The following is a 144,179-nucleotide window of genomic DNA, read 5'->3' as shown; positions in this document are numbered from 1 at the left end:
TCACAGTCCACTCTATCACCTCCAGTGCTAATGTTAGGTACCAGAATGATGCCAAAAAGAATGAATCTCAACTTCTAATTTCTACTCCTGATGCTTTTCAACTACATTTTATCACCAAAAAAAAAAAAAAAAAAGAGAGTGAGAGAGAGCAAGTTTTGATACCTTGGTTTTAATGTTATCTATTTCTTCAAGAATTCTCTTCATTTCTGGTTTGGGAGTTTTTCCAACCTGTAATGCAAAGCACAAGTATTGTATATTTTTATCATGCTCCACAGTATGTAGATGTATATCACATCCATCAAGTTAGGCAGCAGTACCTTTGCAGTCCCAAGTTTAATTATTTAATTAAAAAGGCGTCCATGTGGATTCCAACTCTGTGTGCTTATTGGCAGGGCTCACCGGGCATGAACCTACGGACAACACCCTCAGAGCATCCAAATCAGACTGGCACAAAACTATGTCTGTTAAAACAATGTCCAGAATAGAAGACTCTGATGCTAACAGAAAACTGGCTTTGTAATTCAAAAGTGTGCTGTAAGACTCCACAAGACAGCTCCCACTGTCTGAGCAACAAACTGTACATGCAGTGTCATCTAGACGCTGCAGGGTCCAGCCCTTGGCTCCTGGTTTGGAAGCAACCCACAATTTCTGTGAGATGTATGGGCACTCAGGAAAGTGCTGGTAATGAAGATACAGGGCTCTCACAGACACAGAATATCCTGCAGCACATATGCAGTCAGATCAGACCTGATGTAAGACATATGATGAGAATAATGTCATGAACCCCTAAAGCTCTGGAATCACTCTATTGCTTGTGTTCATGACGTTCAGCACCACCAAAAGCTTTGACATGGCTCTGCATCTGAGAGTAAAGACAGTATGCATAAAACATGTTTTTAATGACGTTTTTTTTATCAAAAAGATTAAATTCCACTATTCAGGAGATAATTCAATCTCTGTTCTAGCAATACTCAAAATCCAGTCATGAAACAAGACAAACCCAGAGCAGAACAATGACTCATGTCAAAGAGCAAGAAAAAAATGAAAGGCCAACGAAGACAGAGTGATACTACTTTCTTTTGTAGACTTTTTAGCTGACCTTAGCATGGTCAATAGGAACATAATGTTATACTTCGTAAGTTGTGCTTTACAAGACAAAATTTTAATCCAGAATAGATGAAAAAAGATGACAAAGGAAAAATAATCAAAGGACATTGTCTAGCGGAATGTGTCCCTGCTCATGTCAGGGGGGTTGGAACTAGATGATCTTTAAGGTCCCTTCCAAACCACTGTGATTCTACATAGTCATAGGGGAGAATCTGTACAGGTGCTGAAATTCTATCACTATCAGTTTAAAATAACCACAAGAAAAAAGGCCAGGCTGGTTCACAGTACAACAGAATTAAAATGGCATTGGATTTAGTCTGTCCAAGGGCACTGTAGCAAAATTAATTATATCCACTTGCTACATTTGTATGAATGCAAATTAGCATTGATTAGGCAATAAAAGGGGACATATTCTCTGACACTGTGCTCAACCTGGAGATCACACCTGTGGGTACAATGAGAACAACATATTTGAAGTTTGCATAATTTATCCTACTTGTTTGTTTGCATGTAAGTGCACATACAGGTTTGACACGAGGATTGATTTCTGTCTATAAAAAGATCAATTGCAAAATATCAGTATTGTAATATTTTTATTAACCTGCTTTATTTCAAGGTTAAAATGTTCAGTGAGCTCCTTTTACTGTCAGTTCTTTCAAGTATTTAGTCTTTTGGAGTAGGTTCCTTGAACTCTCTTTGATTCTCAGCTCATGTAGGGATCATCAAGAGATCAAGGGAGTGAATCAGTCAACATAATCCTGCTGACAGGTAGATATAATAACACCTGTTAGCAGATAAAGGGCAGGAGGAAACACTCCTATACAGAGAGTCCTTCTCACTCAGTACACATCACAGCACAGAGCTGACATAGGGCCCAAGGACATACGTGACTTCAGTCTGTGCATCACTTTGACTGTTTTCCTGTAAAATGATATAGTATAGGGAAAAATAAAGGTAAAATATGGTAAACACAGAAAATATATGAAAACTGAATGTTTACCACTTACTTTCAGAAAAATGCCCACAACAGCCACACCATCAGGTTGTTTCAAAGCTCCAGCAAAATTGCCATGTTTTGGATTCCAGTGTACCATGTGTAACTAAAAATCAATAAAATTTCAGTTATAAATGCAAGAAATTGCCAATGCTGCAGTCTTACAATCTCTTACATTATATTAAGAAATTTCCACTAGACAGCAAGTAAAGGAATGGACATGAAAAAGGAAACTACACATAAGTATCTCCAGTTCATGTTCCCACGCTTCCACGTGCTCACACTTTCTATATACAACACTTTAGATATGATTGAAGCATAAAGGAAAGAAAATGGAGTTTACCACACGTCTTTTAAAAATTCATCAAACAATTCAGCTATACACAGTTCAACCCAAGCATGTGACATGCACACATGCAGTGCATATAGCACCTACTGACATGCACTTCACTCAAGTAGATCTTCAGGTTATGTAGATATCAGCTCTGGGATTTACACTGAGTTTTATCTAGTACATTTGTTATTGTTTTTTATCTCTTACAGTTCTCTGCACATCATACTGGAGAGGAGTAGAGATTGTAACCTGGGGGTTCCTTCGTATTTCTGTTTTCAACAATGCTTATTTTCATGATATACTTTAAGTTTTCTATCTCCTTCCAGAAAAATATCCTGTATATAGCTAGAAGTGCTGCAGTGTCTCAAAATAAGCAGTGTCTGGACCATGGTACCATACAAAACAATAGGAGTCTGGTGAATATTTTGAATGAAAATTCTTAACTTTTTTTTTTTAAACTATTTTATTTTTTAAATAACAACAAAATAACTTTTCCTGAATACAAACTTGTGTAATGCTGTTTCTTTTCCCTTATGGATAAAGATATAATTGCTAAGGATAACGGTAGAGTAGCCATGTTATCTTTGGCCACATTTTGGCAAAATATCATGCATTCCAGGCATTCTTCTCTTGTCTATAAATACCCAATTACTGAAAATAGAAAAAAAAAAAAAAAAGGCAAAGTAAGAAGTCTGTGCTTGAACTAACCAAAAATTAGCTTGAGGAAGCAGAATTTGTCTGTAGTCAGTCACAGAAAGTAGAATACTAATGCAATTTGGCTGTGCCTAAGGAATGTGAGGGAAAACAAAAACAAAAACAAAAACCATCACCCACAGTCAGTTCTGCAATGTATGTGCATCCTGACCCTGTAAAATATCTACCAGAATTTTCTCATATGATGGGTGGGCAGAGCCCCTGTAAGCTCTGCACCTCAAGGATATAGGTGATTTACAGTCGTAAAACACTTTTTTCTACTCATAATGCTTCATGAAACTAAATTAGTAATTCAAGTTATGCCACAAATTATTAACAGCCAACAAAGCATCAGCAGAAAACAGAGCTTTCTATTTGGAAATAATACATCACTTTGCCTCAAGGATTTTTAAAACATTCTACAAATACAGCAAAAACTCATTCAATGAGGCAAGTTTCATGTTAGTATTTGCAAAGATATGTTTGTTGTCAGATGCAGCATATTCCACTGCACAGTGATGAATATTCACAAGTTTCACAGACAGAGTTTAGAGAAAAAAATAAAGAGATTTCAGAGAAAAAATAAATGCTTGTAAAAGGGAGAATGGTTAATCTGTTCAGATGCACAACCAAATTCCAGTTAGTACTGAACACCACTGTTAAAACTCAGTCCTACCTCTGCTGCATATTTCACCCCATCTATAACATGCTCAGAGCCATGGTCATCAGAGGAACCCCAGTGCAAGTGCAGCTGGCGCAGCCTGTATGCTCCTGTGAGCGGCCCACCTCTCAGCACTGCAATTGATAATCTGCATCAATGCCAGCCTACAAACTAGTCTGTAAGCAAACTATGGTTACAGCATGGTTGGGTGCTTCTAAAAAGAAAAAATGTTCCTAGGCACATAATGCTTACCACACATCAGCAATTTGCATAAACCCTGACTCTCAAAACACCACTCCTGTTCTTCTTGTTAGGTTTGGGGACTTTTTTTTCAGCAGGGACAGCCTAGAGGATAAGCTCTCAAATGTATTTTTTCATTCATTACCTAAGGCAGGAATGAGACGTGTTTCCTTACACAGAAAGCTGATAATGCAGTTCACAACTGCAGTGCCAGAAGACCTTGCTTAAATAGCATTCAAGTTTGAACTTCTAACAATAGCTTTGAAGTTCAAAGTTAACATATTTAAAACCTCTTGTACCCAATGGTGTCAAATTAATTCTTGATATCATGTGTTTTGGAATACCTACAGATAAAAGACGTGCTAAACACATAACAGAAGGTTTAATTTTGCAGTTTCTCTTTTAAGTTGGTATCTGTCATAGCCATTGACAGAGGGCAGAGAGGCAGAAACAAAGCACTGCCTCAGGTTTTAGGCATGCCTTCCTCTTACTTTTTTGAGTTTAATATATAAGTAGATCATCCTAACTAAATCAATACTGTATAGAGCCCTCAGTAGAAGATATATCACTTTATTCTTGTTTTACTTTTGAATATAGGAAAAATGGCATAGACTCTGCGGCCCAAATTCTTGATAGTATTTGCTTGCCCTTTTACACGGCAGTTTGCACAAGGAACGAACTTTCCTTTAAGAGCTGAATTTGCGTTCAACCTACATTTACAAGCTAAATCAGTATCAGAGTTAGAAACTCATTTTTCAGTGGTTTCTTACTAATGGCACTTCTGAGAAATCAAATACTGTGCAGCACTTGGAAACGGCACTCCATAACGGTCCAGGTATCTCCAGCATAAACAGAAACCTTTCTAACTTAAAAGATTTTTCCATGAGATTAGACCAAAAAAAAGTGTTTCTGAAATTCTTTTTCCTGTGGTTCTTTAGAGCTGTTAAACATTGTATTTTATTCCAACAGGCAAATCTACTACGCAGCAGCCTGCAGAAAATTGGGAGCAGGGAGTTCACATTGTGTGTCCAAAGAAGCAAGAGACATACTGGGGAGGGAAAATGATTTACAGGAAGGGCTACAGCTGTCTTGACCGTATCAGGGTCTATCTCCAACACAATTCCCTGGGCAGACACCTTCTTGAGCAGCCTCTTTCTAAAGATTTCTGCCTTCAGGAATCTGCAAAGAAGACACATCAGATCCATCCAGAAAGGTTCATAATCAATTTAATTCTTTATATGCTTTTAAGTCATGGGATTGATTTTATGCAGTGCTTGTGGACAAGAATTCCATGTTAAAACAGAAGTGTAATTTATTATTTTTCTAAGGCTTCTATATAGAAGCAGCAGTAATTGGTATTAAAGCACAAAAACATAAAGAGATGGTACTTGTCCTAAATAGTTTAGATTCTATCTCTGAGATGTGAAACAGCAACACGTAGCTATAATTGTAAATGGAGGAATCGAAGGAAACAATAAGCTCATCAGAATACACAGGAGTGATTTTAACCTTTCAATATACCATTGATGTATATCATTAATTATACAGCTTCCTAAGAACAGAATCACAATAAAAATGCCATCAAAGCTGATGCAAAAAATAAAAATAAAAAAAGGAAAGTTATGGTTTTCCATTAATTAGATTGTTTTCCTTCTTGTTAGAAGGAATTCAATATCAATATTGCATACTCTTGAGATGTTTTCACATTATATGGTATGTGAATTTACTTTTAACTTTAACTGCTGATGCCTGTTTGTATTCAGAACCATAAGCTAATACACCTCTGGAATCCAGTTTTGAAAAATTTAACTTGAGATGCAAGACTTATCTCTCAATTAAATAGCAAAGCCATTTCATGGCTTTTCTGAAGTGACTTCTACAAAGCAGAGGGAAAAGAATCATTATCAGATGTCAAAGGTTGAGTCAAAAGAATCTAAACATTTCCAGAACTTGCTGAACAGTTTTGGGATTACCACTCAAAGTAGATAGTCGCAATTATTAAGCTATGTAGTCTGCATGCAGCATACTTAATGTAGGTGTAATGCTTCTGCAGCACTTTATAGGTGCTGCAGAATATGTACTGAATATTACTGCATGAATATGCAGTAATGATAACTGTCAGGATTTTCATTTAATTGTAGATTTTTTTTTCCCTTTTGAACATACAGTTGTAGTTCTGCTGTTTACACAGTTAAAAATTCCATCTTTGGCATTTTGCTTAAGCAGGCATTTCAGGCTTTGGGCTCTGTTTACCTGCTTTGTTCTATTAAAAATAACATTGCCATGCTTGTTTTCAGGTAATACTACTCTAGTTCACATAGCTTCAATGACTGTCACTGTTGAAACAAGTATGACCATGACCATCAAGAAAAGACAAAAAAAATGTCCTATGCAGCGAGAGGTGCTGTAACAAGTTGTTTTTAATTGGTTGCTTCCTTTTGCATTCAAGGAAGTAAGTCTTTACAAATTCTTATGGGAAATGGTAACAGCATTTGTGATTTGACTACATCCATTTCTCCAACCTGGAAAAGTCAGTAAAACCTCAGTTTTGGGTAGCTGCTCATACCAAAACGATGTAGGTAACTTTTGCCAAGAAAAGTTATAGATTCAAAGGCTGATTTTTGTGATGTAATGTCAATATAAGTAGAAGAGGTATCTGCAGAATTAGAAAAAATAGCCAGGACAAGCATGTAGAAGTTTCCCTGTTATACCTAAGACACAAAATGAATGTGGATTGGATACCTTCCCTGGAAAGAATAACCGTAGTGTCCAAGCGTTCAAATATATTCAAAAATATTCAAATCTGAAATAGCCACATGGCTAAACGGACTAATAGGCTAACCTGTCTGCTGAGGATGTGAAGCAAACTGACAAAATCTAGATCAATGCCTGTGACAACATGCAAGTTTTGTGCTTATGAAGTGTCTACGACAGCATATTAAACCTTCCTGGATAAAATTCACTCATTTGACACAACACCTGAGGACTTGGTGTCCATGTAGAAAGTTACTTTTGGGAAGTACTAGCCGTAATACCTGGCTGCTACTCAGTCTCCCTTCTCCACTGTGTGACAGGGGTGTCCATGCAGCTGCAGCCTCCCTGCCCAACCTTTGCTCAACCTAAAAAAGGCAGGGTGCACTGAAATAAACTCTGGACCACATCTCACCTACCCAAATAACTTCCTCCGTGTGGGCTAGCTACAGTGGGATGTGTTTTGATTTCAAGCACTATGTAAGCTTTAACTCCTGACAACCCCCAAAAGCCAAAACAAAAGCTGACCTGATCTATCAAAACTGTCATCAAAGACAACTCTGCAGGTCCGCCCGTTGTTCAGGATGGTTTTGGCTGCTCCGGGGTCGTAACTGGCATGCCAAGGCGCCAGTGAAGAGTCATGCCGCACATCTTTACTGTTGATTTCGATGGGCGACTGCTTGTCTCCTTTGGCCATCGGGTAGTTTTCATGCCAGCGCTCGGGTCCTGGGTGGAAACGCAAGGGCAGGTCACCAACACCTCCCAGCCAGACCCCGGCTCTCAGCAGAGCGATGACCCCCAGCCCCGGGGCTGCCCTCTGGGCTCACCCCGGGCATTTCAACCCGAGGGAGACCCCGCTCCCCCTCTCACCGTTGTCGCTGTCGTAACCCCACACAGACTGTGCCATGGTGTCGCTGTCTGTCCTATGCCTCGCCCCCCCCAGCGGCGCTGGCGGCACGGTGGTCCCGTCTCGCCCTCCCCGGGGTCTTTTTATAGACGGCAGCGGCTTCATGGCCCCCACGCCCCCTCCGAGACGGGCAGGACTGGGATGGGCTGGGGGCGGTGCGGGGAGAGCGGCGCTGACTCGGCGGTACCCGGGGCTGTGTCCTTCGTCCCCGAACCCATCCACAAGCAGGGCTTTAAACGCGATTTTCGTCCCCCTTCGCAAGGCAGAGGGATGGCGGCGGCGCCCAGCGAGTCCTCTGGGACTCCGGTGCACAGCGCGCACCGCTCCGCCAGACCTGAGGGGGATGCATCGCCCTGACGGGGGGAGACAGCGGCGGGCGGTGGGGCTGGGGTGGGAAGCCGCTGATGTGGGCTTGGGCGAGCTGCCGGCGTGGGCACACCTCAGGGCTTCCTCTCAAACTGGTTTCACACATGCTCCCATATTAACAACCCCAAAAGATGCAATTATATGCCTGAAGGGATGTATCATAGTCAGAGAAAAGCCGTGTCATTATGCAAAGCTAGCCTTTGTCAGCTGCAAAATAAACCTATTCCTTACAGTTTGGTCAAATTCGAGTTTGATTTTGTCCATTTGATTCTCATGTACACAGGGAGCCTTACACCAGGCAGGGTGCAAGACCATGCGTTTGCTGGCTGCTGAGCCCACGGGTGGCTCAGGCATGCAGGGCCTACTAAAAGGTAGGAAATTAGAGGCAAATTAGGTTGGAAATTAGAAGACACTTCTCAGAAAGAGTAGTCAAATATTGGAACAGGTTGCTCAGGGAGGTGGTGGAGTCTCTGTCCCTGGGGGTGTTCAAGGAAAGGTTGGACATGGTGCTTAGGGACATGATTTAGTGGGTGACATTGGTAGTAGGGGGATAGTTGGACCAAGTGATGTTGGAGGTCTTTTCCAACCTTAATGATTCTGTGATTCTATGATTCTATAGAAAGGTGCACACTCAAAGGCCAATCCTCCATTCTCCACAGCTATTACCCTCTGCTAACACTGGCAACAAGGAGCATTGGTGAGGCCTAACAGGCTGAAATTCAGCCCGAGTATCTCATAGACTATCACTAAGCATTGGGACAAATCAGAATCGAGGCTGCGTATTTCAGCCTCTAAATGAAAGCAAGCATTTGCCACATTAGGCAACTTGGCAATCTATATTTTGGTCAGGAAAACAGCTGTTTTTCAGATGATGGAGAGTTAGTGATCTTTATGGTGATAGTTGGCTTTCTCCCTACATTTTTGTTGAATGCTCAAAGGTTTTCTTTCAAATGCCACCTTGACTACAATCTCCCATGACTTTGTCACTCTGTGTTAGCAGTACCGCAACCATATCAGTCTCCTGCTAAATACTATCTCAAACTGCATACCTCAAGCTAAATAATATCTCAAGCTAAATGTTTGGGGGTCTGCCAAGAGGGGTTGCACACCACGGAGATTTCCAACATAGTTTCAGGGAGGTTGCCCAAATGCAGCATGTGCCCATCAGCACTGGAAAGTAGAATGAACATAAAAAAAATCAGCTTAGAGATGGCAAAAATTGTAAAACCCTTGTATTGGTGAGGTACAGGGAAGCACTTGAGAAGCTACATTATACAGAACATAAAGTTAATTTGGTCATATTTTACATCCCACAACCACCTAGAAGATAAGGTCTCCACATATAACTTACTTACATTGCTGGGTTACTAAATAGCTAAATTTGGACTTGTTCAGGGTAACTACAATGATTTATTTAAACTGAATTAGTAAATTCTTCTTGCTCTGAGGTTAATCATAAGTTGATATCCCCTGTTTGAGAGGAAGGTAGGACAAGATCTCTTCTCTTAGGAATCTGCTTCTGAGAAGATTCATGTAGACCTTTATCTACTCTCTATGTATCTTTAGAGAAGATTAAAAATCTTGTGAAATCTTAGAAGCTTATACAGTATTATAAGAAGTGTACCTATCAGCACCTTTAAAGATACAATGATGTGCTCATAACCAAAGTGTCCTTTAAAAAGTATAGTTTCTCTATTTTTCTTAGACAGAAATAAGAAAATACTAGGAACTGATTTAGAAACAATGGGATGAAATATTATATCTTTTCAATTTCAAAAAAAAAAAAAAAGAACTCTGAAACGAAAGAAAATATAATCTTTTACTCTGTCATCAATCAAATGGATCATGACACATTTGTTTGCAGGGACAGGCATGTAAAATTGACACCTGTTGCAATTTTAATTCAGAAAGCTTAGATATTAATCCTTTTCAAATGGTTTCTACCTTATCTTCCTAGAGAGAAACATTTGTGAGCTCATGAAATTCTAATTGGAACAGCTTATTTTCTTCCTGTATAAAGAGACAGGTTTAGTAGGCTTGTTTATTGATGGCTCAGTGAGACTTTTAATCAACTTCAGATATACAAGGAGTGCTTTTTGGAGCCATGATTTGTATTACACACTAAAAAGTACAAGTCAGTGCTTTACCTAGTGTTCCATTTCATTGTTCTTCATGACATTTTGCACAATCTTCTCTATTAAGGAGTACCATGATGACAGCAAAAGTCTTCATATTTGCATCTTCCAGTGAGCTGGACCTGTTGCACACACAGGAGTCGCTTTTTGTCACCTTCTCCACATGTAAGGCACTGACTTACACAAGTAAGTGACAAATGCTAGGATCAGCAACGTAGGTACTTGGAGTCAGCCCCAGACACTGAGTCATATCACATTGTTTCATTGACGTTGTGGTGCTATTATTCTTTTCCTTTAGGTTTCATCATCAAACGTAGAGCAAGAAGAATTTGTAGTAGCTTTATCTACATTAAAAGGTAATCACAATAAAATGCTCTTAGCATCCCTTAGGATTTACCTTCATATTCATCTTTCTTTTCTGATATTGGCTCAGAAATTCATTATCATCTAACTTGAATAACATCATTTTCTCCAGAAAGTAAATGCATCTGTCACAGAAAAGCCATTATAATCAAGAGAAGCCCACAATTTTAAACATTTAAGAACAGTGTTCCTAGTGCATTCAAAGCTGCATTGCAGTAATTTCAGTAATTTGTTTCTTTTCTTTTTTTTTCTTTTCTTTTCTTACATGTCTAGAGAGCCATCAGACATCTGAAATAGCAAAGGTGAAACTACAAAATCAACCTATATAATTAATGAAAAATATCATGATTTCTGTGAACCCAGCTGCAATATGTATACTGCACCAGCAGTACAAGAGTGTACCACTAATGAATGAATCTTCACAGTATCTTCTGAAAAGGAATTATATTATACCCATTTTTCAGGTGGAATATCGAGGTATGAAATATTTAAGGATGGCAACTGTAAAAGTAGTCCTATATCTCTTAAGCACTTTTTAAAATCTCACTGAATTTATTTACCTGTGAGTACAAAAGAGCAGGGAATCCAATAGTCTCTTACTCTATGTTTTCATCAGGTCATGCTTATTCCTGAACATATCTGCATGCATTAGTACTCAGTGGTAGCACTGTACGACATAGCAAGTTGACATCTATTTCATCAGAAAGATAAAGATTTAAGAAATCAGAGAAGAAAAAGTAAGATGAAAAGACTAGTGAATTGAATCAAACTGACTGAAGCAAATGGCGGATTTCAGCATCAGCATTAGTGGTTCAGACTAAAAAATATTAGTAAAGTCACTATCTGTGATTTTGCTTGCAGAAACAAAACTGTGTTTGTTCCAAGTATTCTGATTTTGTTCTTAAAGGTAGAAGTGATCTGAGCATTGATAGGAGACTTCAAGATGAAGTGTAAGGGAAGGCTGAATAAATACTAAATTTGGCTTCTCTTAAAGTGTCTTTATAGAATGGTGCAGGAACACAGCACATATGATGTGAGGCCTTAATCAAATAAAAAGCAAGTGACATAGCATGGAAAGTGGTTTTGTTGAAGAATGCCACTGATGTTTTAGCTTGGAAAGATAGCTGAGAGAGAGTTCCCTATCCCTGCTGTATCCGTAAATACAATATCAAAAAGTAGAATCCAATCCCAGTGCATATAAACCAGAAATCTTTGTTTTCTGTTACAGTAATAAAATCATGTATGCAAAGTAGAAAAGTATCTGCATCACACCTTCCTGTAACTGAAGAAAAATACAGTGGGATGTTGTGTGACCAGAAGTGAAAGAATTTACCCCACACAGTAGATGTAGAAACACTCGTCTGAAGCTGATACCCAACCACAGGACCACAGTTTACTTCAAAAGCTTGTCTGAATAAATGGAACATAGTAGCCCTGTTCAATACCTAGGCAAGCAGATACTGTTCATCCAAAAGATGATTTTGTCTCCTAAATGAGACTGAAACAGAAGGACCAGTACTAATTAATATGCTGTAGCAATGGAACACTTTCTGAGGGACTTGCAGTTCAGATGCATGTTTGCTTCTGCCAGACCAACCAAAGGCATAATCAAGCTCATTTCACTTATGGAGATACATCACCTGAGATCAGACACTTTATTTGGTAAGGAAAGGAGAAATAAACAGAGTTTGGAAAATGGCTCAGAGCCATGGCTTTTTCCAGGGCATAGAAAGCGTGCACAGGAGAATGATGCATGGAAAAGTGACTTACTTTGTCAAGCTTTGGACCCCACCAACAATGGCTAGCGTGTCCAATACATTGACATAACTAGAACAACCAAAGTGCTGTTCCACCTCAGTATGCCGATTTCCAGCAGTCTCCAAAGGCCAGCATGACAGCGAGGAATGGCTGACTGTAAGGGGACACACAGAAGTAAATATGCCAGCAGGATGTAATTCAAGAATTCCCCTGCTCAAAGCTAAGCTTTCCAGGTTCCACCATGCTTAGGGCTATTTCCCGTGGGTGATTTCATGCAAAGGGCTTTACCGGACAGAGCACAGAACATGCCCACAATGAGCACATGGTTAAATAAGCAAAAGCATTTACTCAGTCCCTGTGGCCAATCTAAATATAAAATACCTTCCACTATATTTAATAGCTTGTGGAAGAAAACAATACAACAGAAAGGAATCTGATAATACAAAATATGGAAGGGGCAGCAGTGTCTTTTTAACATATTGCACATTGTGTGCCAGGCAGTGCAAAAAAGGTATGTCACTCAGTGATTTTGATTGAGGGATGCCATGGTGGCATCCAGAAAGCCAAATTGTCGTATGCCTTCCACTTCACTGAGATGCCATGCTATGGAAAACATTGTAGGCATGAATGGAAACCCCCATTAACAGCCAGACCTATGTTGGAAGACTTGCCAAAGGAAAAAAGAGAGACATATTTGTTCAATTTTGTTGTTTTTATACACAACAAGTAATTTAGCTACATTAATTTACTTGTTCAAAAACAGAATCTAGCACATCTAGACAAGCATTAGGCAGATTTTTTTTATGTGTACTTCTATTTCAGAAGGCGTATAGCTCAGCAGTCTTCAGTTCAGACTCTAGGAATTTGCTTGCAAAATTACATCTTTCTCCTGCTACATTTCAGAACCTACATTATCATTTGCAGAACTTGGTATTTAATCCATGAGGGGAAGTCAACATGAAAACAGTAAACCAGACCAGATCTGGCAAAATGATCTTAAGTTTTCCTTGTGTCAGTCAATTAAAATTAATATGGACTGAATATCACTGGTAAAAATAAATAAATTAGTAAATTTACTAAATAACATGTATAGATCTGATACAACAAAGACATGCTGCCTTTTTAAGTCATCTCATCCAGATCTGAAAAACTAAACTGCATAAACTCTGCAGGGAGATGACTCTTCTGTTTTTCTCATAGGAATTTGCTTGTATGGCATTCACACTGAAATCCAAATCTGAGCTGGGCTGTCTACTTTTATACACACTGGCACAGTCTGACTTGAAATAATCCAAGTATGAGAATCTGACCTATACTGTTTGCTTTTATAAGCTGTGGACGTGTCTATTCAGAAATTCCAGCAGATTGGCAACTCTTCTATATCAAGGTAGAGTTTTATGTATGACCTTCGTCTTGTATGATACTTTGGCAGTATCATCTACCTGAGAGCAGTCTTAACCAGACCACAGAAATGCTGAAATGAGGCTGGTGGACTTCATAAGAGCTTTATAAAAGACATCTTGATGATATATGTCACATAGTTAGTGATGCAGAAAATCAGAAATACTTCAGACATATTTTCCAGTGAGACACATCTTGCTAAAAGAGAATTTTATAAGGAAATCATGGGATTTGTTTTCAGCCTTTGAAATATGCCCTCTGCAGACAGCAGAGGTTTCAGCTCTTAATCATCTTCCAAAAATCCCTGGAGAGATGCATGTCCCCCAAAGCCCTGAGAAAGTTATTCCTTTTGAATCCATACCATTTGTGCACTTCTAAAGGTCAGAGCATAGCATCCCATTTCCATCAACACCTGTGGTTGTCTTCACTTTAATGGAGTCAAGATTTCACTCTGAGACCACAAACCCGCTTTGAAGCTTTGAAAACAACATTGGTAGGTCATAAAAAGATGACTTGATGTGTGGAAGTATAAACATTTATGTGTGCATAGCAAGTGTAAGGAGTGGATAATTATAAAGGAGGCAGTATGAGGAACCCCGTGCTTGTCAAGTACACAAATTTCAGCAACACATTGAAGATCAAGTGTTAGCAGCAGAGAAGAAAAAAATACGTGTTAAAAAGCCTCCTGTAACTGACAAACACTATAACCTGGAAATGTTAGCGTTCTCAGAAGAACAGTTTAAGAAATTAGCAATATATCAAAAGGTTTTTTTGGTTTGTTTGTTTTTAAGAAACCCCACAAAAGTATTCTAAAAGAATGATATGCAGTGATCCTCCTACGCAATCTTTAAAAATCTATCTGAGGATGCAGTAAGAGAGCAGCACATCATCTTGCAGTTGGTAACCTGCTGCAGTCTTATGGAAAAAATCCTCAGATTCCATTCTCCGTGTTTTAAGTCCTGTTTCTATGAATTGAAACCAGTGTGTCTCCATGGGCTCCTCTACAACATGCAACTTTAGTATGACCACTTAAGCTCAGGCTGTGCTTTCTACATCACCTTTGCTCTTTAAAGTTGCCAATGTAAGAAACTGTGAAGTGCTGTTGATCCACCAGTTCAGCCAGTGCAGTGGACTTTCCAGCACAAAAGGTTTTCTTAGTTTCTTTCTCTCTGTTCCTACCCTTCTGTCTTTCTGTTCCTCAGACTTTCCCTTTTCTTCAACTTTCTCCATGGTGTTACTCTCTATTCTCTTCAAATGTGTTAGTTGCCCACAACATCTTCACATTATATGTTTTGAAAAAAAAAAAAAAAAGAAAGAAAAAAAAAAGAAAAAAAAAAAGAAAAAAAAAGGAAATAACAAGAAAAAAGGGAAGGGAAGGGAAGGGAAGGGAAGGGAAGGGAAGGGAAGGGAAGGGAAGGGAAGGGAAGGGAAGGGAAGGGAAGGGAAGGGAAGGGAAGGGAAGGGAAGGGAAGGGAAGGGAAGGGAAGGGAAGGGAAGGGAAGGGAAGGGAAGGGAAGGGAAGGGAAGGGAAGGGAAGGGAAGGGAAGGGAAGGGAAGGGAAGGGAAGGGAAGGGAAGGGAAGGGAAGGGAAGGGAAGGGAAGGGAAGGGAAGGGAAGGGAAGGGAAGGGAAGGGAAGGACTATTTTTCTCCTGAATCAATGCGAAGACTTCATCTCATATAGTCATTTTAATGACTCTGCTCACATACCAACAGTAGTGCTGGAGTATAAAACTATGATTGGGATATGGAGACAAAGTACTCAAACCCTTGCAGAACTAAGCTCTTAATTCTTGATCTCAACGGTGTTTCAGTGCTACGTATAAAAGCATTAAAATTATCAATATAATGCTTACCTTTTAGTGGAGGTTTCTCTATTAGGAAACTCTTTGTGTCATGGAACTGTTATTTTTAGACAAGTACACTAGTTTCTGGCAGAAACACACCATATCCTCCTAACTGACCTGCAAATTAAACTTTTAAGGGCCTTGATGTGTTAAGTTAGATACAAATAAGGAAATTATGCTTCATGTTTATGATGAAGACAGTGACTACTATTATTTTGTGCTGCACTTCGTGCTTTTTTTGAAAGCAGTAGCAACATCATACCAAAGAGTGACACTGAGACGTGCCCTCTAGCATTTGTGGCTTCTGCCACTACAATAATGGTCATGGCTTATAATGAACACATTATAAAACAGCTCAGAAGTAGTGAACACAAACTCTCGCTGATGTCCCAGCTTGCTACCTAGTACTTGGAGCATGCAAGCCCTGTTCTGCATGAGCAACCTGGAACTACAAACTTTGGCCCTTCCAACAGTAGTGTTTGTGTATCCTCCCTGAACTGTCACAGGTGCAGATCCTAATCACTGTCATCATAGGAGAGCATGATTTTGACTGTGGAAAGCAGATGAGAACACAAATAATTCTCTTTGATTCTTCACATTTGCTGGACGTGTGGCTGGTGTCTTTTCCCTAGTATTAGTGATTTCAAGAAACGCAGATTTCAAGATTTCCGCAGACTTGAACAATCATTCTAGACTTCAGGAATGCTTTTGGTTTGAAAAAAAATAAAAATAAATAAATCAATGACTCCCTTGTGTTCAGAATGCACACTGAGGTGCATTCTCAGACGATATGAACGATGAATCAGTTCACTGCTGCAAAATGGGGCAGCAAAAGGTAACATATGTAATTCTTTAGGATATCTTATTTGGCAGTCTGAAGAAATATGCTGGCCTATACAAAATAAGGATTAAATATTTGAAAATGCAGATCAGTAAATACCTACAAGAAGTCTCAAACCAGTCAGTACTAGCAGTTTACATAACCAGGCAATATATGCATATTTCTTTAACATCCCACGTAGAAATAGCAAAGATTTCCCAGTTTTTCACAAAGTAAATTCCTCCAGTATAGCACAACTGCAGTGAAAGACATATGACAAGAAATGAGAAGCAATTAAATCTAGTCCAGTCTCTGACACTAGTGTCCCCTGAGAACCTGTGGTGTCACTCCCCTCCTGGTGTTAACGTTAGTGTAGTTGTGCAGAGAATTCTGCACTCTACTTTCTGTCTCAAAAGACTGTTTTAAAAATAAACAATGAGATTTCTGCAAACTTTTTTATTCATCAAAACTGTGCCACAAAAGCTACATGCTAAATGTTAGCCACATGCTACTGATGGGGGGCAATATGATCAATACTGAGTGTCCACAACACACATCATCACCAGTCTATTTTTTTTTTTTCTGTTTTCCTGTAGAGCTGAGGTCTGCAAGTAGCATGCTGGGTGGAAAGAAGAGCAGACTGTACAGTGGCAACAACCTGAAATTTATTTAGTATGTCTCGGTTTGCTTTTGTAAACATTAGTGTTTGTACAGCTAGTTTCATTATTCATTCTTCCGTGTGCCTCTGGCTGGGCATTTTCCCAGCTCAACTACGTGCTTTTTACAAAGGTTCTCTCCAGAAATTATAGCAAAGTATTTTAAGGCCTTAGACATGGAAAATATTTTTCTAACATTGCATCACTGTATCGTTCTTGACAGAGGCAATGAACCCAGTGTTTCAATTATAGGCCTTACACACACAATTGGGCAACAAGCCAACAGTTTTCATCAGTGTATTCCAGGACCAGCAGCATTTGTTTAGCTATAAATTCAGAGATGCTGTTGGTTATGATGTTCTATTGTGACTGGGAGAATAAGTGGCATGATTAAGCTCTTTCTATTAAATTAAGCGTAATTTAATTAATCATAGAATCATAGGATCATTTGGGTTGAAAAAGACCTCTAGGATCATCTAGTCCAATCTTTAACCTAGCACTGCCAAGTCCACCATTAAACCTTATTACTAAGCTTTACATCTACACGTTTTTGAAGACTTCCAGTGATGGCAACTCAACCACTTCCCTGGGCAGTCTGTTCCAATACTTCACAACCCTTCAGTGAAGAAATCTTTCTGAATATCCAACCTAAACCTCTGCTGGCACAACTTAAGGCCATTTCCATTTGTCTTCACTTGGTATTTGGGAGAAGGAATCAATCCCCACTTCTCTACAGCCTCCTTTCAGGTAGTTGTAGAGCACAATAAGGTCTACCATGAGCCTCCTCTTCTCCAGGCTAAACAACCCCAGTTCCCTCCACCACTCCTCGTAAGACTTGTTCTCTAAACCCTTCACCACCTTCTTTGGGCACACTGCAGGGCCTTGATGTCCTTCTTGTAGTGAGGGGCCCAAAACTGAACACAGTATTCAAGGTGTGGCCTTACCAGAGAGGAGTTCAGAGGGACAATCACTTCTCTAGTCCTGCTGATCACATTATTTCTGATACAATCTGCTGTTGGCCTCCCTGGCCACCTGAGCATACTACTGGCTCATATTCAGCTGTCTATTGACTAATACACCCAGGTCCCTTTCTGATGGGAAGCTTTCCAGTCACTCTTCCCCCAGCCTGTGCTATTGAAGTCTTACAGAAGTCTAGGTAGACCACAGCCACAGCCTTTCCCTCATCCAGAGTGCATCACCTTTTTGTAGGAGATGAGTTTTTTCAAGCAGGACCTGCCTTTGATAAACCCATGCTGACTGGGCCTGATCATCTGGTTGTCCTGTAAATGCTGTGTGATGGCATTGAAGATAATATATCTTTGCATGTGGACATGTCTTCATTTTCTGGTAACAACTTTTCATACACAGAGAACAGGAATATTTGTTTAACCAAAATATGTTTGCAAATGTGTACAAAAAACTTCTTAATACTAAATCCCAAGTAATGAAAAATATAAAATCTGGAATAAATATTACTGATATCTGAAACAGTACTATTAGTCAAATTATCTGAATTAATAATGTCAGATGTCAGTCGCTAAAAAAAAAAAAAAAAAAAACAAATAAAAAAAAAAATAAAAAGTAAGAAAAAAGATATCCAGGGTTAATACATTTTTTAAATCCACTTTTATTACTGATGATTTTCATCTTTTTTTTTTTTAATTTTGAAAATAAGTTTAATTTGAAAATACAATGTTACTTGACAAAGAAAATGAATGTGCCAAACCAAAGTGATTTATTTTCTAATATTTCTCTCATTCCTATCACCAGGTTCAGATCAAACCCACAGTGAGAAACTGCATAAACTACTTGCATGAAAAAAAAATAAGTAAATGTTCAACTCTGCTCCTAATTGTATTACTGGAAAACCCAGGGATCTCCATGAGATTCCATATAGGCTTATTGTTCTAGGTACAGCAAATGAATGAAGGTCTGTAAACTCAAATACCTGCAGCTAAAGGTACAATGCCCATGCTTAGGTTCTCATTTTTTTTTACCCAAAACAACCTGTGGAGTTTCTGTAGTAGTGTCCAGTGGGTCTGTTCACATTCTGAAGATGGAATAACGTCAGATGCTGCTTTCTCTCCAGACGATCTGCCAAGTAAACATAGGTCCAGAGCTCAAATCACAAGCCTCTTCCTTTGGAAGATGACACCTATAGTTCTCCTGAGCTTTTTGCAGAGAGTATCAGTGGACCACTGCTGACTCAGAGCAAAGACATTATCATCTTTAATGAGAACAAAGCTCCTGCTAGCTCACAGAAGGAAATACTCCTCTCACAAACACCTAATATGCTGCAGCATGCAATGCAGTATTTTAGCTTAATAATTTAGTTTTACTCAGCTATTTGCTGTGGTGCTCCAGATTACCTTGTGATCAATTAAGAAAATGTTTTAAATATTGCCATCATCTGAGATTTTATTTCTGCTTCTTCTGAGTTTAATAAAGGTCTATGTTTAACTACATCCTTCAGTATAACAAATTAAGAAACTGTAACCATGTCAAAAAATTGTGTTTACTACAGTAAAATTACAGACAACCTACCCAAAGCACAAAAGAAAATATAAAGAAATCCACTTAAATAACTGGTTGCATAGTCTGTGAAGTCAAGTGGCCCTTTCCCAACATGATCTCTGTTAAAGTAATGAGGGTTTAAGACACCTCACGTGGACTATGTATATACATATATGTATATACACATATATATGTATATGTGGACTATATATATACAAGTGTATATCCCAAAACTTTTTTTTTTTTAAATAGGTATTATATAATAATGTCTTATAATAATAAATCTCTTTTTAGAATCAATATAATCTATTACCATAATATTTCCTATTTCACACATGACAACTCTTATTGAACCTGGCTGAATTTATCAACTTTGATAGTCACCCATTGCTTATATAATAATATTTGTCTTTCCTTTTCCTTTAGCCTGCTGATTAACTTCTAATAACACTGGCTGCAAAGCATCCTTAAATACCAGGAAGTGGGCATTCTGGATGTGCAGGGTGATTTGATACCCACACTGTCATTCTGCATGCATTTGATATGTCTACTGTATTTGACATACAGCAAGGTGAGACTGTGCACGTGAGTACTGCAGTGTGCACAGTAGTTTTGACCCGTTCTGCATTTACTGCTCATGCACTGCACAGAGGTAACTGGAGCACACCATGTAGCTTTATTAGACTAAAACCTGACCCATGAGAGGTGCATTTTGTCTTAGGGAGTTGGTTGGGATTTTTTTTGGATCCCTCATACATGGAATGAACACAATTGCCAATTGAAGCATTAATTGTCTTTGTCTCCTTACACTGCTTTTGGGAGGTTTTCTAATTGCACGGTCAATTTAGGAGTTTACTGGTATTCACAGTCCTCCTCCCGTGACCATACTCACCTCAGGCTGTGGTTCAGGAAGCCCAAGGTCACATACAGGAGTGTTTCACCATCAGAAGTTTACATTTTAATAGTCTCTGTTGCTTATATGCAATACTAAATAAGGAGTGCTGCTAAGCATGAATGATGTTGGTATTCCAACTGTGTTGCTGCTTCTCAGACAGAACCATTGGGCACAAACTGATGTCTCTCCTTTGGCAATGACTGCACTGGTGACTCATAGAATCATTTATCATTATTTAGTTTAGAAAAGACCTCTAAGATCATCAAGTCCAATCTTTAACCTAGCACTGCCAAGTCTACCACTAAACCCTGTCCCTGCTCCCTGCGGGCAAGTAGCACTGACATGCTGGAAAAGCCTCCCGTGGTGGGGTTGGATCACGTACTAGAATCAGGAAGCATTTTACAAAGATTTGGACACAAACACCACCAGCTATCAGCTCTGTCTCCTTGTTCTGTGCAGGTGCCCAGAAAGAAGGAAATCCGTGGCCCTGCCAGACATGTGAGGCACTGGCTCCCTGTGCTGGGGTTGTGTAACGGGGATTTGGGCACATCCCGCTACGCCATCTGCAGATCTCTTCCTATTTTGCTACTCCTATACTGAGACTAAAAGGAGTGTTAAAAGCTGTTGCAATCAGTGAGTATTTTGAGAAAATAAAGGACTGAATGAAAACCAAACAGCTTGCAATTCCTGCGTATTCTTTTTTTAGACTTGTTATAGGTGTAGGCTCAACAAGACTAAGATTTGCTGGACAGATGTTCATTGAGTCATTTATTTCTATTCTACTAAAGCTTTATTTATTAGAATGAGGAAGAAAAGAGGACTTAGATGGGCTGCTGATACGTTGTTACAGTGACAGGTTTGTGCTATGGAGGATGAGATGCTTGCAAGATATTCTCAGCCATTTTTCTGCCCTCCAAATTTGAGGCTAGGACAGTGGCTGGGCAGGTAAGCCACCTGACACTGGCTCAGCCTAGCAAAGAATTTAAGCACATGCAGTGTTTTAACTTTATAGCCAGCTCTGGTGCTTTCACTGTAAAGATGCTTATATAGAAATACACAGTTAGGTATTTTTTATTTTTATTCTTTGTCACAGGTATTGGAGTTTTATTTTAAATAAAAGCACTCTTTTAAAATCCATATATATATATATATATTTTTTTTTTTTTTTTTCAGAAATTAATATATTTTGAACTTGTTACAGACGTAGCTTACCAGATTTTTGGGGTGTGCTGGGGTGCATTTAGGGTAATCACGCCTTAGCTATATTTAGAAAATGCATCAGCACACCATTTTATTTATGTTCTCCTGTCTTTCTGATGGTACAAACTGCCTCTCCTTTGTAAGACAGCATTTACCACACTCCTTAAAATAAATAAATAAATAAATAAATAAATAAATAAATAAATAAATAAATAAATAAAGCCTTTGCACTGCTAGTAGTCCTGCTTCTTCTGTGTTGCTGGCCTCTGTTATCCACAAGTTTGCAGCAAAGGCCAAGCACCATTTCCCAGTCCTTTATGAGAGGAAAGACCTCTCATGTCCTTATTCTCTACCAGGGTTTGAAGTGTTGCATGTTTCTGTACTTTGAAAACCCCCTGGGGACCAAATGTGATCCATGCAGAGCAGGCACAGTCATCCTTCATTAGGTTATTACGTTAATACCATGGATATTAAATAAAGTGGAAATGAGACCACTTCTGAGAAGAGTAAATTTGTTTTTGTGAGATGAATTCTGTTCTCTCCAGCAATCTATCCGCTTTCTTAATTTACAGCACAGACTAGAGATTAAAGAAGTGTCATCTGTAGACAGGTAAAGAAAATTGACATAAATTGGTGACACTTAACTGTGATGTGTTTATTATATTCTCATATAGTAAATAAACAGTTCTGCAGAAAGCACATCAACATTAAAGAAAAAGTATCTGTTTCAGACAGCTTACAAGACTGTCCTGAAATAATAGCAGATGATACTATGTTTATAAGATCTACTTCTCTGTCCGCACTTACTACGTGACACTTGATCTCACTATGGTATTGCACTTTGGAATGGAAAACAAACAAACAAACAAAAACCATCAGTTTAGTTAGACTTTTAGGGAGCATTAGCTGATTATAGCTTTTATAATCTCCTTCATTTAGAATTAGTCTTCTGCTTGTGATAGCTGCGATCATCCCCCTCCTGAAGCATTGCATACTGTCACTTGCTGGATACTCTGTTTTTCCCACAAATATGAAATCCCTCTGAAATCTCAACCCGTTTAATTTATCTTAGTGAAGTAGCAGATTCTGGACTATTTGCTGTTTTACTTTATTAATATAGTAAATAATTTTTAGTAATTAATATAGTTAATATAGTAAATAAAGTATAATAAATTAGTTGATATAGTAAATAATTTTACTATATTAACTATATTAAAAAACAAACAAACAAACAAACAAAAACAACAGACAAGAATTCAGCCTTTTATCCTCATGGTTTTTCTTTGTGTGTCTTAATCCAAATATTATGAATTCTAAAAATCATTGCACAACAATATTCAAAATTCCCCAGGCTATGGCCACATCTCTGACTCATTCTTCTTATCTTTAACTCTGGATGTATTCTTTATACAACACATTTTTGAGTCCTATATCTGATCTTAGAAAACAAACAGAAAATAATCAAGTTTTGATGAAACTCAATATACTTCTTATCTAGTGTTCCAGTATTTTTCATAGCAACAAGGGAAAAAATTGTGACTTTTTTAGACAAAACTTGAATCATAGAACCATGAAAACATTCAGATTGGAAGGGATCTCAGGGAGCCATCTAGTCCAACCTTCTGCACAAAGAGCAACCCTAAAATATCTGATGTCTTAAAATTATATATATTAGTTTCACTAAGCTTATAATCTGTCTACAAAATTTATTCATAAAAAGGCTGCTAAAATCATTCTGATTTCATTGATACAAATTTTGGAAGGAAGTAAAACTAGTGGTCTCAGTAGTCTCTGGATAGAATGAACGTACTTCCAGCATGGTTGGCCATATAAAGATAAATATATAGGGTTAATGTAAAAGAAATATCCAGGTGCACCATATGCTGATGTTCAAGAAGACAACAGTGAAACAATAAGGGAGAATAATACATTTGAAGTCCAAAGTCTCACATTAGATGAGGTTAACAATTCTACAAGGACGGCTAGTTTTAGTTCAAATGCAACCAACCAGAGTATCACAGAATATCACATGGACAATTTAAGAAGCATCCAGAGAACTGCATCTGTAAGAAAAATAGTGAACAGACATTTTGTGTTTGCTGTATTTGGCCACGGGCAATACAAAGATGAGAAAAAGAGGGACCTACCTTCACATAACATGAGCATCTTCATCAAAGTACAAAATGGTTGTTATAAAGGACAGAATTATTTCATTGCTACCACTGAGCAGTACAGTACTAAGATAGCCTTGTCCTATGTATCTGAATTAGAGATAAGGAAGGCATGCAAGTGAGGGAGCCACAGGCCAGAACTGCTGCCTCACCAGGTTCTCCTACACCTGTATTTATTTTCTGTCTTCCAGCTCCATTTTGCACCTCCAAGACTTCTTTTTTGCGTCCCTTCCAGCCCAAACCATTCCACAATTCTGTGATTCCTCAGGTCCTCCATTTCCTGTTGGCATCTGATAGCCTCGCCCCCAGGCGCTTCACAGATTCTTCTTCAGCTTCTAAAATGTAGAACCCAAGGCATCTTTATTTAGAACTGTTTTCTTGTCACCTCAGAAAGCTGACAGAGAGTGTTGCTTACTGCAACCATCTAAGGGGTTTTAATCCTTTACTGAAAAAAAGAGGAGGGTGAAGTCATTTTGAATGAGAACCATCTTGTAAGATACTGATGCTGGGAACTGTGAAAGTGGGAATAAGTGCAAAGAAACACAGAGAATTTAAATTCTTCCAGAAGAAAACATTCAAATTTTCAACCAGCTATCTTTCCAGGAGCAGATGTTCAGAGCTGCAGAATCTCCTTTGTGGTCTCACAGATCCCCGCTCTGTCAGCACGCAGAGTGATGGGAAACAGCCAGGGAAGTGGTAAGGGACAGGGAGATTTTGGCAGGATTTCTTTTTAACTTTTCCAAAGAGGTAAAAGCATGAGTATGAGACTGAGCTAGCATTGACCTCTTTCCCTTCAGTAACACCCCTGCTTTCTGTCTGTTGTCAAGCTGAGATCAGTTCACTGACTCCTTTCCTCCATCTCAGTCTATTTACATCATTTCAGGTTTTCAAGGCCATCTCTGCACAGAAAAGGACTGGAAAACTTTTCTGTTTTTAAGCTGCGAGGAGACCCACAGTCTGCTCTGCTGACCTGGGACTCAGGCAGTTCTCTCTGATCCTTTGCCAGTACACTAGAGTGGTGTAGTGGTTGGGTTGTTTGTTTTTCTGCTTTTCTTCTGGGAGAGGAGTAGGATAAGTAGGTAGTAGGGGAGTGTGATTTCACGGTGGTAGGGAGCATGGAACACATGGGTAATCTCAACCACTAAGGGAAACTGGGCAAGCAGATCCTGTTTTTGATGTTCTCAAGCTTATCATTCTGTTATCAGAAATTTGAAAAAAGCTGCTGTTCATTTTAGAAAAGACATCATTATTTATCAATTAGAAAACAAAACAAAACAGCAACAAAAACCCATTTCCTCTTAACCCCATTTAGCATCATGGGGCTCAGCTCCATCCCAATGAAATGTCTGGTAGTGAATGTGGTTATGAACTAAGTGCTTTTTATTGCTCAATCTCTGTATAATTTGCATTAAATCTTGATCATTCATCACATTCCTGTACTTCTGGTTTACACACTGGGATGCCCCACTTGGGATGCTGTTTGTTTCAGTTCAGTAAGAACTCTACCCAGGGCTAAGGCAAATGCACAAATGTGCAATTTCTTTTAGTACAAAGACACAAATGGTGTGTCTGTAGGTGGCATTAATGGTTATGGTGTACTCATGAATGCTGTAGCTTTCCTGAAGCTATTTCTATTTTTTAACAAATGTGATTTTTAGATTACAGTTGTTACATTACAGTAGGTTTTGAACATGCCCTGATGAAAGAAGAAAGATACTGAAAAATCAGATTTTGTATCAGCCATGCTAACTACATGCCATCAAACAGCTGAATACATTTGGATACATGTAAAAATTGCACTTTTTTCATGAAATTTAATGTGGAGTTTAAAAAGGGAGAACACTGCTAACAACATACTTAGAATGGAAATAAGTGAAACTACATCTATTTAAATATGCTTATTTGCATAGGTACATATCTGAATCTTAAATTTGTAACAAAACGTACATGTATTTCCATGCAGGTGTTTTTTTTTCAATATTTCAGTAGCACAAAAGAGAAATACTTGCACAAAAGAGTTGACACTGGAATTATTATTTTTTCCTATCTATTTGTTATTAAAAACTCTTTATGAAAATGTGGAAAATGATGATAGAACCACTGCATACCTAGAAGGCTCACAGAGATTATTTTTCATTACTATTGTCAATGTGAACAGTAACATTAAAAGCTATACCTAACTAAAGTCAAAATAGCCAGCCAGAAAATATATCTAAATATAGCCTTGATTCAAGTTTTAAGCAGTATTTAATTAAAAGAGGTTCAACAATTATAAAAAGAAAAACCATTCAGTAAGCATATACCTTTTGTTTTTCTATCGTTGTTTTGATAGAGGAGTTAGATCTTCTTACCTCTTCAGTATGAAGAAAGCATGAATTTTATGCTTTATCACTGACAAAAGGAAAAATACAAAATTTCTGCTGCTCCATTGTTTTTCTGCATGGAGTATGGCTTGGATTCTCAAGAGAGCAGAAATAATAATAATAATAATAATAATAATAATAATAATAATAATAATAATAATAAGTATTCTAAATTTGCAAATACAGCTTACAGTAAAACATAAATTAACACTTTCTGTAGCATTTTTTTAAAATCTTTGTATCAGAAATTGTTTTCAGACAAAAACCTTACCCTATAAAAAGAGCTATTTTAAAAGATGTCGCTGAATTGCTTTATTTCACTCAAGTTTCAGGTCAAAAGCATACAAGCCAAATTTCTTACTGGTGCTTTTTCATTGTGCCCAAGCAGGCAGCAGAGGGCACAGCTCCCTGCTGAAACCCTCAGAGCACACAGCTCTGTGACCTTACTTCGTTCTGCTTCAGACTTTTGCTGTCTGTCGGGAGCAATGCTTTGATTAAACCGTGGTAGAGTCCACAGCCAGTGAGACCTCTGAAAGAAGGCATTTATATTTCATTATTTATCCAATATTAAATTATGTTCAAAAACATGAGATTTAGTTATAATTGTAATTCCCAGAATATAGGTATTATCACAAATCACTTCAGTAATTATTTATGTACCATGTTGTATACAGAACTCCAAAAAATAAATGCATTTGAAATAAAAAATTCTGGTCACTTTGGACAAACATCTGCTCCCTGCATACAGCTCAAATTTGTGCACAGCCCTAGCAGTAACACTAGGCAAAGCTGTATTAAAACTGATCAGCAACTCCAACTGAAGAGTCCAAATCCTGAAAATTTATCATACAGATAATAATTCCCAATGGTTTACTGGCACAGAAATGTGATTTTCAAATTCTGGCTCCAAACCCCAGGCTCTGTGGATTTTTTTTCAAGGTGACAGACAACAGAGAAAAGCAAGCCTGCTTTCAGTAGGCTTGAATTTTCTGTATTTTTGTTTTGCTGGTAAATGTTTAAGCATTTGAAAATCAAAGGGTTGAAAACCCCTCATGTAGAGCATGTCAGATATCATAGCAGACCATTTTTCTCTTTTATTTGTTATATCTATAAGGAAAACTAATTCTGTTGTAGCTATATACTTTTTTTGTTTGTTTGTTTGTTTGTTTTGTTTTTGTTTTTTTTCCCCGTCATTTCTAATATAGATTGTTTTACATATCAGTAGAATTGCATATACATGTATATTACATGCAAATTATCAAGTATTTGGTATATTACCATGTATACGTATATTGCCATGCTATCTCCACCATATGAGGTTGACTTTTGTTGTGTTTTTTTTTTTTTTTTTAATGCAACTTTATGTTTAAATACATTAAGTCAAATTCAATATATTTCCTGAATATGAGGTACATAATGTGACATTTATAATGCTTTGTTGGTATTCACTTGAAAATACAGACTACCTGGGTTCAGAGAACTCCAGGCAACAAGAAAAGAAAGATACTTTATTATTTGAACCCAATCTTTCTTGCCTGCTTCAGAACTTGGCTGTTCTCATAACTGGGACAGAGAGTAATAGGACAGACGGTTTTATCTTTTATAGGCCTGTCTGCAAATAAAAATAAAGAGATGTATTATCTTTCATCACTTGAAATTAAATGCTCACTACTAAAAGCCTCAAGCTGTGTCCCATACCAGACAAAACTCCCCAGTTAAGGTGACACTTTTCCCCTCACAGAGAGGGGCCAGGTTTGATCCTGCCCACCCTGGAAAACAGCTGTATCTTTCCCACCAGCAAAGCCCCACACAGAAGGTAATATGAAATGAGGTCTTTCACAACCCTTAGGGTCCTTAGGGTCCTATTAGCTCCCTCCTTCATGCTAGAGGCCAATATTTATTATATCTTATTTTATTTTTAAGGTGATCCCTATCTATTGAAGCCTGTGCCTGAAACCCTATTCTGGTACACACTCAGCAGCCAGAAACAGCATTAAATTTAAGCCTGGAGTGCCAGTGAAAGTTGAGAATATCCAATCCTTTGCACAAGGATGGCAATGCCTGATGGCTTGGAAACATCCTCCTTCTCCCAGTTAACTCCAAGACTTTCATAATGTGATAATTTTCCTGCCACAAGTACATCTACAATAGCTATAAGGGAAGATCATCCAATATGTCCTATTTAACATTGACTGCAGCATTGCAAATAACAATATCTTGATTCTCTGTATACATTAACTAAAAAGGAGCACTGTGAAAGCCAGTGAAATATTTTTGAAACCTTTATTATTTGGTAGGATGGTTTTCACAAATGAATTCATTATCAATATGTTTAGTGTTTGACACTCCACAAATGAATGTTTTCCTTTGCATGTTCTTTCAATTTAATGTTTTCCAGAAATGTTTTCTGCTATTTATGGGCAGTGACCTTAAAATAAGATTATTTTACATTAATCCCTATACTATGTTCATGTTTACTTTCATACTCATAAGTAAGGTCAATAGGCATCCTGCTTTGCATAAAGTTAAACCCATCTATAGTGGTTTGCAGATTCAGAGCTTTAGACATTAAAATTTGCCCACAATGACTTGGAAAGCCAGGGATCCACTGCTATTTATACTGTGAAGGCTTTGCCAAGGATATCACATTTCTTTAAACCCAGTTTCCTGGAAAGGTGCTAACACTTTCCCTGCGGAGTGTGGATAGCCTAAAATGTGGAGGCAATAATCAGTGCTTGATGGAATACAGGCTTGTGTTTTAAGAAGCTTGTCCATGATCCTTAGCTTTCTTACACCCTGTGCTGCTGTCACATTTTTTGTGGTTGCTGTTTCAGCATTTTATTCCCAGAGTTCTAATACATTAGTATAATGTGACACTACCTGGACCAGAAGTGCTCTTCAAAAGGGACACAAAAATAATGATAAAATGGTTTAAATCATAACATTCAACTTACATTTATAGATATCCTAATTCAATCACTATTGCAATTTATAAGAACCTTTTACAACCTTAAACATTAAAGCCTTTAGAAAAAGTTCAGTGCTCCTTGAGTTCAGAAGTCTTTCATCCTAGCATGATGGTGTTGTAAAAAGCCTGGACATGTTTTTTTTTCTCAGGTAGAATCATACAGTGATTTCTCAGGGAATCGTACAGTGCTGTGCAACATGCAATACTGAGCTATAAGCCACCCTTTCTAAGCTGCATCACTTCAGTTCCTGGGACTTTGTCTTCTAAACAAAGGCTGATTGTACAGCCTCATTGTAATTTCAGAAGTTAAAACAAGTGATGAGTCTATTCAAAGACATACTGGCTTCTTTTCCTTTGCATTCTGGTTCAAGAGCTCTTAAAATGGCTCCTTCCTTATATTATTTGCTTTATCAATATTCTCACAGCAAAAATATATGTTTTTTGACAGATTTTAATTTAAAATTGTAAGAACCAGCAGTTTAGACTTTAACTAAGGAACACTAGTAATTAAATAATTTAACAACAACGATAGGGTCACAGTTAAAAACTGAACTGCACTTAGTGGGGTATAAAAAGGTGTAAGGGCAGGAATCATAAGCCAGTTGTGTTGGGTTTCAAGAAGCAAACCAGCTGTCGTGTCAGTCACCCACAGTCTGCTGCACTGCTATCAGAGATCTAGAATTACTTCAGAGCCTGGCTGATGAGACAGTAAGAAGGTCATAACTCTGAAATCTGGCTCCTCTTCCAAGAGATCACTTTACTGAACCTGTGCCATGCTCACCTCGCACTGAAAGAATATTTTTCATAGTCAGAAAATTGACATTGATTATCTGATCAAGCAAAAGATACTATGGCAGTTTTTCCATATTATATTCCCATTGCATCCGTCTAACAAGACAAGATTTATATTTCCCTTCCCTATTATTCCTAAAACCTCATTTCTTTCTTTGTTAGAAAATTCAAAATGATCTCTCCCTAGTGTTCTATATTGCTTGTTTCTGAATTTCTTTATATTATATTGTGCCCATACTATGCTGGAATGCCCCATCTGTTTCACTCAAACCATACACAATTTCAGATTTCTATGGATGAGTCGGTCACTTGCTTTTTTCAGTGGTTCTACAGCTAGTTCTTGACCATAGACAAGAAGAGGATCTTTGCTATTGTGTGTATCTCTAACTCTCATTGATCATCACCATCTGCAGATGACTGATAGCAGACAAGGAATTGAGGGCTCTCTGGCTCTTCCAGTCACACTACTATTAGTGTGACTAACTGCAGTTGATTTGCTGCTCTGGTTCTCATAGGAGCAAAGGAGCTTATCCTGCGTTATTACAAAGGAACAGTGATAACTGATGTCAGGATTACCATTCTGCAAAATTTATAGATCTTACTAATGGCTGCTAAATCTACCCAGCCCCCTCCCCCGCTCCCTCCCGCCCTTTCCCCCCCATGCATTCAAAAAGTTCTGATTCTCAAAATGAAAAACTCTTGAGCTTTGAACACCTATGCCCCAGTTCTTCAGGCTTAGATGTCCCTCCAGGACATCAGTCCTAGGGGTCAGGCAGAAAGCTCAGACGCTTACTTGTCACTAACAACCTTTAGCTTGGGACTCAAAATCCAAGCCTTCTCCTGCACCAGCAGAGAGGCTTCCAGTACAAAGTGCCCATGATGAAAGTGGCCTTTCTGGGGCTCCTGGGCTGCCTGCTGTGCAGCTCTAGAGCAGTGGGTTGAATCTTTTTAGCATCTGGTGCCAGATTTAGTTTCCAAAGCCTCAAAACTTAGTCACTGACACCAGCTTGAGTCTGTTTCAACACTAAACAGGGCAGTAATTTATCACAGCCACTCTAGATAGCAGCAGCCAAGCCTGTGTCAGGCCTCCCCCTGGCCCCGCCAGGGTGCTGAGGACTTGTTGCAAGCCCACTTACTGAGCTTCTTCAGCCTCCCTGCTGAAGAACACCAAGTTTAAACCTGGCCAGACCCAGGATTACCTAATGTTTCCAGCTGATCTGCTGGTTTTGCTGTTTTCATTTTTCACGTAGTTTACATAGCAAGGTTGTCCAAGAACCATAAATTGTGCACCCTTTACATCAACTGAAATGTGGTGATATAGTGAAACATTGATATAATCTTAGTAATCTGGCTAGGAAATTGGATGGGGACTAAGCAGGTGAAACTGTCTCTCTTTCAGCTTAAGTTTGCAGTGGTAATTTACCTTTGATGTTTTCCATTCTGATAAGACACAATTTCTAAACAGCAACAAAAAATTAACAGAAAATTGCTGTCCATCTATGTCTGAGATACACCTAAAAGCTGTTATATAACTAGGCATCAATGCCACAAGTTCTATAGGTTACAACTTTACTTGCACAATAGTATCTGAAATTCCTTATGTCAGCTGTGGACATCTGCAAAGGCAGATATCAGTAGTTTCCTATTACTGAGTCGTCTGTAAGAAAAAACAGGAAAATATCAACAGGTTCCATTTTTGCAACTCAGGATGACAAGGCAATGCTTACATAGTCTGTGATAACCCTTATTTTATATAGAAATTATTATTATATATGCTGAGTTCAAATGGTTACAAATATAGGTAATAGCACTATTTAACTATGCTGCAGTAATTGTCAAGCACGTACTCCTAAAAATACAATCCTGCTTTTAAACACGTATGAAAGTTTAAGCCAGACAAAATCCTGTATGTATTAGTAGAATTTAGCTTTAAGACAAAGAGATTCAGGATATCATACCTTACTGCTGGTGAAAGAGGTGATTGTGTGTATTCTTGAACTATGAGACAGGACCTACTTCTGGAGAAAACTTTGCATCTGCTCTTTTATTAATGAGAGCATTATCAGTGATATAAATATAATATTTAAGGATATGCTGACCATTTTGTTTCACATTGACATTTTTCACCACTAAAAGCTACTAAGATTGCTTATTTCTTAGTAAATTACAGAATTTGTTCCAAAATCTGCACAGAAATATCTTAAATCGGTGACACATTTTCAAAAAGACTGAGCATCTGCTGCACACCACATACTGTACTTTCATACCAAAATTATCTTTTTTATTGTGAAGATTTACTGTAAAAGTCTTTAGGCAACATTTGAGAAGTAAGAATAATGTATATTTTAATTTGACATATAACTTAAATCTGTATGAATACGAGAAATGACCAAAAGGTAACCAGACTTCAAGCTGCACCATTTCCTTATTACAATCCTTTCTTTTATCACAATTTCTCATGCCATTCTGAAATCACATTAAATCAATAAAGGTTGGTTAGACAATATTGCTGTCTATACTGTTCAAGAAGACATTCAAAAACACCGATGGTTTCTTTTCAAAGAAGATAGTACCTTGCAAACAGAAAAAAATGACAAATTTGAACTGGAGTTACCAAGGTAACAATGGTAAAAGCTATCTTTAATAGCAAGACAGATTTATTCATAATATAATAATGTTTGCTTTGCTGGAATGAATATTCCAGGTACAGGAAACTTGGAGAGGGAGTCTTTATCAGCAAGTGTAGTGATAGGACAAGGAGTAATGGTTTTAAATTAAAAGAGGGTAGCTTCAGATTAGATATTTGGAAAAAATTCTTCACTCTGAGGGTGGTGAGGCACTGCCACAGGTTACCCAGAGAAGCTGTGGATGCCCCATCCCTGGGGCCAGGCTGGATGGGGCTTTGAGCAACCTGGTCTAGTGGAAGGTGGCCCTGCCCATGGCAGGGGGGGTTGGAATTAGGTGATCTTCAAGGTTCCTTCCAACCCAAACCATTCTATGATTTCTTTTCATTGTAAAAACTTCAGAATTAAATAGGATTATTAAGATATCATGTGTCTGTGTTATGTATTCAGGTGGTTTCAAGGGAAAGTGTCATGAATATTGGTACATAACCTGAAGTAGAAAACTTTATTTGTTTTGTTAGGACATGACCACTGGCAGAAGTTATACCCTATTGCCAATGGAGACTGCCAATTGATACTACAACCAAGGAGGTAAAATAATAATAATAATAATAAAAAATCTCTGGGGCTTCTCCAGGTCACCTGGAAACCTTCCACATTCAAAGCGATTGTCCATGTTAGATGTTCATTTCATTTGAATTTTGGAACTGTACCTGGGAGACATGCAAATTTACTATAACCAAAGCAGTCTTATAGACAGGACTTGAATTGAGATATTTAATAACTTTTTAATAACTTTTTAGTAACTTTTTTTTTTTCTTATCCATAGGATTAAAAATAATCTAGTATCAAAATATGTTAACTTGTAAATTGGAGAAAATGGCTTGCATGTTATAAAAACTTTGAAATCTATGACTTGAGTCACAAAGACTATTGATTCATGTTTTTACCTTACTCCACACATTTGCAATGCTGACTGGCAAACCTCTTGTTGGAATCCACAGATTGAGGCATTTTCATTTCCATTTCCAGGGACAAACTGATAAGCAAGGCTTGGAGGAGAGTGGATGGAGGCAAATATGCCTCAGAGGTAGAGTCAATGAAAAAAAAAAGTCGAAGTACTCAAAGTTACATTTTCAAAGTCCATTCACATATATCATCCTGGGGGAGAGGAGAAGAAGGGACAGAAAGTATATGCAGATTGTGTTGATAATTATTTTATTTTGCAAAAGCAATTCCATCTCTGCATGTGCAAAGCTAACTTTGTAAGGGCAAATTAGGATTTTGTGGTCTGTACATATTAAGCTATCTTTTCTCATATACATCTATATTTAAATAATGAAAGAGGGCCGGAAATTGCAGGTACAAAAGTAAGTAACACAAGTGAAATGCTAAGAAGTTCAAATGTGCAAGTACATTCAGCATAATACTAAATCAGCTTCTTTTTGGAGAGTCTGATCAGCCAATGTCCTGCTATAATTGTTGCTGGAGCTCCTCACGGGCTGATTACTGTAAGGTGGGCTTTCTGCCTTTTCAAGAATAGCTAGTAAAAAGGAAATTCAGAAGAAAGTAATGAAGAGAAAGAAGTAGTAAAAATTACCTAATAAGGGCCTCAGCACCTGTCAAGCATGTTAACTGTCTTCAGACAATGAAGCAAGGTCTGTTTTACAGAAAATAGAAAACACCTCTGAAGTAACAGATTTGTGTCTTTGTTCTAATAGTTATCAACATGCCAAAAACAATCCATGCTCAATCCTCATAATGTTATCTTTGGCAGCTTTTTAGATTTTAGGAGCATTACAACATGACAATGTAATGAGGCAGATTATTTGTTTTTAATTTAGGCATGAGGAACATGCAGACAGAAGTGTGTTCCTAATAGGAAATTTTCCACTGTTGAGAGTGCTAGAGCTATCTCGTTCGATACAGCCAAGATAAGAAAGGGGTGTCCCTTTAGAATTGCTTCCTGCCATAAAGAGATAGTGCACTTAAACTGTGTTTAAGGAGCACTATTAAGTGTTTATTAGTTTGCTTTGAATCAATGGTTTAAAGGCTTTAAGGTGAAAAGACAGCAACTCAGTTTTAAAATATACCAGATGACTTTTTCTTTAAATAAGAATTTTAAAATTATGTGCATTATACAATAATTTTCATGTTCTGTCTCTAAATTTTATAATCTCCTCCTTGTTATACAGGAAGTTTTGATACTTTTTTCTGACCACATAGCTGAAACTTTACAAATTATCTTGGACTGTACTATTGCCAGAGACTGTATAGTTGCTAAGAAATTGCTAAGCATATTAATAAGTAAGAAGGTGAATAATTAAAGAAATTATTATGATTTCCATGTTCAGTAAGTTTTGGAAATTATATTTCTCACAAAAACCAGCATCAGATATAGTAAACAACATACTAGGCTGAACAAAAGTTCCTTAAAACCTTATTAAAGAAAATACTGCCAAAACTGAAAAGTTGTTGAAAGATTTATGTTGAGTATGTTCATGGCCATACCACCAGTCTTTCACAGTAAAAGGGACTGCTGTGAATAAATACTGCACCATGTGTAATAAAGTGGTTGTACTCCTCAAAATGCTGTTTAATCAATTACATTTTTAAAGACATGGAAGTGGAAGCATGCACAAGAGACTGTTAGCAGTAGAGTTAGAAAAAATATATATCCCTGTAGGTTGTGATTTCCACATCTTTATGTACTTACCCCTAAATTGCTTTCAGGAATATGTGCAGATCTGCCTACTCGAACATAAAGCCTGGATATGGGCACTGACAATGTCGGAGCAATTCAGTAGAACCCATAAATCAACAGGTGTTTGCAAGCACATTCTCAGTTTCATGATCAGAGAGATCCCTGCGAGTGCAGAGCGGCATTTGTCAGTATTGTACACAAATTGCAGCATTTCTTTGTGACAGAACTAGTAAAAATGATCCTGTTAATTGCTTTTTAGCCTCATCTTTTTCACTCAAGTACTCAAATGTATCTAAGTCTTTTGATGAGGTGGATGGCATGGCAATTGTAACTGTTTTCCTGAAGGTCAGTTAATGACATACTGAAAACATATGGGTCTCTCTTTCCTTATCAAAACTGTACTCAGTGATGAGGACTGAAAAACAAAAAACAAAAAACAAAAAACAAAACAAAACAAAACAAAACATGCAGTGGAGGTGACTGCCTCTTATCCTAACTCAGCCCATATTGCCATCTTTGCCCATGATACTACACTTTCTGCCCCAATCCCCATTTAATTCACAGAGTCTTCGAGAAGAGCTGTGGTTTGTAGGTATGCTTGCCTGTGAGTTTGTGTTTTTTCACCTACTTTTGCAACAGGCAATGCAAACCTTTTGTGTTTGCTTTCCACTCCATTTATTATGTGAACTTTCACAGAAAGAATGTTTGAGTCATGTGTGCTGCTACAACTTGACAAGAAAATTTTAAATCATAATTCCAAGAACTCTTGGAGCCATGCACTTGACATATTTGGCAGTTCAAAACCAAATGAGGCAGTAAAAAGAATTCCTTATTATTAAAGAATTCCTGTTAAGGAAATATCATAAAACTATATTATTGCATAGCACCAAAATATAATTACTCATAGTTCTCATTATATAAAGGATACAAGCAAAATGCTCTTTCTGAATTCTTCCACAGTTAATTTCAAGGATAAACACAACTCCTGTAGAACAAAGCAATCATACACTTCCGAACTAAAGTTTAGTATTCCCACCACAGTTTGTATTACCCTGCCAAACAAAAGCAAAAATGATTTCCTCAAAGTTCTAAATTTTATCTCATTCATGGAGGGTTTGCAAAACTAAATTTATCAATATTTGTAAAGATTATTCTTGGTTCTCTTTGAATAAAACTACTGTCAGGCATTAGGATTTTTAAAGTATTTTTTTATTTACAGCTTAGTTCTTGCAATGAAAACCTGAAGGGTATCTTATGCCATCATGCCATCTTATGCCAACATTTATGCCATCTGTCTTTTTGAAGACTTTGCAATAATGCAAGGGTTCAGCTGAAGGAGGCTGTTGAGAAAAGGGGCTGAAAGCATGTTCCTGAGCATGAGTTTATGGGATATCATAAGATATTATGTATCCTTGGGGCTCCATCCTGAAGCTATGGGTTCTCTTTGTAAGAGTACAAATTCCCTGGTTCCTAACTAATCCTGTGCTTTCACCCATTCCTCTGTCTATTTAAATTTACCCATGGCATCCATCAGCAGCACAGCCTTGCAACTGTAAGTTTTGCTCAGTTGAGGGAAGGAGAAGAGGGAGAAGAAATAACTGTACTTTTCTTTAATCTTGTAAATTGAGGGCTCAAGAATTACAAAATAATAGCTGTTAAGCCTCTGACAGAGGTACAAAATAATCTGAGATAGGATCTGAATATCTGAGTTTTAGTGAGGCACATTAAAAACACAATACAGCACTTCCCATAGGATTTTAAAAATGTAGACCATGGATATGCAAACATCAACATGTGTGAATCCTCCCATTAACCTCAACAGGCAGCTGAAAATTAATTATATACTGAAGTGTTTTGCTTGCTCAGGAGCACAGAGTTCAGTATCTTGAAAACAGAAACCCTTTAGTTAATGATGACCGAACTCTTCAGTATCTGATACTATTGGGGGAAAGGGATAGATGGAAGGTTTGTTTGTTTGTTTGTTTGTTTGTTTGTTTTTTAAAGTAATGCTTCTCATTGTTGTCGTTGCCTCAATGTACCTCAGTGTTAAACTTGTCACTAGGGTAAGTGATTCACCTCTGCTGCTATGAGAAAACACTAGTGTTTTGCAATGATCTCTTGTGATGCAGGAACGTACTCCCCTGCAGCCTGAGATTTTAAGTAAATCATATCTTACTTGTGGGTCTCATTTAACCAGCATATCATCCATAGGGTAAGCAAGCTCAATTTTCTGATTTTGATTCTTCAAGCTCACTGCCTAAATCTTTGGATTACTGGACCTAAAATTGCTCCCTGACTCATCCTCCCCTCCATGAGAATGTAATCTGGATTATCCTTGAAGAGCCTATTCCTACCGGCTCAGAGCAGGTACAGCACTGCAAAGACCAAGGCCTTTTGTGTCTTTTAGCTTCTGGGACACTATCATATTAGAATGTATTGCTGCGTTTTATTAGGTCAGTTTGTCTCATTTTTATAATAAAATCAGTATAATCTTTATACAGCATTATTGTTCTTGATAACATTTATGATTCTGCCTCAGCCTGGTTAGGCTACTCATACCTTGCAAAGTCTTGTAGGGACTGAGATAGGGTGACTTCAGATTTGCGGAGTTATTTCCATCGCTCAGGTACAGGTGGTTTGCTTATTTAAACTTCTTTGTATTGCTGCATCTCCCAGAACAGTAGTTCTAACCATCTCCATTGCTACAAGACTTCCCAAAAGAAAGTCTCAAAATGCATATTTATATCAAATCTAAACCCCAAACCTGTCTGAGTAGGGGATTTTGTGGTGTGCCACAAGACCAAACAGCCAGGGTGCAGTGCTATAAGGTGGTTAGGAGCTGCACTGGCTGCTTACCATTTCCTAACGCTGTCAGACAAGCTAAAACTCCCTCACTAGCCTTACTGAATAAAGTATTCATTTTTCTCTAAACTCTTATGAAACTGTGTTAAATTACTGCCACCTATCTTTCCAAAGGTATTTGAATTATCTCTCCAGATAAGGCTAGTTAAGTACTTTGAATCTTTGAAAATAAAAAGCAAGCATGTAAAAATATATTTGGTATATTCCGATATGATCCTTATCTATGATCCTTATTACTCATAGAAGGTTTTATTAATTGGGCTACTCAATGGGTACAGGACACAAGTTGAGTACAAATAACTAGACATAAAAAGCAATGTTTAAAGAATCATAGAATCACAGAATGGTTTGGGTTGGAGGCAACCTTAAAGATCACCTATTGCCAACTCCCCTGTCACGGGCAGGGACACCTCCCACCAGATCAGGTTGCCCAAAGCCATATCTGACCTGGCTTTGAAAAAAAGAGAAGTTGAATTAGTTTGAAGGTGTTGTTTTTTACTTTCATAACCAGCAATATTTGTATCTTATCAAACCTTTTTACATAAGGGACAGCACAGTGACAGCAGTGTTTGAATGTTTCTGTGGTAACTCAGCATAGGAGTGAATAGAATATCCAAATCACTCATTCCAGTGTGTAGCAGCATAATTTTTATTCACCACTGGATTAATTCAATATAATGAAGCTTTATTTATTTTTAAAAAATAAAAAGGTCATTGGGAACTATAACAATTTCTTTCTGATGTGCAGTATAAAAGCACAAAGCTGCATACATTCTCTCATTCCTCATGGTATTTAGCTGGCCCAGTTCCCCACAATCCTGCCTTTTGCTGAAGGGGAAATACCTTTTCCCATACTGAGCAATCACTGGCAACCCCGTCACTGAAAGGCAGAGTGCTGAGAGGCTAATTCCAGTCGACCAAAGCAAACCTGGAGAACAGCCTTTCGTCAAAAGCACCACGTCTATAAAAAGGGCCATGGAAAAATCTACCAGAGAAATGAAAACATTCATGTTCTTAGCTGCAATATTGCTGTCCTGCCAGGAGCTGTTGTAATTCATTGTACCATTAGGCTACTGTTTTTACTGAAATTAATCTATACTGTTTTTGTAAGAGGAAACTAATGTGTTTTAATGCATGAAATGTACTTTAATTTTTAATGCGTGAAATGAACTTTATAGTTTTTAATTAATCTTCACATTCCTTCTGATGTGCTAAGTAAACCATGGTGATAAGAAGCAAAGTAAATGTTGAGAGTGAAATTAATTGGTACTCAGAATTGCACAAGGAGAGTGCATGCAACCGTATCAGATGTGGTTTTTTTTTGTTTGTTTGTTGCCTTTTTTTTTCAATTAAATTGCTTCTGTTAATGGCAATTACTAATGGCTATTGTTTTAGCTAATAAAACTGGTTTCTTTTTCCAGTTTACCTGATATACACTTAATTGAAATTAAATTAATAAATAAAAGGACCTTGAAATGGAACAGTATTGTACCAGTGCTGTGCTATCATTGTTTTCAAAGAAATTATGCAATAATTACTGTTTTATTCCAACTGCAGCATCTAATGAAGAATTACATATATGTACACACATATAGCCATGCAAAAATAAAGCACCATCAGGTTCACTGTTTCTCAAGGAGAGCAGCACCTAGCTTTGCAAAGGGCTCCACAGTGACAACTGAATTATTTAATGTCACAATATATTTATTGTCACATTATTATGTCACAATATTTAATAGCCAGCGGTGGCAAAGCTCTGAACAAGATAAGGTCAGACTCTGCAAGGAACAACATGAAGCACTAGAATAGAAATTAGGTTTCCAGGTAGCTCTGTTATGCAACTTGAATGTTATTTAACTGAAACAATGAAGTACCTTCATTAAGCTATGTTAATATTATCTGTGAACAGGAAGATAATAATTTTCATTGCTCTCAGTTCTCAAAAAAAAATGCTTCTGGGAAAAGCGAGGGTAGAAGCACAGCTGTTGGACTGGTTTCAGAGGAGGTGTTTTCCTCGTGATAACAAAAAATTAATAAACTTCACAAAATGATCACAATGGGCATACATTTAAGAAATTGAAACATCTATTAGGCAGAGCTAAAAGGAGATGTTTTGTTCAGATTCTCTCTAAAAGCTCTTTCACAGGTGTTCTGAAGCTATATCTTGCAATTTCTCAGGTTCAGCATGGGCATGAGACCTGTGGTTTTGATCAGCTGGAGACATTTGCACATGTGAAGAAGGGTGACAGAAGGTGGGCAGCTGGATCTACTGGTTCATCTCAAGCTCATCTCCAACATAAATGACTACACCCTATTTCTTTTTGTGCAACTCCTCTGGAAAATTACTTTAATAAAATACAAGTGAAAATATTAAGTAGGAACGACTGTGAAAATCAAATGGATCTGCTTATGACAACCAAGAAAATGAATAAGCAATTCATAGTCTATGAAACTGTAAGGCAACGGAAATGTCCTTGATTTGATCAAGGAAAGGCAAACTCATTTCATAGTATCTCTAGACTTTGACTACCAGTGAAGCAGAGCTCTCTTATCTTTAGAACAAAGAAAGAGAACAAAATTCAAACAGGATTATATTTTAAGGCATGAAACTATCACTCTGTTGACAACTACTGATACCTGCTGTCAATATAAAAGAGAGAAAGGAAAATTGCTTAGTTCAGTCATTTGAATGGATGATTTCTCAGTGTCAAAGATTTAATAAAACTATGTAGAAAAACATAAATATTTTAAATCTTCTTTTAAGAATAACATTTTCTCTCTCTCTCTCTCTCTCTTTTTTTTTTTTTTTTTTTTTTTTTTACCAGAATTAATCACTTTCTCATTTGCTGCTCAATATTTTATCCATACATAAAAATATTGGTATCTGTGCAGTGCATCATAGCCAAACCCTACAGTAAATCACTCACAGTCCCAAATACAAGTAAATGGCAAGCTACCACTTAAACAACTCTTCTGGAGAACTTCTGCTAAGCATCTCTTCATTGTGCAAAGAGTTACAAAATAGAGTAACTCTGCTAAAATAAAGTTCCCTCATAGCTCTACAGCTGTGAAACAGCAGTTCCATTTAGCATTTCACATCTGATCAGCAGAACAGGCTTCAGGTCAGGCTCCAGCAACATCTTTCATCTGGAACTCTGTCAGGCATGTTAACTAGGACTCCTTTTTTGGGTTTATAAGACAAAATTTGAATGATTACTGTTCCATATTCATTTTTTTCTTTAGAAAGGCTTTCCTAGTTCAACTTTTCCTTTATGTTGAGGGAACTGATAAAACTTTGTAGATGTGATAGTCTAAGGAGGCCTAAGTAATGGTTCATGACAGAGTCTATGGATTTTTACCACAGGGTTTATAGATCTCTTGGAAAAGGGAAGACCTTGTCTTACAGGGAATATTCCACAGCTCTAATCCACTCTGTACAAGATACAATAGTGCAGGGATTGTACTGCTAAGCAAGCCCAACAGCACAGGACATGAAACAGAGAGTGTGGAGGCAGCTAACAACAACATTGGGTAGTGGAAACATTAGCTGAAAAAATGCAACAAGGATTCATAATGCATTGCTACCTACGCTAAGTGAATTCATTATAGCTTAATTGCATCCTTTATTCTCTTTTTTTGTTTGTTTTTGTTTTGTTTTATATTGTATTGGCACAGAGCTCAAATAAAAAGCATTTATTTTGACTGCTTAATCTGTAGGCATTACGTCTTTTCCAGTTCTATGAGGTAACTGAGATATAGCACCATAAACACTTTAAAATCAGCAAACTAATTTATACCAAAAAGTTCACCATAGTATAGCAAGAGCTAAGTAATCTAAAACAGCATATCTGTAGTAAACATGCACCTACTGGGTGATGTTCATGCCCATACAATATACTGTGACTAATTTCTTTAAGAGCTATTGGATACAGTGCTAGGCCAGCCAATGGTCTGAGGTTCCTCAAGAAGGGTGCTGAAGAAGGAGCTTGGGAGACAACAAGGCACCTGCTGCCTCAAGGGACCCCTTTGTCACCAAGGTATCCCCAGAGGGCATGCAGGCAGTGGTGCTGCTGTGGGGTTCCCACATCCCAAGGGGTCTGGAGACACCCGTGCTACTGCAAAACCAGCAACAGCCGCAGTGCTTTCAGTGCATGCAACCCAAAATGGTCGCTTCCCTCACTGCAAAACTATCTCCACCTGATCCCCGCTGTATGCCCGTTACATTCACTTCCTATTTTGTCTGTGAAGCACTACCGCTGGCATTTGGATAAATCTGGGAAATCGAGGGGCTGGAATCTTTGAACAGTGTTCACCCCTCCTCGGGAGCCCCGTGAACTGAAGCCAATGCCACCCAAGCAGGAGAAACCCCAAGGAATGGCAGAGGGGAGACCAAACGGGTCACTGGCCCAGCGGCCCTCAGAGTGTGTCACCCGGGGGGGGGGGGTGACGGCTGCTGGAGTGACACGTCTGTAACTGAATACAGCAGGGGAAGCAGTGTGATTCCTCCAAAATGGGGCCACAGAGCATGGCCTGAAGGACAGGCCCATGGCTTATCTCTGCATGGCCCCGGCCAGGCCCTGGCTGCAGACATGTGGCTGAATTTAGTCACGGACAAGGCTGCTGGCCGCTGGGCTCACCCCTGTGTAGACAAGCACAATGTTGCCAGTGTTAGACAAGGCAGTTTCCTAAACAGTATTTTTCACCTTTTGGTCACAAAATCACTATCTCTGCACAGGAATACTGGCAGCATGAGGATGTGCTTTTTTTGAGACAGCGCACCTTCATTTTTGGCATCTAATGCAGGGCAGTGTTTATGGAAAGCTGGTTCCCCCTCAGCACACAGGCAGCTGCCCCAGAGGAGGTAAAGCTCTACACTTATACAGCTTTGTCTAATTAATATAATTTCTTTCAGTGTTTCCTACAGCCTTTTTCCAAATGCATGCTTTGCTCTCAAGTATCTAGATAAGATGGTTCAACAGAAGCTAATAGAGGCTGTCAAAGCTGTGACTCGGACTGCTCTTATTCTCACTGAAATCTGTAGCAAACCTCCTGTTGATTAAAGCTGTATAGGATAAAGCAGTGAATGAGGCTGAAAGACTAGAAAAAATAGTGTCTGGCAGGCCAAAATCTCATGCAATAAAACCCCATCTCTCTCTGGGACATTCGGTTACCAGACAAATGTAATAACATGGATCAATATGAAAGAGTAAATCACCCACTGCCAATGTTTTAATAAATGGAACCTCTGAATATATTCTCTCCTGCCCTGTTGTAAACTTGCTCCTTCAGCTGGAGGGTTGGGGCAATCTTGTCACCTTGACCACCCCTTACAAGCAAACTGCTTCCTCATGATAAGATGCTAACCTTGGCACACCAACAATGTGCTGTCAGGAAATATTTAGATTTACCTTTGGAAAATGTGTTAGATCAGACCTGGCAGCAGTGGCACCAAGAACCATGAGTAACTGATGCAATAGGACCACTACTGTCTTATGGAGAGGTTTCTCATGAGGAAGACCGAGAAAGAGATATTCACAGCTGCACCTGTGCAAAGAATTTGGCTTCCCTGCAGTCCTCTAGGGAACTTCCCCTCCTTCTTTCACCAAAGAAGTAGTCTTCTATGGATTTGCACTATTGTGATGTGTGGTCTAATATCCCATAACAAAAACAAACACTTGTTTTTTAATTATTTTCATGGTACCATACAGGCCATTTCTGCCATGGCAACATTTGCTTGAGGCAAGGTCCAATGTAGCCATCATGTCTTCTATCTAAAAAAAAAAAAAAAAAAAAAAAAAAAGAGAGAGAGAGAGAAATGCAAGTGAAATGCCTGAAATGGTCATTCTCCTTCTACTATTCAGAGTGCTTTCAGCCCTTAAACAAGCCCTGTAGGATTAGGCAAGACTTTACAAGGCTGCTAGCGAACAATGCATTTTGCATTTCCATTACATGTCCCACTGCGAAGTTTGTAACTTGGATTATTTCATCATTTGGTGAAGGGAAAGAAAGGCTCCAGAGAAAGCCTCCAGACAGCTTTAGATAATTATTGCAAATGAAAGCTTTGCCAAGACCTACAGAATTGTTTCCTATTTCACTCATTGTACCCTGCTTCTGGCCTCCTAGTTTTCCCTGGTATGAACATTGCTGACCTATCCTCTGATCCCTTAGCCTTCCTTCCAAGTATTTGTTGTATGTGTATTTCTTTCTTCAAGTGACATTTTAACTCATTCAAGCATATTTGATTGATGAGAGGGAGGTGGAGAACAGATGTTTGGCTCAAGCACCAGAGACTTACGTACAGGAGATCAAGCTATAGGCCAGTCTGAAGTCTAATTTCTGTAATAGTACAAGTTGTGAAAAGAACATAGACTGAATTCAAATAAATGCTTCAATATAACAACGCTGTAAGTATAAAATAGTAAATATTAAAACCTAATTGTGGTCAAGGCCGTGACATACACAGTATCTATATTCATATTCTGTAGATCTCCAAGAATAGTGGTATCCAATTACTCCAATGGCATGGTTAGACAAATGATAAGATTGAGCAACTACCAAACCATTGTTCCCAAAGGTTATGCTTTGAAATCTGTAAGCATAACAAAAAAAAATGACCGGTATTGCTACACGGCTGGAGCTACCATTAAGTAGGAGATTTCTTAGGTAGTCAGTATATCATGGAAATTAAAACCTGGTTTTTAAATGTCTAAACAAGGAGTTAAGTACCAGTTTGAAAATACTGACTTGATATGACTACTGCAAAGCTACAAAGAAAAATGGTGTGATGTTAGGAAGAGAACAGGGATTCTGCTTAGATCTCCCATGCTGGAGGTGGCTCAGCCTCCTAGATCAGACCTACCATTAAAACACAGCTTTCCAAAAACACCTTCCATTGCTCTCCATGAGACAAATATATGATCTGCCCCTGACCTGAAGTCATGTCTTACACATCCAGGTTTCCAGGCTTTCTGTGAACAGGAAGGCTCCCTCTTTCCTCATAGAAAAAGAAGAGGGTACCCAATTTGTAATTGCTCTCATCTTCCTTAATCTCACCCGCACACTTTGACTGCAGGTTTTGACTGCAGGACCATCTGGTTTTAGTCTGACTGCATACCTAATGAAGATGGTGGCTGTTCCTATAGTTAAATCAACATTCATTTATGTGCTGGCTTTTGTGACACAAAAGTCACAAAAACTTTAAATTTCTGCTGAAAGACAACAGACTTATAAGCAGAACAAGCATTAACAGAAATTTCACAAGTAAGGAGAAACACAAGACAGACTTACAACAGGATTTTGAAGATGCATTTTGGCACCTAAAATGAAACCTGGGCTGACTGCTGGTGGCTAAATCCAATAAGAATTCCAAAAAGCATATGCCCGCCTGCGTCTCTCGTTTATAAGACTGGAATGTGCTGGAATGCTGTGTGCAGTGGTGCCCATGAAGCAGCCAGCTGACAGAGAGTTAAATGTCCAGACTGAATGGGGACAAGTTGTCACACAGGTACTCCATGAGGACTCAGAAAGGAAAGAGGCCACTGGTGAAGTCCCAGGTGGCAGAGCTGTGCAGGGCACTCCTAACAAACACCAGAAATGTTAGCCATGGCCCTTCATATGAGCAACTAGAGAGGGACAGGATTTGGCCATGGTTAACTATTGCTAGGAAGCTCCTCAGCACAGTTTTGGCAAATGTCAGCTACAGCACTCTGTGAGAGAGCCCAGATGTGGTGAAGTCAAGGTTCCCAATAGACCATACAGAGGAAGATACCCAGGAAAGTTCAGCTGCACATGCCTTTTTTTCCAGGACCAGAAAATGGGCCATAGTTTTTATTTAACATGATAGGCATAGCTCTTAAGTTCTGCTGCAAAGCACAGCAGACATGCTTGATTTTTTCTCTGGAGGCTTTGAAGGAGTCCATCAGGAGGCATCTGCTACACTGCTTTCAACGTGAACACTTCACTTCTGTAACTGGATAGTATTTACATTGTGGGTGTGATATTATTCCTCTCTGTAAACCCAGAAAATAAAATAAAAGTGATGGCTACAATAATATGCAAAAAAAAAATAATAAATAAATAAAATACAAAATCTTTTTAGCTATCTAGCCATTGATTTGGTTAGTGGTTTTAAACTTTGGCTGGATAGCTTTCCCCCTGCGAAACAAGAAAGGTAACACTCACTGCCAATAAGAAGCATTCGGTAATGTTTGTACAATGCCTACCAAGGAAAGAGTGCTAAGTACTAGGAGTGAAGCACATCTCAACACTCAAAGATCTGCATGTTAAATAGTTGACCCAGTGCCCAGACTGGGATGACTACTAACTCCAAAGAGGCTGGAGATAGCCTTAAGCCCTAAGAGAAAAGAAACCTAGTACATCCATGCAAGCAACACCATGTAAAACACAAATGAGCAGCAATAAACACTTTTCAGAAAAATATGTGGATCTTTCTTTATTTTGAGGCAAAGAAGTTCAGACAGTCACATTTTCTTCTTGCATCAATTACCATATGCAAAATACAAGAGAAAATTCTTGTGTTTAATCTTTGATCTTTCTTAATTTTCAACGAGTTTTAGCAGGAGCTTAGTGCAAGCGACTCCGCAACATACAGGGAATTACTTTGTCAGAAACTACAAACAAACATTCCCAAACACACTGTCATGATGCAACACACCCTCACTAGTCACTAGGGAAAAATGAAGCACAATCTTGAGGCCTCTACATTATTTAAGCAATATCACACACAAGCAGTGGGTATTCTCGAGTGCTGTTCAGCTCCGATATCTTGGGTGTTCCCACTCTGCTATTAGGTGGCCATGTTGCAGGGCTAGATTACTTCCTGATTGCAGTAACACAGAGATGGGGCTATGTAGGTTGTATATACCCTCCACACACTGCCACCGAAACTGAAACACAGATCAGTGGTTAAAATGCCAGTTATCCAATAAATAATAATGATAATAATAATAACACCCCAGAAAGAAACAATTGTTTATTATCCTGTCCATGCTTACAGCTTCCATCTTTCTGTAACCACACAGATCTATTTCCAGCTAATCCTCATTTGAGGTTTACTTATAGGAACTAAGAAGCATGTCCAGGGCTCTAAAAGTAGTGCTTAGATGTCTCATAAATGGGAGAGACAGGTTGGCACGTGCTTTCTGGAATTTCACAGAGAATGAGGTGGGAGCTGTGCCACAGCTGAAGGCAGCACCACAGTTCACCTGAATCAGAAAACTGAACCAGAAACTTTTTTTAAATAGCTGGCCAGATTTTCTAAATGAACTGTCATTGGTACAATTGCAAACAAAATCTGTGCAGGGATAATCATCTGTGCTCATTTGTATTTCCTGCATGTGTTTGTCCTTGCACAGAGCTTGCCCCTAGAGCCGTGGCCGCAGTGTCACCTTCTGCCCACATTCTGCCTAGCTGCTTTGGTTGCCACTGCCCAACCAAGTCAAGTCATGGTGGGCCTACAGAGCTGGCTTGGTAGTGTTGACCTGACCAGACAAATTAAGTATATACACTTCTTTTGATGCCTGGGGGAATAAAATCCAGCTAGAAGGAAACACACAAAAACTTAACCATATAGTGGCTGTTTCTGGAGTACAGCGTGAGGCATATGTGGCACTATGCAGTGGTAACTGCTTACAAGGAACAAGTGAGCATTTAAGTACAGTTTCACCCCAATATGGTCCTTTAAATCCACATGGTGCTTTTGGTTTCATCTGAAAGTCATCGTTTAGTTTTTATATAATCTTTTTCCCTTTTGCGAATGGAAATAAGCCCCAAACTCCGCAAGGTACTGACACTCCCCTTCTGTCTGCAGGCCATGCCTGGAGGCCGCAGGGCGCTACTGGGGCTGCAGTGCCCACGGCCACCTGGCAGCCAGGCCAACGCTTTATTCGCAGTGACACCTATCGGCAAGAGCAATCTGCAAAGCAGATCTTTCCCTGAAGAGTATTTTTGGTGGTCATGCTCCTCCCGTCTTCAGCGTTTTTCTTCTCCTTCAGGGCTCCCCGCTCAGTTGTTCACATTCAGCTCAACATTTTACAGTATTGAATATAATTTAGTCTATAATGGTATTTTCAAACCCAATACCTCTTTCCTCAATTAGTCATTCATCTATTTCCAGAGCACATGTCAAAATGGAGGTTTGTTTGTTTGTTTGTTTTTTAACATTGGCACCGTTTGCCGGTACATGAGAGTGCTGGGCAATCCCCAGTGTTCAGGAGACACAGCTTCTGTGGAGGTAGCATAGCATCAACACTGTGCATTTTTCATTCTTACATACTTGCTTGTTGAATGTAGCTGTCCCGATACTCTCCACAAGCAACGCCAAAGCCTCTCTAGGACCTTGACTGTAGATTTCAAGAGGCTGATGTGATCCAGTTTCAGCTCAACGCCATAACACTAAACACAAGCTGCTCTGTTCTAGAGTCATAGAGTCAATCTCCAGCTCTTCCTATAGGGTTTCTGTGTCGATACACATGTAATATGTATATAGTATATAAAGCATATATAGATAAGTGTATATACAGAGAAAACATATTGTTCAGTATTCTTTCTAAACATTTTAGGAACTATATTTAGGAACAGTAATTAAATTAACACCATCAGGCAGTGCATACAGATGAGACCATTTCAAGAATTTGCTGAGGATACTTGCTGAAAATACAACACACCATGTTACAGCAACTCAAAAATTATTAACAGTTTTACTTTGATTTTGCCATATACAGCCATTACTATGTTTCAGTCAGTTCAAAACTAATTCAAATAAGTTTGCTGCAGCAGGTGTTCAGGGAAGGGTTTGTTCCGGGTTTTGCTTCTGTGGTTTGTCTGATCAAGTTTCTATGGACTAGTTTTGAAGATGAGCTAAACTATTTTGAAATGTTGAAATCTTTTTTTGGGGGCAGCAGGCTAGAAGTTCTTTGGCTAGTCTCTGCAGACATTTTTAACAGACTTCAAAATCAAACCTGTTGTTGAATAGCATGGTACTACAACTCTTGTACAGTTAGTTTGATGTCACAATACCAGTAAGAAATTGTTCTTAGTTATATTTGCAGTCAAACAGGTAACAGAAATACTATTTAAAACATCTTCAGCAATTTATTGGATTCTGCAGACCTGGGGACACAGCATTCTTTTGATTATCCATACCTGTGTCTCTGTTTTTTTGGTATTACAATGGGAATTTTAAAACAATTTTGAAATGTAAGTTTGTATGTTTGTATGTTTATACCATTAGTGATTTCCAGGTAAACGTTTTACTCATGAAATCAAAAAATATATGAGAAGCTGGAGTTTGAATAGGACAAAAGGAAAACAGAAATCAAAAACCAGACTCTCTGAAAAAAAAAAAAAAAAAAAAAAGTTTTGATCAGCAAGGATGCTGTAGTGCCTTGTTTTCCTCAAAAAGGCCAAAGTGTTTTTTGCTGTTGTTGTTTTGTTTTGTTTTTAATTTAATTGAGAACACATTTCAGTTTGTTTATGCAATTGTAAACAAGAGAAAAATAAAAAGCAAAATGTTGGCATGGTGCTTTATTCAAAATATTTTCAAATCAGAGACACAGTAAAAAATCTAAATCAGATCTTCACAAAAAGTGCATTTCGTCTTTTTGTTCCATGTGACCCGTATGATTTACATTTGAAAAACAGAAATGTCAGGATCGTTTCTGAATTATTCAAATGTATCTACACAAGCATGTGGGTGAAATTTGATAAAATAAAGTTGACACAGGAATTGTCTCTGCAGCATGTCAATTCTGTTATGTGGAATCTTCTTTTTCCTAAGAGAGTCAGGCACACTCCTTTCAGAGAAGTCTACTGTCTCCAAACTCTGCTGCACAAATGAAGTCAACAAAGATCACACATGGAAATGGTTCACCACAGTGAAACCTTTTACTCTTCATGAATGATGGTGAGGCTGATGGAAATTGGAAACACAATACTAATTTAGAAACATTTTATTTATGCACTGCAGTGTTATCACCTGTCTCACCAAAATTGCAGACATCCAGAAAAGGCCATCTTTTCATAAAGGAAGAACCTCATGAATAGAAAGTATGGACTTGACAGTATCTAAGAAATTGAGTCATAGACCAAAACTCTGCTAGGTTAGATCTGTACAAACAGTGGAAAGACTTAATATGAAAAACAAGCAGATGATCTTAATGCAGAGAGTTGTATGAAATAAAATTCTACCAGATTTTTGTGGGATGATTGCCACAATGCTTTTTTATACTATTTAATACATCATAAAAGAAACAAACTGCTCTAGAGCAGCATTCTTTTGGCACTTATACAAATGCTGCAACTTGCCATAGGTCCCTCAATTGTTTGCAACTTTTAACATCTGAAGGCAAGGTTCATCTCTAGTGGTCTGCTTCATACTTAGCTAAAAGTTTACAAGAATCTGGATCCTGGCTTTCCTTTCTATTAAGTCTATTAAAAATTTATTATATATCTATTTCTATTACATTACTTTATTCATATCCCATGTTCTACTTCAGTAAAATTATTTTAAAATCAAATACCTGGAAGACTTTTTATTACATATATTATATATATATATTTTTTTTATATTATAATATTATATATATTATATATATATATTTTTTTTTTTTCCCCACAATTGATTCTTTGAATTCTTTTAGGTCCTAGTTCATATCTGGAAGGCCAGCAAAGACCTGTTTGTTAACAAAATGGAGAGGGACAAAACAAGTAGGTGTATGGCAGCAAACTACTTTATCTTCAGGCCCCTGTTCTTCAGAAGGAAAGACAGCATACTTCCCAGGTTTTTACTTCAATATAAAGAAAAATATCAGCTGTTGTTAAACTCTGCCTGTGTAATGTGAAAGACATTATGAGCATGACTTGCAAAGACTATAAACAGCGGAGTACACCGCTTCCCTCCTGTGCCAAAAACAGCAGAGTTGACCCCAAGGATCTACTACAATTTATTTAATTCTGAGAATAAGTTTATGGGTGGCCAGTCATCCAGCTGTATACAACTCTTGACAGACACTCTTTTCAGCAAATGCCCTATATGTTTTTTTGGTCATTGAGCATTGCATTGTTCTTCATATAAAGGATCCAAGTGTGTCAGAGGGTAACTAGTTGATCAAAGAGACCTGCAGTTGGGGGAGGAAGTGGGGGGTCAGGGGTCATGACATATTTTAGCATTGTCTGCTCTAAAATCATGTTACAATAGCATAGAACCCACACTTGAGACTTGGCTCCCTGGGAGCACACAGCTAGTGGTCTGGTAGACTCAGTACTACAGGTTGACTGTTGAGTTAGTGACTGGGGATGCAACCCAGTATGCTCAGTGTGCTCAGTGCTAGGACTAGGTCTGACCTGTCAGTCACAGCAGAAGGATAATCCGGGAAGCTGTTCCCAATGGATTTCAGTCAATTGAGAATTTCTTGTCTTTTCAAATGTCACCAGCTTTCAGCCCAGACGTAAAACTGTGCTATGTCAGCCTAATGCAAAAATAGCATCCCCACATTAGAATTACCATGAATAATGTCTTCTAAAACTTATTTGCATAACTCTATATAAATAGTTAGAAGTATAATTGACTGAATGTCTTAACAATGCCGAAGATACTTTACTTGGAACATAAAAAGATACCTAACGCTAGACTGCCCAAAGATAGATTTCAAAGAAGGGATGACATTTTCTAGGTATTTTCCAAAACTAGATCTACAGTTAAAAAACTGCAGGCTGCTCAGTAAAACTTTAATGTCCTTGTTAGAAAATACAAGACACATTCATTTTTTATTTTTTTTTTAATTTTGATAAAATCCTCATAAATATCAAACCACTGGTCAACTCCACTGTTTTTTAAATACATAAAAAACATGTAAAAGTTTGGCTTCTGATATGAAGCAGTAGCCTTGTTACTTTATCTTCTCAGGCAAATAAATTTTATAATCTTCATGCAATTTATAAACATTTTATTCATTTTCTGCAGCTGCTTACATGATTGGCAAAATATATCAGATCCAACACTAAATCTAAAAAAGGGTGTGAAAACACACAGCACACTCACACTGTCTCCATTCACACCTTGCAGACATCCTTATTCAGAAAGTAGCAGCCTGGGGTCCTTTCAGCTGCATTCTTCTCCCCATGCCAGGAAACAAAAAGTGCTGGCAGGTTTTTCCCTTTTGGTTAATACTTGTATCTGTTGCTGCCAAATGCCTTTTATTTTTCCCCTAGTCAATCTGTGTTCATTCCTTCAGAAAACATTCAGAAGGCACTGAGAGACCTTGCATCAATAGTACCTGTATTCTGGGTAGGAGAGGACAAAAAAAAATAAAAAATCAACCTATCTTCAACTAAGCTAAAATATCTATGACTATCTATTTTATTCAGTTAAAAGAAGGTATATAAAGTAAATTGTCAGTAATTTCCCTCATATTTGTCCATCTAAAATAAAAAGACCTGGCAAGAGGCACAGCATATAAAACCTATGTAAAAACAAAAACAAAGCAAAACAAAACAAAAAATTAATGGAGAGCAGTCATGGAAGATGAGGTCAAAGGTACTACACAGAGTGGTGACAGTCCCTGTCCATGAAAACACCTTCCACCTCTCTCTGGTACTACTGGTTCTCATTATTTAATTCTCACAATCTTAAGGTAATCTACCTATACTAAGCTACATCCTACAGCAAGTTCATTAAAAATAATAAAAATAAGTTTGGCTTGAAACGAATAATTACATTCAAATAACAAAAGCTCCTGAGAGAAACATAGGCTCAAGTCAATCCATAATGACAGACATTTCAAGTTGCTACTACAGACTCATCTTTTACTAGATATTGTCTTGATTCTGATTTCTTTGGCTGGCTCTAGATGCTATCTTTGGTCTTGGAATAGAAATGCAACCACCCAAGTTCTGCTATGTCAGCAGAATGTCAGCAGGTACCTAGGAGATGCTATGTACCCAAGTAATGCTGTGCTCCAGGCACAACTCACGGTGTCTTGTGTGAATCAGTCTAAAGTGAGAGCTGTCCCAGACTCCTGAGTACTCGTTGAAATAGTAGGAGTTTGATGCTACGTGGATATATTGCTACAGTCCCTTATAGTTCATCATAGATGCAACAGACTGGATTTAGGCATGAACTGACAGATCCCTCTGTGACCTTCCACCTTGCATTTTTCAAGGTTAAGGACATTTTCACCACTATATGTGGCAGAATTCACTAATACCTAATCCATCTGACATGATCCCACAATACACCAAATCCTCACTTTTTTTTTTTTTAAATGTTTGATCAGTACATCATAACTGCTCTGAAGCAGTCAGAACAAAAGAATCATACAGATATGTTTTACCTAAATGCTGTTAGTCACTGCTGCTCTTTGTAGGAAGTTTGGTATGATATCACAGAAGTCAGCAATGAAATTATGTCAGCCTTGAAATGTTTTTCCTATGAGAACTACAGTACAAAGTCTTATAGAGAAGCTAAATATTATGTTAGATACCACAAGAATAATCCCAGAACATGCTTTAATACAAGGGATCCTCTTAGTGATATGCCATCCTAATTTGGTGGCAAATTCTACACAACTCCTTCACCACATCTAACCCTTATGATAACCCTCTGTGCATGTAACACCGTACCTCTATGCTCCCATATCCATGCACACAAACACATTCGGACCTGCTGACATCATTGATGAAACTACAGAAACTCAGGACATGCTTGTCTGTGAGAAATGACTGCATAGTAACCAATAATTAAACAACACCTATTTGTTATAACAACTCACAAAAAAAAAATCACAAAGTATATAACTATCAAAATTAATTCAGCCTTTGGTTTCAGAGGTGGCCCATTCTTGCTTTTCTCCTTCAATTTCTTCTGACTTCTCGTCCCTTTAGAGGCTGGGGAGGCCGATAGTTTCGCAGCAAGCAGCAAGCGACCTCATCTTCAGCAGTGCTCAGGAGGCTGCGGAATTTGGCCAGCTGCAATTAAGAGAGAAGGTTCAATAGGAAGCCCTCATGCTCACACTTATGAAAAAACATGCAGTAAAAACTAAAGATACTTCTCACATTTTTTACACTGGGAAAAATTGAACTGTATTTTTCTATGGCATGTGTGGAATGGCAATTCCACCTTTTCTGTCCTCATAAATGTACAACAATGACTCACAAGAAAATCACCTGAGATACATGTCAGAATGAAGAGTAACATGTAAGGATTATTTGTTTCCTATAGTGAAGACAGAACAGGCAGTTATTTCCATCTAGGCATAAGCTTTTCTTCTTAATCTGATCTCAGGAGAAACCCAGGTCAGAATTCCATGTCTAAACCCTGGGAAATGGGAATCTGAATTAGGATCTGAAGTTAGTATTTTGTCTAATTTCTAATATTTCCAATACTTCCTTTTTCTATACACCAGCTTACTTTATTTCTTCATTACCAAGGGCAGGATAGCACAAAAACAATTTCATTTTAATAGTGCACTGAGTTTTATGGCACATTGCATCTTAACTGCATTAAGGGCAAAAAGGGTTAATCTTATCTTCCTCCACCCCCCTCTACAGCTAATATTCATAATTCTATGTCACTTCGGCTCATTGTAAGTTCCTAAAAACTTAAAATTTATTATTCACTTCTTTCAATCTGAAAAGTGCACCAAAAAGTGACAAGTAAACTATAAAGTCCCAAAGAAATACACATTTGAGAAATAAAAATAAATGGCCAAACAGTATGAGTCATGGTATGAATCACAATGGCAAACATTAGTAAAAAAAATATTTTTAACTCTATGCAGGCTTATATTTATATGAATATAGCACATTTACACTTTAATGCATAAGATATAGCTACTATTTGTGAAATAGTAAAGAATAACTGTATTTTGCATCCTTTCCAATACTGTGTCCTCTGAAGCAGTTACACATGGGTGTATGTATATAATGCTCAATATTTTAGAGTATATTAATTTTAGATTAGCCCAAGTAAGAACCTTTTGACCTGAACAATGGATTGTATTTGGGAAATTCATATCTTGATGCAAATTTTCAAACCTACAGATGAGAAAAATGGAAGCACTGACTGAATACATAATTTAAAATCAGTTAAAAACAGAATTTGAGGTCTGATTGCATGACTAACAAGAGTCCCTTTCAGTGAACTATTTCAAGATCTTGTGCAAACATCACCAGTTTTGCTGACTATATGGCCTAACGTATTGAATTTTACTGAAGTATTTGTAATATTGACCATGAACTTGACAAATGCTGTGGTGCAAAAATCCTGAGATTTACAGTGAGACCAGCATATGGATCATATCACAGGTGATGTACTTATCAGCTTCCAATATTAAAAATTGCTGTACTCTGATACACTTCAGCATCTCTCCACTGGGAGAAACAAAGCGAAGATTATCAGTCCACTGGGTGTCACTGTTGCAACATTTATATATATAAATGTTATATATATATATATATATATATATATATATACACATATATATTGGTTCGTTTTTAAAAATGGATAATCAATAGCTGATACACAAAGAAAGGCAACAAGAAGTCACGATAAATTTGATAGACACATTTTGTCCTTTGAAAATTTGACAAGATACATGTATGCAATGTTAAGGTCTGCACAAAATATGTTCTTATAGAAAAGCAAATATCTATAGCAGTTAGAAAACAAATTGCACCTGTTCGGAACAAACACTTATGGGCTCTCTCAGAACAATCCAGATGACACTTTCAAGAAGAGGTGGAACAGTGAGAGAGCCAAAGTAAGTCCAGTAGTCCAGGGATTTGGGAAGCAGACAACTAGGATCGAAGTTTGTGAATAGTGCTCTTTTACCCTGTAAATTAAAAGAAGATCGTTGTGGTTCTAGACTAAATATATTTAGCAAATTACTTCTTTTGCAAGATCATTGGTGCCTTACAATCATTAACAATTAAAAACAAACAAACAAACAAACAAACAAAAACAAACACTAGTAATATCTAAAAGCAAGAGCCCAAGATAAATCATGCCAAAGGGGCAGAGCTTCACCATTATGGGGTGGGCTGACTGCATCCTGGATGATCACAGCATGTGAGGGAATGCCCTTTAGATGAGGTTCTACTTCTGTGACATCTTTGCTGCCTGGGTCTTTGATGCTAGCAGGACACCATCAAAGGAGTCACGTTAGCACAGAATCGCCATAGCTGCAAATGATTGCAGGATGAAGTTTTGAGGAAGAGGTGAGAAAATGTTAGACATCCAATGTGTTCTTTTTGGCACTAGCATAATAACCCCACAGGTTACTGTGTTATCCCCCACTCACTCTTCCCAGGCTTACTACTACTTCCCCCTATTTGGGCTACTAGGCCAGAGATGCCAGTATGAAATGTGATGCTGCGAGCCTGGTTGATTTCTTTATCACAAACAATAGCTTATTTCTCACCCTGTACCTCAGCAAAATACAGGAGGAAACTTTTCCTTCCTCCTTTTTCACAGCTTCCCATGACGCATATTCCTTTCCTGTTAATATTCTCACAGCAATGGGTTGGTCAAAGACTACATTCTGTGCCTTTCCTTCTGATCTCTGACTGTATAAAAATATTTTTGTTTACTGGTTTTCAATTTACTTAGCAAGAAGTTTCCTAAACTGTCCCAAGTCAGAGTTAGATATGAATAGCTATGAAAGCAAGGTGTAGGGAACTTGAAGTTGAAGGGATTAGCAGCCAGGTTACCAAAAACAAAACTAAAGCAACCATCTAAAGCAGGAGTGCTTTAGAAGCACTTGTTCACCTTGATTCTGATGGTGTCCAGGCGGTCAGTAATTTTCTTCAGCTGAGGGTTGCATTCACCAATCTATTAAACAAGGGAGATAAAAAAGGAATGCTTGAGCTATGGAGAAAAATTGCAAAAATAAATGATCAGAAAGCAAACATACTGAAACAGTTTCATATGGCTTTGTTTAAGTGACTGTGAGATCTGATGGATTTTGCAAGAATGAGGCTTTGACTAGCTGACTCTTAGAGACTGGATGCAGAGAAGATCCACACTCCCTTGCTGACAGTATTTACCTCTGGCCAATCATAGTAACTATTTAAGCTACAAAAGACCTATGAACATTACAATGCAGGGACATCAAAGATTTTTTATAATGTTCTATATGGAGAAACTTTAAGGTTTCAGGCTTTTATCAGAAGTTGGAATTACTTAAAACAGCAAGAAATTTAGAAACATTGTTATGCATGCTGAGCAGAAATTGTGTGCTAAGAAATCTAGTGAAACCTTCCAGTTTACATTATAATGATTCAAGGAAAGACAGAGTTACTACAGCAGTTCTTTGCAACTGCTGCTGCATGTAATTGATCACTGCCTTCACCACAGCACCTGCACTAGCTGCCCCACAGGACTACCTGTCCCCAGGAAACTGAAGTCACCAGGCAGAAACCATGGATTTTATGAAAACCCTATCCTTTGTTGTGGATGGTGTGCCTTTTCCATCTGTTTCTTCATACAGAGGCCAATGAAGCTGTTGGAAGGTTTGAATTTCATCTCAGAATATGTGCAGGAGGCAAAGATGTATACAACAATCAGAAGGAAATTCTCCATTTTATTTTAATTTTGTTCATTTAATTATTATTCAGAAGAAACTATCAGTGCAGAAAAAAGTGTTTAAAGAGGCATCCAAACCAAATTAGATCACCCTTTTAAAGAAACATGTTAGGCAAGCACAAGTTACTGTGATCTAGATAGAGGCAGCTAAATTATGTTCTACATCTTACATTGTACAGGAGGGAAGACGAGGCCAACTGAAGAGTCTCACTGTCCTGAAAATCTATTAATCTATTTTTAATATTAAAGGAAGTACAGCTTTCTATATTGCAAGTAAATAATACTTCATGTATTATGAAGGAAACACTACAATTAAATGCCCATACAGAACAAACATTTCTTTTGCAATAATTACACCATCACTGTTATGCCTTTGGGTTCATATTGCAGATTTATTTGGGGGCTGAAGTATATTTTTCTTACCTTCAGAAATACAGCCATGACTGCCAATCCATCTGACTGACGAGCTGCCTCAACAAAACTGGAATATTTTTCTGCGTTCCAGTGAACCACGTGAAGCTGAAAAGCAAGACGCACAGACAGCATCAACTCTAGCTGAACTGAAAGAGTCATAAATTAATACTAGAACTTTTTATGGCGTTAACACTCTACTTTTCTTATTTGTATTCAGAGCCATTCAGTTTTCTAATTGCAAGTATTTATTGAAATTGGTAATCATATAGTTCACGAAAATGGCAACAAGCATTGCCAGTGGTGGGAATTATTCAAAATTTAGCAACAATCAGCACAGCACTGTGTCTGACAAACTGCTGTTGGATCCACAGGTTGTGAATAGAGAGGCTAAGGCAAGACATCCCATGGTTATGTAACTAAAGCTAAGATTTTAAACCTATTTCTAGTACAGATGATTTTAAGAAGTGATTGAAAAACATGAACATGGCATTAGTATTTTGCTCCTTTTTTTTCTTAATTAAGTTTTCAGAAAATCAGCCACATAAATAGCTAGCAAATGGGCAACGGAAGATGCATTAAACTTGCACTGACATCTTTTCCTGTGTTAAGATGACAATCAAAATTTCATCTTTGGCAAATGTTTTTTTCTATGATTACTAGTAACTAGCAACTTAAAAGTGGCTTGATATGCTCAGGCGAGCATTTGCATTTCCAACATGTATTTTTCCAGAACTGTCCTACGGCAGTTTCTTAGGTGAAGACACCTTACTGCAAGATGGGGTGTAGATGACTTGCTACCTGTCTTCTAGCCAGGTGGAGAAAGGCAAAGATCATGAGGTCTGCCCCCATACCACTTTGGTCTCTTCTGCTAAGCCAGGTTTCCTAAATCCTGCCCATGCTCCATGCTGAGAGCTCAGGAAGCACTAGGACATCCCAGCCTTGAGCAATAGTCCAACTGCTGAACCGAAGAGAGCACAAACACTCACACAGAGTTTAAGATTAAGTACTTCACAAATGTTAATTCCTCTCACAAATCCTCAGTGGATTAGTAAATTTTAATTACCTGCAGTTTTAAAATAAGGAAATAGAGGCTCAGAAGCAGGACATTTTTTCCAAAACTGATGACCATCTTTTCAGACTTTGAACTTTACTCCTTAGGAGTGCTAAAAAGCAACTCCACTGATGACCTAAACTGGGATGAACCCCTGAAAAAAAGGCTTGCATTTGAAATACAACACTTTAAAACCCCCAAGTAAGAGCAGTTTAGGAAAGCTGGCATTTAAATAAAGTATTTGTATGGGATACAACATAACTACATGGTTGAAATACAGGCCTAGGAAAGTGAAGATTTTGACTCCACATCTCAGTCTTTGCCTAGCCTCTGTGAGTTTCAGTTTACCATATCCGTAGCACAGAGCTGTTCCTTGGTGTTACAGCATGTAACGGGGTGTTTGCTGAGCGCTTGGCTCTCAATGGCCAAGACACTACTTTCAAGTAAGGAATCCCACTGAAATCAATAATACACATATGCACACAATGAAACACATGCTGGCTCACAGCTTCAGAATCCATGAAGGAAAGTTGCTACAATTATAATTAATTAAACCAGGAGGAGAACAGAATCCATTAAATCATTCCTGGGTGCACTGCTATCCTGGAGCTCAGCGCCTGCACCACTCATCATTATAGGTTCAAAGAAACTATGTTGAACAACTTTTGAATGATAACATTTTTACATACACAGAAAGGAAACAGATACTCTCAGTCAGAATTGACTTTATTGTGTATTTTAAAAAAGCAAAAAAAAAGCAACAAAGAACAAAAAGCAAAATTCCCACAACTAAATGAGGCCCCCTCCCACTCCCTCATCACTTTGCCAAAAACCCCAAACCAACCCCCCCCAAATTCAAAAGAAACAAGAGCTGTGAAACACTTTTGGGTACAGCCCCATTCTCAATGGCTTGTGACTTCTCTTTTAAGGAATATATACCATCTTACCACCGCTCTGTCACTGCAGCTTGAGAGGAGACCTTGATCAGACCATACGTTGCCACAAAGAATGGAGTCATGGATGCCTTCTGCTTCCCGTTGGGTTCAAGGGGCTGAACCTTGAAGTCTTCTTTACCTGTATGCTACTTTCTTCAATATGGTTGATGTTTTTTCTTGAAATCTTACACTTCTTCCACATGAAGGTGAACAATGAAACCATCTTCACTTCTCTCTCTGAGGTATTTTCTTTTGTGTGAACAGTGGTCAGAAGCCTTGGTCTGAATTCTGGGTTTCTTATCCCAAAGCCAAAATAACTTCAAGAGAGCTTCTTGTGGAGGGTTACCCAACCACCAGGTAACGGAAAGCTTTTTAGACTGGCTAGAAATTCACAGATATTTTCTCCTTCCATTTGGTTTCTTAGATGGTATACATATATATATTTTCTCAGCTAGAAATTTGGTTTTGGCACTTAATGGTTTTAAAGCACCTCTATTAATTCTTTATATTCCATCTCACCTGGTTCCTGTGGAAAACATAAGCCTTTAAACACTGCAAATGTCACTTTTCCCCATTAGTGTTAGAAAAATGATTATTTTTTTTTCTGACCACTGTCTCATAGCATTTCCAGCAAAATCTGATCACACTGTGCATACATTTCAACTTTTTTTTTCTTCTTTAGTACTACAAGCCTTTTATTTTTCCATTAGCATTTATGCTTATATTCTTTTTTACTTCTTTTTAACCCCAGAAAATTCTTCACTGTCTGAACTACATGCTGTTAAAAGATCTCAGTCCCATCAAAATACTTCTTGTTACTTCTGTTTGCAAAGAGGAATCAGAAACTGCCAGACTGAATACTTGTGGACATTTGGACTACTCCAAGGCACCGAAGGAGACAGAAAGGACCAAACGCAAAACACTTCAGGAAGACTGCTTGTCTTTTGATAAAATGGGGGGAGAAGGAAAAGCGGGGAGAGGAGGGGCAAAATTATTCTCACAATGGAAAGCTAGTCACAAGCTTAGAGGAACAGATGACTCCATTGAGAGCCTTACCTCTGCTGCATACTTCATCCCGTCCACCGCGTGCTCAGAGCCAGCTTCATCGTTGGACCCCCAGTGGAAGTGAATCTGGCGCAGCCTGTAGGTCCCACTGAGCGGCCCCCCGGTCAGCACTACAAACCCAAACACAAGAAAGAGGTTTCACTGCAGGAACAGGAGCTGCTGCCCACATCCTCTAAATTCACACCAGGCTTCGGTCTTCAGATATTGCCCTGTTTCTTCTCAAAAGCTGTCTTGGATGGACCCTCCTTTCTTTGAAGTATTATACAGGAATCCTTGATTGTCTAGGATATGACTTTCAAAATTGCACTAATGTGTAGATTAGTGGGTTACTGCCCACTAAATAGTTACCACCAGGTTATCACCAGGTGTGTCTTGCTATGGACTGGATATTTCTCAGAAGATGGGAAAATATTTCAAGGAGGAATGATTTTAAACAAAAAAAAAAATAATGGTAGATTTAGATTAGATATTGGGAAGAAATTCTTTGATCTGAGGGTGGTGAGCACTGGAACAGGTTGACCGGAAAGGCTGTGGATGTCCAATCCCTGGAGGTGTTCAGGGCCAGGCTGGATAGGGCTTTGGGCAACCTGGTCTGGTGGGAGGTGTCCCTGCCCATGGCAGAGAGGTTGGAACCAGATGATCTTAATCAGTAACTGATAAATGAAGCTTAAATAGAGATTTTATGAACAAAGGGGAGGATCAGAAAAATAAAATGTGAACATAATTTTTTCTCCTCCTTGAAATTTTGAGGAAAGTAGTTGGATTATAATATTTTTCAAGGCTCTTTCCTTCTTTTGCATCCAGATCCAGTCACAGAAGACTGAAGTCTGAAAAACAGGAGTGTATACTGAACACAAATATATATCCATTGTACAAGTGCAACATTATGGACACTTTAGCCATTTATTTCAACTAAGTACCCATATGGGTGGGCTTTTGATTCTATAAGTGCTTATCTCTTTCTAATCAGTTGGACAGACTCAAACCATCCCTGTCAAGTCTGCACAGAGACTTGAACATGAATCAGATTCAGAAAGATTCCTTACTTATTGCAAAACAGATCACCCCACTTTCCCTGCTCCATTCAAACCTCCTTGGAGGGACTGGAGATTAGTATGAGATGTTTTACTGGTTCATTATAGAGATTTTAAGGAGAAAAGATGGGAGGTTCAACCAGATGGCTTTTAAATTAAGAGCTCTGGGAAGGAAAAGAGTCATTTTTAGCTCTTCTAGATTTAGTCCAAACCTTAAATTTTGATAGGAGCAAAATGCCACCAAGTAATGTTAAAAAGAATTCCTTAACTTGCCTATCTGCTGACACAAGTAGCCTGGGTAATGGAAAGGAACTGGAGGCAAAAATATTTGACCTTCTTAACTTTAGCTCAAAAACGTACTTTTAGAGAGCTTATAAACCTAGTGAATGAAGGGGATGGGGAAGTGGTACTCCTAAAATAAATTATTTATTTCAAGGACTGAGAACTTGCAGGCAAATGATCCTAAAAAATGCGTAAAGATCGGTGTTCAAACTGGCTGAGGAAAAATAATTATGCAGAAATACATCAGCAGCACACAGTGAAAATTTTCTGCTGAAAAATATGAAAATAGCCTGATGATGTTTTTGTGTCACATCATATAGTGATGGTAAAAATCTTCCATTCAAACAGAAATTTAGGAAGAAGTTAATCAGAAACCATTTGAAGCAAACATTAGTATCTCAAAGTTGAAAAGAGCTAGAAGAAGAGGTATTTGAAATGTTAATAAACCAATTTAAGGGAATGGAGCTAAAGTGGTACCAAAGAGGATAAACAAAATTACACAAACAATTACAGGCCTGACAGCCCAGCTTCAGTGCTGCTTGAAGTAAAGAAATAGTTCACACTGAATTCAGTTACTAATGTATTAAAAGATTTCAATGTATTTTGTACTTTGTACAATGTACTTTGGTTTTGGTTTTTATTTTTTTTATTCTCAAAAAACTACCATATGGCAGGAGTGCTTACTTCACAAGGGTGCCCCAGAGGCCAAATTTTGGCCCTAGAAAATTCAGGTTTTTTTGATCAATGACCTGAAAGAAAACAAAAACATTACTGATAAAGTTTGTCAGTGACAAATATTAGGGAAAATAATGAATAATTCAGTTTACAGCTACAGAAGGACTTTGTTTGTTTGATTGCTTTTGATAAGCAATGAGTGAAAATGGACAAAATGTAAAGCCATGCATGTACAGCTGAAGAATGTCCTTCATACATAGAAGACATTGAGTTTCCTGGAAATGACTGGGGATTATATTTGTTAATTATCTAATCAACAGCTGCCAGAGCTTTATTGTAACTTGGGCTTTATCCTTGGATATATGGCCTGAGGAAAGTAGTAGGAAGAGGATCACATTACTACTGCTTTGGTACCAATGTAAGCCTACAAAAACACGATCAGGACCTATCACTTCATGGATGGAGTTAGAAAGAGGAAGAGGTTCTTGCTGTACTCATGTTCCTTTTGTTTGTTTGTTTGTTTGTTTAAGAAAATGAATTTAAAGGATTTAAATTCACACTAAAAATAAAGTGTGATTTTGATTTAATTGTGAGAGTAATTAACAATTAGAAAAACTTACCAAAGGTGGTGGTAGATTCGTCATCGCTGGAAATTTTGAAATCAAGATTGTATGTTTTTGTAAGAGATGTGCTTTAGTTCACCCACACCTACTAGACTTGAAGCAGAGATTAATTCTGGGAAGTCGCTTGGCCTCTGAGACACACGAGGTCAGACTAGATCACTGACGGTCAGCTGGTGGTTTTCAGGCAACACCGTGTTGCAAATATCAACAGGAAATTTAAGAGTTAAACTAAGACTGTCCAGGAAAGCAAAGTATGATGTTGTCTCCATCTATGTCTATAGCCACTACAAACCAATAGTTCCTCAGTACTAATGGACAGGATGATCATGAATTAGTTCCCCTCTGGCTCTGCTTCTTGTGAATGCATGACATCGGCTTGGATCCTCAGCTAAGCCTCATGTAGCCACAAAAGGATTTTATTGCTTCAAGAAACTGCATTCATGCAGTTTCAGTGGATGGGTGCTAGCTCGCCTACCATCCAAGAGTCGTTTTTAAAGATGAAGGCACTGACATTACAAAGACTACACTAAACCAGAAAATTTCTAAATAAGAATTATTGTTTGCAAAAAGGGAAGATATACACTCCTATAAAAGACTGGAACAATGACACTTTTCAAAGAAGAAAAGAGATCACTTGGGATGTATTTCATTTGTTCTGTATTGGCTCTTTCCTGACATAAGAAGTCCAGGCATGGGTTATAAAGGAAAAAAAAAAATATAACCAAACCTGCAACTAAAGTCAGGTAAGAGACTTGAGCGATTCGGTTGGAATGAACCTGTAATGAGACACAAAGGATTCATCTGCAGTGAGAGAGCAGCATTTGAAAAATGGTACAAAACACTGTTCAAACAGGGGTGCTGGCGCTATCTAGCTGTTTGGGGTGGATCAAACCATCCGTGTGAAGAGGGCATCCTAGCGCTTCCTGAGAAACGCAACCTCGTACTCATCTGGAATTATGTCCCCACATTGCAACATGATGAAAGTCTGGGGAAAAGGGAATCTCGCATCCGGAAGAGTGGAGCTTACTGGTTATGAGGAGGTCACAGCCGGCAGAGAGACAGGCCCAGGCTGTACTACATTCAGGAAATGGTGGAAGGAAACATAGAGCAATAGGAAAGGAACAAACCTGATTTGTTTACGGTGTCATCAAACTCAACACTGGTGGAGTGCCCGTTGTTGAGGATTATTTTAGCAGAGGCCGGGTCGTAATTGGGATTTAGAGGACGGAGAGAGGGGTCATACTTGGTTTCCTCAGTTTTGATGTCGATGGGTGACTGACGGTCTCCATTAGCGACAGGAAAAACCTCCTTCCAGTGGGCAGGCCCTGCAAGGCATGGGAAGAGAAGCTTCATGAGAAAACAGACTGCTTGAATTTTTCTTATTTACCTTCTTGGGAATTCAAAATGTGTGCATCAGAAAACCCTAGTTCAAGATATTCAGCTACTTTTGTTGTGCTACCTTGCCACAGCAGCTTGTGGGACCCCTTCACCTACCTTGCCTAATGTATCTAAATGTATTTGGCCTTGAAACAAGGCCATGTGCAATAGGCCAGTTTTTGATTACACACAACTAAAACTCAGCTATGCACAAGACATATCCAGCAAGAGTTCTTTCAAATCAAGTATCCTGTATGCAACAGGCACTGTGCGCCACTAAATTTTCGATGTGACATTCTTGCCTGATACCACCTCTCATTACGTCTTTAGGGATTCCCTCTTACCCACCCAATGTCCACCCAACCCCAAAGGGTTTTTACATCATAGTCACTGGCAGCAAAAGATTTGAGAACATATCCTCCTGCCAACTATGCTGAATGAGATGGGGAGACGTCAAAAAAAGACAAAAAGGTGATGTGCAGGCAATCCTGGGGCCTGAAGGCAGTGCTTGTAACCAAACCATCACTGACCACTGATCACCTCCTCCCAGCACATCAGCCCTGCGAACCAGCTGTCACACCAGCAGAGAGGGGGCCATCCTCTCGCTAAAATGTCTCCATACGTACATGTGTGCATTGTCTTGTAAATCAGCAACAGGGTTGTGAGAAAAAATGGCAAATATCATTCTGAAGTAGTAAGAAAAGCTTCACAGATAAGAAGTATGAAGTGAACTTCACACAGACAACTCAAATAGAAAACGTGCCATAGCTGAAGCATACTTGAATAATAAATATGGAAAGAAAAAAAATTGGAACAATGTGTTGCTTGGGGAATATGTCCTACCAGGTAAAGGCGGCAAACAAGCTGTAGTCCAGGCAAGAGAAGGGAAGGGAACATGAAAAAGGGGGGGAAAAGATGGAAAAAGGGGAAAGGGGGGACAAAAGAGGGTTAAAGGAAGGAGAAGGGGGGTAAAAGAGGGAAAAAGTGTGGATGGAGGGGGATTGAAGAGGGAGAGGAAGGAGATGGAAGGGAGAAAAAGGGTAGGGGGAAGGGAGGAGAAAATTTGCAGAGCAAATGACCTCTCAGTATTATAAGGAGCATAGGAATTGTTTTTTTCCCTTGGGTTTATCAAAGGTAAGAAGCATAACAACTAAGAGTGACTAGATATTAGAAAAACTTAAATACGAGCTTGTAAAATCTGCGCCCCCAGAAATCTTCATTGCTCCCTATACGGAAGGTAACTGATCTCAGTTTAAAAACCAGCCTGTTGCTTTGGATCTTGCTGGATGTCTCATCACTTCAATAAACACAATGACAAAAAAAAAGGAGTAGAATGTAGTATGCTGTGATTAATAGCCTGACATCAAAAGGAGTCAGATAGCTTTCTTTCCTTGACTTCAATAGGAGTGAACATAGCTCAGAAATTTGCAGGTGCTAAAATAGCCCTGGTGCCCTGCAGTAAATCAGCGAGGGCCGAGGGGGAGCAGCCTGCAGAGCCACCTGGGCACAGCCAGGCTGGCCCTGAACAGCACCAAAAAATGCAAGAGGGAAGGAGTAGCTCACAAAGACCAGATATGTTTCCAGGTAAAACAAGGGCTTTGGGTCTTGAATTTGTTAGAGTAATTTTGCTAATGACTTCATTAACTAAACCCATTAGGCAAACCACTTCTAAGGCAGAAGATACAAATCTTCCTGGTTTGAAATATAAAGTTGCTTAAACTTAATTCACACTTCACAAATGATGGTCAAAGCCATACAATATTTTAATTAAATACAGTTTAGCGTGTGATATAATCTTAATTCTGTTCAGATCCTAGTACTTTCTAGTCAGAGATACAATGTACAATTTTATTCATTGAAGAAGCATTCGGTCTCCATCATTCATACCTAACTGCTAAGATTCAAGGTGCTTAGAAAAATCCTATTGCTACTTAACTTTAATGCTTAGGATATTCCTAACCTGAGAAAAGGCCAAATACATTTATGTGGTTGACTACTTTGTCCTATTGCTCCATCTCAGCAATAACTATACCTAGCATACAGCAAATAATATGAGTAGCGTGTGATTCTGAATCATTCCACAACAAAGTAAAAAGACTTTTTACTTGCTTTGGTGCTTGTCCTTAGCTCAGATAGCCAAAACCCTGTTTTTACTTTGGTGATTAAGAATCTCTCACTAACACAAGACTGCCAGAAAACTGTCCTTGCAAAATATACAGGAAAATAAAAGAAATTTAAGCTCATTTTGTACCACCTAATTATATCAAGTGGTATTCCTTACTAGATTACCTACCAGCAACCCTCCTGCAATTATCTCACTCTTCCTATGCTATGAAAATTGCGTCTCTGTTCATTACTACTGACCCCATCCCAAAGCAAGCACTGTGTATGTCTGTCAGAAAACAAATCACTACTGTTGGAAGACAACAGACATGATGTTCATTTTTTAATTTACTAAAGGAACTTATGAAGTTTCCTCTTGATGATAGAAAAATGCTCTTTTGCTAGAGGAGGCTAGATAGTAACTCTCAACGATCAAAGCCACTGTAGCCAAGATTTAAGACAAAAACCTGGACCATCTGCTCTGAAGATTGCATACTTTTATTGTGCACACTTTATTTTACTGACACCACTACCTAATGTGATGTACAGCTCTGTCACTTTATACGTGACTTATGGCAGTCACCAGCATTGCACACATCAATTTATGAATCAGATCTCATAATGAAGGCAGTTATGAATTTGTCAGGAAATGCAGCTTACTGTAGCACCTAACTGCAGTGCTTTTATCCAGCTGAAGTTAAAGGCGATGAGTTTCCTCAAAAGGCTGGACTAACTTGAAACAAGCCTAGCAGAGGCATTGCAGTATACGGTTTGGTTTCAGTGAGCCTCTATACTTGCATAAATAAAACTTCATACTTCCTAAGTGAATTATTATTATTATTATTATTATTATTATTATTATTATTATTATTGACAGTTTGGTATTATATGAAGAAAGTTTATTGGTTTGACATGGTCTGATCTTTTCAGGAGCACATCCTCATTTCTAAAGAGGATCCATTGTCCAGTTTGTCATATATGAAATGCTTACACTTATACAGTTAGGCTTGCAAGTAATTTGGTTACATATTAGTTTCTAAAAATATTAGCTCTAGAGAGAACAATCAAAAATTCACAGTGGGTAAAATTAAGTGGAGTTTTCCAATGCAGACATCAAAACTATGTAATTAGTCTTGGTGAGAAAAGAAAAGGAATTCATCTCTTTTTATTTACAAAATAGCTCAGTGTTAGAGTCGTAACAGACCAAGAGACATGTTTGCAGTTAAACACAACACATATACATACTTTCCATATAATTTATTAAACTTAAATTTATTAAACTCCATTTATTAAATTTATTAAGAAGTAAACATAAAGCAATTGATTCTCAATTTGTCTTCTAACTGAAGCAGTTCCTGGTTATCTAAGAGGTCTGCTTCTGCAGAGGGTTGAGAGCATTCCCTCCTGTACTGCAACCTCAAGCAGCTGTGAAAAGCACACATGATGATGCTGCACCAAAACCAGCTTTCAAGATCTCAGTATTATGTCTCTATATGCAAGCACCATCAAAAATGTGAGGTAAGAATAAAGGCAAGAAAACAAAGGCAAAGTTTTGCATAGAAATAAAATAATGCCTCTTAGCATTTCAGAGATACATGCTTCAAAGCAGTGAGGAACATTTCATTCGGTGCATACCAGTCAGCCCTTGTTCTACACAGATATACCATAAAGGCAGACTGGTATTTATAATATTTGACAACTTACTTTATGCACAAAATGATTTACGTTGCACTTATTGCTAAGGGGCAAATGAGTTTTTCCCCAGTTTAAAAAAACAGTGCTTTTATCATTGCAAGTACCAAATGCTGAAGTCGGAATGGATGCAGGTGTCTTTCCAACCCTTCAGAAAGTCAACCCGAATATATGGCTGCATGCAATTCAATTAATTTCAGTCACTGCTACTTCCTCAGTTGCAAAAACTGAACTTGGTTCCAAGGAAACTGTTTGGGGCCATGCAGAGCAACAACATTTTTCAAGATTAAGAGCAATTTCATGCATCCACTATTCAGCAAAAAAAAAAAAAAAAAAAAAAAAAAAAAAAAAAAAAGAAACAAGCAAAACCAATAAACTAAACACATAAAATGAGAAAGAGTTAAGAAATAACACAGATTCTAGGGAAGAGCAGTCAAGTGTTGGGTCAAGCCTCTCGCCATTATTCTCTTGTGAGAGGTGAAGGGAAGTGGATAGACTGATGGGAAGCTCCCCACCTGGCAGCTGCTGGGGTCTTTGAGGGAGGAGGAGAGAGAGAAAGCTAAACTCCACCCCACATAAGTTATCACAGTAAACAGAGTTTGGTACAGGAGAAAGGGGGCCTCAAGGTCCAGGGCCACACCGATAGAAACTCTGGTGCCCTCCCCTTCCTAGAAGCTGAGGATAGCAAAGGAGGAGGGCTAGGATAAGGGAAGGAAAGCAGGTTTCTTATCTGGACCCTGCAGGTGAAGTCCACAGAGCCCATGGAAAACACATGGAGAAACAAACTTGAAAAAAACAAGAACCATTTACGTCTTAAGGGGAGGGGCAGAGCACGCTGCACAACGGTAGATAAGACGCTAATCGTTGCAACATCGCTGCCATCCACCACCACCCAGTTTTTCAGGAAAAATACATCCATCCAAAAACAGATTGAACAAGAAGACCAGGAAGGAAAAGCAGCACTTGTGTGAACAGTGCTCCAGACTCCATGTGATGATACCAACGAAGTGTACTCCTATGTGCACGAGTATGTGTAAATACAGACATGCTTCTTCACCTTTTACTAGACACAGAGTTTTATTTCTCTGTGTAATAAAACAGACAACACAAGTTATTCCATGTGTGTGATCCAAACTGACTCCAGCTTGCAGAAGCACTTTTACTTATTTCTGCCTGCATGAACAGGGAGCCAGTCTGCACACAGGAGCAGCGTTTGCATGACTTACATGCAAAACAGAGGAAAAGCCTTTATGCCTGCTGATGAGCCCATTTGGGGACTTCAAAGGCCGAGAAGATGAAGGAAACCAAGAAATAACCAAGATCCAAAGGGATCTATCTCCTCCTTGCTGCGCAGTTACGCACTCAGACGACCGACCCCGATGCTTCCCACCGCGGGACGGGAGAGGGACATCACCGGTGGGGTGACCCGGACCGGTGTGTGTCCGAAAAACACCCGATAACAAAAACACGAGCCCGCGGCTGCCCCAGCGGACGAGGCACCGGCAGCCCCGGGGGGACGGGGCCAGCACCGGGCTTCAAGCCCCGCGCCGCCCTCTCGCTCGCAGGGGATGCTGGCCGCATCGCTCCCACCCCAAATCCCGCCCGCCCCGTCGGAGCGGAGCCCCGGCGGCACCTCCAGCTGCCGGCAGCTCTCGCACGGAGCTGCCCGAGACGGCTCCGGGAGCGGAGCCGACCCCCGCGACGGCCGGGGTCGCCCCGACGGGAGCCCCCCTGTCCCCGACGGGGGGCTCCGCGCAGCCGCCCCCCTACCGTTGTGCTCGTCGTAGCCCCAGTGCAGCATGGCTCTGGCCTCGGGGTGGCTCGGCACGGCTCGGCACGGCACGGCACGACACGGGTCGGGACGAGACGGGACGGGACAGGACAGCAACAGCGCCCTCGCCGGCACCGCCGCCCGCTTTGAAGGCGCCGGGCGGCGACGCCCCGATGCCCCGCCGCCGATAAGCGGCCCGCAGCGCTCCGCGCCCGCTTAGCCCGGCCCCAGCCCCTCCCGCCCCTCGCCCGGGGCCCCTAAGCCCACGTCCCTAAGCACTACGTCCAGCCTTTCCTTCAACACCCCCAGGGACGGTGACTCCACCACCTCCATGGGCAACCCGTCCCAGTGCCTGGCTGCTCTTTCTGAGAAGAAATGTCTCCTCATTTCCAACCTGAACCTCCCCTGGCACAACTTGAGGCCATTCTGTCCTGTCCTATCACTGGTTATCTGCAATCATGATGTAGATAGATCATGGTTGTAGGAAAGGTTTCTGGAGCTCTATAAACGTTTCACATGCTCAACTGACACCCTAACAGTTCAAACAAACTGAGCACCAGTCTGTCAGAACCCATCTTCCCATCCTCTCTCCAGAAGACGTGATGAGGCTCTCTCCTTTCTTACTTTATGCTTTGGGCCTAGCTGCAAACCATGAAGCCCCCTTGCATACAGAGGCAGGCAGGCACCAGGAGGAAGAACACCAGCAGGGCTCATGAAAATGCCTTGCAGCTGGGTGCCATGCAGCCTGCAGGGGTGCCATGGGAGCTCCATCTCAAGCCTCCCCAGAAAGGCCAGCCCTGCCCGGCCTGGGCACTGCCTCCTCTGCCACCTGGCTGCCCCATGGGATGGTCCCATGAGAGGTCCCTGCCGGGTCACAGAGGCTTGATTTCATATTTTTTTATTTCATTATTTTATTTTATTTCATTATTTTATTTTATTTTATTTTATTTTATTTTATTTTATTTTATTTTATTTTATTTTATTTTTATTTTTTTCCTTATTTTATTTTTTCTTATTTTATTTTATTATTTTATTTCATCTTATTTCATTTCATTTTTAATTTTTTTTTCACTCATTTTATTTCATTTTATTTTACTTCAGTTATTTTATTTTATTACTTTATTTTATTACTTTATTTAATTGTTATTGCTTTTTATCTTCTTTTTTTCCTATTTTATTATTTTATTTTATTTTATTTTATTTTATTTTATTTTATTTTATTTTATTTTATTTTATTTTTTATTTTATTTTATTTTATTTTTCCCTTTATCCCACTTCCCAGCATCCCGTCGCACCCCCGCCCCACCCCGCTGCCCAGCCTCCCTGCTTTACGGAGGGCGGGGCGGGGAGGGGAATCCCGGCGCCGTGACGTCGGGGCTTCCCCGGCGCGCTCTCTGTGACGCCATCAGCGCGCCGCTCGTCCTCTGCGCGGCGGGGGCGATGGGGAAGAGCCGGGCGCGGAAGGCGGCGAAGGCGCCGAGCGTCTTCTGCATCGCCCGCGGCGGCGCCGGCAAGGCCCGCGGGAAGGGCCGGGCGCGGCGCGTCACCTCCGGGCTCAGGAAGGTGAGCGGCGGGCGGGCTTCGTGAACCGAGCCCGGGGGGGGGTTTGGCTGAACGCGGGGGCACCTCGGTACGGAGGGGCTGGGAGCCTCCCCCTCTGGAGCTACCCGCACCCCGTCCTGCGCGCCGTGCTCTGGGCGACCCTGCTGGGCAGGGCTGGGACCCGGTGATCTCCACAGCCCCCATTTCCCCCGTTCCGGGACCGTTCCGACATTTTGGCCGCGGTGAGCTCCACACCGAGCCGGCGGCTCCTCGTTCCCGACACGTGCAGCCGCAGCCTGCTGGCAGACGGGCCTAAACAGCAGCTCTAAAAAAAAATAAAGGCCTTTGGGATTTTTCCAGGAGAAAAATCTCAGCCACCAAAGCCACCTGACGGGTTGATCGGGCAGCCGGGAACATAAAAACTAATGGAAACAGGGAGCCCCAGGAGGATTTCACGTTGTTGGCTTCCGATCTCTGCTTAGTCGGGAGGTTTCCGCATAGCGAAGGGAAGAACAGGTTTAAAAACGCCTGTATGGAAAGTCAGTAGCTTGTTGGGAGTAAAATTTTATTCTGCGTATTTGAAGTAGTCATCTTTAATTCATTAAGCCGTTGGGGATTTAGTTGCCATTAAGCTCAGAATAGGCTTATTCTGTAATAGATTAAAGCTTCTTGTAACTATACAGACAGCATTAGATACAGGCATTTGTCCTACCTACAGGGCCTCTTTCTAGAGAGGAATCCTTGCCTGGGTACCTAGGATATCAGGCATTAAAACTGACTGGAAGATGCTACTGGGCTCTTACGGGATACCTAAGCCTTATGTAAATTGGGTTGTCCACAGCCCCATCCACTAATTTGACCTAGGAGTTGTCTGCATTTCTTAAGTCACTTTATAGGTTATTATGAATTAAATTACTAATCTGAATTGACTTGTTTTCCCCGGGTCTTGCACCTGGGACGGGGAAACCCTGGCTGCACGTACAGACTGGGTGATGAGACGCTGGAGAGCAGCCTAGAAGAGAGGGATCTGGGGGTCGTGGTAGACAGCAAGTTGAATATGAGCCAGCAGTGTGCCCTGGCAGCCAGGAGGGCCAACCGTGTCCTGGGGTGCATCAAGCACAGCATCGCTAGTAGGTCAAGGGAGGTGATTGTCCCGCTCTACTCTGCGCTGGTGCGGCCTCACCTCGAGTACTGTGTGCAGTTCTGGGCACCACAGTATAAAAAGGACATGAAACTGTTGGAGAGTGTCCAGAGGAGGGCTACGAAGATGGTGAAAGGCCTGGAGGGGAAGACGTACGAAGAACGGCTGAGGTCACTGGGCCTGTTCAGCCTGGAGAAGAGGAGGCTGAGGGGAGACCTCATCACAGTCTACAACTTCCTCGTAAGGGGGTGTCGAGAGGCAGGAGACCTTTTCTCCATTAACACTAGTGACAGGACCCGCGGGAACGGGGTTAAGCTGAGGCAGGGGAAATTTAGGCTTGACGTCAGGAGGGGGTTCTTCACAGAGAGGGTGGTTGCACACTGGAACAGGCTCCCCAGGGAAGTGGTCACTGCACCAAGCCTGTCTGAATTTAAGAAGAGATTGGACCGTGCACTTAGTCACATGGTCTGAACTTTTGGGTAGACCTGTGTGGTGTCAAGAGTTGGACTTGATGATCCTTAAGGGTCCCTTCCAACTCAGGATATTCTATGATTCTATCAGCCTCATGCTTCTGCTTTCTTAATAATGATTCTCTTGGACACTCATCTAGGAATAAATGGGGTTAGTGTTAATGTGTACGTGCTCTGAAATGACGGCAGCTTCGAAAGCAAAAGGAATATGTGTTTGCTTCTGCCTGTGCATTTTGCTGAGAGGTGAATTACCGTGGTAGCTTTTGGAACAGCACTAGGCAGCCTGAAATTTGGGATTGCCTTAAGATGCGTGAGCATGCTTCTGGAACATCTGCAATGTAATATGCCATTATAAGGCAAAGATGCTGTTCAAAGTGTGGTGCTTCAGAAGTAACGCGTGCCAGGGCTGAGATCAGCTGAATCTTACTCTGCTGCAGTGGTGAAAGAGTTCATGCCTCCAGCATCTGCCCTATTCTTCCACCACAGATTATTGTCCCTGGTGCACTGCACAGTGCACCCACGTCTTAGCTCTTGGTGTTCAAAAGAAAGCGTTTTTTGCTGAAATAACTTATAAAGGAGGGCTTGTAGTAATCAATGAGGTGTCTGGGGACCAGGCAAGCGTCCTGTTCTGCTACAGCTGTGGAAATTTCTTTAAATACCATAGCAAAACTTGGTAAATGGTGTTGGCCAGAACAACAGTATGAATGAATAGGAATGCGAGGCGTGATGCTGAAAGGCAGACTAGGTAAAGAAATTCAAACTGGTAATGTCATTTACAAATGAAGTAAGGAGCCCTTCCTGGAACTCCAGCTAAGAGGAGCTGAAGTCTGTGTAGCAGGACCCAGCTGCAACCTGGCTTTTGTTGTGTGTGTATCCTAGTTCTGGGCCAGTACAGGCTCCTTTGCCAACAGAGCAAGTACAACTGCTTTAATAATTTTTGGATTTATTACTACATTAGTAGTACATGATTTGATAATTAGGTGGTGACAAATTTAAGTATAGAAATACTTATACTAAAAAGCAATTTTGGAAGATATGCTTGGAAACATAGACTTACTAAGGTTGGAAAAGACCTCCAGGATCATCTGGTCCAACCATCACCCTACCCCCAGTATCACCCACTAAACCATGTCCCTAAGCACCACGTCCAACCTTTCATTGAACAACCCCAGGGACAGTGAATCCTACACCTCCTTGGGCAACCTGTTCCAATGCCTGACTGCGCTTTCTGAGAAGAAATGTCTCCTCATTTCCAACCTAAACCTGCCCTGGTGCAACTTGAGGTCATTCCCTCTGGTCCTATCACTAGTTACCTATGAGAAGAGGCCAACCCCCAGCTCCTCACACCTTTTCAGGTAGCTGTAGATAGCAGTAAGGTCTCCCCTGTGCCTCCTCTTCTCCAGACTAAACACCCCCAGTTCCCTCAGCTGTTCCTCATAGGACTTGTGTTCCAGGCCTTTCTCCAGCTTCGTAGCTCTTCTCTGGACATGTTCCAGGGCCTTGATATCCTTCTTGTAGTGAGGGGTCCAAAACTGAGCACAGTACTTGAGGTGCGGCCTCACCAGAGCTGAGTACAGGGGCATGATCACCTCCCTGGTCTTCCTGGCCACACAATTCCTGATACAAGCTAGGGTGCTGTTTGTCTTCTTGGCCACCTGGGCATACTGCTGGCTCAGGTTCAGACGAGTGTTGAGCAACACCCCCACCCAGATCCTTTTCCTCTGCACAGCTTTCCAGCCATTCTCCCCCAAGCCTGTAGTGCTGCATGGGGCTGTTGTGGCCAAAGTGCAGGACCCAGCACTTAGCCATGTTGAACTTCTGCCCATTGACCCATCCAGTCCAGGTCCCTCTGCAGGGCCTTCCTATCCTCCAGCAGATTGATACTTTTCCCCAGACTAATACTGACTGCTTAACAATTCTTTAAAAAAAAAAAAAAAGAAGTGAAATTTCACGTCAGTGGAATTGCAGTTTAACATACCAATACATGTAAATTTTTTTCTTCCCTACAGATAAACATTGAAAATGCTGACAAAGTAAGCAAGATAAATAAAGCATTTACTGAAATTCAGAAAGAGGTACAGCAGCTATCAAAAGGCCCTGTAGTGGAACCTCAGAAGAATAACCAGGTAATTTCCGTCTGTAAAAATCTGAGGGGGGAAATGAAGGGCAGTATGTGTTCAAAGCATTATATTCTGGCACTAAAACTGCAGGCAATTCTTGCTGTTGCTTTAGCTATAAACCAAGCTTTATTAATTTCTGGTTTTTTTTTGTTTGTTTTTTTAATGCTGAAATCTGGTTAGCATATTCAAGTCCTACGTAACTACTAAAGGCAATAGAGAAGGTGGGCAACTAAGCTGCAGCGTGCTTCCACAACATAAATATTTTTTAATCTATTAAAAAACAGCTAGAACATCATTTAGAAGTTAATTCCTGCTCCAAACCCTCAAGACCTGTCTCTTTATATTTACTTATGAGAAGTAGCAATATCTGAAACACCAGTTCCTGTATTACAACTCTTGCCTGCAGCACTTGCAGATCAAAACAACATTTTACTTGCTCTCAGCCTAGTTAACAAGGCTGCATGCAGCTTTGAGCATTCACAAGAACTAACTAACCAACTAAATACTGGCAGGCTGCTCCTTATGCTGAATTTAAGCTTCTCTTTACAAAATCTTCTTATGCTGATACTTACTGATGCTGCGGGCATGGCTTGGGGGACAGAAAAGGCCATGGGCCATTATGAAGAACACAGGTGAATCTGTCCTGGCTGTTGGGGAAATAAAGAGGGAACTGGACGGGAGATGAGTAGCATTTACTCTGCCTGGGGTCATCAAGTTTCTGTCTGGAAGTGACAGAATGATTGCCAAAAACCTCAAGGAGAGGCTGAAGGGAGAAGGAAGCTCAGGTGACGGTGCTGCCAGCACAGTATGAGGTCAAGCAAGGACATTGGTGCCAGTGGTCCTAGTCCTGCTAGCTTGCTATTGCATATGGCTGCAAACCTGGACTGTGCCACTATTCCCATGCTAGCAGGGCTCTACATGACATAACATGGTATTTGATCACTTGGGCTGTAAGCAATAGCATTTTTTTCACAGTTTCAAAATTATGCTAGTGAAAGTATTCCCTGAACTAAAAGCTGTGCCTACTTCCATTTGGCCATGTACGTTACTGGCATGATGCTTTGTCTTTCTCTGGCAGCATGAACTACTGCCTGCTTATCTATCAAGTGTAGTGAAGCCTGTAGTTCCCCAAATTACTGAATTATATGACTGCAAAATTAGCCTAAGTTAAATATAATAAAGACAAGCTCATCATCTAGGTAGTATCTTTTTTCCAAACAGTAAAAGTAAATCACTTTCTACTTGACACTGAAACTTTTTTTTTTTCAGGTTTCTATACAACCAGAAGGTGAACCAGCAAACGTGGATGATGCCACAAGCCTATTATCACAGCTGTAATGAATAACAAAGGGGTTCCAAGAACTGAAGATCACACAGGCTTTGTTTGTACAATTTTATTAAAAAAAAATCTTGTTAATATACAAGTATTGGCACACTTTAATACAAACTACAAACAGACCTTTCCTATCATCTAGGAAAGCGGAATGTCAGAAGTCAGTGTGAGAAACTTAAAGTGCTAAAACAGAAGGCACTTCACAAAATTGGTTCACTGAAACAATTAAGCATAACTCAAGTTGATATCCTTCACTTTTCAGCTTGGCAGTGAAAGCTTCAAAATCGTTCGAAAGGTCAAAAAGATATAGAAAGCTTCTTGGCAGTAAAGCTTCAAAGAAAATGCTGATAACTGAGCAAAGCCTAATCATTTTTAAAAAAATGATCAAAAGGCTATAAAGCATTTTCACTTTCCTTACAAAAGAAAACTCCAAATCATTGGATTACACAAAGGACGCTCAGATGAAAAAACGTGTCACAATTCTGAAAAAAGCCCTTTTTTTCTGGTGGTTGAATTTGTTTTGTGAAGTAATTAAGGGAAGCAAAAGGAAATATACTCCCAGAGTCAGTGAACTAAGAAGTTATACATTCATTATTCAAATACTTAGGTTATGAAGAAGTCTAGAATGTTATAGTTAGAGGTAGATAAGTAGTCTGGTTGACACAATATCTAATAATTTAGTATCTGCACATCAAAGAGATCACAGACTCCTTCATTATCATCCAGGTTAAAGTTGTAGTCATCTCCGGGAGTAGGAGAGAGTCGTAAGAGAGGAAAAACTGTAAAGCAGGAATAGTTTAGTTTAAATTAAAACACTTGGAATATCAGCCCTAGCTCATAATTCAGTATGTCTGTCATCAGCAGTGCCAGGGTTAGCCTTAAGTAAAATACTGTCTTGATAGTCTGACAAGTATGCTAGGATACATACTGTGAATACCTGTACTGCCTTCAAACAGGCGCAATAAGTGACATGTCCACATCTTTTTCCTTAGTATTTTATATAAATTTGCTGGGGTGGAATGATAGCTGTGGAATATGGACATAATCTCTGCTTTTGCAGGAAAGGAGCTCCTGAGCAGATTTCAAAATTTTATCAAGTTTCCATCATTTATATTTACACTTCCTTCTTCCTGTTACAGTACTGTATGTATCAATCTTCAAGTATTTATTATTTTAGATACATAAACTACCATTTTCCCTATTGTACAGATGAAAAATGGAGGCTGTCCATTTCTCTGTGCACTGCATTTCATGCATGGGCTTGAGGCCATTTTTGAGGAATGCAAGAGAAGCCTTAGCCCTCATTCTGTACTGCAGCAACACTAATCTAATGCAAAAGAGCTGGGAATGTGCTACATGCTCTAAAAGAGGAGATTATTTCTATTTTAGCTGTGTATTTTATTGGTACGTCCACATAATCCACTCTTCCCTCGTGAATCTTGTAATTGCATGGTTCTTTCTAGATAAGCCGCAGGTTTGTCTTTTGAAGGGCAGATATTAACACAGGCTGCTCACGGAGCAGCGTAGTTATCAGGAGAGAGGAACAAAGCCAGCTGAGTTCACCTCTGTCTGGCAGCCTGCAGTCTGTGAGATATAGCACGGAGGGAGGCATGGAACAAATGAAATTACTAGCTGTGGCTCAGTTCTGCATTCATATGGCCATGAAGATGCAAGACCAGAAAAGGGTTAGATTTGTTCTGCCAGTGTACCAGACCTGGCCACACATCATGCAGGCATGTAAGTATCTTCTGAAATACCTGATCAAAGCTCCTAGAAGAAGCCTGAGGAAGATTAGTATTAAGCTTTTTTTTTTTTCTTTTTTTTTTTTTTTTAAAGGCAGCACTCTAGTCATCAACCTGTTCTTTCTTTGTTCCAGAATTAAGTACTGCTGGGTTACTCATGCATGTAAGTACTTGCTGGATTAAGACTTTCAGATTTTGACTGTTAAATCAAACTGCTGCAGGGAATGGATAGGGGTGCAAAGACAAGAATGACAAGGATAGAGGAGGCAGTACAGGAGAAAGTAGTAGTTTCATACTGACTCTTGGCATGAGACTTAACAGACACCTCCTAAGAGTGCTGTTCATACAAAAGACATGCTACTACTTTTTTAATAGCCTCAAGTAAAGATACTAAATACTTACCATCAGAAGACATGAGTTCATCAATAATATCCCCACTGATATTTCCTGTGAAAACAGGAGCATGCATTTATGGAAGTCAACAGATTCTCCACATTATAACACTGAATTGCAGAAGTACAGCATGGCTCATGTGCACACTGTAGGAGCTGTGGAGACAGCATGCTGTGTATACAAAAAATATCTTTGTATCCCCCAGTTTTTCCTAATAAATATCTCCTGTTCTCCTCATGCTGTACAGTTGATAGCTTATAGCCCTAAAGCCATGTGCAATATGTAGCATATTTGATAGCAGCAGAAAATGAGCTTGCTACTTAGACCTGGCTCAATGGCTTCATTAGAATAACAATAAAAAAAAAAAAGGCCTGTCATCTCTGTGGGAAAAGTGCTAATCTTTCCCTCTGTGCAACTCATTGGTAACTTGGTCAAAAAAGAAAAAAAAGGCTCAAGAAACAATAAAAACATTGAAATATCAACTCTTTCTTCCTACCTGTGGGCTCATCCATCTTTGCTATGTCGAATGAGTTTGGCTTGAGAATACAGTTAACGTCCAAAGGGAGCAAACCCTGATAGTCATTTGAGCTAGCTGTAGCTTGGGCGACATCTCCTGAAAGGCTGGGGTACAACACCGCATCTGGAAGGCTGGAATAAGGAGTTGCTGGAGTTGTACTGTTCTGCTGCAAACTGCTTTCTACAAAGACAGGAAGGCACATTATATAGTCTGTTGTGGTTAAAAAAAAAAACACAAAGCACCTACACCTGGCTTTATCTCTTGAGAAAAACACTGCCAAGGTCTGGGACAAGGTGAGAGGAGTCTATCTACTCCCCATTCCAAACTCAAAGGCACAATTTAATCAGGACCCCACAGAAATGTAGTCTGTAATACCGACAGCATTTTCTTAAATACATGTATTTCCTTATTACCCTACTACTGATATGAAAGAAGACCTGATACTCAGGGAGCCTCTCACTGTGGTTATGTGGAAGTAGGTAAGTGATCTCGTAGCACAAAAGCTGGAACTGGTGCCTATATTATGTCTCATTAAAAGGTACATGTTCAAATCATATACTCCATCAGAGGTTGGCAATTTTGTTCCACGCTGCATTCTGGAAAAGCATCTCAGATTAACAAACAGGATCACATTCAAAACCTCTTTCGTATAAGATGATAAGCTACAAGGGGAGAATCTATTTCACTGGATAGCGGACAGAAGAGGAAGAGGCTTTTCCGTGAACCTCCCGAAAGCTGTTAGTAAGCCCTCAGGCTGGTTTCTTAACAGACACCTGCACTTCTATGCAAATTGTAGATCTGCCTTTCCTTTATCTATCAGCTTTTCTAACAGTTTTTTTCCTACCCCCAGTCCTCCCTCACCCATCTTAAGTGGAAAAAACCCACCTGATGGCGTGTCCACAACTGACGTTTGTGGCAACTGTTGTCCCTGGTTAAGACCATGTTGTTCTGGTGGATTTTGAGTAGCTGTAGTAGGTTTAAGGGGAGTCACTGGAGCTGCAGGCTGAGATGGGGTCTGTGCAAGATCATCGGGTGGAGGAACTGGAAACACCATGGGCTTGGAGGAGCTTGATTCTTTATTTATAAGCAGTACATGAATAGGTCCTGAATTGCTCTTAAGATTGATCTGGTATTTCTTCTGTCCGTTCTGTCCCTGTAGAGGTGGTGCATTAAGAAAGTTAAAATTCCTTTAGAACTTCAAACTGTACAAAAATAGGACAGTAACTGCACAGACTTATTTCTCATAGTAACTAATGAAGATGTTTGAATAGAATTCTCAGATTGATGCACCTTTTACCTCCAGAAGATTGTGCTCTTCTAGTAAAAACACTAGGAAGAACCAATAATTGGCATAAACTTACCAGATCATATGGAGATGTGAAAAACAAAAATATTTAAAAAAAATACAAATGATCTAACAGGAAACAGATTACAAACCTGCTATGCATTTACTTGGCCGCAGCACAGATACAGAAGACACAGATATACTATCTTTCAAAGTCTTTAGGTTATAAATTCAAATTACATTAAACTTGTAGCAAGACTGCAGCTTATCAGTAACAAAACAGATAAATAATGATTTCTGTGCATTTAAATTTCTTCCTCTTACAAGGAGTTTTAGAATGATCTTTTCTGGGACCGACTATCCCACAACAGTTAAATATCTCACTCAAACCGAGTAGACACTGGATCATAAGTCAGCAGAAACAATTCTTAGCTAATTTTCTTAGCTAATTGAGATCACTGGCTCACAGTGGCTAATCCAGCAAGCAGGTTTTCAGCAAGTATGTTCAAGAAAAAACGAGGATAAGAAAAGTGGAAAAGGTGCCTGGGCAGAGAGGACCCAAAGCAAAACAATCCAATTTCAAGTTGTCAATGGACGACTAAAATCAGCTGTTCTTGTCCTCAACAAAAGCCAAAACAGATGCATCACTGCTTTGGTCACACAGAGAACCACACCGTTGCTTGAACAGTTTTCAGCACAGACGGACAAAGATCCAGTACCACTTGACCAGCTTCACAGTCCTAGCTTTGGATGTTATTATGATACCAGACTGTGTTTAGCCTTACTAAAAATAGCTTCTAAAACTTATCTTGTGAACTTCTTCTACAAGTATAGTGGCTATCATGCTTCATTCAACGCTCTCTCCCAACTATGTAAGATACCAACCCTATTTAAAACTGAACCTTACAATAAAAACGATTAAAAGATGGATAGAAGTAAGTAGTTTGGCTTTCTACTCTAATCCTGCTCATTAAAGCCCTCAGGCTAAAAAGAAGTCTGCAGTCTGTGTTTCCCTACCCAGTCTAGTACCACGTGACTGAACACAACCTACATCTAAATTAAAACTACAACTAAACCTAAAAGGCTTTTCTGTAACAGACATAATTTAGCCATACAATAAATGTTAAATTTGACAAATAAAAGTCACTGCTAATTAGTTCTGAAGGGAATTCATAACAATTATACACAATTTGGAAAGCTGCAATTTTTAAGAATAAGAGAGAAGAAAGGGGCAAAAAAACACTATTATGACTTGTTTTCGGTATGAGACAACAGTTACCATTACTCTTTCTTTTGTACACCTAGTATAGGTGTACAAAAAAAACACTTTTTCCCACCCAGCCCCTCCATTCTCAACTAAGACCAACTTATATATATATATATATATGTATTTTTCTCTCATACAGAGAGAAATGCTCAGCTCTAGTGTAGCTCTTCTTCTCCACTATCCTTCTAGAATACTTAGGTAAACAAGAAATCAGTACATACCATTTCGGGTATAGGTACTTCTAACTGCGTACCACAAGGTGCTTGAATTGCTAGAAGTGTGTCTCCTGGTTAAATAGCAATTTTTAAGAAAGTGTTAACTGTGCATATTTTTCATACATCTTGCATGGTATCTACTCGAATGAGATAGGAAAATTCTCTAAGGCCTCTTAAAAGACTGCATAATTCCAGCATAAATAAACTTGTGATGGGACTTGCATAGTCTCTATAAGTTTCAAGATCCAATATTTAACTAGCTTCTTTTTCAGCTACACCAGTTCTCTGATACAGCATACTTTACGGCTTTGAAGAGAAGCTACACAAGAGAGCAAGAAAATGTTTTAATGATTGTCTTCAGTGCCAACATTTCCAAGTGTCTAAGCTCAAAACTTCTGCATCATATACAACTCAGTTGTAACAGTTGACTATAAAACTCACTAGTGGCATACTACGTGCACTAAAACTTACTGGTTAAAGTTAGGAGATCACAATTACATTGACAGTACTTGCACAACATGCCTTATCTGCACATCAATTCCTCTTCATCCATAACTTGGAATAATGCTCCTTTGCTACCTGAGATAGATTTACATGAAGTAAAATGTGACTGGAATACTAAATGCCTCCTCCATATTTTGCAGTAACTAACTCTTTTCCACAACAGCTTCTTTATGTTAAACTCCACAGTAGTTTAATCTTGCATTATTATTTTTTTTTAATTCAAAAACAAACCGAACCTTCCTTATGGCAAAAAGATGATTTTGAGCAAAGCTGGAGGCTGAGCAACAGTCTTCCATTGAGTAACTCAGGATCAGGAAAGGATGTCCAGGGCAAACATTTCTGAATTTCTGCTAGCAAATCTTGGCAATTTGTTCAAACTTCCCATACAGCAAGAATCTTTTTGATTTAGCCAAGTCCCATCTTCAAACTTCAGCTGGCTCCATTTGTATAATATGAAGAATTCCCTCTGACCGAAGCTGCTACCAGAAACTTTTATGAAATCTGGTGAATTGGGTCAACATGGTTCTCCCTGGTTCTGTTAGAGCTAGAGGCAAGCTATTACAAAGTATGAATACAGAAGACAAGCAAAAAGAGTACTCTGAAAACAGGTGAACTTCTATTCCATCCATTCCGTGACTACAACTAGAAAATGCCAGAACTCATTGGTCGTGAAGACTGTGAGAGGCATCTACTTACTACTGATCACTACTGAACACTTATTCTAAATTCAAAATACTCGCAGGGAAAAAGCAGGTTAGCAAGTTAGCTTTCAATAGGAAGATCAGAAAATCCCTCACTTTAAGAAATACAGCTTTTAGAAACAACTCACCATTGAAGCAGTTACAGATATCTTCATGGGTGACATATGAAAATGTAATTTATGTCAAGGAACATTTTTCTAATGCATGAAATGCATGATTTCTTACCCTTTAAGAGAAGTTTGTCCAAACTGAGCCTAAACTATAAACTTACTACTGGTACTCAGAGGTGTAATCAAGGCATGATTTATGATGTTCAGAATAGCTATTTAAAAAATAACACCGTTCCACACTGTAAAAAATAAAAATCTATATACGTAAAAAAAAATACCAGAAGAAAAGAGTCTGAGTAGCTTGAATCAAGAGATTCTTTTTAAACAGAGAACATGTAAAATCTTGTTTTTAAGAATACCATTTACCTCATCAACTTGACACTATAGAATTCAACAATGTACTGGGATGTCCCAAAATCACATAAAAATATGCTGGAAGGGACGTGAGAGTTCACCCTGCCCCAAGGTAGGATCAACTATTAAGACATTCCAGACAGGTGTTTGACTCTCCTGTTCTGGAAAACTTCCAGTGATAGATGATATTCCATCACCTCCCTGGGGGATCAATTCCTGTGTTAGCTCTCCCAGTAATAAGCTTCTCCTCATATCTTACTTAAATCTCATTTCTTATAAAATCCATTTTATAGGTAGAGTTTCTACAGAGCAACTGCAAGTAACGCTGAGTATTTAGCACTGGTACAACCAATAAGAAGGGCATTTTCCTGTTCCAAATCTCAATACTTGGTCAATATTTTATAAGACAGATAAACACATAATTACAAGCAATATAGGCAGACCTCTCTGCTTATTGAGTATTTACACACAGGATAGTTTTCCAGTTCCAAAACAAACAAGCTTCAGGACTTTGTTAATTCAATTTATCCTTGGATGATAGCTTAATCTTTTCAAGAGAAGGAAGTAACAGGGAAAAAAAAAGATTCACATATTCGCTAAGAAATATAAAATCAAGTGCGTGAAGGCAATACAATTCATTTTAAACCAGAATTATACTGTGGGCTTAAAAACTGTTGCCGTATACACATGTGCTATATTATTTTCAGGTTACCTTTCATACAGTCAGAGAGCTTAAAAAGTCATGTAAACATGATTTATACTCTTCTTTTTGAACCAAAAAAAAAAAGTTTAGGCCTTCTTTGTTTCTGAATGAAATGGATAACAGTGTGCTTTACCCTTTACCTATGCTTTAACTGCTGTTTTAATACTAGTTCCAAGATGCACACAATTTGTTGAAAAGGATATTGGTGGTTTGTAGAATCATCCATAACGTTCTTGATGCTTTGCTGTAGCCACAGTTTCTGCTGATCCAATTCTTTCTCTTTCAGCTCTAGATCTTCAATTTCGGATTCAAGATACCTCAGCCTGTCTATTACTTCTTTTGTATTGCAGCCAGCACCTACTCCTCTTAAAAAGGTATAAAGGTTCGTGAAACCACAAGAAATGAAAATCTAAAAGATCATTTCCTAAGTATGCTTCCAGTAATTTGAAAATATACTAATATTCAACATAAAGGAAGCGAACATTTATGTGCCTGGCTGTGCTTTAACAGAAAATGAACATTTTTAACTTCAGATCAGGTTTAGAATTTCCCTCTACCCAACTTGATTTTCTTTTGGAATGTAGGTTCTTCTCCATTACAGATGGTTTGCAGATCTCTTTCACCTCCTTCTTAACTCTTCAGTTATACATTCATCTTCAGGAACCGAAGAGAAAATAGGCATGCAATGCAGGTGGGCAGGTAGGTGGAAATACTGTCACCCAATACCTTCCCAGATTTAGCTAGTGTGAATGCTAGTTATAAAGTAGCACTCCAAGTTTCATGAAAGCATCTCTGGTATATGTTTTAAACCTGATTCTATGTATCAAAGATGCAAATCAAAGATAAGACAAATAAAGTTCATTTAAAACTTCACTGTCATTCCAAAATGTTGCACTGCTCATTGGTGAGCCTAATGTTAATTTTATTCTGTCTTAACTGGTCAGAAGAAGTGGAAGGAGGCAATTTTTGTTGCTCTTGAGCATATGAGGAAATGCAGAATTGAAGCTTACTTCCACTGAATGCTGTTTTTTGACTTCTTCTCAATGAGATCAATCCCCTCCAAAACATTAGTGATATCATAAATCCTTCTCTTCTGCCTCACAGCAAGGGTATCAGCAGCCTATGAAGAGAAGAGCAATGAGTATCAGTAACCTGCATGCTGAGGGCAAACAACACACACTATAAGTCATTCCCCAAAAACATGCCAAATAGTAATTAACATAATTCTGAAGGGAGACGGTTCAGCCCTTCAAGAGCTGGGTGCTCATAGCATCTGCTTCAAATGGCTGGCAAGAGTGGCCTCCTGTGGCTGCAGGGATTGCCAGGAAGGGTCACCTTGTCCAAGGGCCACCCTCACCAGGCAGAAGAGCTCACGCGAATTGCCAAGACTGCCCTCAGCACCTGCACCACACGCTATCACCTGCACACAGGAGCTTGAAGTGCCCCTTCTACAATCTAGGAAACAGTAGGGAAGGCAGATGGCAATACCCTGCAATAGAACAAGCCTCTGAGGCCAACTGCATGTTAAGTTCATCATCCCCTCTGCTGATACTCTCTGAGTCAACTTGTGTTGGGATATGGAGGGATTTGGGGGTAATTTCCCAAACTAGCTGAAGGAGAGCTGCATGACTGTAAGCCAGCACTGTCGTATAAGCCACCGTCAGTGAACGAGTGATAGGACATGAGGAAATTGCCTCAAGTTGTGCAAGGGGACGTTTACACTGAGTATCAGGGAAAATTTCTTCACTGAAATGGTGCTGGTGGTGGCATTCCCACCCCTGGAGGTATTTAAGAGACGTGTGGGAATGGTGCTTGAGGCCATGTTTCAGTGGTGGGCTAGTCGTGTTAAGCTGATGGCGGAACTTGATGATCTTACGTTTTCATCCTAACTGATCCTATGTTTCTGTAACATTTCACTGCATGAATCCACCGTGTGGGCAGCTGCCCGCTCTGCCTGTGGTAGCACGCACCAAGAGCTGCCTCATGGCCTCCAGAACCCCCACGCAGCTCAGGCCAACGCTCGCCCCCGACAAAAAATTTCTCTTTTCAGCTAAGGCTAGCTACGTAGTGTTTCTACTTGCTGTCACAGCATGTCACTGAAAGCAAAGCATAGTCCAAGTCAGAGGAAAGGCCACTTAATCATTTGTAATTCTGCTCATGAGGACTTTTTTTTTTATTATTTGATACAAAGGCTTAAGATAAAATAGCAAAACTGAGCTAGTCACGCCTTCCATATCCTCCTCTTTTTGATGTTGTAAAGTGCCTCAGGTTTAGTGAGTATTAGACAAAAGGATAGAAAAGCAAGGGGGAGTCTGACTGCAACTACTCTGGATGCTCAGATATGTAAAATATAATTGTATTAAATGGATTAAAAGAAATAAAAAGAGAAGGATAAGTGGCAAAGATTTCTGGCTTCCAAATTTGAAGTAATGGGTTAAAGCCAACTAATTTCTTCTATAGGTACACAGAAATTTATTTCAGTTTGTCCAAGTAGCTAATAAATCAATGCTTTTAGCAAAGGAGCCTGTATACAACCTGAGACGACGAAAATGTGGAAGGAAAATTGAATGCATTTTATAGCAAAGTCCGTATTACTCCTTTAACAGTATTTTCTGAACCATAAACAAACTCACTAATCTTCCAAAGAAATGACATTTTCCTATTAGAAAGTTAATTACTAGGACTTAGTCATCCAATTTATATTGGTGAATGTTTTGCTAGAGAAGGGAAATTAAAGGATAAAAAGGAAGAAGAATGAAGATTAAAAAAAAAAAATGTTCTCATAGCCATGAAGTATAAATACTGTTCCTTATTCTCAACAGTGGCATACCTACTAAACGGTGTTTCTACTGACACTGTTATCAACATTTATCTTTTGTATGGTCTTCTCTAACAGTCAGGTAAAAATCTAACAAAACAAACACATGTAAATGCATATAAAATGCATGCTTTAGTTCTCCAAGAACACAGGCTCTTCAAGCCACTCATATCAGCAGGTACGTGCCTGAAATTTTAATGGCACACATACATACTGTTTACAAAAATGGCAAGTAAAGCCTTCAAAATCTAGGAAGTGACAAAATTGATGCTGCCTGTGCAACATATCATACAATCACAGAATATCCCAAGTTGGAAGGGACCCATAAGGATCAAGTCCAACTTCTGGCACCACACAGGTCTACCCAAAATTTTAGACCATATGACAAAGTACACAGTCCAAACATTTTTTAAACTCCAACAGGCTTGGAGCAGTGACTACTTACCTGGGGAGCCTGTTCCAGTGTGCAAACCACTCTCTCAGGGAAGAACCTCTTCCTGACGTCTAGCCTAAACCTCCCCTGCCTCAGCTTGACACCATTCCGGTGGGTCCTATTACTGGTGATTAAGGAGATCAGATCGGTGCCTGCCCCTCCACTCTCCCTCGTGAGGAAGCTGTAGGCTGTGATGAGGTCCCACCTCAGCCTCCTCTTTTCCAGGCTGAACAGGCCAAGTGCCCTCAGCCGCTCCTCATACATCTTCCCCTCTACGCCCTTCACCATCTTTGTCACCCTCCTCTGGACACTCTCCAATAGTTTCACATCCTTTTTGTACTGCGGTTCCCAGAACTGCACACAGTACTTGAGGTGAGGCCGCACCAGCGTGGAGTAGAGCGGGACAATCACCTCCCTCTATATTTCACAGTCTTCAGTAGCACAATTTTTCATATTTCTACAAGATCCCTACATTGTTCTGTGCAAAGAATGCACAGCGTACACTTAATCAGCAGCTATTCAACATCCTGATTAAACTGACTTTTAAAACTTATCATTTTCAGCTTATGTCAAATGGTTGAGACAGATCCAATCAGCACAACAGAGGCACATCTACCACAAGGGCTCTGCTGAAATGGTTGGGTGTAGCTTCCACATATCTTTCTCTGGATAATTCGAATTTGGAATAGCTTCATAAAATCTTTTTAACATAAAGGTGCTACACTCTACTCATTCCTTAGTATCTCCTCACAATTTGAACAGGTATGTATCCAAGACAAGTGCTATATGGCTGTCTCACAGAATGGTTCATGGCAGGGGCATGGAACTAGATGATCTTTAAGGTCCCTTCCAACCCAAACCATTCTGTGATTCTGTGATCTGGGAAAAAAAAACACTTGTCACAATGCTTGAGATTCCAAGCGTACTCAGATCATGCAACTTTTGCAATACAGATAACGTGCTGTTCAGCACAGTTTGAGTTGCATGTGTGCACACACACAAAGCCCTGCCCAGGAATAAGCCAAACAAACAGAAGGAGGATAATAGAGTCGAGGTGCATTCTCATGCACCAACTTCTTTGATCCCTAGGAGCTGACAAAAGGCACTGGGCATTACCAGTGAGCACAGCACATTTAGCGTTATAGGAATTTGCCAGAGCACTGGGGCAGAGTCATTACTGAGAAGCTTAACAGCGCAGAAGGGTCAGTCAGCAATGCGTGCTCGCTCTCCTTGTGTCAAATGAAAGAAGTGCTGCATCTTACAGACTGTGCCCGCAGCAGATGACAACAGCCTTCTCCCAAAGACGACTGTCAACAGCTTGGACGGAGTCTGAAACTGAACAGTGTGTTTGGCAACCAGTGTAAAACTTCTGGAGAGCACTGCATGCATAAAGATTAAACAACTGTAAAATTGAACAAGCAGGCTTGTTTTTTTTGTTGTTCCTTTTTTCTTTTTTCCTGTGGAATAGGGCAAGTTTAAAGCAGTTGTTACTTGTTCCTGATCGATGCTTTGCTAAAGGCAGGTGCATGCCCAGGCTAACTGGGCTGAGTTGATGTTGAGGTTAACAAACAGCTCTGTGTAGCTTGTGGTCTCTAAGGAAGCAACTGCTGCCGAGATACGTATGAGGCCTGTGGCTAGCACAAAAATGGAGTTTAACATGTTACGGTGGCTAAAATGCTAATGGACTAAAGTCTTTATAAAAGGGAACAGAGATTAGAAACTGCGGAAAACCTAGGGAATTCACCAGTACAGAAGTTCAGTACTGTTCTGGTTCCTACGGAGTAAATATCCAATGCTTGATCAGACATCAAATGCAGTAAAGTTAAAATCTGAGGGTAGCAGCGACAGCAGGAAAGCAGACTAGGTAATTGGAGTGTCTTTTCTAGTTTTGTTACCATACGCTTCCCTGACTACATCATCTGAGTGACATAAGAAACTGGCTTCTTAAATCTGCACTTCCTAGGCACCTGACAAATTGTTTTGAGTTGTTCTCCTTTCGTTTTCTACATCAGGTAGACGCATCAGGTATTAAACACTTAAACAACATGTACGTTTTTAGTTGAAAATTTTGTCCTTGGTAGTTTTTGTTGTCATTTGCTTGTGTTTTTTTTTTTTTTGGACTTCCTTTATTAATTTGGAATTTCCAGACACATGAGAGCCTCATCAGAGCATCTGAGCAGTGGCTGCAAATCCAAAATCCCCTATTATTCCCACATTTGCAATGTTTTCTGTCCCTTTAGCAGAACAGGATAAATGTCAGTAGCAAGCAAGTGTATTTTAGAGTATCTGACACTTTGCACTGTTAATCAGAAACAATATTTAACCCTGAGTATAACAGGAATGACATTTTGCTGTAAGCCAAGTCTACTTAAGAAACTGAAGCTGAAGCACTAGAATGCTGCTGAAAAGAAGGAACATACTGTGCGCTGGGATGCATTGCAGGTGACTTAGCTCTTACTCACTCATCTTTAATATTTCTCCCTTTCCTGCAATTGGCAGGTTGCTGAACACAGGGACTTTACTTTCATTCCCTTCCATCTCATAGTGTTTGAAGCTTATTTCCTTAACTGTATTTGCTTATACAGGGTTACTCAGTGACTACTATGCAATTGTTCAGGATCAGCTGTTTAATTTAAAGAATGAGAACCGCAGAAACTAAATTCCCAGTAAAGAAAATCCTAACAACTCAGGGGAGTAGAAGCAAGGTGTTAGCAGTGAAGAGTCGTCCAGCCCTGAAACATTTCCAAAGTTCAGCAGGCAGAACTCGCAGGGCTCCCTGCACCAACAGGGAGCAGTGAGCACACACGCACAGGACAACGTGCCACTACCGTTTCTTAATGGGTCAGCACACGTGCCCCCAGGTATCATTTTACAGACTGCTTAACTACAGACGTATCCAAAGATCACCAGGAAACATCCTGTAACACTGCCTTTCATTCTCAGTTGCTAAATCACAAAGCTGAAAGTACACTGAATAACTCCAAATTGTATTTTCTTCACAGTGCACTTACGATTTTGCTACAGAAACACTAATCAGCTGCAAGACATCAGATGGTCAATACCTGTAAATAGGATAAGAGACATCTGAAAATCTTCACTGCATGAATCATTTCTTGGAACTCTCTGTTTCGTTTCAAAGAGCGTTCTGTTCTTCGGTTTCCTAAGCACACCACCATATGATATGCGTGCTGCTGTTCATTTTGTTCCTAGATGCGTGACTTATTTATGAGAAATAGCAGGTTACAGAAATGTATGGTTTGACTGTTTATGAAAGCTTTAACGATTTACTCACTTCAGTTAGTATTTACTAAAAAAAATCCAACATGCCGTGTAATTCAGAAACCAGTCTCCAGTAAAGGTTCTGAACAGGGCTTTTTAAGATTTTTGCAATACCCATTTACTTTTCTAGCGTTACTAGAGTTACTAGCGCTTTTACCATCAGCACTACCATTTTCTTTCAATGGCAAAATTCCCTTTACTCACAAGAGGGAGACAGAAATGTCAGTCCCATCTAGTCATACAGCTCAACTTTATTGTTCAAATCCGCCCTCATCAGCTCTTTAAGCCAAGCTTTTTGGCCCAGGGTCTTCCAAATGTGGTGGGTTTTTTTCTGCTTCTCAAACTGACCTGACAGATGGAGTAAGCCACACAACAATCCCCAGTTTGTGGAGTGCTTAGTTACATTTTAGTGAAGACAGAGGCGAATTAAATGTGAATAAATTAACCTACTTGCACGAACCACCCAAGCCCCCAGCATAGCTAAGCTGGGTTACAGCCCCTATCAGCATCTTCCCAGCTCCCTCGGGACAGCTTTACCAGCCACAGGAAGGTTTCAAGCGCTCGCTCTCTGCACATGGATGTGCAAAAAGGCTCCGAGCACACGGACTGCCTACACGAGCCCTAAAACCTAGCAAACAAATAAGTTGAGCTGTCCAGAAAGGGCTGTGAACACCAAGCCAGCACGTTGCTAAGATCCTCAGCGAGGAGCCAGCCGACCAAACACCGCCTTACTTCAACCTGTATCTCAACGAGATAAGCCAGGGCGATGCCTGCTGCTGCTTCTCCCGACACCACACCTATTTGAGGAAGACCCGAGTCTCCCCCACCGTCCCGCACGGTGCTGCCAGTGCCACGAGGGCATCAGAGCCTGCCTCGAGACTTCCCCACCGGCCTCAGCAGCACGGCGCTCCCCTCACGACCCGAGAAGCGGCGAGGGGCCCCCGCCCCGCGGCTGTGTCAGCCGAGCACCCGCGACCTCCGCGCACCGAGGGCCCGCCGCGGGGCCCCGGAGCCCCGGCAGCACGGCGCTGCCCGCCCGCCGCGCACCGCTTTGAGGTCCAGCACGCCGTCCTTGGCCTCCTGCAGCAGCGACACGAACTTGGTGGTCAGCAGCCCCAGGCTCTTCTCGTGACGGCTGCTGCCGCCACCACCGCCGCCGCCACCACCGCCGCCGCCCGCCTCGGCCGCCGCGGCCATGCCGCCCGCCCGCCCGCGGGGCCGCGCCACGTGTGGCCGCCGCCGCAACGGCCCGAGCCCGGAACGGAGCCGGCCCGGGGGCTGCGGCGGGAGGGGCGGCGCCGCAGGAAGTGACGGGGCCGCCGTTGCCTGGACACCGGCGTGGTGGGGCCCGCGGGGCGGCCCGGCACCGGGACGGGGCATTTGGGGGTGTGTGTGTGGGGGCCTGACGAGGGGTACCCCCCCCCCCCCCCCCCGGTACCACGGCTTGTCCGCGGCGAGGCGGGGCCGCTTGGGTTAGGTGTGGGCGCCGGAGCTGTGTCCTTAGTGAACGCGGAGTGCCCCTGCCCGGGCTGCTGCCGGAAGGGGGTCGAGGGGTTGGAGCAATTCTTCTAGAGGGAAAGGCTGAGGGAGCCGGGGGTGGCCCGCCTGGGGAAGAGAAGCTCCGGGGAGACCTCCTTCAGGCCCTTCAGTACTTAAAGGGGCTTGTAAAAAGATGGGGAGTGCCTCTTTGCTCAGTCAGATAACGACAGGACAGGGGGAAGTGGTTTTAAACTATAAGATGGGAGATTTAGATTAGAGGTTAGGGGAAATTCTTCACTGTGAGGGTGGTGAGGCACTAGCACAGGTTGCCCAGGCACGTTGTAGATGCCCCAGCCCTGGAGGTGTTCAAAGCCAGGTTGGCAATCTGGTCCAATGGGTGGTATCTCTACCCATAGCAGGGGGGTTGGAACTGGGTGATGTTTAAGGTCCCTTTTAACCTGAGCTGTTCTATGATTCTAGCAGCTGAGAAACTTAGCTTGAAGCCCTTCACAACCAGCACAGCACCTGTAGCCCCCAAAAAACAGCAGCCCTCCCTGGCTCTCAGACCCCAGCTCAGCCCTAGCTGCTAGAGCACTCAGGTGAGACAAGACACAGTGATGCTCCAACCAAAGGCACAGCCAGTAGGGGATGCTTACCTTGTCCCTCACACTGGTGTCTGACTGTGTGTGTCAGGAGTCTCCATTCAGATAAGCATTTTTCTCTACATTGTTATGTTAAAAGTAGAGAAGCTTTAGAATTCCTACACTGGGGATTTTAGAGAAGCACTGCAAGAAGAAAATAGTATTGGAAAAGACAAAAAAAAAAAAAAAAAAAAAAAAGGGAAACAATGCCAGAGGGAGAATTAGACCCATGAAAACCAAACAATACAAACACTACTATGGCATGTACATACCCAAGTGCTATGGTATGAGATTTCTGAGCCAAGAACAAAGAACAATAAGAGTTACGGTGAAAAGCAGTAAATACTCCCTGTGACAAAATCAGGAAATAATTTCAGAATTAAAATTTTGGAGGGAAAAAATCTGAAGCTGACATTAATAAATCAAATTAGGGTACAAAGAAGTTCTTTTACCTTGCTGGTACATCCCCCGTATTCAATTATTTCACTGGAAGTGTAACCTTGTCAGATAGTAAGAAAAGCGCCCAAAGAAACACGTAAAAGTCGTAACAGAAAACCCTCTGAAGTGCTCCGTGAGTACTGCAACCTTTCTATGTGACATTCATGTAACTGTTATAGAAAGTTTTCCAGATTAGTATTTCTTCACATAATGTGGCTTCTGAAGAAGCCCGTGTGCAGAGCACAAGTTAAGAATGAGAAGACATTTTCTTCTGCGTTTAGGTAGTGTTGAGATATTTTTATCATGGAATCAAGAGATTATTGTGATAGTAGGCAACAAATAAATTAAGCTAATTTTAAACTTTACAGCAAGATTTACTAGACTGACACACAATTGCATTAGCTCTTGCTCCTTGCTGTTACCCCATGTATTCATTTCTACATATTATCAGTTATTACATACATTCAAAGCAGTCAGCCCTTTATCATTACACTTATACATTAGCTGGGAAAGTACATTACCAGAGAGCGGATGACCCATTGTAAGAACTGATGCCTCTGCTCCTTGCTGGTCTCAGTGGCCAGATGCAGGAACCCTTGAATGGAAGGAACCAGAACCAAAGCGGGTGTCTTCTTTCTGCCCCCTCCCACAAGTCTAGGATATTCCTCTTTTATAAGGCAGTACACAATGTCTGAACAATTCCCTGCCCTTGACCTCCACCTTTTTTTTTTCTTCACTGCAGATTCCTTTCTTAAAGCAAAAGCAGTCTTTTCCCATCTCCCAAGGTTGTGCTTTTTAAAAGATAGCAGCAGCTGTGAGTTGCTGGTGGTGCTGCAGCCTCTGCTTCAGCTTTTGCCCATATTTTCAAGGCCTCTGCTACCATCCCATGCTTAAGCTGTGCCTCATAACAAGAGGCAGGTGTTCCAGCCTCTGCTTCACACAGCAAGTTCTCGTAACAAGTTGATAACAAGCCCAACAGGCCTCGCACAATTAACCAAAGGTCTGTGGCCTGTTATTAGCATTATTTTTTCAAAAACAAAATTACCTATACAACATTACAGTGCACATTTGGGGGTTCAGAACAAGCTGATACTGAAATCAGGTTAGTAGCTTCTGTTGTCACTTGTGCTACCTGACTCTGCTTTAACTACTGTGAGTTGCAAGGTGGGAAGAAATAGCTCCACCTGGTGTATCAACAAATATGACATTATAATTACTACCATAGCACCAAGTACTTCCAGGGATAGTGCAGTAAAATTGACATTTAGGGGCTTCTGAGCCCTTAAGTGAAATAGATGAAGATGTTGAAGTCTCCATCATGTAAATGTTAGAACAGTCATATTAGCATAAGGCTTATGACTTGTTTCCATAAAGCCTGGTTAGAAGCCACTTGCTGCAACGAGGGCAGATTAAACATTTTCAGGTAAATTATTGGATCTCTTATTACAAGAATCTCTATCCAGATGAAGGAAACCTTAAAGCTTGTCTTAACATATTTTTGTATTCTTGCATCTAGAAAATCTTGTTTTTACATTCTTTTATTAAGAACATTAATGCCTCATTCATATGATGATGTCAGTAATAGATCAACTCTGATCTAATTTCACAGAAGAGTAAAAAATAACCAAAGGTTAGAAAAAATATTTATTATGAAAACACTATATAAATATTCGTCTGATTCCCAAACCTTCAAAATTCTTCACAAAGACTTATTCTCTGGAAGCACTTCAAAGCAAACAAGGAAAAAAGTGCACTGTAGTGCATTTGTTTAAATTAATACACTTTTTAGTGTATATATTAATGAAGGACAACTCTCAAATATAAGGCATAAAGCTTCAAAGATCCTGTTGAATGTCGCTCAGAGCAGATGTAATTCGTCTGATTTTATTTTCCATGGCTTTTTTATTGTTTGCCATTTCCTGTAGAAGCTGACGCATTTCTTCTTCGACACAGTAAACCTGAAAGCATATACAGATCAAATATAATTCTTGCTTTTCCTTAATACACCAATGAACATGTAATCTTGCCAATTTTTAATGCTGATAAGAAATGGAGGAGTTCCATGCTTATGGAACTTAGAGAACGTGTTTCAAACTTTATATTACGGAAAGAAAATATTTATGACTACTACTACAGTTAAATATACAAGTATTTTCTTAAGGAGCTAGATAAAACACCACCAATAAAGACATGACAAGACAAAAATCTCTGAATCAGAAAAAGTCGATGGCATATGGTATAAGACAGTTAAATAAGTATAGCAATTTTGCCAGTAAGCAGAATTTGCAATAGCAGAATTTTGTTTAAAAACGTATTAATTTACTAGGAGATTGCTAGTAATGTATCAAAACTAAAATATCTACTTGTATAGAAAAAGTACGAGTCTGTCACATCTAGAAAGAATGCAATATATAGCAACAGAAACAATTGTTAACACAGGCATGGGTGAGTTAAATGGAGTATCTGGTATAATAAACATTCCTTATCTATACAGGCAAAAATAATGGTAGGGTATCGATTAGTAACAGTGATGCAGTGTACAACTTTGCTTGAACACAGAACCCCATGACAGTACAGTTCTAGGTATTCTCTTAGTGTGCAAAGAACGATAAAATACAAGTAGAATAAACATTTATCTAGTATCAAAATTACTTTTTCATTTGCTGCTTCAATTTGTTTTTGCTTTTCATTTGCCAGCTGCACTAGTTCTGCCTCATGAGCTGCCAACACTGACTCAAGTTGTTTTCTAAAAGCATCATCCATTTCGTGAAGCTTCTCCATAGCAATCCTAAAAAATAAAGAAAGGTACACTCTTAAAAACAATCAAAAATATTAAGTATTTTGCTTTGTCTAATTCTACGTTTCATTAAGGATTTACCAACACAGGAACAAAGACAGTTATTTCAGTATCTGACTTCAGAAGATATCTTGTTTTCTCCAGTGCATGCTCTGGTTTCATGCACCATATTTAGGGCTTCTGGCATTCTGCTTAACAGAAGCAGTTAATCACCAATAGCTGAAACATTTAATCACTAGCAACAATGCAAAAATTCAGACTTGCTACTGCCAACATGGCTAAGAGCTCCATATGTTTTCAAACACTGGCTTATCATACTTTTGCTTCCTGAGAAAAAAATGACTAGACTATGAGATCCTGTAGACTGCCTGCAGGCTTGAGTTGCACACAAACAAAATAGTGTCTACTTCACTGACACTCCTTCATATTTCCTTGATTCCAAGCAATTTGTGCTTTTAGGCGATAATTCTAAAATATGCACTAACAAAGCAAAGCAACTTACTCCACTACGGAATTAATTTACACCAAATTTTTGAAACAAAATAATTATTTTGGATAAAATTTCAGTTTCGTGACTGATTTTGCAACCATTCCAAAGGTGTAACCATTTGCAACCATTGCAATGGTGTAACCATTTGCAACCATTTCTTCAGGTGTAGTTGCTGGGTTTTTTTTTTGTTTGTCTTTTAAATCAGACTTGACTATTAAGGTATTTTCTTTGATTTATTTCTTTGATTTATTAATCAGATGACCTTTCTTAATTAATGAAAGAGTGCTTAATAAAAGCATTTAATTTAAAAAGCAAAAAAACTTAGTCATCCTAGGCCATTCCTTTAGTAAAATGTGGTTATTTCTGCTAGATAAATCTGCAGTCTTACTAATTAGCTAGTCTTCTCTTAAGAATAGTTGAGAAGAAGAAGGAAAAACAAGAGAAAGGGGGCTAAAGTACAAATCCTACTACCAATCTAAGCTTATCACAGGCAGTGTTCTACCATATTTCTCCATAACGCCGGAAGTCAAGCAACTGAGTATCACCTACATCCTAGGTCATTTTCTGGGGTATGGATATTGGTTTCCAGACTGTTACAGACTGTGAGCCTGTGCCTCAAGTGCATGATGATCTTTACTGCATGACTCCGGACAGCACACGATGACTGTATACCTGTCACTATCACATAAGCATACTAAGGAGGCATAAGTGTAGGCTCTAATAGTTTTCAAATCAAATGGGAATATAGCTAAAAAGTATATAGAACAAATACCATAAGTGAATGTCAGGTTCCATGTATTAAAGTTGCCTGTATAGCAAGAATTATTTCTACACACACTGTTCACTGGAAATGAGCTCATCAAGTACTTAAAAAAGCATTGTGCATTCTGTCACTGTATAATAAACATTTTGTATACTTATTAGGACTTCAACTCTATAGTAACTGAGCAGTCACAAAATATACTATTAGTGTTAAGGTTTTCACCTCTGAGTTTGAAGACTTTTATTTCTCTCTTCGATCAGCTTCTTCTCTTTGGTATCAAAGCTCTCTTTCATGTGTTTAACTTGCACCTCCAACTGGCTCAACAGCTCCCCTTTACCTTGCCACTTCTTTTTCAGTGCACTGAAAACACATATGTTTACAATGAATGCAGATGCCACTTTTTATGAGGACAGAGAAAAGTTTTTCATGTTTCCATTTTTCCTCCCCCTCCCCAATTTCTGTGGGTTTTAATAGCAAGTTAGTACTCTATGAACAAAAAAACCTTCATGGAAATGCTGTATACAATTATGATCCCAAAGAATTATAGTCAATTACGTGCATCACCTGTGTGCTTTCTTAATGTCATCAAGTTCTACTTCTTTTTCTTCTAGCTGTTGCTTTAATTGCTCTTTTCTTTCACTTTGCCTTTCTAATTTTTCCATTAGCTCTTCAAATTCAACAGCTTTTTCATCCAATTGCACTTGTAAAACCTTCTGAGCTTTCTTATTTTCTTCATGCTGCTTTCTCATTTGTTGATCTTTTTCTTGTAAGCTCTTTAAGAGAGAAACATTTCAGAACACAAAAATGCCCTCCAATTTCAGAACACAAAAATGCCCTCCACTTCAACTGTTACCCTTAAAAAAAGGGTGTTTAGTCTATGCTAAACAGAACAAAGCAGAATGATGTGATTAATAAGCTAAAGTTTTAAGTCTCTGAATGAGATGAATGGAATAAACTGAGCAAAACATAGGAGCTGCTCTGTTAAAACACTGACTTACACAAGCAGAAGAGATATTTACGTTGCAAAATAAACTTGACACAAATTTCGTTTTTTTTCTCTAGTAACACAGGAAGAAGTCTTATCCTAGTCTTTTCCTCTCTCAAAATCATTATCAAGAACAATGGAGCGAGGCAAAGAGAAGACAATCTGTACAAACTCAAAGAACATTTCCACACGTTAAGTTAGTACAAGGCCCTCTTCTGCTCCCAGTGAATCAATTGTCACTGACAGCCTAATCATACTTTCTGAGTAAAACTAGGAGTGCAGAGCCAGCTTTCATCAGTCTTTACCATAACTTTTACCACAAGTCTTAATTTTAAATAAGCACATTAATTGTCACACATCCAACTTACTTCTTTTAATCGCCTAATTGTTTCCGTCTGGTCATCCACTATCTTGTTTTTAATTCTTATAGTATCACTGTCCTGTTCCTTTTGCTTTTTTAATGTCTCAATCTCATTTGTTAAAACCTCAATCTTTGCCTCCAGCTTTCCCCGATCTTGAGAAAGATGAGCTCCTGGATAAAACAGGATATTTGTACTATAACACTCTGTTAACAGGTAACTTCAAGATCTGTTTTTTTGTTTGTGTTTTTTTTTTTTATATAATTTTATTTCCTTTCCATTGACATTACAATACTAAACGAACACAATCACTTCAATCTGCAAGCAGAAAATACTTTAAAGGAATGCAGAACTAAAGGTTGGTATTTTATCCTTTGAAAACGTGTCTAACAAAAAATGAACAGTAATTCTTACACACACAGCCAATCTCAAAGAACCCACAAGATGGTGCTAAGAGTCACATGAATCAGGGGGAAAAAAAAAGGCAAAGCCTTTTTTCACCCTGTATTTAATGCACCATTGTTTATTTTTACAAGTAGTCTACTGAAATTTTCACATTGGACTTCTGATAGACATGCAGTGTTAAATAACACTACAAACACATCCTTTCATAGCTTTCTATCTAAAAGTGTTTTGTATAACATTATGGCATTTCTATTTTGACACTTTGGGGATGTAGAATATAACTAAGTGTATTCACAACTAACACAACTGCAGTTAAAGTTCTCATAAACAGCCTGTATACAACAGATCTATTTTTCCATGTCATCTTTACAACTGGTTAAGATAAACAAGACATCCAGACACTCTCTTATGATTACAGATATATTAGGATGTTTACTTGAAAAGTATGATACTGAACACCAGCATTTTTATTGCAATAGAAAGAATAATAATAATAAAAAAAAGTTTTACCCTGTTGTGCCAACTCCTGCCCCCATATTTTCCTTTCCATTTTTAATCCATCAATAACAGATTCCTGGGCAGTCAGCTGAGAAATAAGTTTTCCATTTTCCTTCTTCAGAAGTTCCACCTGAACAGCCTTTGCTTTGTCCTGCTCAATCACAGTTTCAAGTTCTTCAGTTCGGCACTGTATGAATATTCATTCAGGGAATGGGAAAAGAAAATAAGATCCTTTAAAATAAGTATTCAAAATTTCAATCAATGCTAGCCACCCAGGAAAGTATTACTGCAAATTAAATGAACTGAGGAATATTCTGCTTGCCTATAAGCTTCTACCTGATTTAAAAAAAAACCTCTTCCCATTAATGAGACACAAACATTTGCTTCAAATAGAAATACTTAAATCCCAGAAAATTGTTTATAAAGCTGTTTTCTTAAATAGCCATCTTAAATTATTAACGCCATTATAAAAATCCATTTACATATTGTAAATGTGCAAGTCAGAAACTTTTGCTGTCATTGGTTCTCTTAAGACATTAAAAACCAATCCAAAAGACAAATGAAGCTGTGATGTTTTTGAACTTCCCACAATAAAGATTTATCTTCAATTCCACAAGTTTTTGGTTTATATATTCCTTGTGTTTAATATTACTATAACTGTATTTTGTTTTTCAGCAACAAACATCACTCATTGGCAGAATCATGTCTTGTTTGGACACCACAATAGTAATGTGTAGCAAGGAGATTAAAAACAGCTGTGCAGGGGCAGTTATGTAGGACAGGCTGGATACATACATCCACTGGATTACACTTCGACGTTGTTGAACAGTTAGTTATGTTCCTAAGACGCTTAAGAACTATTTGTGGGTAACAGTACTATGCTGTACTAGGACAGATTAGTAGTATAAGTTAAAGCAACCATGTCCATGGTATGTAATATTAAAATAAGGCAATTAGCAGGTAAGAACTAATATTGATAATTTTGTTTACCTCTCAGAGGTATTATGCAGATAATGAATATGCTGCTACAATGGAATATTTAAGCAGTTTCAGTTTTACTTCACATACAGTGTCTACCTAGTATTTTAGCTGCAGAACCATATTTCATTATCTTGCATTAATACCCCTGACCTTTTGTAAATTAAGGTTTTTAAATCTCTGTTTAGAGTCACTACTATATTACATATACACCATTAGTGCTCATCGGGGGGGAAGAACTGCACTTTCTCTAAATACATGAATGACTCTGGATTTTGCTATAAGGGTACCATAGTGTTTGTACCTTTACGTTTGCTGTGGCTTCCTGATTTGATTTCATTAATTCTGCAATCTTTGCTTTCTGTTCTTTCACTATACTTGTCAAGTCTTGGATCAGACTTGTCATCTCTTTTTCCTTTTGTTGAAGATGAAAGAGGGTTTGTTGATGTTTAACTAGATCAGCAGCAGCATTTTCAAAATTCTCTTTAACCTAAAATTTGATAAGAACTCTTAATACTAACATTTGAGAATAAGCATGCATACATGCCTATAAATGTCATCTTATTTTCAAATAAAGGAAGAAAGTAAGTTTAGAAACAATAATGTGAAATTAATCTTCATGGAAGCATAGGAGGCAGACCAGAAAAAAGCAGAGCTCAAAAGACAGAAACACACTCTAAATTGTATGAGGTAAAACAACATTTAAGATCTGGAAAGAAGAACTTACAAGGAAAAAATTCAGAATTCAGTTCTAAGAGAGAGATTTGAAGGGTGAAAATAACACTGATTTAAAATGAAGAAAACCCAATTTAAGACAAAACATTTAAAGTTGTATTTATTTCTCTTACCATTTAAAATAACATCAACACTAGCCATAGAAGTTATCTAAGGAATTCAGTACACAAATTTTGATTTTGAATTTCAAAAATCAATTTTGAATTCAGTTTTCAATTTTGAAACACTAGAGAGCTTAATTATTAAATAGACTAATGTACACGTAGCTATAACCTTCTTATCAAGAGACAACAGGACTTTTTACAATAATATATTCTAATAGAAAAGGATTTTTTTTTAAAAAAGACTACCAGATAGAAGTTTTTTTAATTTCTTTTCATTAACTTTTATTTATGAACAAAAAACGCATTTTTTGCTGTGTGTATACTGACAGCATTTAGTATCTAGGTTTTCATTATGGATAATTCAAGGTTTACTAGTATATTTACGAGGAATCCTAGTCTTTTATATGAAGAATCCTTGGAACAAACACCTTAAGAATCAAAAGAATACGACACGTTTAAGAGCACTTAAACGACAGCTCTGTCTAGTTTGAGATCAAATGTTCTTGTGAGCTTACCTCTTTAAACCTTTTCGCTTCAATAGTTAAAGCTAAACGAAATTCATCTTCTAACTCTGTATACTTCTGGTTTAACATATTAATTTTCTCCTGAAATTCTTTAACACGCTGTTCATGCCTCTGCTCCTCTTTAGCCACTTCTTTTGACAAAGCATCTTGAAATTCGGGTCCATGTAAAGCAACTCGGGTTTCAAGTTCTTTCCTGGAGTTACCAAGCACATGCAAGAACTACAGAGAAAAGAACTACAGTATCTCACAAAGATACTTCAGTTGGTTTCCTTACAATTTTTAGTAACAAAAATTTTACTAGCAAAATGATAAATTATATAATAAAGGGAATATGTTCCTTAGTTTCACTGACAGATCGCAGTCTTCTGTGACAGTGGCCTTGGGATGGGAAAAAGCGCATTAACTACTACTACTACTACCACCATCACCCAGAGAAAGGAACAACTTCACTTTTTAATTCAAACTTCTGTAGGAATTATCCAGTTATTCTTTTGCTGTTAGCTAGTGTTTGTTTGCTTTGCAGTTAACAAGGAATCACAAAGATCTGGAAAACATGGTAAATCAGGAAAACTATTGAAACCACAGGAAAACCAGATACCCTCTCCTGCATTTATTCTCTTCTCCTTCCTTACCAAACAACTGTTACTCCCCACTCAGACCCCAAATTTGAGAAGTAACAGCAATCTAAACAACAACATAAAGAGCTTCAGTATATAAAAAAAGAGCTCCTTCCTGAACGGGAACATCCCCATAAGAGAATGATGAAGAATTACCCTGCACTTTAAGACTACTCTCTTCAACTGCTTTAATGCAAAAACAAGCCTGCTGTCCTTCACATTAAATCTTATGGAGATTTATAAGGGAACGATCAAAAGGTCTCAAAACGTAGCTATGAGATCTTTCCATCTTCCATTACCTTGACATTCGAATACACGTAATCTTGAAGTCTAGCATGTGTTACCAGCTTTCTTAAAAAAAAAAAAATAATCAATAACCTTCCTCAAATACTAGTATAGAAAACACCACGACTTGCTTTAGTTTGTACACATATTTGATTGTACTAGCTCAACAATATAGAACTTCTGCTCAAGTACTCTTCAAAAAAGCAAACTTCGAAGGGAAAGGGGAAAAACAGCCAATCAAGCCACCCACCCACCCACTCACACTAACACAAGATGCTATAGAAGCTGACAATTTGGGGAATGCTTTGTATTACTTAAGTATATGTAGACCTTCAGACAACAATTCTAATGTGATTTTAATTTTTACCTGATTGTTTCCTAGATTAAAGATCATGTATTTAAAACACAAGAGGGTTCAGCCATATAATAAGTCAAGAATATAAGAACAGAAGGACTGTAAGAACATTTGCCTACATGATCTTGCAAGTCAGGAGTCTAAAAAGCTTTGAAGACATCCTTAAATAGGCATGGGAATGTGTGGGAAGACATCTACTTTTTTTTCCTGTTTTAAACAAAGCACATATCTCCCATTAAAAACAAAAAGCCACCCACATGGTTGGGAGAACACATTCAAACAAAACATTTGCAACGCTAACATCTCTATTAACTTGTTGGGAAAATAAAATAGAAGATCCCATACCTTTGTTCTTGTTCTTTTAATATAAGAAGTTCATGTAGTTGTTTTACCTTCTCCCTCTGCTGTCTAAGAGATATTCGGAGTAACTGTACTTCTCTTTCATTTGCTGATGCTTTAAGTTCTGCTTCTTGCACGTGTTTCATCTGTATAGAATTCATAAAAACAAGAGGAACAAGATTCTTAAAACTATCATCTATTCTTTAGATCTTGTACGAGAATAAAAATGAGCAGGTGCTTTAATAAAAGCATCATGCATGTCTACCCAGGCCGTTATGTTTACATCATGCTCCAAAACTGACAGTATTTTCACAAGATTTTATGGAATTTTATTATGTTACTCCCCAGGCAAAAGATATTTTTTACTTAATAAACTGTTACATGTGCAGAAATTGAAGACTAAATGTTTAAGATCTAAGTGTTAGCTTATCTTACTACAAAACAAAAAAGCTCTCATAGTAATACCTGTATTGGTTTCAAGCAAAACATTTATAGTTGTATTTGGTATCACTATTTTTCTTTAAACACTCCAAATCCAAACATCTTAAATCTTACAGTTTAAAGTTACTGAACATAGCTGCTTTCTAGTGATTTTACACAAAATGGAGATGCAGTATAAACAGCAGATGGAATACTCCACTTTTTCCATGAAGCATTCATGAAGAATTCTGTTCTAGAATCTGAAGCCTTTTACATAAAAAAAAAAAAAGAAAAAAATCTTTGCTGTCTTGGCAAGCAGAAAAAAATAAAAGAAAATAGTTATAAAAAAAGTTTTAATTACTCATGAAATGGTAATTCAGAATCAAGATGCTTCAGAAGTTACACTGCTACAGAAACAGTGGAAGTGATGTTAACGCTGGTATTCTCACTCCTTAGAAGTGTTTCATGAATTCATCTCATTAGTTGTGTGCTCAAGTGGCATTAATAACTTAACTACCCTGTCAATCTGTCCTCCTAAGCAAAGCAATGGACTCAGCACCTCTCTCCAAATTCTGTACTAGCACAATTCTAATCTGTTTGCTTTCAAGAGTAATGAAGCTGTGAAAGGTTAATAGACTACAAGATTACTTTATGCATTAGTTATCTAATGGCAGAACTAAACACAATCAAGACAACCTAGTTTAATTTCCAACTCCCACCAGAAACAAACAGAAAATTCAACCTCCACAAAACAAGATGCAAAACAAAATGATTTTCTTTCTGAATTCCTTCAAAATTCTCCTTTCAACTTCATATTTAACTATCAAAATCTAAAAAAAATAAAGCTATACAGCATATCCTATTGAGTTAGAAAAAACATTATTAAAGGAGACAGCAGCCACTGGAAGCAATATGTGCTTCTGCATAACTTTCAGTTTTACAGTTTATATGCTAACTTCAGCTGTATGAATACCACTGTACTATTGTGAGGCATGTGTAAGAAAACAAATCTCCATGTTCTAAATGAGAAAGAGCATTTAAAGAGCATTTAGACGCAGCCCATTGTATCCCTCTTGTTTTGTGGATGAAAGGAGGTAATTGCCTCCTAAATTGAAAAATAATAATAAAAAAAAATAATCAAATGAGAACACTTGCAAATTTAAACAGTGACAGAAAACAGGGTTAAAAATTCAGACGCATGGAATCTTGAACCCTTTAAAGAAATAATCTAGTCATGCTGACTGAAAACCTTATACAATGACTGCATAGAGAAATGATAATTTACCACTGATGGCAGTAAGCGTCTTGCTTGGAAGATACTAGCCTATACTATAAGAAAGCTCTATAAAGTATTCTAGAATTCATTATTCCTAGAGTTGATGAAATAAAGAGAAGTCATATTAAATCTGTTTGTTCAAAATGAGAATTTGGCTGTATGCACACTCCCCAGTTCTCCGCTTACTTTTTGGGTATCTGATTGACAGAACTGAGCACCATACACTGGCAGTTCAGAGACTTTTGAGGATGGATTTATTAAGATTCAGTTTCTGTAAGTGGACACATTCGGAAACACAAATGAGCTGATATACAAATATATTCTAACAAAAAAAAAAATAGTGGGGGAGCTGCATTTAGCCACTGAAAATTCACCGATGAATTACTCAGTCAGAAACAGTGGCATATAAGAATAAAAAACAGAACTACAAGCAAATAAATACTCCAAGCAAACAAAAAAAAACAACACAACGGAGTTTTAAAATCAATTTTCTTTGGTTATGATTAAAAGCATTTAATTTTTAACCAACAAAACAAACAGAACCATCAGGTTTCTCTCTCATTAGTACTATAAGATCTTTATTGATTTCAGCCACATTTTAAAAAATTGTTCTCCTTTCTTTGTATCTTCAGAAAGGTATCAATTCTTAGTCTTAAGTACATAAGACTTGTTCTCTTTTATCTTAAGAACATGCCACATGACATTTCTATTACTAAAAACATTAGCTGACAATTAAAATGGATGCTTGTTATTAACTACCACAATGTAGAAAAAACAGCTTAACTGTGGAAAACTAAGACTGCAGTCTAAAGTCGCATTTATTAATACCTACCAGTATAGTAGCTATCCAGTTTGAGTATTATTTACTCATGAAAAATATTTACCTCTATTGCTCGTTGCTGCAGTCTCTGTGTCTCCATCTTGGAGAGTGTTTCTTCTAAAGCTTGCATAGCCTTCTGATGTTCTGCTTCTTTATTTTTTGCTTTATTTAACTCATTAGTAAGTCTTTCAGTTTCACCTTTCAGCTGCTGGATGTCTGCTTGTAGTCTTGTTTTAGCATCTCTCTCTTTCAGTATCAATTCCTTCAACCTGAGAATAAACGCAATCAAGTTGCATGGCAAACATTTTTTAATTTAGTCAATTATGGCAACATTTATTAATTGGCGTAGCACTGCATCTTGCACTTCTTTGCATTACTGCACTGAGCTTCATTTTAACTGAAAATGAGCTGAAGACCACCTCATTAATAGGTCATTAAGGAAATTACATTCCAAATATCATTTTGCTTAATATTTAAGTTGTACCTACAGTATCAATTTCTGATTTGATACTTTTCTTCCAAAAACTTAGCTCTTCTATAGAAAATATTAGAATAGCTAAGGACATTTAAATCTCAGAAAGAATAAAATAATAGTCATATCCAAAATGGCAACAAAGAAAGGTGGGAAGGGAACCTGGAGAAACAAGGAGAAAAATGGGAAATAGAATGAATCATAGAATGGTTTGGGTTGGAAGGGACCTCGGAGATCATCTAATTCTAGCCCCCCTGCCATGGGCAGGTGCACCCCCCACCAGACCAGGTTGCTCAAAGCCCCATCCAGCCTGGCCTTCGACACCTCCAGATATGGGGCATCCACAACCTGTGCCAGGGCCTCACCACCTTCATAATAATCACAGTCAACCATGGATGGTAGCTCAGGAAGCACTTGTAAGCAAACGCACCTGATCCACAAGGTGCAATTGAGAAAGACAAATGTAAGAGACATCTCTGAACAAAGTATTGTTTGTTGACAACTACGTTAGAAGAGAGAAATTCTGAAAAATAGGAAGAAGTTGTTCAGAAATTGAAGGATTATGATAGTGGTCTATATGAAGTCACACTAGACCTGACCTGCACAACACGCTGTCTACTCGCCAACTCTGGCCTACCAAAAACTTTTGTGCATACATGGGAAAAAAAGCCAGTGTGTATAGGTGGAAAAAGAGCTTGGGAATTGCAAGCTTCAAGTATGGCATAACACAAAATACAGTTAACTAGACCTTCAGCTGAAAGTACAATTACAACACAGATTAGTTAGAAAGTAGAGGGCTAGAACTGGAATTCAGTGGCATACTGTTACAATTCTGAGACACAAAGAGGAAGACGTGGACACTAAGCACTGACAGAAATTTCTTGTTTCCCTCTTTCTTCTTGAGCAAGCATTGACAACCCATCAGGTCTTGCCACATACTGGATTTATAGCAGAGCTGCAGAAAGGAATTTCATTAGGCAACACAGATGTTTGAACAGAACTTCATGACACATCATTTTTCAAGTATAGTTTTTTAAACCTTTTCTCATTTCTTGAGCCTATAAACTCAATTACAGAAGAAAATGCATATACTACAGCACTTAATTTCCCTACCTCTCTGTAGTATATACAGCCATACTCTGAATATTCTTTTCTTCTTTTGCATGTTTCTGTAGTTCTTTGACATGCTCTGTTAACTTCTTCTCTGCTTGTTCTGCTTTCCACCTCCTCTCTTTCTCCTGATCCAGTTCCTGAATCAGCGCCTTAGCAAGAAGTGGTAAGCATCAACTTATTTGGAAATACTCATACATAGCCAAAAATGTTGAAGAATATTCATAATTGTACAACATGGTTACTTGGTCTTCCTTGAATCAAGAGAAAAGTTCAAGCGATATGCCCCCCTTCCTCCCCAAGTAAAATCAAACAAATTATCTTACAGTTGACACTATAAAGAGCTTCACTATTTTTACCATTTTTAATAGCTATCTACATGTAATTATTTTTGTCACCTACAATTTTAGAGTTCCACCAGGAGACATACATTTGACTTCCAGAAAAGACACACTCATACTTGAAATGATGCAAAACATACTCTGTATGTGGATTCCTCTGTGGCATTTGAATTCATTTCATCCACTTTTTCTAAATTGCTCTGTCTTCCAGTTAGTATTTCAGCTCTTCTTCCCACTACTTCCAAATCTGGAGCATCCGATGATGAATTGAGGTTAGAGTCTCTCTGATGGGAATGAGGATACTTTGAAGAACTCCTCTCTTCCCTATAATGGCATGGGATCAAGATATACTTAACATGCAGAGTTTAAACATCTCTTCAAACACCATCATAAAAAGTGCAAGGGATTCAGATATGCAACTGTAAAAGTATAGAAGCTGAACAATACAGTTCAAAGCCACCTAGAAAATAATTTATAAGCATGTCATGAAGCAAGCAGCTAAACTCAAATCTTCAGTTGTAAAAATACGCAGTACTGGTAGGTGCTATTGGAAATATATCTTATGATCAGATAGATAGGAAAGAGTTTTTGAAGAAGCAGAGCAGCTGACTAATGTAGTCCAACTTACATCATCTTCTGTTGCTCACTTCTGATATACACTATATAATTAAACAAATTACTATAATATCCTCAGTGTCAGCACAAAAATTGGACAGTTGTATTTTTTATGACTGTTCTGACATCATGATTTTTTTAAAATTTGACTCAAGTAGCGATGCATTTTCATAATGAAATATAGATGAAAAAGTTTTTCTGAATTCTCAATTTCCTTTTTAGGTAAAGACTCACATGAAATGCTCATACAGGGAAATGACCGACTGAGTGAAGAACGAATTTCAAAAAATTAAATAACACGTAGGCATCATTTCTATACAAGTACAAAGATGTGTTACCATTTCAAAATACAAGGCACATAAAAGACTAATACTGAAAAATAAGGATGCAAGAGTTTATATAAACAGTCAGACTAAGAAAAAAAGGGGCTTGGACATTTATCAGCTGGGCCAGCTAACAAGTATTTCATTTTCTTTCCGCAACTCCCAAGAATAAACTTCAGAAATTTGACACAATTGTTTTCTTAATCAATAAATTTGTTGTAAAGCCTTAGTAGCTAATGATTTTAGGGGCATTATTAACAGGAAACTAGTTTATTCAACCTACTACTTTCATAAAATATTTCAGGACAAACTACATTCTCCCTGACAACGTTCAGCTTAGTTATTTTTTCCTTTATAGGGCAAACGTGGACATACCTGTTAGTTACCTTGCTTTTAGGATGATTTGAATGACATCTAGTAGATAAGGTAGTTCTACGGTAAGTAGGGATCTTGCTTCTTTTCACAACTTTTTTATTGCTCTCTTTCCCACTCTCATGATCGCTCTCAGAAGTTGGATCTGTGTCTCTTTTAGGTTTAAGAACATTTGGAGGGGCTTCCCTTCTTGAGGCTTCAGATACCTACGAACAAATCGAGGTTTTATTTGTACGTTTTACAATGTCTAATTAACTAAATTCTAACACTTTTCTAGATGTTGTTTTTGTAAAGCTAACACTTACAAAATAATTTTCATTAAGTAGATAATTGCTTCTAAACTACCCCTTCCATCCTTGCTAAAACAATTCAATGATTTAGATATAACAAATCCAACAGAACTGCATGCTTGCAATATGTAATTGTATCTTTTTGAAATGCCTGAAGTTTCTTAAAAAATGATGAGGCATAGAAGCTTGGTGCAAAATGTAAAACACAGTACAAAAAAAGTAATTACATGTTTGCAAGGCACGGCATAAACTGTTATCAAAGTACATGAAAATAAACCTGACAAACATATCAGACCAACTTGACCTATTACTTAGCAAAATAAACTTCTACAAACTCTATAATGCAGCTGTTTTGCTACATTTCATATTTCACTCAAGTTCAATTACATATAGTGATGGCTTTGGAGTGGGGAAAAAAAGAGAAAATTGTTTTCTGTATTCTATGTAATATATTATGATCAGATAGTTCTTCCAATCACATATACTAGTTTTTAGTCAGTACAAAAGTTTCCATAATTCAAAGTTCAATCTCCAGCTTTAAAGTGTTGTGTTTGTTTTTTTTAAAAACTTACTCTCAGTTTTTCAACATTACTAGATACACGTTAGTATGAAGTCAGCACACACATAACCAGTATAAATCATATGTCCGTCATGGTGAACTTTTGCAGTATAATGAAGTACATCTAATTTTATGAACAAAACTTTCTGTGCAATCATAGAAAAAAAAATCACCTTCTGCAGTATTTCTGAAATTTGATCTTCTATTTTTTTAATCCTTATCTCACTCTGTATTTTATCAAGTATGGCCTTCTCTGGTTCTGAAGATGAAACAAGCTCTGTAGAGGAGCTGACAGAACTTTGTGCTGGTACTTTTGTACGCTGACGAAAATATGCTAACGCCTGGTCGATATGTGGTGTCACCACTGGTAACGCAACGTCATTCTGTCAAAAGGAAAGACAACCCCTGTAACATTAATGAGTTGCATGCAGTATAAAAAAATAAAATCTATCGATTTTAAATTCAGTACACACAAACTATGGCACCTGATGTTTGGATGAAGGGGACCCAGGTGAAACCAAACAGTCCAAAATGTCTTCTAAACATTGCAAATTGTTCAAATTTCCTTCTGCCAGGTCGACTGGTTCACCATAAACACTTACTCCATCTAGAACCATCAGCTGGGGCAAAGTCTGAAGAAGAGTTTCTCTATAACCTTAAGGAAGAGACTGGATTGAAATTAATCTCAAAAAAAAAAAAAAGGGGGTGAAAAAAGGACTTGTAGTGTATTTTAGGTACCTTGTCATCATTGAAAAAGTAGTGAGTTATCTACAAGTGCCTCACCAATCCCCTACTCATAAAGGCTTTCAACAGAAAACATTATAAAACAACAGAACTGGGAAGGCGCCTGCACAGCCCTGGTCTACACTGAGATTTCCCAACCACTACCGGCAGTTGCAAAGACAACTTTTTCATATAGACCTACTGCACCAGAACAACTGGTGCAAATACAATGATACACAAATGTAATGAAAAGCAAGTTCTGAAAGGACTACCCCTAACTCTGTCCTTTTTCAGTGAATGAAAATGCTACTTATATTAACAACTTACATGCAGTGTCTTACAATCTGCCTGTCACTGCTTACTGATGCTGTGGGAAAAGGAGGAAAGGTTAATAGTGCTTATGTCTCACCTTCCTCTTGCTGCAATTTGCTTTTTGTCCACCTCCTGCCTTAACCTAAAGTAAGAGTTAACCTTAAGGCACTTTATGTGCCTTAATCACGTAGTTGAACCTTATTAACACGTACAAGATTTACAACTTTGAGAATATACTTTGAGCAAATAAAAGACTGCTCTATGGGAAACAAATTCATTTTGACAGAACTTCATTTGACAGAAATTTATTTTGACAGAGTGGCCAGCTTAAGAATGAATTTGCAAGCTTCAGAACCTGGTCAACAGTTTAAAGGAAATTACTGACCAATAAAGTTAGTAATTATCTACTACAAATCATCTACCTGACGTGAGATCCATACCTGCTGTCTGACAAACTGGATTGGTCTTTCCATTTTTTTCCAGTGTCAGATTGGTCAAACAGTGCAGCCCCTTTAAGCAGTGAAGTAAATGATTAATATCGTTTATGCAGTTGCTGTGAAGATCAATACAGCTAAGCTTATAACTGGTTCCGTGAAGGCACTGGAATCCTATAAGAGAAAAAAAAAAAAAAAAAGGATTCCTGCTATGATTCTAGACTACAGGGGTTAGACCAAATTGCATCTTGTTGAAAAATATTCAGTAAACAGTACATCATAATTGGAAACAATGTACCAATGTTTGATAAAATAAATAAAATAAACATGTTGCTCAAAGTTCCTTTTCATAACTTAGTTCATTAACAAAAGTTGTTACAAACACCCTTCAATTTCTACTACAAACTCCCTTCGTTCTACAGCTTAATATCTTAGTTAGAAACAATGATACCCAAATACCCCATCATACCCAAAGTTGTATTTTTATCCTATAAGAAGGGAAGATGGGAATCTTTTGGAAGCATCTTCCAGGAGCACTGGATTTTTCACTTTGGAAATAAGTTTAAAATGTTTACTGTACATTGCTGTGAACAGAACAGGGAGTTCAATACACTGACACAGTACTAAACCATGACACAGATTTGGCAAAATTTTGGCAAAATTCATACATTATACATATGACAATATCTCTTTAAGTTTTATTTCTCTAGCACAGTAAAGAAGTAAAATTCTGTTCTCTGCGAAAGGAGAAAATTCTGCTTTCTTCACCCATTTTACTTACAATACTTTTAATTCAAGTAAAGAACATAAAATCAAAACATTTGTTCATCAAATTAGTAGCTACAGTTACTGGGCTTCAAGATTTACTCAGTCCAGACTATTATAGATCATACACGTGAGAAAAATATAGCCTATCTCCTTTTGTAAGCCATTGCACATTGTTAAAAATAGAAATCTTCATGCTTCACAATTCTTGATGGGAATTTTACCCAACTACATCAGGTGCTCTGAGCAGTTACAATTTGTAAACCCACTTTTCAGCAACACCAGATGTTGCAGGCAGACATTTTTTTTTTACCCCTGTTCCCATGCAGCTAAACAGAAGTACCTATAAACTGCTATGGTCAAGTTTACAGACATGAAGTTCAGCCTTGCCAAACACATTAGAACTAATTCCAGTTCATGCACAACCCAGGAAAGAAGAAAATTTAAAGCTGCCGCCTCTATCAGCATTACTTAGTCAATCGGCTGAACTACTAGAAACCTCTACAAATATACCTGGTCTTTTTTAATTGAAGTGATGCACATGCCCAGGCTACTTACCAGAGAGATCGTGTATATGATTATATGACAAATTCAGCACAGTTAAATTAAAGAGCTTCTCCAGTCCTAAACAAAGTGAGGGAAAAAGAGAAAGTCAGATTTTGAGTAAAATGCTCTGCTTTGTCAAGTCAAGACTTGCAGAGTAAGTCAGTCTTTTAAAAAATCATAGCTACAAATTGTAACAATAAACTGTGATGATAATGTAAAGGAAAAAGAGTCAGTTTTTCCTTCCATTCAAAGGCATCTTTCTATGATGTTTACAGACAGCACGCACATATTTTATAGTTTACACAACAAGGCTAGCAGTTTGTATTAACTCAGCAGAGCCTCAGTAGAGGCATGCTTCCCAGAAGGAAGCTTTACCACAGCTCTCAGAAAAGCTTCCTACGCTGCCAAACGGACTGAAACAAACACTGCCGACCCTCCACTTTCGTTATCAGGTTGCCGGACAGATTCAGGGTGCGCAGGCTCCCCAGGGCGCTCAGCCCCTCGATGCGGCGGATGCGGTTCGCGGACAGGTCCAGGTGCTGCAGGCCCCGCAGGCGGCCGAGCCCCTCGATCCTGGCGATGCGGCGGCGGCTGGCGTCCAGCGTCTGCAGCTCCGAGCCCCGGGCGACGTCCAGGAGGCTGCAGGGAAAGGCACCCGCCGTCAAGCCGGGCACGGCCACTGCTTCCCCTCGCCCCTCAGGGCCCGCTGCCCCCCCTCAGAGCGCCCCCCTCACCTCTGCCCGCCGCCCTCCGCCAGGCCGGGCTGCCCGGGGCCGCCCCGCTCCGCCGCCATCCCGCCGCCGCGCTTCGAACTTCCCTCCGCTCCTCACGGCGCCGTTACGACAGCCCTGCCGCAAAGCACCGCCCCGCCCGTTGCCATGGGCACGGCGCATAGCGAGAAAGGGTCTGGTGGGAGGGGGAGAGGGCAGCTCGGAGCATGCGCACTGCGGTAGGTGACGCCGCGGCTTGCCCGTTGTGGGGCCGCCATTGACGCGGGTGCTCTTAGAAGCTTAGAAACGTCTATGTTGGGAGAGACCTTCAAGGTCATCTAAACAATGAAAAAGAAAAAAGTCAACAAGTGAACAAGTGAAAAGCAATGTTGTGGTTTAACCTGGGGGGCAGCTCCCTCTTTCCCCTGCCTTTTTGGGATAGGGGAATTGGGAAAAAAGTGAAAGCCTGTGGGTTGAGATAAGGACAGTTTATGGGGACAGAAAAGAAAGGATAATAACAAATAAAATTAATAAAAATGTAATAATGTGTACAAAACAAGTGATGCACATTGCAATTGCTCACCATCTGCTGACCGATGCCAAGCCTCTCCCCGAGTAGCTGGTCCCCCCACCCCAGCCAGCTCCTCCATACGAATTGTTCCATATGATGCCATATGGTATGGAATATCCCTTTGGCCATTTTGGGTCAGCTGTCCTGGGTCTGTCCCGTCCCAGCTCCTGCTGCACCCCTAGCCTGCTCACTGTCAGGACAGTGTGAGAAGCCAAAAAGTCCTTGGCTTAGTGTAAGCACTGCTCTGCAACAATTAAAACATCGGTGTGTTATCAGCACTCTTCTCATCCTAATCCAAAACATAGCACCCTACCAGCTACTAGGAAGAAAATTAACTCAATCCTAGCCAAAACCAGGACAAACAAACAAACAAAAAAAAAGATACATTCATCTGCCACCTCCTTTCCCCAAGCCCTTTTCCTCATAGCCAGCTGCCCTCCCAGCCCTCCTCAGTTCCTGTGAGTAAATGGGGAAGGGATGGCTGCAGTCACTAACAGCATCTCGCTGCTGCTCTCTCATGCTTTTACCTCCTCCACCATGGGCCTCTCCACAGGATGCAGGGAAATCTTTGCTCTGCCACTAGAGCACTTCCTCCACTGTTTCTTCAATTACCTTGGTACTCACACTGCTGTTTCTTACACTTTTTGTTCCCTTTTCTTCTGCCTGTGCAGTGTTTTCTGCCCTTTCTTAAGTGCATTTTGCCAGAGGTGCCACCAGTTTCACTGCCAGGCTCAGCTGTGAATTGCAGTGGGTCTTTTGGAGGTGACCATGGCAAACACAGAAACCACCTCCACAACCTCCCTTGTTACCAAAACCCTGCCATTTACACCCAACGCAGCTGGGTTTGGGGTTGGTGATATGTGATGAGAAGAGACCTTCCTGCAGACCAGGAGTGCCCAGACACGAGTATCATATATTCATGCAATTGTGGAGTATCTGGAGATTGAAGGTACCCTACAGGGGTCATTGAGTCCATCTCCTGGCTCCACACAGGGCCACCTAAAAAATCACACCATGTGTTTGAGAGCATTGTCCAAATGCTTCTTGAACTCCAACAGGGTGGGTACTGTGACCACTGCCCTGTAGAGCCTGTTCCAGTGCTTAGTGACAATGATGAGGTTGCCCTTCTGTCTTCTCTAAGCTGGACAAACCAAGTGACTTTAACCACTCCTCATATGTCTTCCCCTCTAAACCTCTTCCCTTCTTAGTTCCCCTTCTCTGGATGCTCTTTAACAGGTTTAAGCCACAATATTGTGGCAAACTGCACACAGTGCTTGAGGTGACGCTTCATCAGTGCAGAGCGGAGCGGGACAATCCTTTCCCTCGATGGCTGGCGGTGATGGGCCTGAGGCACCCCAGGGTAGGGTTGGCCCTTCTGGCTGCCAGGGCAGACTTGGCTCTTTTTCAACTTGTCACCAAACAGAACCCCCAAATCCCTTTACATGTGTCTGCTCTCCAGCCCCTCATCCCCCAGTCTGTACATATATCCAGGTTTACCCCACCCTGGTGCAGAATCTAGCACTTGCTCTTGTTAAATTTCATACAGTTGGTGATTGCCCAGCCCTCTAATTTGTTAAGATCTTTCTGCAAGTCCTTTCTGCTCTCAAAGGATTTAACAGCTTCTCGTAATTTAGTATAATCTGCAAGTTTACTCAATATGCATTTGCATCCTGCAACCAGGCCATGTATGAAAACATAGAGGAAGAATGGCTCTAAAACAGAGCCTTGTGGAACCCCACTTGTGACTGGCCTCCACCCTGATGTAATCCCATTTATTGTGACCCTTTGAGCCAGACCCGTCAGCCAATTCATCCATCATATTCACCCATCATATTATGTATTTGTGTAGCTGTGTGCTGGACTGAGCTTATAAATTGGAGAGCACTGAATTCTCTTCAGGGAGGTGTTCTGGCACTTCAATTATTATTTATTTATTTTATTTATTTATTTATAGGACTGATACAGTATTAAGAGTTCGCTACAGTGGTGGCTCAAAGCTTACCACTCAGGCAGGCCTGGGTGGCGGCCACTGCTGGGACATGGTGTTTAATGACTGTTTACAATACTACACTGACATTTATTCATGGATGCTTTTATTCTAAAGGGCACTGTAGCATCACTTTATATACTTACGCTGCAACACACAGTATTTGATGTAGAAAATGCAAACCTGTCCCCCATAAAGGGGGACAGATTTATCTAACTGTCAAAAAGCAGAAGGAGAATCACTTCCAGTGGGCAATTCATGCAGCTGTTTGTTCCTGGGATGACTCTTCTCTCATCTCTCACTATATATTATGGGAGAAGCCTAAGAAAGTTTAGACACTTGATTTTTGAATGGCTGCATAGGAGTAGTTAATTGCTGTTCTTGGCCATACTCACCAGCCAGTAATTACGAATATCTGTTGCTGCACAAAAACACACTGTACTTTTCTTTACACTTTAGAACCCAGTAGAGAGTGTTTATAGTAGGCAAACACCTACATACTGATATTTTGACAAACTGTGGAAAACCTTTAGAGAAATACACTTCATGGTTAGTACGAACACTTGTATTAGATGGGAGCACAAACATGGTAGCATGTGACAAAAAAGTGTCTTTTCCTATGTTTTTTGATTTGTCATTAACCAACTGTTATGTGGAGTTTCTTTCTTAATTAGTAGCAAAAGTGGAATAATATGTATGTCAGTAAAACAAATAGATTCATAAATCTTTCAGTAAAAGGCAGATATATAAAAGTTTTGATAGATAGCAGAAAAAAATAATCTTGCTAAGGCAGTAGATTGTTATGTGCCTGAAGGTGCAATCCCATTTTCTAAAGAAAACAGTCATAAAGTCGTAGAATCATAAAATACCTGGGTTGGAAGAGATCCGCAAGGATCATCAAGTCCAACTCCTGGGTCCCCAAAGGGCTACCCAAGAGAAATAAATAAATAAATAAATAGAAACAAATCTCATGTTTGAGGGCATTGTCCAAACACTTGAACTCCAGAAGGCTCGGTGCAGGTCCCTGGGGAGCCTGTCCCAGTGCCTGACCACCCTCTGGGTGCAGAACCTTTCCCTAACCCCCAGCCTGACCCTCCCCTGTCCCAGCTCCATGCCGTTCCCTCGAGTCCTGTCGCCGTCCCCAGAGAGCAGAGCTCAGCGCCTGTCCCTCCGTTCCCCTCGTGAGGGAGCTGCAGGCTGCCATGAGGCCTCCCCTCAGCCTGCTCTGCTCTGGGCTGAACAAACCAAGGCACCTCAGCTGCTCCTCATGTGTCTTACCGTCTAGACACCTCACCATCTTCATTGCCTTTCTTTGGACACTCTGTAACAGTTTTTATCTTTCTTATATTGTGGCACCCAAAACTGCACACAGTACTCAAACTCAGTTTGTGAATACATCATGAGGTCCTGTGAAGCACTGGTCAACTGGCTTCTATCTAATATGACTTGCTTGGATAGCTGTTGAGCTCCTTCCAGAAAGCAAGACAAAGAAAACTACTTTAAAATGACATGTTTCCCACGAAAGGTGAGCTAAAGAAGAGTGGAAAATAAGGAAGGGTATAAATTTGTCACTCATATTAAACATGACATGTCCTTTGTTGACATATGCCAAGAAAAAATAATTACGTTTATTTATTTATTTATTTTCCCTAGAAACTCTCTTCAGGTTTTGCTTTGTTCTTTTGCTTCTTTATCCTTGCTCTGTCAATGTCAGCAGCAGCAAACTTCTTCAGAGAAAACACAGAAGAATATTTATTGAAAGTTTGCAAGACAAATTGGCTTCTAGTTTTCGCTCCATCTTCTCCATTAAAGGATTTTGGATGATGCAGAACTAAGTCAATACAATGCTGGAAGTGCTGAGAAATTAATTAAAAAGGAACTAAATAAATATTTTAAAATCTTTTGTTGTTTAGACAGATAGTCTTCTTTCTTGTCCATCTACTCTGTGAGTGGATCATAAGAAAGACTTAGGGAGTACACACGGAAAATTATTGCAAGAACATTCAGGACTCCTTATTGAAGTACATTGAAATTCAGTTAATTACAATTAGGAGATAATGCATATCCAGTCCAGGCAGCCAAAATGTTCTTCCATTGCTTTTTGGTATAGGCTTCTTTCTTAAATCTGCAGAACCTACAGTGATTAAAAGAGATCAGTCATGATAAGCACTGACATTCATGACAGTGAAAACCTTGACATTGAAGGCTAAAGGGATTTGGAAAGTCAGAAAATTAAAAGGGAAACCTCAGTGCTAGGAGAAGTAGAAATGAACAGTTGAAGTTTTAGGATCAATCTTAAGTGTTTTATAGCACTCTCTTGACCTTATTTTACCGTCAAAGAGAACTCAGTAGTTGGCACTCACAAGAAATGTGGTTGTTCCCCGCTGAGTATAAAAATTGCGGTACTAAGGCATTTTATTTTGATGATGATATAACCTTTCAGCCTGCTCCAAGTGTCAGGGGAATCTCAGTCTTGTCTTACAAACATGTCTAGGTTATTTTAATAATTTATCTTTGCCTTATATTCAGCAGTTGAGTCTCAGTATGTCTCCAAAGTGAGTGTGACCAGGTATCTAATACATAGATGTGTGTGAAGCAGCAGACACTGACATAAGAGACCTTGAAATAATCATATAGATAGGGGCAATTTATCCTCTCAGCCAGAGGGAGACATTAGACATGTTACAGAAAACCTTGAAAGTGAATATTTATGATGTGCTTCATAAAACTCTAGCCTGTTATAGCAGTGTAAAAAAAAAAAAAAAAAAAAGGGAAAAAAAAAAAAAAAGGATAAAAGCAGTTTGGCTGAAGACTATCTGTTGTTGTATAACCAGCTGTGTTTCAGTGAATTCTTCCCTGGTAATGCTCACATGAATATACTGTTTCCAGAACTTCAGATTTTGTTGGATTTGTAGGAATGTTCTTATTATCTCTGCTCTTACTTACCTTCTCCTATTCTGGCAACAAAACACCAAAATGAAAAACATACTTTGCATAAATCTCAAAAGCATTCCACTGAAAGTCTAGAAACATTTATCTGAGATAGACAGAAAGCACACACAAGAAAGTAATAATCTCAGTGGGGTTTTCTGAAATCAGTCAGCTTTGTAAGAAGTAAAAAATCCTTATTAATCTGCTTCTTGGGGAGATTTTGGAAATGCCTCTATTATACCAGAAATTAACATACTTTAGCACGAACAGTGTAACAGTTGCATCTGTACTTTAAGCTGCTATTTAATGTATTTATATATTTGTTTTTAGAATAGTAATCTAAATCCAGCTGTATGTGGCATCACCCACAAAATAAAGAGTTTGAAGATTACTGGGAATTAAAAAGTGTGTATGCATTCACTGAGAAGGAAGATGAGAAATAAAACAGTTGTAGAAATTTATATATTTTAGCCTTTTAGAACATTTTTCACACTTAATTTCCAGTTCCTGAATAGTGATGAATAAATACTTTGAATTATTATGAATTATTCATAGCACATGGTAAATGCATAAACTTAAATATACGTTGCAATTTATAAATTGAATAAATACAATTTAAAATATACAAAAATTTTTCTAACTAGAATTTTTGTAGTCTGTATGATGACTTTTTTTCAAAGGTGAAAATATAATGGGTGGTGCAGTGATTTGCAGAAGATGGAAGAATTATCTTGTTTAAGTGCTATTCTGACCTGTGGATTCTGTCACTGACTATTCTATGTTTCTTTGTGATGATGGACGCGCACTTTAACCAAGCTTTTCAGTGTTGCTTACCAAGGTGGCATTTAGTTGCCTAAAGCAGGTGGCTAATGCCACTTTAGATGCCCAGCATAGCTGTTAGCTGCCACTCCAGAAGGGCATGAATATCCTCTAGATCTTGTGTCATATTCGTCATATTCCCATGTCTGTTTTAGCTAAAGATCGTATATATGATGGAATATTAAATAAACCTAATCTTTCAGAAACATTTTTTTTATATGTGACTGAAAGTCCATCTGTTCAGGACCAATCTGAACCATTGTCTCTTTCAAGATGGGCCATGTCAAAGCCATGCTTTGTTCACTGTGTTACTAAGCTTTGACAATTTGGACAAAACTAATTCTGCAACTTGACTGGCAAAAAGTAAGACCTTTGCAGCTTGTAGTTTTGGTACTGCTCCTTAACAGCCCTAAAGGTATGCGCTGAACTTATTTCTCAGTATCCTTCTTTCTTCCTATTTTTCTCTACATCTTCTGAAAAGAATAAATATGTTTTTCTTGGGGAAATATCAATGACAATGGTCTACCCACATCCAATCAAAGAGAAGCTCCTTCTCCATAGTATGAACGTAAAATATGCTGAAGAAATGTATAGAAAAATGCATTTCTAAGCAGAAATTTTCAGAAAAATCAGTGTCCACAGCTTGAAAGGCACACACCAAACTAGTGGGAATTTGTTCCACAGCCCATATATATACTATGGAAGTTAAAACATGGCCCCCCACCCTTGCAGTAGTGCTTGAAGATTAGTGACTGCTTATGAAGTTCTTGCGTAGTATTATAATGAATACTCTAGAAAAACTAGGAATAAACTGATAATGCTTTTTCTAGAGCAGTGTTTAATAAGTGAAGTATAAACAAGCTTTGGTATACGCTGTGACTGATAGGGGTTTGGCAAAACATACTGGTATTCACTACTGATCACTGTTCATTTTATATACTGACTGTAGGAAAATATACCTGCCTGTTCAACTCATGTCTGCATCAATGTCCATAGCATAAAGGGGGCTGATTTTTTGCTTCATGCTGCCATGTCATTCCCCTTTCCCTAGGTCTAATGCAGAGGTGACATTTTCCCACCTCACACAGTTGTCTCTGAAGACATGTAAATAATATGGAAATCCTTTGATGAAAATCAGCAGAGAAATGAAAAGCATCTCCTAAGTATTATTTGTTATGCCAATTTCCTAAAAACTATCCCCAGACCTTAATAATTTCTGAAGTACATATTAAACCAACATGTCCATGATTTGCCAGCATTCCTTTAAGCATCTGGTTAATCATCTTCACACACAAGACATCCAAACCCAAAGTATGCTCTCCTTTCTGAATGATTAAGCCAGGCTTCCCATAACATTTCACTGTCAAGTAGGGCCATGACAATGAGTTAACAGCAAAGTGAAAGGAAAATACATATAATCAAGCCTCTCAAGTCATAGAATCTGCTGTGAAAAATAAGAAAAAAAAATGGGAAAAGGAAAGAGCGGTGATGCCAAAGTGGTGAAAAGAAAAGGAAATACCAAGATGCAACTCAAAAGAAATATAGGTTATTTTGATGGGGTAAGTTTTATTATAGGATCAATAGTAGGGGCAGGCATCTTTGTGTCTCCCACAGGGGTGTTAAAGCATTCCCTGCTTAATGTCGGTGTTGCACTAGTGATCTGGACTGCTTCTGGACTGGTTTCTCTGATGGGTTCCCTCTGCTACGCAGAGCTGGGCACCGCTCTGCCATTTTCCGGAGGGGAATACAGCCACATTAAAAGAGGTCTTGGATCCTTGCCTGCCTTTGTGTTCATCTGGACGTCGGTGTTCACCAAGCCAGCATCAAATGCCGCTCGAGCCTTGCTGTTTGCTGAATATGCCACCCAGCCCTTCTACGGCATTTGCCCTGCACCAGAAATGCTGAAGAAATGCTTGGCCTTGGCTGTCCTCTGGTCCCTGGGGATCCTGAATGGCCGCAGCGTTAAAATGGCTGCCTGGGTGCAGACGGTTTTCACCCTGCTGAAGATGATGGCGTTGTCTGTAATTGCTGTCAGTGGCATAGTTCTCCTCGCTGGCGGGAGAAAGGAGACCCTGGCCAGGTTTGAGGACGTGTTCAGCTCAGAGATGCCCAACGTGTCACAGATTGCCGAAGCCTTTTTCCAAGGACTGTATGCGTATGGTGGTTGGTGGTCCCTCAACTACATGGCAGGTATATCACTTTTTCTTTAGAATTCATTCTGCAGTAGCAATTTTTAATGCTTCTCAGCACATGTTAGAAGAATTTGCATCTCCTTCAAGGCAAGAGGGTCTGTAAAGATGCACATTTTACAGTGCAAACTATCCACCAGTCCTGCATTTGATGGGGCTGGTAAAAGGCATTCTTATTCTGTATGAAGTTCTTTGCTTCTTGTACAGTTTCCAGAATCAAATTGACATTTAAAAATGACTACAAGAGAAATTTAGGAGGTTTATTTAAAATCTTATATGTCAATGGAATTTTTCATACTTTAAAAAAATAAATCTTGAGTTTCTTGGTGTCAGTGCATTTTTAGAAAATGATGCTTATATTAGTGGCTTACATAGTGCCAATCTATTTGTGCACTAAGGATCAACCAATGATCAACTAACATGTAACTAAACATCTATACCTTCTCTCAGATTGTCCAGTTGATTTGTACATGGACAAATTAATATTAAATTGTATTAAAATACAGCAGTTTTAAGGGGTATGTAGGATAGCCCATCCACGATAGTTCCTTGGAAAAATACAGTTTTGCACAGAAGGTGAAAAGAATGTAAGGAAAACAGTATAAATCCTTTCATATAACTTTTCATTTACCTTCTATATCTGTTAATATGTAGCAGTAACAAGCAGAGCAGTTTTTCATGAAAGCTGCTCATGATGTTAGTTATGCACTTCACAATGAGTTAAATGAATAACATGCTATAGTATCATCAGATTTACAGAATTTAGTTGTAAACAAATGGATGGAGTTGTTATATCTTTAATCCTATTCATCCATTGACCTCTACGACATGTAAAACATTAAATAGACCCAATGTGTGAAACGTGTAACACAAAGTTCAATGGTGAGAACAGTGTGAAAATTGGGTTAATGTTTAAAAAATGACAGTTTTTATTACAATCCAGTAATTTCTGCATCAAGAATATGCTGTAATAAAAAAGGTAATAAAAATCAGAAAATAGCACTTTGAAATCTTAAGATTGCCTTAAAGGCAAGCATTTAGCTTTGTAAGACCAATAAAAACCAGAATATTTCATATAAGTCCTATTTTCTGAGCAGTTACCAGTAGTAATAAATATAATACACTAATAATAAATACAATATACTAGGCAGTACAGCTGTTTAGACAGATGCAGCTATGCATTTGTCCTCTGCTAAACTGAATTTCCTGTTCTTCAGCAATAACTTTAATTCCTGTGAGCTTCTGCTAAAGAATCAGGTGCCAGCTGGATGGCAGAACTATTACTAGCAACAAAACAAGTAGAAAGATAAATTCAAAATGGCAATTTGGGTGATTGTCCCCGTCTGTGCTCAAAACTATCAAGTGCATTTCCTCCATTTTAAATAAATCCCAAACTTATCTCCATTAGACTGTATCTGCATTTCCCTGTTGTTCTCAATCAATCCCTCTGGTCTGTGCACTGCATCCTGGAATGAGGCAGGGTCAAAGCTGATGATATGGGCAGGGGGCTGAGATAGTATTTGGGGGAGAAAAAATATTCTCCCTTCTATGCAGAGTTTGTGTAAATCGTACTCTAATTTGACTTTTTGCTTGGTGAGTTACCTGTTCATAAAGCTCAGGAAGTCTTTTGTAATGCTGAGGGAAGTAGGAACAGGTAAGGAAAAGAAAGGGTGAAGGAGTGAAAGAGAAGAAATAAACCTTTTTTTTTTTTTTTTTTTTTTTTTTTTTTCCCAAGCCTCTGTCACTAAGGTAAGGATGAGTTATTAGGGTTCTGGAAATCAACTCCATCTTTTCTGGGATTATCTCAGTTAGGAATGTGTGCCAGCACCGCGGTTGTTCAGATATCAAATTTGGAGTTTTTCCTTACGTAGATAAGAGTAGTTTTAAGCTAAGATACCAGGCTTAGCACTAAACTATTTTTCTCCACCAGATTGGCCGTGGAAATGGTAATTACAGCAGAATCCAGCTGGAAATGGCCCTGTTTTAAAGCCACTGCATTACTGCTCTTCTGTCAATACCTTCAGTCTTTCCTGTTATATTTTCTGTATATACTGATGTAAGAGCAAAGAAATGTTTTGGGTAGGAAAATACACTCAAAAGATTTTGCATCAGGACTCATGAAATGATGAAAGAATAAATAACTGACTTTACAGTCTCACATTCAATCTTCTTATTTAAAAATATGGCTACTTGAAATTTTCTTAACAAATTGATATTCTGAAGTACAGTCATATCCAAATCCAAATCAGACAAAATCAGACAAAATTTAACAGTCCTTTTGACATTTTTTATCATTCTGTCAGGAGTCTGTTGCTCCCTTTTTTCCAAGATACTTGATAGTTTAAAAAATTTAAAAGGTTAAAAATATTTTATTTAGGCTTCTTTGATGATTTGAAAAGCACTGCAGGAGCTCACAAACAGTGTAGTTTAGGAGTCATGGTTAGTGTTGGAGCTACAACCTAGAAGTTGCTTGCTTTATTAGTTTTTTTTTTCTTTTTCTTTTTTATTTGTATTTTTTAGAAGAGATGAAAAACCCTAGCAGAAACATCCCCTTAACTGTGATGACTGCTGTTCCTGCAGTAATTGTGTTTTATTTACTGGTGAACATCTCATATCTGACTGTCCTCACACCGAAGGAAATTGTCTCCTCAGGTATGAGTTTGATATTTTTGTTAAAAAGGTGTCATCCATTGGCAGACCCATTTGATATCAATGTACTGGGTTATTTGTGTTCACCTAACTTCACAGTCAGGAAGGGAAGTGTGGGTTTCAGTCTAAGTTTTAATTCTTGTTTAATTTTACTGCAAGGCAAAGTTGGACTGAATTCAGACAGATGATATTAGGTATTGAAAATATTTGCTTACACCTGCACTGGCTAAAAGGAAGTCAGACGTGCATTGAAACCTGGAAAATCAAGTGAAGATCAGGTGTCTGTTTAATGTAGGACTTTGTTTTTCTGCAGTTTTAATCCTCTCTCCTTCTTCCTTCCCTACCTCATGGTGTCTATGGCTGAAGTACTTACTATTTAGGAGCTAGACAAGTCATCTGTCAAAGTAACCTGTTGTGATAAATAATATAGAAATGGCTATAGACACAAAAGTATAGCCGTTTTGGGTTGAAGAGGGGTATTATATATAATTATATAGAATATTTATAAAATATATAATTGAAAATAATATATATTATTTGTATCAATATATGAATATTGATAAGTATTCCTATTCCTTAGAAGACCCTATACAAAAGTCCAGTTTCTGTAAATCTTCTCTCAGGTGCTGTGCCAATAAACTATGCATAAAAAAAGGCTGCGAAGAATTGTATTTCTCCTTGATTGTCCAAACAACAACTTTTAAATCTCACCCTAATGAGACAGCTGTCAGACCTTGCCTCCAGGAGTAACAAAGAACATACCTCATTTATTTATTTATTTATTTATTTAATATTTATTTATTTTTCTGTGAACGCAGCTCACTAACATAAATGGCAATGGTGTAGCTGTCACTCAGCAACCCCATGTTGTTGCTCAGCCCACGATCAGGCTATCTGCTGGGAGAGACGCATACATTTGCAAATCCATTCTGGAATGAGAGCAGCAGCAAATACCAGAACATCACCGAGCAGCAGCTGCCCTGCTGGCACGAGCAGTTCCTAATGTGCCACATGGGAGCTGAACTAATTTACGTCAGCTGAGGAGATAACCTTAAAATTATATCCCTCATTTCAAGCTTTGCTATATATTGCTGCAGTTCTTATTCATTCACTGCATTTTTTTTTGTTTGTTTTATTTTGTTTTCCCCTACCCTGATAACTTTTTATGCTGTGCAGATCACTGCAAGACCTATATTCCTTGTGGCATTTTGTTAGAGGCCTGTACACACATTTGTGTTGGCAGTGTCCTTCTAACAATAGGTCATGTCACCACTGTGGTCATGCAGGGGACTAATACCTTCATTTTCTTTCCCCAGACAGCCCTGCCCATGCATGCACATTTGTGATTCATGATGGTGAGACACAGCTGTGCTGCATGCTGCCACTGGTCCTTTCTTTGTGAGTGGGCCACCAGAGCTTCACCCAGCCTTTTGTGGTGGGCAGGAGTCCTCCTTGCTCTCACCCACCTCATGCCAATTTTTATCTCCTGAGTTAAATACCCATAGAATTAGATTAGTCCCATCTGATTGTTGCAAATAATGCCAGGCAAATAATAATATAATATATAATAATAATAATATAATAATATAATAATACCTATAAATAATAGGTATTTCATGCATTTTAAGTTTCCTTTCTGTTGAGTCTGTTGGTAATTCAGAGCATGCCACTACTGATGCTTTGTTTTCTTGCAGTTGCCGTGGCAGTAACTTGGGCTGATCGAGTGATCCCCTCTGTCGCCTGGATCATTCCTCTCTCTGTTGCTGTCTCAATATTTGGTGCCCTCAACAGCAGCATGTTCACATTAGGTCGATTAAGCTACGCTGGAAGTCAGGCGGGACATTTACCTGTTTTAATCTCCATGCTCAATGTCCACACTTGTACACCAGCTCCAGCCATGATTTTTTCAACCACCATTGCATCCATTTTTATAATCCCCTCTGACCTTCTTATGTTAACAAATTACTTTGGATTTTCTGCCTGGCTTATGATTGGATTGACTTGTGCAAGCCTGATTGTACTTCGATACCGGGAACCTAATCTACATCGACCATACAAAGTAATTGAAAATAAGTTATCAAATATTCTTATGGCTTTTTTAAGTCATGGGTAGTGTGTGAAAGTTATGAACAAGTGCAAGACAAAAGTTGATAGTCCTTACAAAAATACAAATTGTAATCTTGATGTTTAGAGCCTTATTTATGATCCAGAACAAGTCTGCTTCACACTAAAGAGGGAAAAGGAAAAAACAGATGGTCCTTGCCCCAGAGATACACCTGAAAACAAGGGATGGATATATGCATAATGGGGAATAAGGAACAGGAAACTGTGTGAGCATGGAGCACTAACAGGAACCATGTGGAATCCAGGCTGACAGTTCATGGTTAATGAGACCTTGGTCTACCCTCATCTTTCCTGACACAACCATAGCCATGATAGCTAGGTTTAATTTCATCTCAATCTAGCTGTCAGAAAGCTGGGTTGGAGGTGTAGATTAATCATCAAGGCTTCTTCTAGGCACCCAACCCTGAACTTATTGTAGATGCCTGTACTATCCAAAACAGGTGAATGGCTTTCAGGTGCTGCCTATCTCTTCTCCATGACAAGAGAGGGACCCTGAACAAGTATTCTAGACAATTTGAGGTCAGTTATCTCTCATCCTGGGTGAGATTTCAACAGCACAAAAAGTGGTATTATAGTGTTGCAAGGAATACCATATTATTCCTAGGAATGATGCATGAAATCACAGTTGTTAATTTTATTTCCTAAAACATTCTTTTTTCTTTCTCTTGCAGGTGTTTCTACCAGTTCCATTTTTGATGGTGGCAATGTCATTCTTCTTAGTTTTAGCTCCTATAGTTTGGTCTCCAAACCTGCAATACATTTATGCTTTCTTGTTTATGCTGGGGAGTTTTATTGTTTATATTCCCTTTGTATATTTTAAAATGCATTTTGCATTTCTGGATAAAATTACTTGCCACTTACAGCTACTGCTGGAAGTTTCTCCTCCTGATGGATCTGCAGAGGGCAAACATGAATAATGGCAAATGTTTAATCCCAGTGCAACTGACAGCCAATGGAGGATTTTCTTTAACTGATATATACACTTATGTGTATATATATAATTGTGTGTATATATACATGCATATATGTAGATATGCAAATTTAATAGGTGCAAAGAATCTTTCTAAAAAAAAGATGTAAAATTTTTGTAATTTTTTTTTGTAAAATGATCCCTCTTGCTCCTGAAGGCAACCATTAAATTTGCATATATAATTTAAGTAACAGAAATAAAACTAAATTACAACACCAATACTTGCCATAATACCAGAACTAATATTATCATAAATAAATAAATGCATAGTTGTCAGCATCATTATATAATACATTTTTGTCTCCAACGTAAGTTGTCTGGATTATTTCTACTTCTTAATAGTTTGTGTATTGGAATTTCTGTTTTTAAAGGCTTTATACTTCTGTTCATCTGCTTTTTTTTTTTTTTTTTTTTTGTTATCTGCATTTATTTCTAATAAAAAACTTTGAAGAACATTGTGGAATTGACTGAGATTTCTTTTTAATCACAAGAAAATTGTATATGGTGTGCCTTGGCTATTTTAGACCAACACACATACAAATGCAGGGTAAAATCATAGTAAAAAAATCATAGTAAGCATGAAATAAAGAATTAAATAAGAATTATTTATATTGTTTGTCACACAAATAAAATTCAAGATATCTAAATTATTTTACTAGATTTTTTAATTAAGCATTAATATCTTTTTTTCCCTTTACTTCCTTTGCTGTGTTAGAGACGAGAGTTTTTGTCCTCCTCCTCTCGACTTTTCTTTTTTATGGAAACAAGATAGATTAAGTATTGACTTTTTACTTTTATTTTTATTTTTATTTTTTTAATGTTGAGAATTGGGCCATATTAAGTCCACTGAGTATTTAGGCTTAAAAACCTATAACCAGTAGACAGGAAACATCACATAATTAAGTGGTCAATCTATTGATACATGTTGTTTTTGTAATTACGATAGGATTACATGTTTAAAGTGGCTTTTCACTTCTGTCTATGTAATGCTCACCAGTACAACCAGTAGATGGCTCCAGACCAACATATCTCTTACACGGGTATATTCGGGTTCTCTGGATTTTGTATTAGTGAGAGAAAAAGTTTTATAGTGTAATAGAATAGAAATTTTATAGTAGAACAGAAAAATCCTTGCTAGAAGATTTAATTCTCTGATATATCAAAAATGTAGAGGTCAGAATGATAGATTAGAACTTTAGGGTACCCATCCTGTACTGCTTGACAAACCTGATCTCCTTCTATGACAAAGAGACATGCTTAGTGGATGAGGGAAAGGCTGTGGCTGTGGTCTACCTTGACTGCAGTAAGGCTTTTGACATTGTTTCCCACAACATTCTCCTTAAGAAACTGGCTGCTCGTGGCTTGGACTGGCGCACGCTTCGTTAGGTTAGAAACTGGCTGGGTAGCTAGGCCCAAAGAGTTGTGGTGAATGGAGTCAAATCCAGTTGGAGGCCGGTCACTAGTGGCATTCCCCAAGGCTCGGTACTGGGGCCAGTTCTCTTTAATATCTTTATCGATGATCTGGATGAGGGGATCGAGTGCACCCTCAGTAAGTTTGCAGATGACACCAAGTTAGGTGTGTGTGTCGATCTGCTTGAGGGTAGGAAGGCTCTGCAGGAGGAACTGGATTGGCTAGACCGATGGGCTGAGGTCAACTGCATGAAGTTCAACAAGGCCAAGTGCCGGGTCCTGCACCTGGGGCACAATAACCCCAAGCAGTGCTACAGGATGGGAGATGAGTGGTTAGAAAGCTGCCAGGTGGAGAAGGACCTGGGAGTATTGGTTGATAGTGAGCTGCATATGAGCCAGCAGTGTGTTCAGGTGGCCAAGAAGGCCAACAGCATCCTGGCTTGTATAAGAAGCAGTGTGGCCAGCAGGTCTAGGGAAGTGATTGTCCCCCTGTACTCGGCTCTGGTGAGGCCACACCTCAAGTATCATGTTCAGTTTTGGGCCCTTCGCTACAAGGACATCGAGGTGCTTAAGTGTGTCCAGAGAAGGGCAACGAAGCTGGTGAGGGGTCTGGAGAACAAGTCTTACGAGGAGCGGCTGAGGGAGCTGGGTTTGTTCAGCCTGGAGAAAAGGAGGCTCAGAGGTGACCTTATCGCTCTTTATAAGTACATTAAAGGAGACTGTAGCGAGGTGGGGGTTGGTCTATTCTCCCACATGCCTGGTGACAGGACGAGGGGGAATGGGCTAAAGTTGCGCCAGGGGAGTTTTAGGTTGGATGTTAGGAAGAACTTCTTTACCGAAAGGGTTGTTAGGCATTGGAATGGGCTGCCCAGGGAAATGGTGGAGTCACCATCCCTGGAGGTCTTTAAAGACGTTTAGATATTGAACTTAGTGATATAGTTTAGTGGAGGACTTGTTAGTGTTAGGTCAGAGGTTGGACTAGGTGATCTTGGAGGTCTCTTCCAACCTAGACAATTCTGTGATTCTGTAAGTCTGTGATCAGTAATGCTGGGATCCATATGAAGGCTTAGGAGGATTTGATGTTACATAGGAAGAGGCCCCAAAATGAAAACAAGAAGCATGTGGTTCTTCTTACAGTGGGTGAAGTACACAGAATGGCAATCTGGGGTGAAAAATAGATCCTTTAAAATGCTGTAGGAAGAGAAGCCCATACAAGTGAGAAGTGAAGTGAATACAGCTGAGCTGGAGGCTGGATCATGCTGAAAACAAGAGAGGAATCAGTTTAATGTCACACAATAGAGCTGTCAGAAAAGCATTTATCTTGCTATTTTAATTATAAAAAAAAACAAACATCACATAACAACAACACGAGAATAGACATATTTTTGCAGATTATTTTAAGAACTGAATTCTAGTAAGTATGAAAAAAAGGAAAGAATTTACTGTGACTTAAGCATCAACCAGGGATTTGTAGAGGCAGATTTGGTGCCTTGCAATGCCACTGATTTTCAGCTGACCTTGATCAAGTTACATATTTAAACCCATGTTTTAATACGTAAATAAAATTGGAAGTCATATAGGAAAAACGTGGATGGTACAATAATATTCCATTGAGGACCACATGGCCTAAATTGAGGACTTGATTTTTCGTAGTGATTAATATGTTCAAAGTGCATATAGTATCCTTGAATTAAGTTCCAAGAATAGTAAAAAAGGAAAGAACAAATCTGTGAAATGTTAAAACACAACTGTAAGTTTTGAAGTCACCAAACCAGGCTGCAAGGATTTAGGATGGGGTGTAGAGAATGAGAAACACAGAATTGGTATATTTTTATTATTATTATTATTATTTCCCCAATTTTCAATTAAATAATTTCAATGTGACTTGGGAATTTTATGCTGAGAGAGAAGATCAAATTCTTCTGAGCAATGTTAAAACACCTTAATCCAGCAACCCATCTGCAAGTGCTACCTCATTCACAATACTAATTACATTCCTACAACAAATGAGGAATTAAGTTCCTCAGGTCTTCTTCATCACAAACCACTCTTTCTCTTACCTGAGTGAGATGGAGGTCTTCTGAAAAATAACCCTCTCATTAAAAGTTCCACTGTTTGGAAAGGGATGAAGCCAAGCTGAATTAACTTTATGAAAGCAACCTCTGATATGGTATTTCATATCTTCAGAATATGGATCACTTGATGTGTTCCTAACACACCCTTTCTTTTGCCTGAGTGGTTTGGAATGCTAAATCACAATGAAGCAAATACAGCATTCAATTTGTATGGATTTCTTAGTGTTGCTGGATCATTCCACATTTCCAAGCACTAAGCATAAAGGGACAGAATTCAAATTTATAACTCATATTAGCTACTCTGGCCAAGAGCAATTCCATATTTTAACATTATAGGCTGTTTTCAGTGACACTAGTTGGTCTCAGCTGCTTTCCTACTTGAACATATCTCAGAAAATGCTATATAGAAGTGTGACTGTTGTAGTACTGCACTATACCAGGCATTTATTTAAATTTTTAATTTATTTTTTTAACCTTTGACTTAATAATTCTTTTAAGCTCATGCATACTTGCATGTTTCAGAAGTTCAACTTTATGGCAAATAAACGTAATATGTGGATATTTTATTTTCAATACTGCTCTGGCCCAGTTTGGTATGTAATGACCCTAGCTATTTTCTAGGTGCCTAGCACATTTGTATGTCTGTCTGCATTACTGTTATTCCTGCAATTATTGCCATGAAAAGATAAATGAAGGACAATAATCCGTCTTATTTTAAAAATTAAGTGTGGTTTTATACCATGCTATCTATATGTCCCCTGACTGCTTAAAAAAAAAATAAAATATATATATATATATATTTAAAAAAAACACTTTGGGGGAAAAACAAAAACTGTACAGAAGAAATGAAAAGAAAAAAACAACAATTATTTTTTTACTCCTCTTTTTATAGGTATTGTCAGCTGTGATCCCAATAAAAAGATAATCATCTAATAGGAAACAGTAGTGGATTTTTGTTTGAACTTTTAATTTGATGTGATGATTTTTTAGTTGGAGTTCTGTTTTGTGCAGGAGAGGCTCTGTGAGGAGCTGGCTGTAGCTGTCAGGGATGGAGGGGCTCAGACCTCTGGTCTTGGGTTTAATACCCAAGGCACCCCATGGCTGTTGCAAAGGTTTCCCATATCTCAGCTTCCACATCTGCTAAAAAAAGATGATCGTGTTTAAACAACTTTCTGGCCTTGCAGGTCAAGGAGTATTTCCTTGTCCCCCTCTCTTCCTGGCATGCAGTCCAGAATTACTCCTGTCATTACTGTCTATGACTTGTTCCAAGTTATGGGGATTGTGGCACATTTTAATGCATTCCCAGCAACTCCTGCTGGCTTTACTTGAAGGCATGAGACCTGTAAGGGCTTTAGAAACTTGGAAGCTCTCTCTGTTCTGCTTCGGAACAGGAAATTAAACATTTTTAAATCAGCAGGTTTGTGTCCGACAGGTTTAAAGGCACCGTTGAGGAGCCTGACCATTAATGTTGATTTTCAATAACTCTTGCAACACAGGGGAAATTCTGAGGGAGCAAAAGAAAGTTAATATGCCAACATTTAAAAAGAATAAAAGAAATGACCCAGGTAATTATAAGCCTGCCAGTGTGACATAGATCCTTGCAAAAATAATGGAACAACTAATACAAGACTGAATTAACAAAGAATTAACAGAAAGTACCATAATTAATGACAATTAATATGTGTTTATGGAAAATGATCCTATTTCTGTAATTTTGGTTGATTAAAGGATAACAATGTTGGTGTACAATACTCAAATTCCTTTACCTGAAACAAAGTAAGAAAATCCTTATGAAAAATCTGGAAGATGACATAATCACCATGTTGCATTAAATTCATTAGAAACCAGGAAATGAGATCTCATTTTAAACTATGAAACGGTGTCTCCAAAGCAGCCCCATGGAGATCAGACTTTGATTCTACCCTATTTCATGTTTCTGTCAGTGATCTGTAAAAATGGGGTCATCGCTGATAAATTTTACATGACTTAAATGGAAAATGGGAAAAGAAAAAAAAAAAGAAAAAAAAAGATGACAGAGCAGAGATCCAAGAAAATCAGGCTTTGGTTATCAGCTGGGAAGGAGTAAACAAGGTACACTGCAAATTTTATGGTCGTATGTGTACCAAACCACTCTCTCCTTTTTGGTGGCAGCATGCTATCAGATCTGTTTTGTTCCTTTTGGCCATGAGAAGTGGTGCACAGTCATGGTGAAAGATCACAGAATCACAGAATCACAGAATTTCTAGGTTGGAAGAGACCTCAAGATCATCGAGTCCAACCTCTGACCTAACGCTAACAGTCCCCACTAAACCATATCCCTAAGCTCTACATCTAAACGTCTTTTGAAGACTTCCAGGGATGGTGACTCCACCACTTCCCTGGGCAGCCTGTTCCAATGCCTAACAACCCTTTCGGTAAAGAAGTTCTTCCTAACATCCAACCTAAAACTCCCCTGGCTCAACTTAAGCCCATTCCCCCTCGTCCTGTCACCAGGCACGTGGGAGAACAGGCCAACCCCCACCTCGCTACAGCCTCCCTTGAGGTACCTAAAAAGAGCGATAAGGTCACCCCTGAGCCTCCTCTTCTCCAGGCTGAACAAGCCCAGCTCCCTCAGCCGCTCCTCATAGGACTTGTTCTCCAGGCCCCTCACCAGCTTCGTCGCCCTTCTCTGCACCCGCTCAGGCACCTCGATGTCCTTCTTGTAGCGAGGGGCCCAAAACTGAACACAGTACTCGAGGTGCGGCCTCACCAGAGCTGAGTACAGGGGTACGATCACCTCCCTAGCCCTGCTGGTCACACTGTTTCTGATACAAGCCAGGATGCCGTTGGCCTTCTTGGCCACCTGAGCACACTGCTGGCTCATATTCAGCCGACTATCCACCATCACTCCCAGGTCCTTCTCTGCCTGGCAGCTCTCCAACCATTCATCTCCCAGCCTGTAGCTCTGCTTGGGGTTATTGTGCCCCAGGTGCAGGACCCAGCACTTGGCCTTGTTGAACTTCATACTGTTGACCTCAGCCCATCGGTGCAGCCTATCCAGATCCTCCTGCAGAGCCTTCCTACCCTCAAGCAGATCGACACATGCACCTAGCTTGGTGTCATCTGCGAACTTACTGAGGGTGCACTCGATGCCCTCGTCCAGATCATCGATGAAGATATTAAAGAGGACCGGCCCCAGCACCGAGCCCTGGGGGACGCCACTAGTGACTGGCCTCCAACTGGACTTGGCTCCATTCACCACTGAGATCCACTGAGCTGAGCTTCAGCAAGATCCCGCTTCTCTGTGTTGCACTGGCAGCAGTGCCAAGACTCTAGAGCTGATTCCAGTTCTTTCTCCACAATAGAAATGGAATTTTTTTGACTTGATTCAGAACAGGATATTTCTAGGAGGCTTTTTAATTTAGCTGGTAAAGATAAAGCAAGGAATTCAGACTAAGTTTAAAGCACATATATCCATCATTCTGCTAGGCTCAATTTGTTCATTCGGTCCTGGTTAAAAATTAAAAAAATTACAGGTAACAGGTAATATATAATTTATTTAATTAATTAATAATATATTTAATAAATTACAGGTAATATATATTTTTTTTTCCCATGCTATTTATCCGTAATCCCTTTTTGTAGCATTTGACATACTTTCCATCAGAAATTTCTGTCAAATCTGTTCCTATCAATGTTGAAAATATTCTCTGTTACAGCACATTTTGGCAGTTCTATTTTTTTTTCAAAATTGTGTAATCATTTCACTATGTGGACTTGAGATCATTCCAAGCCAAAAAGGTTATGGCATCATTTTCAATTTATTTTCAAAAGCTGCTGAAGGTAAACAAGACATCTGCCAAAACATGTCAGTTGATTTTGATCACACGTATTTCACTCTTCGCAAAGTACACCTGTCTTATCTGCAGTTTATCCGAGTTGCTAATAGAGGTTGGACTAGTTTGGCAGAACTGCCGCAACAAGTACATATGAAATACTTGAAAAGTCATCCAAACATGAAAATGTGCAAGATACTGAACTGTGGTCTTCAGCTTTTTCTGCAGCATAAGTTTCTAAATTTGCTGTCAGAAATTGCATCTCCTCTGTGTGTTCATTGCCATGCGAGTTTACTGCCTCTTCTCTAATACTTGCTGGTTGATTTAGTTTTTGTTTCCATTAGTCAAGACATGGTGATTGCTCTGACATTTTAAAAACACATTTCTAAAAGTATTTTCCTTCTGAATTTGTCTCACTTGACTTTGTGGCTTGGTTTTAGTTCTATCTTTGTTTGCTGTTATTGAATTTCTGTTCACCGTATAGATTTTATTAGACTGACCAAATTATTACAGAACTTTCTCTGTTCATAGGGGAAAATCTTCAGTAAAATTAGATTTTTTGTTTGTTTCTTTGTTTTTCAATTTATTTAATGAGGTTGATTGTACAATTCGTTCTCCGTTTTCTCTTAAATGCATCAACGAGCATCCTCTGAGAACTCTGGACACTAACTGGGCTTAATATCCAAGAAGCAGTCACACAAATGTCAAATGTAGGGTTCTGGTAGGGTGAAACAGGAGTTTTTACTTGGGAGGTGTAAACTATATTACAAGTCTGGCCACGGTGTCACTCCAAGAAGTTATTCTTAGCTAATTATTTACCAAGGCTTCTAACACCTGCTCCTGATTCCCAGGAGAGGCTCCCATGTCCTGGAAACATGATTTACATTTCTTTTTTTTGATTGGGCGATCTTACAGTTGGTGATACCGAAATTTGTTTTGCAATGCCTGTATCCAGATTATTCAGCATATCTTATAGCAGCAGCTTGTCTTTTCGTTACCTATGATTTCCTCAGCTGTGTCAGACCTGAAGTGTGTCAGGTCTGGCATCTGTATCAGGGATAGCCTTGTGCTAGCTAACTTAGCTTCTAGGTTAGCTGAAATATTTTAATGAATTCCTCTTCACCATTACATTTTGTGATTTCCCAGCTTTTAATCCATTTATTATGTGGTGTGATAGTTTTTTTTTTTTTTTTTGGTGTTGTTTGTTTGTTTTTAATTAAAATATAAAGAAAGACCAAGTCAAATACTTTAAAAAAGGATAAGCTTCTTGCACTGTCATTATTATATATAACTTGAGGGATCCTGTACATATTCCATAATTGCTTTTCCATTCCAATTGAAGAGCAGTACATTGTGGTTTCAGTAACTGATCATGCTTGCAACATTTTGGCTTTATATACTTCAGAGAAAAAGTCTGGTTCTTCTTGATTATCTTAGCATACAAACATTTTGTAATGGGCTCTTTCTAGTCAGTCTTCTTTCTATTGTCAGGATAGTGCCTATGTTTTAGTAGGAGGAAATACTAAATATCATATGCATACTACTACCTTCGACTTTACAAACTCCAGCATTGCACCAATTTTAAACCTGCACAATGGGAAGAGTCAGTAATTTGGGTGTCATCACTATGACCATAATTAATCTTTGGGTCTTTATATATAATCAATTCTAACATTAACCCCTAGACACAAGGCTTTTCTGTAAGAGGGAAAAAAATCAACAACCGTAAAGCTCAGCTTTTTAATTGATCTTTTAGCCTTGCAGATCTTTATTTCATAAAATGCTTGGCAACACATGATTCTTAATGAACTATTCTAAATCAGTCACTCTAATGGAGGCTTGACTTTAAGGACTTATTTCTGGCTTTGTTTTCAAAACCTTCTTTCATAACAATACCAGTCAGATATTTCAATATATTAGACAAATTGAATCCTATATTTAAGGAAATGGCAGAGCAATTATAAAGCTGGTATCAGGCTTTAACTGGGACCTAGGTAAAGTGCATTCCATCCTTGATCTTGTCACAATATTTCTTCTAAAAATTTTGATTTAGTCATGCAGACCTGAGGATTGGGTTTTGGAAAGGTATGTTGAGATCTCAGCAACATGTGGAAATGTCTGAAAAAATTTTAAGTGACTTGCCTCCTACCAGCAGCCAGCCACCATGATTTCCACGTGGTCAACAGTGCAGCTTAGCCACCTTCATTCAGGTAGGATGTGTCAGCAGGAATCTTAAAAGACAAGGGTTATATCAGATCACAGTTACCTTTGTGTCTGGTCTAGTGGAAGCAGCTCCCTTCTGGTTTTCATAACAGTCTTCAATGCAACACTTAAGTTCTTTCTTCAGAGAAACCCATCAGTAGAAAGGTGAGGGTAGAAAGGAGAGTCACACTTCCTTTTAAACAGCACTGGAGACAGAAGCGTCTGTCCCTCTCTGATTCTATAACTGGTTGGAAAGTTCAGTGATTTTTATGTTAGCCTTACAGCTTTTAGCTGTGCTGTACAAGTTCTCAAGATGCTGATCTAGGAAAACATACATTTACAGATTCACAGAATCACAGAATAGTTGAGGTTGAAAGGGACATCTGGAGGCCACCTGGCCAAACCCCTGCTCAAGGAGGGCCATCCAGAGCAGGCTGCCAAGGACTATGTCCAGTTGGCTTCTGAAGACCTCCAAGAAAGGAGACTCCACAACATCTTCCGGGCAACCTGTGTCAGTGTTTGGTCACCTGCACAGTACAGAATTGCCTCCTGGTGTTCAGAGGGAACTTCCTGTGTATCAGTTTGTGCCCATTGCCTCTTGTCCTGGCACTGGACACCACAGCAAAAAGCCTGGCTTTGTCCTCAATGGACATCTTCAGGTATTCATAGACATTGCTGAGATCCCTCCTGAGCCTTATCTTCTCCAGGATGAATTTCGCTGCTTGTGATCTAACAGCAGTTGAGGTGGTCAATTTGGTTGACAAATGAAAGGTCAATTCCCTCAGAAAGTTTTCTACTCCAGACCCAAGTTGAGTAAGGTGAATTTAGTACAACCTAACAGTACAAAATAGAGATCAGGGATCTGGCAGAGGAACAAGTAGAAATAAAACTGCTCACAGCCTAAGAGTGATGATGATCAGTGAGCAGCGGGCTGTGAGGTGTTCTGAATTGCATTAAAATTGAGAAACTAGGAGATGGGCAGGAAAGGAGCATTTATCTGTATCTGCTGAGCTTCAGTACAGTTTTTTTTTTTTTTTTAAACCTTCCTTGAATAAAAAGTTCTGATTTAAGTTTGCAAATCAAACTTTAAATTAGAGTAGGGCTATATCTGAGGCTTGCTGGAGATAAATCCCAGTGAAACCAATAGAAAGACTCCCATTGACACAGCAGGGTTTTATTTCTTTATTGGTTTGAATCATACATAAGATGGAAGGGTCTTGTTTGAACTTTCATTCCACATAAATGTTAATGCATTTTGGAACACCCTGCCTACATTTTAGATCCTCAAGATCCTTTGAGGGTGTTTTTCTTAAGTTTTGAAAATATTCTCATTAAATCCATTAAAATGCATTTCTTAGAGTGTTTTAAAAACACTTATATTAAAAAGGAGCATTTGTCCCTATATGCATTAGTAATCCAAATGCCATTGTTTAAAATTAATCTACTGCAGTACTCTTTTGACACCAGAATTGCTCTTGAAAATTTTCCTTAGCATACTTTTAAAAAAGACTTTTTAGCTTTTTTCTCTTACTGTACATGCATTTAACATCTCTTCTTTTCAGTCCCTTTGTGCACTGAAGACCCACACTGTCTGCTGTGGTATTTAGTACTCCTCCACTGCCCTTGCATAGCAGTATGTGCTCAGTAATAGCTGTAATCTGCTCTTCTGGATAAATAATAGTTTTCAAACATCCTGCATGTGTTCCTAAAACAAGGGGACTTCATGGAAATGTAGGATTCTCAGAAGAGCAATCTGACCTTAAATTGAAAGTCTGTGGTACAAACACACTGATCAACATGCCTGAAAGTAAAACAAGTAAAACAAGGAATGAGCTAATTTTATGGTTTCTATTACTGTTTCAGCATTCTGAGTTGAAGACAGAGGAACTGCACGTTCCTTTCTTCCAGAATTGTCCATCCCTTCAGTATAGGCCGTAAGTCCACATTGCAGCTGCTTTGCCCCACTTGATTGCTTCAAGCCAGTTGGAAACTGGTTAATGGAGCTGTCACTTCTGCTGACAGGTGGGAATCCTCTGTGAAAAAAAAGTAGATTTCACAGCTTTTAATTGTCTATCCTCTGTCTTTATGTCCTGGGTATTTTGGAGGAGAGAATGGAGTGGAAAGCCTCAGTGAGGCTGTGAAGACCCCATGCACACTTTTAGGTCAGTCCCAAGGCCATTGCTGGAACTCTGTTCCTGTTTGCAGTGCTGGCTCTGTTTTGCCTTAGCCTCCATCCTGCACCAAAATTTCTCTTCAGCAATACCTGGTCCAGAAACACAGCACATTTTCCAAGGCTTTCCTAGCATTTGTCCCTATCTCTGAATCATCAGCATCATCCTTCAATCATAGGATCACAGAATCATAGAATTGTAGGATCATAGAATGATTTTTGGTGGAAGGGACCTTAAAGTCCATCTATTTCCCACCCCCTGACATGGGCAGGGACACCTCCCACTAGCTCAGGTCGCCCAAAGCCCCATCCAACCTTGCCTTGAACACTTACAGGGAGAAAGAGGTGATAACATGATGCTTTTCTGTGAAAGGAACCACACTTGATTTGTGTTACTGGCACCTGAAGCCTCCTACCAGAAAGTTTTTTTTGTTGTTGTTGTTTTTTTTTTTAAATGGTGGTGAAAATCTCATCCCCCTCTCTCTTTAAGTAATCCAGTAATTGGCTGCCGAGGTGTACAGAGGCTTCCACATCATCTCGCTGCTATGTGAGATAACACAATTAGAGCAAAACTTAAACTACTGGAAAATGTGTTGAGGTCCATTTCAGCCCCTATGGCCTGAAAAAATGTTAGAATTTATCATTTAGATGCATCATTTTGCAATGGCTTTCCTCCGTTTTGCAAAAGCATGAAAACATAGCATAAGTAAAATTTTTCTTCTTGCCAGCACCACTTATTGTGTACTTGCTGAAGTATTTGCTTTTATCTGATAGAAGCCCATGAGTCCAAGGTCACAGTAGAATAGCATCCTATGCTTTCCTTTTCATTTAAAAATTATTTTGTCTTGCTAATGTCTGTAGCCTTTTGCATTTCTCACATTTATCTGGTATGCAAACTGGCTGGTAAACAGCTAATTTTAAGCTAATGTTGCAGTGCAGTTAATAAATGAATTCTGAATTTTCCACTACTAGTTTTCACGCCATGAACCTAATTTTAAAGTTTTTTATAGTCAAATCAGGTAACGAATTATACTGTACTCAATCAAAACACTAATATGAACAAATTTTTGCTCTTACCGAAGAGCAAGTTAAAAAACAATATTTGTAAGAACTTCAGAAAAGTACTGAAAAAGAAACAAGCAACAACAACCAACAGAAGAAGATCAGACAGTAAGAAAGCAAAACTTTGCTGCATTGACTATGAATTATATCTCTAGTAGTGAAGTGCCATTAAAAGCAAATAGATACGTATTTTCCTTGAAAAATGTTTATCTGCCCTTGTCAGTGCAATCATCTTTATTTTTTTCTTAACATAAACAGTTTTTTACTTACAAAACATTTTCTGTTGTAAATTCATAAAGCTGCACACATTAAATGTTCCTTCCTACCTTAAATCTAGTTTTCTTCAAACATATTGCGATCACTGAATCGTGGTGGGACAGCTCGCATGACTGGAACACTGTCATTGAGGGCTATGTCCTCTTTAGGAAAGACAGGCTGGGGAAGTGAGGGGGTGGGGTTGCCCTTTATGTGAGGGAGCAATTAGAGTGTACCCAGCTCCAGCTGGAGGAGGGTGAAGGACAAGTGGAGAGCTTGTTGGTAAGAATTAAGTGGTGGGCTGGTATGGGAGACACGGTGGTGGGGGTCTACTACGGGTCTCCAGATCAGGAGGAGGAAGTCAATGAGGCCTTCTACGAGCAGCTGCTAGTAGCCTCACGATCACGAGCGCTGGTCCTCATGGGGGACTTCAATTACCCAGACATTTGCTGGGTAAGCAACTCGGCCAGGCATGAGCAGTCCAAATGGTTCCTACAATGCGTTGAGGACAGTTTTCTGACGCAGGTGGTGGAGGAGCCAATGAGGCGGGGGGTGCTCCTGGACCTCATTCTTACCGACAGGGATGGCCTTATTATGGATGTGAAGGTTGGGAGCAACTTGGGATGCAGTGACCATGAGATGGTGGAGTTCCAGATGGAACCAGGCAAAGGAAGTAAGGATAAAAGCAGGATTGCTACCCTGGACTTTCGAAGGGCCAACTTAGACCTCTTCTGGGACCTGCTTGGGAGTATCTCATGGTCTAGGTTGCTAGAAGGCAAGGGTGCTTGTGAGAGCTGGGCTACATTTAAGCAGCACTTCTTCCATGATCAGGATCAGTGCAACCCGAAGAATAGGAAATCGGGGAAGGGGGGCAGGAAACCCATGTGGATGAGCAAGGAGCTCATTGATAAGATCAAGAGGAAGAGGAAGGTCTATGAAATGTGGAAAAAGGGCCTGTCCTCTTGGGAGGAGTATAGATGTGCTGTCAGGGCCTGCAGGGATGTGACGAGGAAGGCTAAAGCCCACCTAGAGATGAGGCTTGCAAAAGAGATAAAGGATAATAAGAATGTTTTTTTCAAGTTTGTAAACAGCAGGAGGAAGGCTAGGGATAATGTGGGTCCCTTGCTGAATGAGGGGGGTGACCTGGTCATGGGAGACGCTGAGAAGGCAGAGATACTGAATGCTTTCTTTGCTTCAGTTTGCTTCAAGGATGCTCCCCCAGGACTCCTTGCCCCTGGAAATAGGACAAAAAGGTCTGGGAAATGGAGGGCTCCCCCCGGTGGACATGAGAGTAGTTCAGGAGCGTCTGAGTGGGCTCAATGCACACAAATCCATGGGTCCTGATGGGATGCATCCGTGTGTGCTAAGGGAGCTGGATCTTTGAAGGGTCCTGGAGGATGGGTGAGGTGTCTGAAGACTGGAGGATAGCCAGTGTCACTCCGGTTTTCAAGAAGGGCAGGAAGCAGGATCCAGGAAACTACAGGCCAGTCAGTCTCACCTCTGTCCCTGGAAAGGTACTGGAGCAGCTTGTTCTGGATGCCATCTCCAAGCAATTGGAAGAGAAGAAGGTTATGAGGAGTAGTCAGCATGGATTCACCAAGGGGAAGACATGCTCAACCAACTTCGTTGCCTTCTATGATGGCATCATCAGCTGGGTAGATGGGGGAGAGCGGTGGATGTCATCTACCTTGACTTTAGGAAGGCTTTCGATACTGTCTCCCATGACATCCTACTAGCAAAGCTGAGAAAGTGTGGGATAGATGAGTGGATGGTAAGGTGGGTTGAGAACTGGCTGAGTGGCCGAGCTCAGAGGGTGGTGATCGGTGGAGCAGAGTCTGGCTGGAGACCTGTGACTAGTGGTGCTCCCCAGGGGTGGGTGCTGGATCCGGTCTTGTTCAACATCTTCTTCGACGACCTTGATGAGGGAATAGTGTCTGCCCTCAGCAAGTACGCCGAGGACACTAAGCTGGGAGGAGTGGCTGACACGCCAGAAGGCTGTGCTGCCATTCAGCGAGACCTGGACCGGCTGGAGAGATGGGCAGGAAGAAACCAAATGAGATTTAATAAGAGCAAGTGTAGAGTCCTGCAGCTGGGAAGGAACAACCTGAAGTATCAGTACAGGCTGGGGTACGACCTGCTGGAGAGGAGCTCTGAGGAGAAGGACCTGGGGGTCCTGGTGTACGACAGGTTGACCATGAGCCAGCACTGTGCCCTTGTGGCCAAGAGGGCTAATGGGATCTTGGTGTGCATTAAAAGGAGCGTGGCCAGCAGGTCAAGGGAGGTGAACCTCCCCCTCTACTCTGCCCTGGTCAGGCCTCACCTGGAGTACTGTGTCCAGTTCTGGGCTCCCCAGTACAAGAAAGACAGGGATCTCCTGGAAAGAGTCCAGTGGAGGGC

The 144,179-nt window shown here is 39.2% G+C and overlaps 6 protein-coding genes across 7 annotated transcripts in view; 2 read left to right on the top strand and 4 right to left on the bottom strand.

The window, feature by feature from the left end:
* The window catches only part of LOC311206997 (carbonic anhydrase 3-like), a gene marked incomplete at both ends in the record, with an annotated part of 10,739 nt that extends 3,052 nt beyond the window's left edge, over positions 1–7,687 (bottom strand). Inside the window, 5 exons of the mRNA XM_084282849.1 lie at positions 163–228; positions 2,115–2,207; positions 3,805–3,923; positions 7,309–7,506; positions 7,651–7,687. Of these exons, the coding sequence (XP_084138975.1) occupies positions 163–228; positions 2,115–2,207; positions 3,805–3,923; positions 7,309–7,506; positions 7,651–7,687 (513 nt within the window). The remainder of the gene's footprint in view (positions 1–162; positions 229–2,114; positions 2,208–3,804; positions 3,924–7,308; positions 7,507–7,650) is intronic.
* Positions 7,688–52,071: 44,384 nt separating this feature from the next.
* On the bottom strand, positions 52,072–70,878 carry LOC311206805 (carbonic anhydrase 13-like). 2 transcript variants are annotated; one of them, XM_084282550.1, is made up of 9 exons: positions 70,746–70,878; positions 64,931–65,128; positions 64,531–64,579; positions 63,801–63,826; positions 61,181–61,299; positions 58,148–58,243; positions 56,909–56,971; positions 55,818–55,973; positions 52,072–54,108 (listed from the first exon to the last, which is right to left on the bottom strand). In XM_084282550.1, the coding sequence occupies exons 1-9, from the start codon at positions 70,774–70,776 to the stop codon at positions 53,995–53,997; spliced, it is 852 nt and encodes a 283-aa protein (XP_084138676.1). In that variant the 5' UTR covers positions 70,777–70,878; the 3' UTR covers positions 52,072–53,994. The 2 variants fall into 2 exon arrangements, with proteins under 2 accessions (XP_084138676.1, XP_084138677.1); XM_084282551.1 differs by lacking the exons at positions 63,801–63,826; positions 64,531–64,579.
* A 1,261-nt stretch (positions 70,879–72,139) lies between these two features.
* On the top strand, positions 72,140–77,443 carry RBIS (ribosomal biogenesis factor). The gene is made up of 3 exons (XM_084281483.1): positions 72,140–72,309; positions 75,909–76,025; positions 77,289–77,443. Exons 1-3 carry the CDS (start codon positions 72,187–72,189, stop codon positions 77,355–77,357), a joined length of 309 nt encoding a protein of 102 aa, XP_084137609.1. The 5' UTR covers positions 72,140–72,186; the 3' UTR covers positions 77,358–77,443.
* A 138-nt stretch (positions 77,444–77,581) lies between these two features.
* Positions 77,582–92,905, bottom strand: E2F5 (E2F transcription factor 5). The gene is made up of 9 exons (XM_084281482.1): positions 92,721–92,905; positions 86,154–86,263; positions 85,347–85,508; positions 84,105–84,148; positions 82,778–82,842; positions 80,890–81,157; positions 79,984–80,184; positions 79,497–79,541; positions 77,582–78,131 (listed from the first exon to the last, which is right to left on the bottom strand). Exons 1-9 carry the CDS (start codon positions 92,868–92,870, stop codon positions 78,022–78,024), a joined length of 1,155 nt encoding a protein of 384 aa, XP_084137608.1. The 5' UTR covers positions 92,871–92,905; the 3' UTR covers positions 77,582–78,021.
* Positions 92,906–95,861: 2,956 nt separating this feature from the next.
* LRRCC1 (leucine rich repeat and coiled-coil centrosomal protein 1) lies at positions 95,862–114,637 on the bottom strand. The gene is made up of 19 exons (XM_084282316.1): positions 114,578–114,637; positions 114,277–114,482; positions 113,856–113,921; positions 112,539–112,706; positions 111,549–111,718; positions 111,237–111,446; positions 110,218–110,420; positions 109,045–109,228; positions 108,567–108,715; positions 107,046–107,250; positions 104,472–104,611; positions 102,861–103,062; positions 101,811–101,996; positions 100,541–100,715; positions 99,635–99,798; positions 98,846–99,054; positions 98,504–98,641; positions 96,884–97,019; positions 95,862–96,189 (listed from the first exon to the last, which is right to left on the bottom strand). The coding sequence occupies exons 1-19, from the start codon at positions 114,634–114,636 to the stop codon at positions 96,067–96,069; spliced, it is 3,093 nt and encodes a 1,030-aa protein (XP_084138442.1). The 5' UTR covers position 114,637; the 3' UTR covers positions 95,862–96,066.
* Positions 114,638–122,327: 7,690 nt separating this feature from the next.
* SLC7A13 (solute carrier family 7 member 13) lies at positions 122,328–128,740 on the top strand (the record flags this gene model as incomplete). Its single annotated transcript, XM_084282356.1, has 4 exons — positions 122,328–123,051; positions 125,571–125,702; positions 127,394–127,758; positions 128,495–128,740. 4 exons carry the CDS (start codon positions 122,328–122,330, stop codon positions 128,738–128,740), a joined length of 1,467 nt encoding a protein of 488 aa, XP_084138482.1.
* Positions 128,741–144,179: the final 15,439 nt, after the last annotated feature.

This window comes from Netta rufina (genome assembly GCF_964035555.1).
Source record: "Netta rufina genome assembly, chromosome: 2".
In the NCBI taxonomy this organism is placed as follows: Eukaryota; Metazoa; Chordata; class Aves; order Anseriformes; family Anatidae; genus Netta; species Netta rufina.
The sequence above is the reverse complement of the archived record's forward strand: the minus strand, read 5'-3'. Positions and strand labels throughout refer to the sequence as shown.

Excerpts from the sequence above, each read along its gene's own strand:
- LRRCC1 (XM_084282316.1), bottom strand. The coding sequence starts at position 114,636 with ATGGCGGCGGAGCGGGGCGGCCCCGGGCAGCCCGGCCTGGCGGAGGGC. Across the intron at positions 110,421-111,236 it reads TTTCAGAAATACTGCAGAAG|GTATCTGAAGCCTCAAGAAG; the intron begins GTGATTTTTTTT and ends ATTTGTTCGTAG. Across the intron at positions 101,997-102,860 it reads AAGCGAAAAGGTTTAAAGAG|GTTAAAGAGAATTTTGAAAA; the intron begins GTAAGCTCACAA and ends ATCAAATTTTAG.
- RBIS (XM_084281483.1), top strand. The coding sequence starts at position 72,187 with ATGGGGAAGAGCCGGGCGCGGAAGGCGGCGAAGGCGCCGAGCGTCTTC. Across the intron at positions 72,310-75,908 it reads TCACCTCCGGGCTCAGGAAG|ATAAACATTGAAAATGCTGA; the intron begins GTGAGCGGCGGG and ends TCTTCCCTACAG. Across the intron at positions 76,026-77,288 it reads AACCTCAGAAGAATAACCAG|GTTTCTATACAACCAGAAGG; the intron begins GTAATTTCCGTC and ends TTTTTTTTTCAG.
- E2F5 (XM_084281482.1), bottom strand. The coding sequence starts at position 92,870 with ATGGCCGCGGCGGCCGAGGCGGGCGGCGGCGGTGGTGGCGGCGGCGGT. Across the intron at positions 86,264-92,720 it reads GCGTGCTGGACCTCAAAGCG|GCTGCTGATACCCTTGCTGT; the intron begins GTGCGCGGCGGG and ends TTCTCTTCATAG. Across the intron at positions 82,843-84,104 it reads TATCTGTAACTGCTTCAATG|GAGACACACTTCTAGCAATT; the intron begins GTGAGTTGTTTC and ends CTATTTAACCAG.
- LOC311206805 (XM_084282550.1), bottom strand. The coding sequence starts at position 70,776 with ATGCTGCACTGGGGCTACGACGAGCACAACG. Across the intron at positions 61,300-63,800 it reads CGAATCTACCACCACCTTTG|TGCTGACCGGGGGGCCGCTC; the intron begins GTAAGTTTTTCT and ends TTGGGTTTGTAG. Across the intron at positions 56,972-58,147 it reads TCATGGCTGTATTTCTGAAG|ATTGGTGAATGCAACCCTCA; the intron begins GTAAGAAAAATA and ends CTTGTTTAATAG.